Genomic DNA, 138,996 nt, shown 5'->3' with positions numbered 1-138,996 from the left:
GAACTAGCACCAGAAACGACCTCAGTAACTGAAGGCGCGTCGTCATCCGATTCTACAGGAATGCAAATACAAGACTCCGGAGATGCTTCGATGTCCAATGCCACGCCAGACGGGGCGGGCTCATCGTCGAGCACTACAGAACTCAACATCACACCAGCCCCGACTTCATCCAAGACTGATGAGTTTTCACCTTCATTCAACGAGGATGGCTCGGCATCGCATACTGCAGATCCTACAGAATTTGAGCTAACCACAGACACCACGAATCATTCAGCCTTCGAATCCACGCCAGCCCCATCGAGCAGCGCAACGTCGGACGCAACAGATTCGTCAGAATGGGAGCCAACTCCGGCACCGACATCAGAGGACGAGTCGGGGTCCGATCCAATGGACACCACGGGGAGTTCGACACCGGGTTCAGTAGCGTCAATTCCAGGGCCATCACCAGCTCCAACCTCAGGAACTACGGAGGGGTCAACAACTGGGAGTTCGGATGCACCTACGCCTGCAGTCACTCCAGCAGCAACGAAGTCCGAAGCAAATCAGGGCACAGTAGACACTCAATACTCAATGGCAAACGAAGTTACAGACGACAGTACAGCAACAAAGCAGTCGGCGGGATTCACCGATGTCCAGTTACTATCAGAGCCGTCGAACTTCATAGGAACGCTGAAGCCTGCAGCCATACCCGATACGCCAAAATTATACGACAAACCTTCAAGATAAAGCCAAAGTGACGAGAAGAAAACAAAGTACCGTGGCTTCTTTGCGGTTGCAACGCGTAATACAGTAGATCGATAGTGAGAAATTTTGACAGAGCCTAGGAGTTCATTTAATATAAACAGCTATTTTTCCCCTGTTTTTTTTTTCTTGATGGTGTTAGCACACGCCTTCATGTTTGATATCGAGATGGCTTGCCGGGTCGTTGCAAGCCTGGATCGCGAGCGCACACCGATTGGGGTATGTAGTGCCATCAGTTCCGCACACAGGGACGTACTCAAATGTGCAAAACATGACGTTGCAGTCAAACTTGGTCGTAAAGGCATGCGAGAAGAACGCGGTTGCCAGTAGAAAACGAACCTGAAAAACTGCATCAGGGCTCAGAGAAAATATCAAAATGGTTTTGTGCCATTGCAAAAAATAGAACGTTTCGCCATTTTATGCTCTGAGTCAGAGCCTCTGATCTGCTTTTCTAGCTTTTTCATTGCCGTTCAGAAAATATCAGCAAAAATAGAGCGCTTCGCCATTTTATGTTCTGATCTACTTTTTTAGCTTTTTCATTGCCTTATTCTAAATTTTGGCAGCCCATTCCCGGCCACCAGACGTCCACTACTGTGTGGGCCACCGTGTTTTTTTAACGAAACGGTGTAGCAGATCTTTTCGCCAGCACTGACTGCGACCTGCCAAGCTATGGAAGGACTCCCGTCTCGGCGACGCACTATGACGCGAACCACTCTAACGATTGTATTCTGCATCGCTCTGCTACTAGCTGGGGGAGGATTTGCAAGAGCCATAGAATTGAAGGGGACCCATTGCCCAGGCCAAGGCAACCAGTGCTCGCAAAATGGCGTATGTGCGATCAACCGACAGGGAGAGCACGTGTGCAATTGCCAGTGGGGGTACAGCTCGCCTGACTGCTCCATAAGTGCGTGAGCAGCTCACCCTTCGTTCTAATAATGGCGGTGTGCTTCACCACTAACACTGTGTTGCACTACTTGTGATGCAGGGTTGTGTCCGCATGGAGCCAACCCGACGTCGTCCCAACAGGAGAATAAGAAGATTCGCTTGCGGATCGCATCGACCGGCGGTGCCTTAATCGTGGGTGGGGCATTGGCGCTAACATTCCAGGCGCACACGGTTGAGTTCGAGTTGCCGCTCGACCAGGTGACGAGCGAAGTTTGCACAAGTATTTTCCGGCGTTTCCAAAACCTGGGAGAGTTGGTAGGTAATTTTTTGGCCGTCCCAGAGTACACCCCTCTTCACAATGAGAATCAACACTAACTTCAACTATCCTCAGACGTGCGAACAAGGAGCTTTTGATGGATCTTCGTCGGCCACATTTGACATCACGCTTCGCACATTTCCCACGTTTCCAATCATGAACAATCTATACTATCATTACGGCAACCCTCCAGTGTCAGAGTTCTGGTGTGACACAACCAATGTCCAGCTTTCATCCTCGTCGGGGTCAGTACAGTGTGTGTTTGAAAGCATCATCGATGCCAACGTGAATTCCTATGAAGAGTGCAGTGGGCACGGCGACTGTAACACTGAAACGGGAGTTTGTGCTTGCCATGAGGGGTATTACGGTGATCACTGTGGAGATAACAAGGATGACGAAGATGTTCTGGTTGCACCGGCGCTGGGTCCACTCTTCAAGGGAAATGTTCTGCGTTTATCAGCGACGCGAGCTTTGTCCTCCGAATTCCACCTTGTCCGCGCGGAAGCAGGAGGCGGACAAGCTGTTTTTACCATGAATGGACGTGGTGATACTACTTGGCATCACGGATCATTGCAACTTCGAGGAGGCGGGTTGTACATGAGCGGTGGTATATTTCAACTACAAAAAGACAGCACCTTCGAGATGAAAGACGGGCGTGCGCGCCTTCAAGATACATCGCTACATTTGCAGCTGCAAACGGCCACCGAAACCTTTGTCAGCGGTGCTGCTTTGCTCAATGTTGAACGACTTTCTGCAGCCTCGACGTCCAAATTGTCAACACTCCCAGACTACATGCGCATTTCGCAGCCCAAAGGTCCCATTCTGCGGGTTAGTGGCGCAGGACAGACCGTCATCCACAGTGGCGGGCTAGAAATTCTTAAAGGTGGTCTGAGACTCGAGCGCGGTGGTATCCAGGTGCTTTCGGACGGGATCAAAGTGATGAGCGGAGGACTTGACGTCCAAAGCGGCAACTTAGCTGTGCGCTCTGGAACTTTAAGTCTGAAAAATGGCCAGACAACGCTTACTGCACCTGCTGGTCCGGTACTATTGCTACAGCGTGACAGCAGTGATGGCATGTCTTCAAGTCCGCTAATCGAGGTTAGAGGTAGCAGAAGCAGCGAAAGTAAGGTTTTTGAAGTGCTTGATTCGGGTTCGACGGTAGTGCACGGTGGTGGAGTGCATGTTCTTGCTGGTGGTGTTACAATCGCATCCGGAGGCCAAACGATCACGTCAGGTGGCCTACGTGTGGAGTCTGGCGGAATCCAGATCGAGTCTGGAAGCCTCACAACGCGAGATGGTTTCTCAATCGAAGATGGTGGGCTATCCGTCAAAACTGAGCAAGTGAACGGTAAAGCACTTCATGTGACGTCGACCAACGCCAACTTTGCAGGTGCGTTGCTGAGCTTTGACCTCACTCGTCATCGTCGCGATACACCGCCGTTCCGTATTCTTGAGGCATTAAAACCTACCGATCCTAATAGCCACACGACCCAGCCAGAGAGCGTGTTCTCCGTGGACTCACTAGGCAACTTGGAGACGCACGGAGACGTCATTACAACAGACGGGGGGCGGATTATTACAAACGGAGCTCTGGTGGCTCAGGCACAGGCAGTCTTTTCGAGTATTCAACTTCGCGCCTCCAATGAACTCGTCATCCCAAGCACCAACAGCTATGTTCAGATCACCAACGATGGAGTCGCTTCTCCAAACAGAGCGAGTATCGATCGTGAACATGCCTACGCTGGTCAATTGCTTGTCATCCAGAACGACGACGAACAACCGTTAGGTGGCGAACTGAACGTAGCAGCCGGTGCTGCAGCCATTTTCGTGTTTGACGGCGGCGTGTGGCGTCCACTGACTGCGGCAGCTTTTGACACGTCGTCACTCACAGGCGTTAAGACTTTTGAAGCTGCAAACGATCTCAACTTGGGCGAAATCACGCTGTCGGTGCAGTCTGTTCAAGTGGCTGGACAACGTGCTGGCTTTGTGGCTGTGTACGGCAAAAGTGGCATTTTGGAGCAGCATGACGGTCTACGCTTTGAAGCCACCACGGGGACGTTGAGTGCTGAAAAAATTGAGACCCAGCGCATGCGTGGCTCCATCGATATGCGTGAAAGCGAGCTGCGAGGCGTAGAAATCGTCGGTGGTCACATCAGCAACGTCAACATGACGGCCATCGAGATGGTGGAAGTCCAGGGTGAGCTTTTTGTCGAGGACGAGGCCTTTTTTGGGGCAAGTGTGACTGTGGATGGCCAAGTAATGGGCTCAGGAGCCTATGTGGATGCATCGGACGAGCGTTTCAAGCGCGACATTCACCAGATCACCAACGCGTCCGACGTTGTAGCTCAGTTGCGTGGTGTCGAGTATGCGTACAACTCGGCAGAATTCCCTAGCAAATTTCCGCTCGACGGCCGACGTGAATTGGGATTCATAGCTCAAGAAGTGGAGAAAGCAGCACCTCAAGTTGTGTCCACTGACGCTGACGGGTTCAAGTACGTGGCATATGCACGATTGATGCCCGTGGTGGTGGAGGCTCTCAAACGAGAGCAACAACGCGCAGACAACAGCGAGAAGCAACTCCAGCAGCTTGAGGCCAAAATGACGGATCTCAAATGTTCACTACATGCACAGCAAGAAATGTTCCAGCGGCTCGAACAGAAATTGGAAGAACGGCGCGATTCCTACATTGAGAAGAGCAATCCAGATCCACTACAGACACAACAAGAAGTGCACTAACTCCCATCAAATGCAATAATCATACCGTTGTTGCCGTTTGGCTTTCACCCAGCTCGTCTTCGTCTTGCTTCTCTACTGACTAGACTTAGTGCGGTTGCTGCTGCGGAGGCGGCGCTTGTAAATACTGACGCTCGGAGCGAATGTAAAGAACGACCCCGAGAGCGATCGTCAACACAAAGATGAGAAAGTTGTCGGACTGCAACATCTCGCGCCAGTTTGAGATCAGGTCCAGCGGAAACGAAGCCGAGCTTAAATGCAAATCCCCAGGCCACCATTTCTTCAGCAACGAAGACAGAAAAACGCTCGCTTCGGATTCTGTGCCAGCTGCTTTGTCCTGAGTGCGTGACGCAGCAGTCGACGACACCGAGGATGAAGGCGCAACCTTTGTGGAAAGCGGCGCGTTGCCTACAAGCTCATCCCACCATCTCTTCCACGACCGCAGCGACTTGTGTACACGCAACTTCCACAATGCAAGAGTCACGGGTACACTAGCGTCACTGTGAGCTATGCGTGCCTTGTCAAAGAAGCGCTTCGCCAAATAAAAGTCTTGGTCTACACCGATTCCGTGCTCATACATGAGCGCGAGGTTGAACATGGCTTGCGCATTGGAGCGCTTACTGGCGAGAGAATAATGCGCACTTGCCTTCACGAAGTCCACGGGGTGGCCGCCCTTCCCGAAGTAGTAGTAGTCCCCGATCTTCAGGTTGGCATCTACGTTGCCCTGCTGCGCTGCCAGCCTATAGAGCATGACAGCAGTCGAGGCTACCACATCCTCCTTAAGCTCCATGTCCGAAGGAGTCAGCGATAGCATGGGCGAAAACACCGACGGGGTCAGGAAATCATAGTCGAGTAAGTACGCAGCGTTGTGCTGTGCGACTTCGTAGCCTTGCTGAGCCATAACGGCATACTTCATGAAAGACGCCTCGTAGTCCTGACGTTTAAAGTCTCGGTATGCCTGAGTGAGCACGCGATCCCATTCGCCACGTTCTGCCACCATTTTGAACGACTCAACAGCATTTTTACAAGAGCGAGTTGTGCCGATACCGTGCAGACTCATCTGACCAAGCTTGTGACTAGAAACTGTGTGGCCTTGGTGAGCAGCGACCTGGAAGTACCCATGCGCTACCTCGTATTCGGGGTGCTCTGTGGCGAGGATAGCGCCCGTTGACCCACCACCTCGCATATGTAGAACCCCCAGATTGTAAAATGCCTCCATGCTGCCCTGCTTGGCTGCAGCCTTAAAAAGAGACACTGCCTGTTCTTCATCTCGTTCAATGCCTTTCCCCAGCAAATACATGTTCGCCAGTTCATTCTGTGCTGCCGTGTTCCCTTCATTCACAGCCTCCTGCAAGTACTTGAACGCCGTGGCGTTATTCTGTGGGACGCCAATGCCAAGACTGTAGATGTGTCCCAAGTGGTAAGCTCCTCCACTAGCTCCCAGGTCATAGGCTTTCTGGAAGAGTGTTGCTGCGCGTTCCACGTCTTGTGCGAGGCCACGAGCGCCGTAAAAGTACAGCGTTGCCAGGTTGAGCGTGGCGTCCGGGTCGCCCTTGTCTGCCGAGAACTGGTAGTAGTCTACAATCGCGCTGTCGCCAGGCAAATTCTTTTTGTGCTGCGTCTCCGCTACAGTCTTGAGACGACGATGTGGCAGGTCGTAGATGGCCGGATGGCTGACATTCTGTTCTCTTTTCGCAACAGCCTCATTGGCCGCCACTTCATAGTAGCGGACGGCCGACTCGCATTTCTTCGGGGCTCCAAGGCCCAGCAGGTGGTTGTGTCCGAGCGCCATAGCAGCTCCAATATCTCCGCCCAGAGCAGCGAAGTAGTAGTGTGACATGGCGGCCGCTTCGTCAAGCGGGAATCCCCAGAGTCCGTAGCTCAGAGCCACGCCCACATGGAACTGCGCTCTGGGCGCACCCAGAGCCGCTGCCTCGGCGTACAGACCCAAGGCCAGAGTGCCGTTAACGCTCGTGTCCAGAGAACTGTTCCCGTAGAAGTACATGTCGCCCAGCTGCACCAGCGCATCACGGCGTTCAGCACGCGGAACCAGTGGCGATAGTGCGGCATAGCTCAGGTCACGCACGGCCGCATTATCAGTCTGAACACGTCGCAACGCCTCAGCGAGCGGCGATGGTGGCGCGATCGCGTCTGAAAGAAGCAGCAAGAGAGTAAGAAGAAAAAATGGAGCAGTAGGTAGCAGCGAAAACAGTACCAGACGCTCGAGCCTCGGAGACATCGGAGGGCGACGCGGAGATGCAGGAGAGCGCGACCGCTAGCGTAATGGCGGCCAGAGCGCGGTAGAAGGAGCGGCACATGCCGACGAGAAAGAAGAGAAGCGATACGCAGACGTAGCTCCTCGACTTGGCGAGTTTAAGTTTCTAAAGAGCAGGCAAGCTCTCCCATCTACGTAATCATATCGTGGATGCAGGTGTATAAAATGTTTAATCTCCAGCTACTTAGCAATAACACAATCATTATGAATCTATTTCAGCAATTACATCAGGGTATGCGTTCCTACGTCTTGAACTAAAAATGGCCACGTCACTCTTCAAGTAACGTTATGCGGGGCGTCATGCCTTCACTGTCAGCTGCACCAACCGCGAGCACCAAATGCAGTTTGCTTCCTAAATAGCCACCGGTATAGGGCAGTTTTCAGGGTACCAGTGCATTAACAGTCAGTCTTTGACTCGGTGTAACTGTGGATAATCTGATTCCATTCTGATCCTGTCGAGCTAAACACGATGCGGAAGCAGCGGACGTTCCTAACCAATGCGCAGAAGCTGCAGCTTAAGGAGTTCTGGAGCGAGCACCCAGACCTACAGCTGCCGGCGGTAGTGGACTGGGTGCGCGAGCGCTTTGGGGTGTCTGTGGGTCGTGCGACGCTCTACCGCATTTACCACGCGCCAGTCGAGACTTTTGCCGGGAACGCGCAGAAAAAGAAGGGTAGACGCGTCAAGTTTCCGGAGTTGGAGAAAGACATACTGTTCTTCTATGAGGAAAACCGACGAATCGGTGACAGCAGCGGTTTGGCTCTCTCAGACGAAGCGCTATTGAGAGCCGCCGCAGAGCTACGGGCGCGGCGTGGTATCTCAGAGACGGAACTCAAGTTAAGCAACGGATGGCTGCACCGCTTCAAGGAGAGGCATGCGCTACGTATCGTTCCGCACGCGGCAGGGGAGATGGTGACAACAGAGACTACAACTGGAGTAACGGGAGAAGTCACGCAATGCGCGTCTGAAAAGCCCAAGCGGAAACCGAGAGCCGCGCCAAGAAAAAAATCGACTGGCCAATTGTGTGCTCAGATTTCACAGGCAGCGTGCGGTGTTGATCGCCTCAATGCTTCAGAGGAGACAATCGCGATCAGCATCACCGATATGGCAAGCAGCACTCAGCAGTCTTTGGCCTTTGGTGGCGATGCTTCAACTGCATTAGACAACGCAGCCGCCGAAACACTTAGTCTCCCGAATGCTGTTGTACTGCCGCTGACATATCTCTCAGCAGTTGCTGCTGACTCAGTGGCGTCTGTAGGGTTTGTAAGGTGGAAGCTGCACAGCGGAATGGCATATGAGAGCATTTTCTCTGTGGTCAACGACTCTGTCTCCACTTTACGCGACGCTCGTTACCAGATCAACGTGGAGCTTCAACACACTTGGTCGCCGCCAGATACTTCTCCAGTAATTTTCAAGGTGTGGGCTGGAGTGGAAATGCTTGGCCAGTGCGAGCATTCTGTCCGAAGTGAGGGTGGTCGATCTCTAAGTGTGCTGCAGCTGAATCGCACTCTGTCAGCACAAACGGTTATCCGGGTTGAGTACCATGCACCTGGTGTAGTTTATAATGACAGTCGACTGGTGTTGCGGCTACTCCCCTAATAAAGCCGCCGCTTATATCCAAGTTGATCCGATCTGCATTAAAATGAAGTCTTCAATAAAAAATGATGGCAATTTTAAGTACCCAGACTATAGTAGTCGTCGACGCAACACGAGACTGCTGTCAGTGAACGCGTATCCAGGCGCGAGGAACTCCACTTTCAGCACTGCTTGGGCACTGACGAGCAAGTTGGTGTCTACCCAGATACTATTGGCGACGTCGTTCTGCACGGACGTGTTGGAGTCGCAATGCCCGACAAGCCGATCACCACAATAAACCTTGAAAATGAAAGCGACTGGAGCTCCAGTCGTAGACGCAGTGTGTTTTATTTGCACACTAAGTTGGTACAATCCCGACTGCTGCAGCAGAATCCCATCCGCGATGAGAACAACCTGGTCCTGCTGCACTTCACCAACAGGTTCCCAATTGAGAAACCCAGGGGCTTGCACCGTCGTTAGTGCTCGTGCCGACAGGATTACTGGCCCCCTATCCTCGTCACTCGAAGGTGCTCCTACTACTGGTAGCAGCTCCAATTCAAATGATCTATCCTCTTGATTCTTATTTTCATCTTGTTGTCCGAGCTGCGGCGGAGTGCCTGTGAGTTGGTGTCTAATCTTGAAACGGTAAAGCCATCCATTCGAGAGCTTGAGCTCATCCTCACTAATGCCACTGGCGGCCCGACACCCTGCTGCTTGGCGCAGCAGCAGATCGTCCGACACGTCCTCTCTCCGCGCGCGTCTTTCCTCGTAGAACTCAAGTAGGCGGCGCTCGAACTCCGGAAATTTGACGCGCCGCTGCTTCTTGCGACTGAGATTCCCGGTCGTGAAAGCGCTCTCAGGAGCGTGCTGGATGCGGTAGAGCGTTGTACGCCCCAGACGCACATGGAACTGCTCACGCACCCAATCAGCCACGGCGAATTGGGGTAGGCCGGGATTGGCCACCAGGAAGGCGCGTAGCTTGGCCTTTTGCTGCAACGTCAAGTGCGTCCGTGTGTCCTTCCGCTTCCCTTCGGCCATGTTGCGCCAGGAAATGAACAAACCCAAAAGAAGTAAAACTATGCACAAGAATACAAAAGTAAATCACAATAAAAATCCTCAAAAAAAGGTTTCAGCCAATCAGCTTAGCGCTCATTCCGGCACGGCTTCCACCCACGCAATTCCTACCGAAGGGATCGAGCAGCATGTCTTTCGGACAGCCAGCGCAGGCCGGCGGGTACCTGAACCCGAACAACGACTACACTATCGGTGAGACCATTAACGATGGTATCCAGGACCTGGCCTGGAGTCCAACGAGCAACGTGCTGGTGTCGGGCAGCTGGGACAACTACGTGCGTTGCTGGGAAGTGCAGCAACAAGGGACCCAGTTCAATGCCGTTGCCAAGGCGCAGATTGCACACGAGGGTCCCGTCCTCTGCACGGCTTTCAGTGGGGTGCGTGCACAACTACAATAATTTGATCATTGCTATCGGGATCTTTAGCTTATGACCTGTCGTGTTTGTTTGGTCTACTTCTAGGATGGCAGCACAGTGTTTTCAGGATCGTGTGATAAGACAGCGAAAATGTGGGTGCTCAACGGACCTGCGCAGGGCCAGCAAATTGCCGCGGTGAGTAGAATTGCGGTATTTGGCTGTTGGAGTTAAGGGTGGAAAGACTGACGCAGAAGTTGACGTTTCAGCACGACGCACCGATCCGCAGCATCGCTGCCATTCAGGAGGCCAACTGCGTAGCCACAGGTAGCTGGGATAAGACGCTTAAATACTGGGACACGCGGTCCCCCACGCCCATGGCCTCAGTGCAGCTCTCGGAGCGGTGCTATGCCATGGATGCTAAGCACCCGCTGCTTGTTGTGGCCACAGCCGACCGCCAAGTGCACATTTTTGACATTCGCAAACCGTCGCAGATTTACAAGTCGATTCAGTCGAACCTCAAGTTCCAGACGCGAACGATTTCGTGCTTCCCGGATGCTTCGGGTTTCGCGATTGGATCGATCGAAGGACGTTGCGCAATTCAGCACGTTGAGGATAAGGACAAGAGGTGCGTGCTGTGACGAAACAACTCGAGGCTGTTTTTGACGTGTATACACCTACGCCTACGATACTGTGACTACAGGAACGACTTTGCGTTTAAGTGCCACCGCGACGGATCGGATATTTACCCCGTGAGCAGCATCGCGTTTCATCCATTCGGTACGTTCTCTACGACAGGCGGAGACGGCACATTCTGCTTCTGGGACAAAGATGCTCGGCAGAAGCTCAAAACTTTCAACAAATGGTACGACGCAGCCGTAAACTGCTCTACGTTGTGTACTTTGCTAACTGAATTCTGCGTGTTTATACTTCAGCAACCAGTCGATCACAACCGGCAAATTCAACGCTCGTGGCGATATCTTTGCCTACACGCTGTCGTACGACTGGTCCATGGGTGCGGAGAAATACAATCCGAGTCAGCCGAGCGTCATTCGGCTGCACAGCGTGGCGGAGGCCGAAATCAAGCAGAAGAAAAAGCCAGGTACTGGGTCGCGGAATTCGTTCTAGAAGCGTAAGCCACAAGCCGCGGACAAACCGTTGGGGCGTGGCTTGATCTGTGCGTGTTTGCTGCAGCAACGCTTGCTGCCTGTCTCCAATTTCCTCGACTTAATATTTGTTCTCGTCTTCCTTTTTTTGCACGCGCTAGCCTCTAGATAAAGTATTGAACCACCCCATCTTCGACCGACGCGCCTCAACTCGACCTCTGCTCAGCACACTTACAGTCAACGCCAGTTGCCTTTAGTAGCTCCAGGCGGGACAGAGGTTGCAGGACAGGAGAGATGCCGACGGGTGCGACCCACACATCGTTCAAAAGAGAATGCAAAAGCAGAATCCAATCAGTGTCTATATGTGTTGATTTTCCAGACGCTTCACAACAGCGTTTTGTATGTATTGTGCTTACTGTGCCGGTTGGTGAGGTGCGCCAAGACGATCAAGTGCCTGTGTCGCCTCCTCCAGTCCGCCCTTCGCCGCCAACTGGTAGTACTGCACGGCCTTGTCGTAATCTGCTGGAATTTCATGGCCGGTTTCAAACAACTGCGCCAGGCACAGTTGCGCTTGAGGAACGCCACCTTCCGCTGCCAAGAAAAAAAGCTGCGCTGCCTTGGAGTGATCTTGCTCGATCCCACGACCAAGCATGTAGCAGGCGCCAAGATCGAACTGGGCCAAAGCGTTACCAGCTTCGGCCGCATGACGGAAGTGTGTCACTGCCTGTTCGGCACTTTTAACCACACCACGTCCGTGTAAACAGGCATTGCCGAGCGCTCGGTGCGCCTCGGGCATGTTCTGCTTGGCTGCTTGGCGATACAGCTGCACAGCCTTGTCGTCGTCCTGGGTCACGTGCAGTCCCTGTGCGTACATGTAACCCAGGTCGTAGTTGGCCGCCATGTGGCCACTCTTCGCCGCCTGGGTCCAATAGTGAAGTGCACGCTCCAAGTCACGCGGAACTTCATCGTTTCCCTGGAAAAAGAGCTTTCCAATCTCATGGCAGCTGCCGTCGTGGCCGGCGTCCGCTGCCTGCTGCAGAAACTGCGTAGCTAGGGCCACGTTGCGCGGAATGCCGGCGTGACCCTTGAGATACAAACTGCCTAGCGCCCCTTGTGCACGTACATGGCCCATCCCCGCTGCGTTCGTCCAGTGCAGCACGGCGCCGAGCACCGACGTGGTGCTTCCCACTTCGCCGGCGTCTTCAGATTTGCCAAGCAGATACTTGACACCCAGAGCAAACTCAGCATCACCATTAGAACTCGATGGAGCAGAGGTAAAAGAGCGAGTTGATGTCAATAGGATACGAGCGTGGCGGTTCCGGGCTCGACGCTGCAGCGAGCTCAACTGCTGACGCCATGGACCTGGCAACATCGTTGTAATTTGAGGTGACTGTGTACCCTTTGTACCCATTGTACCACAGATATGGGTACGTTTTGACCGACAGCAACCAACAGCAAATTGTCATTGACAATGAAGCAGCGCGATCTGCTCAAGGTGACGGCGCTGCGGCTTGAGTAAGCGGCTGCATTGAGCTGAACGTATGCAACGATTTCGATTTTTTTAGAGCCGCGTGAAGCGATTGCTGAAAGAGCAGAAGGACATGGGCCAAGTGAGCGAGGCCGCTGTTTTCGCGTGCTGTACGTCAGCACACATAATGTAGCCGTCTTCACACGAACGGAACTCACAACTAGTTATCAGCCTCGGCCGTGCAAATATTTGTGAAGGACCTTGCCACCAAAATGCAGCAGCAAGCAGTGGAAGGAGTCGGGCTGACACCAGCTGAATTGTGCGTGCGATGTTGAAGTGGCATCGCGCTTCAGTATTTGACGAGTGTATGACGTGCTGCCACTACAGAAAGAAGAGCGTGTTGGCTTGTGGAGAGCTCAATTTCCTGCGCGACAAGGTGGTGGCCATTGACGAGAGCGATGCCAAGTACCACAAACCAGCTCGTGGGGGCAAGAAGCGGACTCGCAAGACTTCTACCATGAAGTGAGTCGCTGTATCTTTTAGGAATGCGTAGATTTTATGACTCAGCTTGGGCTTTGATTAGATCACCCTCCAAGAAAGCGCGAACAGCAAAAGCGAAAAGTACAGAATCAGCTGCAACAGCAACAGCTTCGCTAGGAAAGAAAGCACAGCTAGCTGGCAAAGGAAAGATACATAGTGATGATGCTTTGGCCGTGTCTGTCACTGGCAAGCCTACAACACCGATGCCTAAAGCGCGGGCATTAGATGTTGAGGAGGATGATGACTATGATGAGAGTGACAGCGACGCGTGAGCTGGCTTCTACTACATGTAGTACGAAACATATTGTGGTTCCAGAATACTAATACGTAGTACTACGTAGTATGTTTTTATTGCCACACGAACGGTGCTCTCATAACAAACTTACCAGTCGAGGGCCTCTATCTACATGAAATACAACCGTCCAGATAATTTGTGCCACTGAATGTGGCTTCAACCTGTCGGCTTGCGTGTAAGTCTAGTTGGTTTGCGCCCCATCGAGCAAAGACTGCCACGTGGGGCCAAACAACAAGTCACGTGACGGTGATCGGCGAATAGTTGCCTGTTGGAAAACAACGTTGGCCGGTGTAGGAGTTACGGGCGGCACACTTGCCTCGCCGTTGGCAGCAGTAGCTGTCGGGTGGGGAGGTAGAGGTGGCAGAGCTCCCGATGATTTCGCGTCTGTGGCAGCAGCCTTCGCTGCAGTCGGCGACACCTGGTTATCTCCTGGGAAGAAGAAGCCGTGCATGCGAGCGACAACCTCGTCGGCCTCCTTCTGCTGGAGCACAAATGACAGGTTGAGATCTTCAGCAGATTCACTAAGCAGCAACACGTCGTAGTTCTCAAGCACGCTGAACACACAGCCAAGCTCCGCCAGCGCCTTACGCAAACCGCGACCCACAATCGAAACCACCGAGCAATCCTCGAACACGCGCACCTTCGAGTGCGCGTTGAGTGCTTCGAGCAACTGCTGGAACGGAGCACCCTGGACTCCACCAGGGATGTGGTCCAGCGTCACCGTCACGGAGAACTGTGACGTCGCGATAAGATCCACTGAGATGCCGCAAGCCTCGAACGGAGCAAACACCTTGGCCAAGAAACCTGAAGTACTGTACATGTTGAACGCCGTGATACTGAGCGTTGTCATGTTCTGTCGCTTCACCACAGCCAAAATCTTCGGGCTACCGTGGTGCGCCTTGTCCGCATCTGTAGCAGGGTGAATGACAGTCTTCGCACCGTTGGGGTCGTTGGTATTGCGGATTTCAAGAGGCACCTTGCCCCACTGCGCTGGAATGATGCAACGCGGGTGCAGCACCTTGGCACCCATAGCAGCCAGCTCTTGCGCCTCACGGTAGTCCAAGTCTTTGATGAGGCGGGCGTTCGGTACGTAGCGCGGATCGGTCGTGAACATGCCGTGCACGTCCGTCCAGATCTCGTATTTCTGGGCACCCAGCAGAGAGGCAAACAACGAACCCGATGTGTCACTGCCTCCGCGTCCCAGCACACAAGTTGCGCCTGTGATCGTACTAGCAATGAATCCCTGCGTAAGCACAATGCGCTTGCCGTTTGCCGCGTTTTCGGCCTGTTCGCGATCCTGACGCGGGTTCACCTCTGCCTGCAGATACCTGTCTTCCTCAGACTTAGCACTAGTGGGGTCACTTACCAGCAGATCTCTCGCATCCACTCGCTCCACGTCAGTGAGACCGTTGTGAACCATGATACACCTACCCAAATGGGTTGACAGCAGCTCTCCAAACGCTAGTACTCGCGCCTGGATGCCGGGCGAAGCTTCCTCTGTAAGTTTAATGCCTTCCAGTACGCGAATGAGGTTCTTGAGCTCCTCCAGCAGCGGGTGCAGTGTCTTAGGCAATAGCGGGTCGATGGGTGAAGTAGAAAACGACGATCCGTCTTCCCCGTGGCTCATCACACTGTCCATCCAGAGCTGCTGCCATCGATCGTGTAGCTCCACGCTTCCCTCGACACCTTCTAGCGCAGGCAACAGACCAACCTCGTAGGCCAGTGCGAAGTGTTGCAGCGCGATATTGGTGGCCAATTCAGAGTGGCTGCTATTTCGTTCACTGGCCAGCGCCAGCGCTCGTGTGAGTTTGTTGGTGATTTGGGACAACGCCGAAATGGTGACCCACACACGCGGAGACGATGGCGAGTCGAGGTGCGAGCGGATTTGGTCGCAAATACAGAACCAGCGCGCGGCGGTCGACACGCTCGTGCCGCCGAACTTGAGCACCACCCATGGAGACGACGAGGTCATAACTATAATACTTCTGCCACAAAGGAGGAATCGGGGAATGACGCACTTCCCCTCCAGTGAAAAAACGCAATGGGATTGGTGGGGAAACAAATCGGTTGGGACGAATTAATTCGGACATAACAGCCGTTTCGTGACTCACGAAACGGCTGTTATGTCCGAATTAATTGTAAGCAAGCTCACGAATCGTGAGCTTGCTTACAATTTACTGAAAAAGCTTAGACAAGTCTGATCACATTTGCAGAATTGCTGCACTATGTACTGGATACTGTACACTGAGGATCTTGAGGCTCAAGTTGAGCCCAGGACTCCAGGCAGATTCGTAGTGCAGCACAGGAACGGCGCCGAACAATCGGATCTCAAAACGTGGATCGCGAAAAACCGGTTATCATGGGTGGAGACAAGTGTACATGTATAGCATTGCGATAGAGCACTACCATACTATCATCGTAAGGCGATTGAAGATCATAGCTGTACAACCATCATTGGAGCCTTGAATTGTTGACTTCGAATGTGGAAGGAAGAAGTCTCCACGTATCGGTACAGTAGTACTGTACCTACATTAGTACTTATTAATATTAATAGTATTAAAGCAGGTAAATCGCTGAGAAGATACGCTCGTTTTAGTTATTAATAGCTACTTCGAAGTATTAAACTAAAAACTAACTTGGTTTGGCGATGCATGCGAATACTACATGTTCAAAAGATTTTTTTTAGTGGAGCTCTACCGCAAGCGCAGATTCGACGGAGTTCTTTCCGATAAGCTTTCGCGTCTATGTACTATTTTTCTCGATTGTTGGCAAGTGGTCGTTATGATCTGGACCGAAGAGTAAAATGATGAATGGAAGCCTTGCAGGTCGTCTGACATGCTCGCTGGTCCACTTTCTAGCGTTGCTACTGCACTTGTAGTATGTTTCTGGTTATGATTAGCGTTTCATTGCAGCAGAGAGATTCATCATTCGAAATGCGCAGCGGCCTCAAGATTCTTGTGTTCTGCCACCTGCACGCCAAAGATGTCAAGCATGAGGAAGTCACGAATGACCGGCAGGTTGCACATTCGACGATTTTGCTGTAGCAACAGCGTCTCCAAAGACCGCTGGAGCTCTGCTCGACGCTCCTCGAGGGCATGCGTCTGCGTCATTCGGAACCAGGTTTTCGCCGGTAGCTCCCATTGGAATTTCTCAGCGTCCTCTACCTTGCTCTCCTCATCTTCCAGTAACGCGCAGCAGCGAGCAGCAAAGCCGCTGGCAAGTTGCTTGTTAATCTCGACCGCGCACGCAACAAACTCGGAAAAGCGACGTTCGACCTGGAAAGTTTGGCGTTGGGCGTCACATGTTATAAGTTCCAGTGTGTAGGTAACGTAACCCTCACACGTCTCCTGGAATGTCGGGACATGCACAGTAAATGTCTTACAGTCTGCTGCACTTGCACACGAGCGGTTGGACTTCGGATCCTCGCCTCGCGGTTGGAAAACGGTGCAGAAGTCAGGCATCGTGGGGCGGCACACGAATACGAGGCTGGGGTCAATCCCCTCCTCGTTTTCGCTCTGCGACGCGGTCTTGTCGCTGCTGGTGGAGTCGTCGCGGGACCCATAGTGCTGCTCTTGCTGCTTCTGCTTAGCGTCATCGTCACTGTCGCACTCGGGTGTTGGAGATGCGTTGGATCGGTTGGCGGCGCGCAGCGCGGCGCGTTTCCTGCGGTTGCGGATGCGCTTGCCGGAGAGAATCGGACGCTTGTCGCTAGCCATGGAGGTGGAGGAATGCTGGAGGTCAACGACAAAGAGAAAATGACGAAGGGTCGGATGAATGCGAAGTTGAAGCGACATAGTGAAGCCAAGTGTAGAAACCGACTCCGGACAAAAGTCGATGTATCATCGTTCTCAGGATCGGGGTTAGGTGCCAGCCAAAAAACCGCCGAGAATCTCATCTCAGGGACATTCCTGGTGTTAGGGATAAAACCCAATCGACAGATCACTCCAGATCTGGTAACCACGCTACGGATACAGCCACAAGAGACTCTCTTGAAGGGAGTAGTGAAAACGGCCTAAGTCGTAGACGAGTTCAATTTTTGCCTTTTCAAGAGCAAACAGCGACATCTCAGTTTTGAAGAAATTCAAATGAGCGACCGGTCATTTGAGCGACTGAATCACTGCTGAATCTTAAATTTAACCAGTTCTGTAGCCCTCTACCACGTCGCAATTATTCAGATGGAAACGTCTATCTTCAACTGCGTCCGCTGAGCCCCCAGGGCGCCAGTGTCACGAGCTCCTCGCCTGCAGTCGGGTGGATCGCGATGCAATTGTCAAAATCGGCCTTGGTAGCACCCATCTTTACGGCCACGCCAAAGCCCTGCAGGATCTCGTCGGCAGCCATGCCGATCATGTGCAGACCCACAACTTTCTCCTCTTTGCCAGCGCACACGAGCTTCATGGCCGTCTTGGGCTTGTCCTTCGGCTCTCCAGTTGATTCGTCCACCTCGTTGATCAGCCCGTAATACATATTTACAAAGCGGCTCGTGTACACCTTGATGGCGTCGTCGCCATATTTGCGACGGGCTTGTTCTTCGGTCAGGCCAATTGTACCGATGGGAGGGTGGCTGAACACGACAGTCGGGATGTTTTCATACGAGACCTTGGCATCATTCATACCACCAAACAGACGGTCCGAGAGCCTCCTTCCAGCAGCAATTGCAACGGGAGTCAGTGCTGGAGTACCGCACACATCGCCAACTGCGAGCACTTTGCTGTTGGAGGTTTCTTGGAGTTCGTTCACTGGAATAAAACCGTGCTCGTCCGTAGTGATGCCCGCCTTATCGAGCTGAAGATTTGACGTCAGTGGTACCCGCCCAGCAGCGTAGATCACAACATCATAACCACTGTATTTCGAGCCGTCAGTGAGCACCAACGTCTTTGTGCCATCGGCACCGAGTTCCACCCGAGCTACATTGCTGTGAGGTCGCAGGTGCACGCCCTCCTTCGCCATGGCGTCCTCCAACGTTGTGCGCACAATATCCTGCCATCAAGAAGCACGGATAAGACATTTATTTGTCAAAACAAGCTGGCCAAGCAACGTACATCGAAAGCACGAAGTACACCTTCCTTGCGGCAAAAGAGAGACGTATCTGAGCCTAGCGCGTTGAGCACGCCCGCCAGCTCTACTGCAATGTAACCAGCACCCACGACAGCTACCTTCTTGGGCAGAGTTTCCAGCTCAAAGAACCCGTCCGAATCGATACACAGTTCTTTGCCTGTCGAATTTCAGGTTCAAAGTAAGATTAACAGCACGAGATCAAGGCTCACTTGACAGGCAAATACATACCCGGAAGGTCAGGAATCAGCGGCTTGCCTCCAACTGCAATCAGTACATTCTTGGCCAGTAGTTCCTTTCCGCCCACTTCCACATTTCCCTTCTCGTTAAACGTCGCTAGTCCTCGGATCAACTCCACCTTGGAATTCGCCAAGTTCCTGCTAGCATACAGAAGCAACATCAGGATGATATCCCCATTTACATTGCAGCGATTCGTCGCTTTCTCTACTGTTGTACTAATGCCCTCGTCGATCCTTTACCGTTCATAAATTCCATTAAGACGCAAAACGTAGGCGTCACGACCAGCTTTGAGCTTCGGCCAGTCAAAGTGCGTCCGCTTACCCAAATGGCCCCCCGTCGCCTCGTCCTCGAAGCCATAGTGCAAGAGGTCATGACGCAGCTTGTGACTCATGTCAGCGGCGATGAACATCAGCTTCTTGGGTACGCAGCCTACGTTGACGCAGGTGCCACCTAGTCGGGCCTGCTCCACAACCGCCACGCGCGTACCAGGGTAGCTGGCAGCGCGGCGTGCGCTAGCCATACCCCCACTACCAGCACCAATCACCAGATAGTCATACTCTGTCTGAAGGGCGCGAGAGGTGCTCAAAGCTCGTGCCAGGCGAGGCACCTGCGACGTCAGCTTCGGACGCACCATCTTGATCGATTTTGGTGGTGTGATATTACAACCAGTTTTTTTGCCAATTAGCAGTCAGTTATGGCTTCTATTAGCCAATAGGCGAGCGTTTAAGTAAGACAATTAATGAATAAATTATCACAACTCCCGTCACATGACTCAATACGGCACTTCAATACCTCTTGCAAGTTCACTTTCCGCAAGTATGAACATTGGGCGAGCTACCGCTTGGGGCTAGCAAGCTTAGCGGATCGTCGAGTACCGACCGGCGGCGATGTTGAAGGTGCTGCAGGTGGTAGTGACGACCCCGCCGTCTGGAATGCCGCCTGCTGCGCTTGAAAGGCACCGAATCCAGCCACCGAGAAGTTGAGCAGGTACGGAGGTAGTTGCGAGGCTCCATCAGGTAACCTGCCGCTCGAGGTCGAGCTGGCCCAACTGTACGCCTGCATATGCAGATGAAGTTCCCGCTCCATCTCTCCCAGCACGACAGTTCGAGCCTCAGACCGGAGGTCGTCCAGGCTACGCAGTCGCGTCTTCTTCTGCATGTGCTGCAGCAAGTCTTGACCGGCGGCAGCAGTCACGCGCTTCTCAACACGAGACTTAACCTCCGCACGGAACGGAGCGGATGTCTGCTCCAGATACAATGAAAGAGAGTACCCGAAATGGGGTGGTAAAGCGCCCATAAGTCCCATCGGGTTGGAGGCCGTCGGGAGCGGATTTGGCTGGATAGGAACGTGCTTCGTGGTTGCTGTACTTGTGGAGCGCCTCGATGGTGAACGGTATGCTGGTGAGCTGCCCAAACGAGGGCTCATCGGCATTGGTACAAGCGGTGGAGTCCCCATTAGCGGGGACGGTGATGTCGATACGAACGATGACGGAGCGGTGCTGGGTGTTTGGCCACTGGAGCGTCCACTACCGTTGCCGTTGCTCAGTGCCTGATGAGAATAATCGATCTCCAGCAGGTTCCAACACACAGAGCATGAACGTCCGTGCATACTACCCTTGCTGTTACACGAGCCGTAGTGGAGAAGCATAGCCTTGGCATCGTTACAGGGTTGCTTGCACTTGCCAACAACCAGTTCGCATCCAAGACAGTGATTTAGAACTCGACGCATGACACTGCATCCGCCAATTTCACACCCGCTTTCACACTGAGCAGCATGCAACAATAGCCACAAGGACCCCGCCGTCTCGGGTGCTTTCGCGGGGAAAAACAATGGCGACTGCATCAAATAATTGCGCTCGTAAGACGAGAGCGAAGATCCAGCATCCGAGTTCTGTACAGAATGTACCAGAATCTGATGGAGACGCGTACGCATTGGAACGCAGCCGGAGGGGGGCATGCCTGCTGGAAGAGTAGAAGAAGCCGAGTCCAAAGAAAAGGGTCTCGGAGCACTATTTGGGCTTTTCTGGTGACTTCCAGGGTGGACTGAAGGACTAGCCGGGGTCTTCTTACTTCCTGTTGAGGATATGCCACTGCGTTCCTTCGTTTCGGTCAATGACGATATTTGTGTAGGTTGCTGAGGAGGTTGTTCCGGCGAGGGCTGAGCATCGACCGACTCCATCGTGTTTGGTGACTCAAAATCGCGAATGGCATCAAAAAGATTCGCTCGTTCGTTCTCGGACAGCAACATATCCAGCTCCGAGACAGGTTCCCCTTCTGCCGACGAGGAAACCGAAATATCACCACCAACGTAATTTAATGACTGGATAGAGGCATGATGCTGCTGTTGATGCCGTTTCTGGTGAGCCTGCTGCATGTAATTTCCACCGATGGCATCCGGTGCGGATCCATAAGACACTGAGGACCAGTGTGGGTCATTCGAAGGCGGAAAGTCGTCAATAGAGAATCCAATCATGTCGCTATCCGGCGGCCTGTTAAAATGCGAGATGACCATGACACCAGTTAGTTCAGCAACTCAATCAGAAGCATGGCGCCAAGCGAAACGCACTCTTGTAGCAGTTGGTCGGGCGTGGGGTTAGATGAGCCGAACGCGTTACCAAAGGTCGCATTTGGGTCGAAGTTGAAAGGTTCCGAAATGGCCGTAGAAGAGTCGAAGGACTTGTGACGCTGTAGCTTCATCCATCGCTCGGTCCCTTTTTTCCGTTTGCTATTAGCTGCTTTCGACATCGCATACACATTTTGTCAGCAACTCTAGCACCGATTAACGTAGTCCATGATCGCAAGGACCGCACCATTCATGCGGTTGTACTCGGACTCCATGCTAGAGAGACTAGTGAATGACTGCGAGCCATGAAAGCCACGTCTTCCTCCAGGCAATTGCTGTTGTTGCATTAAGTCCGTGGCCTGGCCCATCACTTGCTGATGCGGAAACTGGCGCTGCGAGGGGTTCTGGTAGTCCTGCTGGAACTGCAGCAGCATGTCATAGTTCTTGTCGCCGGGGAAAGGGGTGTCCTCAGAGGGACTCAACGCGTTCATAACAGGCTCCTGCGAGTCAAATGGATAGGGCATGAGACCATTGCCGCCTGTAGTCCCCATAAAACCGTCGGTGTCGTCCATCCCTGAGAACGATGGGCACGATGCTGAGTAGGTGAGTCCAGCTGGTCCACCAGCGCCTTGGTCAGTGGCGCGCAGAAAATTGTTCGCGCCATGTTGTGCGCGTTCGTCACCAGCGTCGGACGGGTAGAAGTTGGTGGACTCCAGCAGCTCCGTGTCGGGCCACTCTCCTTCAACGTTGCGGGGCTGCGGCTCTTCCGGCCAGGCCATCATCGTGGATGGGGGAAAGTTAGGGGCAGGGAGTAGAAGCCAGGGATCGTAGCGAGGCAGAATTTAAATACAGTAGAACCTCTGCTGCCTGGCGAACGTACTGCGCACCGTGGAATTTCTGAAGTGAGGGAACGGAAGGTAGGGCGATTTGTTAGAAAATGAATCACCTGGACTCGACGAGCTCATTTGGGCAGCGACGGTCCATTTTCATACTTCGAGGTGCCTATTTTATCGGTGGTGACCAGATAAAAGTCGAAAGGATAAATTTCCAATGGCAACAAGGGCTCGGCGCGACGAGTAAACCGTCTTGAGTTGAAAAAAAATAGAAAATTGGGATTCATTAATACGTATGCAGGGCTCGTGTGTTTTTCTTTTCGTTAGAAATATTAAAATATTTTTCTAACAAAAGTAATCTTATAAAACAGCAAACTGAGCCGCAACAAGAAACGCAAGAAGATGCTAGATGGTGTTTACCCAAGCCATGCTTTTTATTGTACCCTTTTATGGGGAAAGCTATAATTGTTTGGATTTTAGTACCTTTTATTGTGCTTTGGGCAAACCGAAACGACATACCATGGTCGGTTTTGTACACGTATTATACCCGGTACTGTGCCAATGCTTCTTCAATACTTGAAACAAGTTGCATTTAAGACGTGTACACCGTTTACACTAAATTAGTCATATCCTGACTAATTGTGGTGTACAGATCGAAGCCCTATATACTGGTATTTCAGCTGTCCATTCTTTTTCCAAATTTTTAAACCTAGCATACTGGAACAAAGAGCCCGATTGAGACCTGCTCAATACCGGTTTTTTTTTAGATTTGATCATATTTGTCAAATATTCCGAATTTGTGATGTCACTAAAGTGCAAATCCACGACTAATTGCGAACTACAACTGTGTACTGTACATATTTGCTAACTAAAAATATTTAAAAAAAAATGTAAGGACCTTGCCTGCTACATGTTGAAGGAATGATTTGCGCAGAGTTGTTAGGGGCCCTAACTTAGGGCAGTACAGAACTGAATGAGGACAAAGGTAGAGAGGATTAGGCGGCCATAGTGAAGAGGAAGTCTTGAATGTAGAAGGAGAAGACGCTTGTGTGGTAGAGTTCGTTAAAGAGGAAGTGGTGATTTAGATAGTCTGGTGTCCTGGAGGGGAATTATTCTCCACCAACCAGTCCAGTTATATAAGAAATCTCTATATGATATAGCACAATTATATTCCCCTAGATAGTCAGCATCACATCGGAGATGGTTACTTTAACAGCCTCCCACATCGAGGAATGTGTATGATGCTCTATCTGTCAGGTGCACCACAGGTGGCTGTTAATAACAGTCCTGTGCGTACATGAACATTTACAAGAGGTAGATCTTGTTTTGATATTGACATTCTTTTTTCTTTGACTTCTATTGTCAGATTTGTCGTTTTGTTACCAGTTTTGGCAGGGGTTGTACAGATTTCTTGTTTATTGTTATTTTGGCTACTCAGGAAAACCGTAGAGGATTAAACCTGTTCACCATAGTAGGATGTCGTTGTTAGCGCTTTTGTTGCACGCGTTTTGAAGAAAGCTACTCAGGAAAACCTTTCATTTTGAGGTGTCAAAACCTGTTCGCTGTACTCAGGAAACCTTTGAGGATACACCTGTTCACCGTGTTGATATTTAGATATTTTGTGAAAGTTGTGTTAAACTTTTGCTCATTAAACTGCCAGTTTTGTGCTCTTTAGTTTGTGGATATTTCTTCACACTTTGAAATTTCGTATTTGCTTTTTGTTACTATTTGATTGCTTTTACTTTTGTGTGGAGAGTTTATAGTTTTCAAATATTTTAAAGAAAGGCTACAGCTTTCAAAGCATAAAAACATCTAGCAGTGTCATCGGTAGTGTACGCATCTTGTTTGCAGGCTCTCATCGTTGGGGCTATTTTTCTCCCTAGAGGCTCATGGAGTTGTTTCTCATTTCGAAGATTTTTATTTTGTTTATACTTCGCAAGTGCAAGCAATAGGTTTGTAATATCGATTCCATTGAAAATGAAACTAATGCAGTAAAACTATAGTTGCTTTCTGTAGACAGAGGCTTGTGTAGGCTTGTCTTAAAGTCATAAAGCATTGAAGATTTTTTCTTTATGCTGGAAATGTTTGAAACTTTTGCCGCAATAATTTTTTTAAGTTTGGCGAATTGAATAAATTGTTTCGGCGTTGTTGCCTCCCAGTTTCATACATTTCTGGGCGTTTTTTTAACTTGGTTAAATACCAGACACATGTTTGTATGGACAATTGCCCATTTTCATTTTATCTCTTTCTTGTTTTTTTAAGGTATATTTTTATTTTACAGGTCCAAAATGTAGTGGATTACCTGTTCTCAACAAGCCGTAGATCTGCATTTAGTAGACTGCTGCAGCTTTGCATTAAGCGAGGTTTTAGCTGTGCCATTCGGCCTTGTAGCTCGAGATGTACATATTTAAAATGGTATCTCATTAAGTACACATATACTAGTAGTAAATACACAGCTTGTAGCTGGAATATTTTAAGCACAGCTTTATAGCTCGCAAGTGGGGCATTTGGCCTCCAGTATGGCGTGACACTACAGCAATGCTGCTGGTGCGTGAGGGCGGTATTTAGTTCTTCGCCTTAAATATGTACTACATGTACTTGTACATCATCAAATGCATGTACGTGTATGTGTACGTGTACGTGTACGTGTACGTGTACATGTACGTAGAGCACAAGGCACTGTGGCCTTCTAATACGGCTTTTCAACCAGCAGCAGTAGTACAGCGCTATGGCTGGTCTGGCATCATGGCCTCACAACTCGGCAATGGCCGGTGTGGCACGGAATGTATGTGTCTCGTGCGGCGCTACAGCTCCATGGCTGGCGTGGGGGTTTCATGACCTCCCAGCATAGCGAATAACTACGCATGCTGTGCTACAGCACAGTGGCTGGAGCCAAGTTGGCAACGTGGCCTCACGCGAGTTGGTGTCCGTCGGGCGATTTTCTCTCCGATTTCCTTCATGAGCGTTGGGGCTTGGAGGCGCATCGTCTTGCCGCTTTCAGCTCGTCAGTACCCTGGCGAAGCGTTGGGCTCATAACCTGTTGAAGGAATGATTTGCGCAGAGTTGTTAGGGGCCCTAACTTAGGGCAGTACAGAACTGAATGAGGACAAAGGTAGAGAGGATTAGGCGGCCATAGTGAAGAGGAAGTCTTGAATGTAGAAGGAGAAGACGCTTGTGTGGTAGAGTTCGTTAAAGAGGAAGTGGTGATTTAGATAGTCTGGTGTCCTGGAGGGGAGTTACACTCCACCAACCAGTCCAGTTATATAAGAAATCTCTATATGATATAGCACAATTATATTCCCCTAGATAGTCAGCATCACATCGGAGATGGTTACTTCAACACTACATGATGTACTACTATAACATTGAACCGGTACAGTTCAGTATATCGTTCCTGTTTTGCAGCCGCGGTGATGAGAGTTCCGGTCAGTCTTTGGCCTGATGTAAAACAGGCATGCGCGCTGTATATTGCCCCCAACCAGTAGCCAGTGGACACTCGGTCAAATTGACCGTCAACGACGGTCATTATGACTGGGGTATCCGTCCCCGAAGACATATCTTCGTGCTGCAATCGCTGCAGCTTGCAAGACAATCCAGCTGCACGTTTGTTCTGTAGACCCAAGGCAGCACGGCCAGTCTTACCAACTTCCCCCATTCGCGCTGGTTATGATAGTTTTTCGATATTTTCGACCCAGCCCTGCACGGCAGTAATGGCGTTGGGCTGGTCTCTCGACCTCCGCGTTTCTGCCATACTTTCTGGTGGGCCGAATACCGGTAGTCCTTGACTGAAATACTACGTATTCATACCGGTACTGTAAAACCTATAATTGTGAATTACGTTATTGATACATGATGGTAACCAAATATCACAATATGATAAACTATTATATTATTAAAGTTTGAAAGTAATAGTATTATTTTAGATGTTAGATTATTAGTAATAACTCAGTTTTTAAAAGATAACCTAATTTTATAAAATTAACTCAGAGATTTTAAAAATATACTAAGTGAGCAGCTTGCACACTTTGGTCGATATCTTCGAAAGGAATAGTCCAATTCAAACGTTCCTTGCGCCATCGAAAAGAGCAGACACACAGCTATTTGTGACATTTTACTGATTAAATGCTGTAGTTTTGCTGCGTTTGTAAGGCTTGCAAGTTGGGCCCGGACTTGTCAGTTTAGTAGCCACATTTAACTTAATTTCATTAAGCTGCTCGATTCGTCTGATCGATCCAAGTAGGCTTAAGGTAGGAAAAGAAATTCCTGTCTCAAGTCATTATTCACCATTTCGGTATTATAAGCAGTTTATAAACTAAACCCATGCCTCTACCACAGGAAGCGGCGCAGCCAGCCTTCCTCCATTGACAAGCCGCACACCAACTGAGCCACCTGCTGCGCCTTCTCAAGAAGGTCGTGGCGGCTTACAGGGTGTCCGACCTGCTGCCTCCCTAGCACGCAGTCTCGGAGGCTTTCTTCTGCATCTTCTGGTAGCATGGGATGCGGACCGCGGCGGTTGGGCTTGCGTGGAATCCCTTTCCGAGCTAGAGCGATGTACTTCTAAAGCGTGCTATGGAAAATCTTAGTTTTGTCGCTCGTTGTCCTCGTAGAGGTCCCCCAAAGCACCTCTTGAACGGCAGCGTCAATCTCTGCGTCATAATAAGGTGCGCGAAGCCTTCCCAGTGAGCCAGGGTGTAACGGGGTACGTAGCCCTAAGTGTACCCTGGTTACATGAAGTGTGACACTTGACACTTCAGGTGTATGACACGTCATACTCCGGGATATTTGGTACAAGGTACCAAGGTCGTTCAAAGCCAACCATTGGTCAAACGACATTGCATTTCTATAGGTAACTTATAGTTTGTATTAAACCCAAACTTATACTACCTATAAATATACTCAGTTTACAATCTACCTTATTTAGGTCACTTCGCTTTCTTTAAATAAAGAGGGGTCCTGTGAACTGCCGTTCACTGAGAGTTTGTATACTCTCGGAAGATAACTTCCTCTAGCGCGAGGTGCTGTGTGACCCCGTCACACTTGATAGCACTTGTAGTCAATCCACGCCACCGCGGGTAGACTACCTGAACCTCTCCGAGGTTTGTTGCCATGGATAGGAACGACTTCTCCCATATGAACGACTCTCAGTTCGAGTCGGTTCGGAAGATGGCACGCATCTTCGGGATGGAGGCCCTGCAGAGCCTGGTGGTGTCAACACTGGCTGAACAGCTCGAGCGCGTCAATGTGTTCGACGCGTACGAGCAGGGCCTCATCGCGCATGTGCGGGAGAACCTGCAGGCTCCGGCGGCGGAAGCAAATCCGCCTCACCCGAAGTCAATACGGCTGAAGGTTAAGCCGTATGAAGGGAAGGAAGGCGAGAACCTTTACTTCTGGGTCCAAGAAGTAGAGCTCGCGATGGACGCGGCTCTGATCTCGACCGAGCAACTGCGTGTTGCTTTTGCACTCTCCAACCTTAGCGGCCGTGCTGTACACACGGGAAGCAACATCCCCTGGATGTTTCACATCCTGGGCTCAGCTGTGTGAACAGCTCCGAGCCGCGTTCCTCCCGGCGAACTACGAGTACCGCCAGCGTTCGCGCTTCCTCTCGTGTAAACAAGGGAGGCGCGAACTGCACGAGTATGTGCAAGAGATACGGGAGCTCCCGGCGTCCCTAGTGGGAAACCCACTCAACGAACACATCAAGATGACTGTGTTCATGGACGGCCTTCGAGTGGGCCCCGCACGCACTCAGCTGTTCCGGGTGCAGTCAAGCACCCTTGAAGAGGCGATTCAAGTGTCTCTTCAAGAAGAGTACAGCCATCGCCAGGTGCGTACGCCGGCCTTAGCATGGACTGAGAGCTCCTTGTTGGCTCCCGGTCGAACAAGCCCCAACGGACCAGTTCCCATGGAACTCGGGTCCGCCGAACAGCGTGACATTAGCTGCTTCGGCTGCGGGAAGATGGGCCACTTCAAGCGCGACTGTCCCGATGAAAGACTCCGCAGACGGTCCTTCCCCAAGCCCGTCCTCAAGGGTCGCTGGCAGAAGCCAGGATCCCGGTGACAGGGGAACGCTGGGAACCAGTAGAAGCGGGGCGCCCTACTGGGAAAGAACTAAGTCTTCGTGATGGGTGCGCGGGTGGCGCGTACCACGGGGACTTAGCCCCTGAGAGTCTTCGCACTCTCGAATCGGCGAAGAGCAGCGGCGGGTTGCTCGTAGTACACGGATGTGTACGGGGATACGATCATCCCTTTAGAATCTTGATCGATTCTGGGGCGTCGAAGAATTTCGCGCGCCGCCAGACGGTTGATCGCAACAGCAACAACTTGTCCGATGCTTTGAGAGAAAGCAAGGGCAACGGGACGGTGTCAGTACGACTGGCCGACGGAAAGGTCGTCACTGTCCCCAACGTCCAAGTGGATCTGGCCGTCAAGCTTGAAGACTTTAACAGCCTCGAACAGTTCACTGTTCTCGATATGGATCCATATGATATGATCCTGGGCATGCCCTGGCTTGAGAAGCACGAGCCCTGGATCGACTGGCGAGGCAAGGCAATCGGTGCCAGCCGCCCTGCGCAGTCCGACAGAGCATTGGTGAGTCATGTTCCCACCTCTGTCAGGACCCGGGGCGCCCGCAAGGGCTGCCAGGGTACCAAAGCATCCGACAGATGCTTGGGAGTCGTCGACGTATATGACGACTCCGAGGATGTTTTGATGGTGGCAGTGCCCAGAAGCGGCGCTGGCCAAGTGGGTAACTTAGGTCCACAGGCGGATAACTTAGTTCCGCAGACAGCTGCAGCTGTCACGAACACTGAGAACAGCGTGTTCAGAGTGGGTAACAGAGTTCCACTCACGGTCGCCAAGACCTTAACTGAAGAGGAAGACGTCGGATACGCTTCCTGTGGGTAACACAGTGCCACACGCGGTCGCCCAGACCTTAACTAAAGAGGAAGGCGTCAAACACGCTTCCTGTGTGGGTAACACAGTGCCACACGCGGTCGCCCAGACCTTAACTCAAGAGGAAGGCGTTAAACACGCTTCCTGTGTGGATACCACGGTACCACACGATGTCACGAGTGCCTCGGATGTCGTAGCGCCGACATCCCTAGACGTGGACAGCAAAGCTCGACGTCACGGTCGCCGTCGTCAACGACGCCGCCGCCGCCTCAGGTCGGATCCGAACTTCGTTCCGATCGACGTCGCTTTAAGCGACTCGGATTCCAGGGCCCGGGCTCCTCCGACAAGGCCGGTGGAAGAGTGTTGTCACATCTTCGATGGCGAGACCGGTTTACCCGTCAAGGCATCTGGTGTCCACTAGGAACAGTTGCCAGAGGTTGCAGAGATACTGAACCTCGAGGAAATGACGGCTGAGTCTTTCCTGACCAACCTCAAGGCTGGGGAGATTGCTGAGATGGTACTCATGAGACCTGAGACCACTCGAAAGGAGCTGAACTCCACCTCTGTCTTGGACGGGAACGTCCTGGAAGACTTGGACAAGCAGCGTCAGGCGCGCTTAAGTTCTAAGATTCTTAAGAACCCCAAGGATCCGGTGTATCATTTGGTGAAGGAGTATGCGGACGTGGTGAACAAAACCCACCGACCCAACTCCCACCGGATCGAGGCGTATGGCACAAAGTATTGTGTCACGAGGCAATGGCCTCTCCCGCGCGAACAGTGCGAGGTCATTGATGCCTTCTTCGCCGCGAAAGCGAAGGCAGGCATGGTGCGGGAGTCGAAATCCCCGCACTCGACGCCGACTTTCTGCGTTCGGAAGCCGAACGGAAAGTGGCGTCTGGTTCACGCTTATAACAAGCTGAACAACGCAACGGTGCCGGTCCAAACACCAATTCCACGAAAGGATGTGTTGTTGAGCAACATGGCCGGGAGCGTACTGTACAGTGCGCTGGATTTGGTCGACGGATACTACCAAATCCTGATGCGAGAGAGCGACATCCCGCTCACCGCGGTAAGCACTCCAAGCGGTATGCTTTGGGAGTGGCTCGTCATGCCGCAGGGATTGTCTAACGCCCCGGCGACGTTCAATCGCCTGGTGACGCAACTGTTCCGCCCTTTGCGTACCTTCGTACATACGTACTTCGACGACATATTCGTCCATAGCCGTACCGAAGGAGGCAAGACGGCCATGGAGGTGCATCTAGGACACCTCCGTCGAGTGTTGGACGTAATGCGAGCGCACAAGCTCTACGCCAACATCGACAAGTGCGTTTTCGCGTCACCAGAGATTAAAGTTCTCGGTTGCTTCGTAAGCAACGTGGGCGTTCGGTCTGACCCAGACAAGGTCAAGGCCATTGCAGCATGGCCGACGCCCCGATCCCAGAAGGATCTTCGAAAGTAATTGGGCTTGGCCAACTACCTTCACAAGTACAGCGCAGGGTACGCAGGCTTCGCTAAGCCCTTGTCGAGCATCCTTCAGAAGGACGTCGACTGGCGCTGGGAGCAGGAGCACCAGGATGCTTTTGACAGCATCAAGGCCAGTCTCCAAGAGGCCCCTGTCCTGGCCCTGCCGGACGAGACGAAGCCGTTTAGCCTCGTCTGCGATGCCTCCGATTACGCCATCGGATGTGCATTGCTGCAGGCCGACACGGCTGGACACGAACGAGTCATCTCGTTCCAGCCGTTTAGCGTCGTCTGCGATGCCTTCGATTACGCCATCGGATGTGCATTGCTGCAGGCCGACACGGCTGGACACGAACGAGTCATCTCGTTCCAGGCAGCCCAAAGCCGCCGAGCGGAACTACCCTGTCCACGACAAGGAGCTCCTGGCAATGAAATATGCCCTTGTGAAGTTTCGTGTTCACCTTCTGGGCTCTAGGCCCTTTGTGGTCTACACAGACCACGCGTCCTTGAGGACGGCGACTAACTCGCCTCACCTCTCCCAAAGGATGGTGAGGTGGCTGTCCTTCTTCGCGGAATACAACTTCCGCGTCGAATACAAGCCGGGCAAGCTCAACGTGCTTGCGGACGCCCTCTCTCGGCGTCCTGACTATGAGTTGGCCCACATAACGCGGGTGACAACGGATCTATATGATCGGATACGCATGGCGTATCGGGGCGATGAGGCTGTCGCGCCTATCGTCAAGTTCCTTATGGCAGGAACGAGCGCGAAGTCCGACTGGCTCTCGTCGCGACAGCGCTCACGGCTCCACCGATATGAGTTGAAGGATGGACTCCTCTATTACCGGGTGGAGCCCACTGATCCTCCACGGGTGGTCGTACCCAACGACGAGGATCTGAAGTTCGATAATGTCGCGGAGGCGCACGACTCGCCCTCCAGCGGCCACCTGGGCCGCGAGAAGACCTTTCTGTCGGTCTCTCAGTCCTTCTGGTGGACCCACATGTACAAGTGGGTCGCCCGGTACGTTAAGACATGCGAAACATGTCAGCGGGTCAAATTCGCAGGGCACTCTTCGGCTCCACTACAGAGCCTGCCCGTACCGGTTGACTGTTGGAAGTCGATGAGTCTTGACTTTATCTTTGGGCTTCCGCCGACGGACACGGCAACACCGGAATTTTGGTGTTCGTGTGTCGGCTGAGCAAGATGGTACATCTTTCTCCGGTTCCCGTCACTGTTACGGGCGAACAAACCGCAAGGTTGTTCGTCGATGGCGTGTTCCGCTATCACGGTCTCCCGGAGACGATTGTCTCGGACCGAGACCCGCGGTTCACGGCTTCGTTTTGGAAAACGCTGTTCCCTTTACTAGGAACTCGTCTGCAGATGTCCACTGCGGACCATCCGCAGACAGACGGTCAAACAGAGCGCGTCAATCGAGTGCTCGAGGACACTCTGCGCAGTGTGTGCGCGGCAGCACCACGTACGTGGTCGACGCAGCTTCCAGTTGTTGAGTTTGCGCTCAACAACGCGGTGCACGCGTCCACGGGGTTCACGCCGTTCTATTTGAACGGCTTCCGCCACCCCAGAGTGCCTCTCACGCTTCGAGGAGACACGGACTCCTCTATTTTAAGTGGGGGAGAGGCTCGGAAAGCTCTTTCCTCCCAGGTCTCGGATGTGAGACCAGTTTCGCTGCGGAAACAGGTGGAATCCTTTATGGATACCAAGCTGAGCATTGTCAGCAGGGTCCGCGATGCCATGGCAGCGACCCAAGATAAACAAAAGGAGTACTCAGACAAACATGGAAGAGGAAACTTAAGTATATTTGAGGTTAAGGACTTAGTGTTCCTAGACACGAGGAGCCTACCTCTTGACACTGTCAGCTCTGTCGGCAGCAACAAGCTGAAGCACCGCTTCCTCGGACCATTTGCAGTCCTGGCCAGACATGGTGCGTCGTACGCCATCGACCTTCCAAAGTCAATGACGACGCACCCGACGTTCTATGTTGGACGTCTTAAGCGGTACTTTGACCCGCAGGGGGTTGCTGACTCGCAGACCCCCCCCTTGACCCAGCTCCTCGGAGAGAGGGCCGGTCACAGTCGTCGACGAGGGCGTCGGAGCAGGCACCCAAGCCTCGGTCGGGACGGCAAGGCTGCGGTCAAGACCGTACGCCGGGTACGCACCATACGCGTACGTCTGAGAGTGTGCCGCAGGCGGCTCCGGACGTGGCAACAAAGCCTCGATCCGTCGGATCATGCGAAAGGCCTCGTCCAGATCGGACGAAGAGGCCCGGCGATCCACCCGCAGGTGCAGCCTCGCGACCTCTCGCTCCAACAGGTCCAGGCGGCCTGCAAGACGAGCGAGCTCGCCCTGATTCCCGGCCTGGGCGGCAGCATCACCGCCAGTCCCAAGGCCAAGTGCAATCTTAAGCACGAGGACACGTTGACGGAGGCGGTCAACCTCAGGGCCCTGTGTCGGACCCGCAGTCGGAGCACTCGACGGAGAGCGACTTTCGGGAGGCGCCGAGTACTCGTACTCGTACGAGGGCACCTCCGCCCCTGCTTGACCGGAATGGAGAGGTCCACTTCCACGTGGAGCGGATCCTCCAGGAGCAACGGCGTCGCGGTAAGCGACAGCTCCTCGTGAAGTGGAGGGGTTATGCCCACTCCGAGAACTCGTGGGAGCCGATTGAACGGCTCCTGATGGACTGCCCGAAAGCTGTCGCAAACTGGAAACAGACGCGGCGGCAGCTTCATAAGTAGTCCGGGGATTCTTGCCCGAACGGGGTACGGACGATGAATACATTCCGTACCCGCGCTCATTGTGAGCGCTAGAAGCCGCGCACTTCAGGATGTCCCTTGGCAGCATGCGCTTGCTGATCAAGTGGGCAAACCTCACACGAAGATCACGCTGGTTCAGGATGCGGGATAGCAGCTGATCTTCATGGAGTTCCCGTAACTCCGTGGGTGAGTACTTAAGAGTCCCCACCCATGCCCAGAACATGTCCTCACAAGAACTCCACGTGGGACAGTTCTCGGGCATAACCCAGGGGTATCCCCAAAGAGGATAGAGGCCACCCCGGGTCTCGAGCTTCTTACGACAAGTCGTGAAGTCCTTAAGGGGAATGCGGTGTCGCGCGAGAAGCACACACCGAGCAGCCTCCAAGTTGTCAACGAACAGCTGTTCTTTCTGAACAAGGACTCGTTCATAGATGCCCTAAGAAGTGTGGCCGCCCACAAGGCCACGAGGAGCGACAAGAATCTCTAAAAAGAGGTCAGCCCAAGAGCTCTCCTCGGGAGGCCAATACCCCCTTGAGTTGATGGCAGCTCCCTGGCTGACGGGTGCCACCACCGAACCCCCACGCACACGCTGGGCAGCTTAGAATTCCTCCTGCTGCTGGTCGAGATCATTAGAGACCTCCCGGGGATCAACGATAGCATTCTCCTCCTCCTCTTCTTCCTCCTTCTCCTCCTCTTCATCCGAGGAGTCGAAGATACTCTGATAGGAGTGTTGAGTCTCCTTCTCCTCGCGGAGTGGTGACTTCGAGGCTGTACGCTTCTTTGAGGGCTTGGCGCCTTCGGCTTTAGAGGCCTTAGCGCGCGCAAGACCCTCGGCAAGCGAGAGACGTTTGCGAGGATTCTCTTCCTCATCGCCACTGGCTTTGGGAGCGTCCTTAGCCTTGACGGCCGGACTCTCAGAGCGCACAGAGGTCCTGGGACTGTGATCACCGTGATCACTAGCGGGCGACTGCACGTTGTCATCTTTGTGCTCACTGGGCACTGTGCCCTCCCACAGAGCTCGCAGGAGCATCGTGCGTGCTCTCGGACTCGGCATCGTCCTCACTGCCAGAATTGGACTCACGTTCCACGAACCGAGGATTCGGACGATTGTCTGAGGCCGAGGGCGACGGACTGCGGCGCTTGCTTGCTCGCTTGCCCACAGCCGCGTCACCCGAGGAACCGATCGCCTCAGAGGCCACCTGAGTAGCCTCCTTGAGTGCCGAGCCTTTGCCGTGAGGCTTAGTGCTCTTGGCTTGCGCCTAACCGGCAGCAGCCTTGGAGCGTGTCTTAGCACCGCTCTTTGCAGTGCCACGAGGCATGGTAACGGTCGAATTGGAGACCTAGCCGAAGAGCGCACAGGTTGCTGCTCGAGGCTCTAACTGTGAAGTGAGCCTCCGCCGCGCTCGCGCGGCCAAGTCGATGGTTTTCGACTTTGAGAATGAGAGTTTGTGACGAACACCTCTTCATTCTGATTGGTCGGTAAACCGAACCTAAGTGGGGGAATATGTAACGGGGTACGTAGCCCTAAGTGTACCCTGGTTACATGAGGTGTGACACTTCACACTTCAGGTGTATGACACGTCATACTCCGGGATATTTGGTACAAGGTACCAACATCGTTCAAAGCCAACCATTGGTCAAACGACATTGCATTTCTATAGGTAACTTATAGTTTGTATTAAACCCAAACTTATACTACCTATAAATATACTCAGTTTACAATCTACCTTATTTAGGTCACTTCGCTCTCTTTAAATAAAGAGGGGTCCTGTGAACTGCCGTTCACTGAGAGTTTGTATACTCTCGGAAGATAACTTCCTCTAGCGCGCGTCGCACAGGACTTAGACGGAGCAATTATAGTTTTGGCAAATCAAATCAGCAACAGTATGGGTACATTGACGATATTGGCTGAAAATAGGTAGGCTATTAAACTGGCAAAAGCTACTAAATTGACCGTTTCCCTTGCCTCCATTCCGAAATAAACGACCGATTGAAAAATAAACAACAATTTTATATCCTCTTGAAACCGATTCCTTTTAAAACTGATTAGTACCGCAGACGTAGGGCTAGTTTGAACGTCGCGCTCATTTTCAAATTCAAGTGCTACCTCGGACCTCTCCCTTTCATCGGAATGAAACAAGCCACCGACGAAGAGAGGCGGATGCTGTGGGAAACTCTGCTTCTGCATAGCAAGTGTGGACAGCTTGATCACGGTAACATTACGTGGATCGCAGACCAGTTGCAGTATGGTCGCAAGGTCGTATTGCGGATACGGCACCAGGGAATTGGCTCAATGGGACCTCGCAAGGCGGCTGTGGTAAAATTCAGAGCTAGCGCACGGGGGACGAAGCAAGTGGATCGCCGTGCTCTGTGTTAGCTCGTCGCTGAGGTTCGGATAGCCGACCGCAAAACCCAGCAGACGCTCCAGCTCGCGACGAACACAAGTTGCTATCTTATCCAGCAGCTTATCAAAGAATGATACCTGCGTCGGGCCCAGAAAGGACAAAACTGTTACTTACCGCAAAACACAAGGAGGATCGTATGCGATTCTGCATTGAACATGTCAACCAAGCTGCGGATGGCAGCTATTGGTTTGACCCCCTTCTCGACGTCGTTCATATCGACGAGAAATGGTTTTACATCAAGATAATCGGGCAAAAGGTGTACATCCTGACGGGTAAAGATGATGTTCCGACTGAAGAAGTACCACTCCAGTATGCGCAGAGTAAAAGCTACTTGATTAAAGTGATATTTTTGAGCGCTGTCGCTTGCCCTAGAGAACTTTGAGATGGCAAGATTTCCATGTGGCCTATCGTGGAGGAGTACGTGACACAGCGCAGCAGTGTAAAGCGTCCTGCAGGTGTCATCGAGCTAAAGCCTGTCAAGATGACGCGTGAAATCTCACGTAAGATGCTGGTGGAAGACATAATTCCAGCAATCAAGACGAAATGGCCGCGCGATTAAATGCTACAAGCCATTAAGATTCAGCAGGACAATGTCCGCTCCCATGTCCATGCAAATGATCCAGTGGTGGTTGCTGCTGGAACGAGTGACGGCTGGAACATTTGCCTCACCAACCAACCGGCTCAGAGTCTAGAGATTAACGCGTTAAGGGTACGTCTTTTTGTACAGCATTCAATCGCTGCAGTCTCAAGCAAAACCGCGGAATGTCGAGCAATAGATTAAGGAAGTGAATCTGGCATTTGAAGACACCTCTGTGGGTACACTTGAGAGGACGTTTGTTACACTGCAGCTAATGATGAAGCACATCACGCATTGCCGTGGGGACAATGCCTTCCGCCTTACCCACTTTAATAAGGATCGCTTACTGAGATAGGGCAGACTTCCCCTCTCTGTTCCTTGCGCGTCTCAGCTGTACTACGACACGCTTGCAGCAATCGTGCCGTCTATTGTAGTTCATGCTCCTTCAGACTTAGATGACTCGTGAACTGATCGCTTATGTGTCCGCATACAGGTACCTCTACACACTTTATAAACGAAAAATATATGAGGCGGAGCTATGCGCATTTTTTCATTCGGTCTTTATTTCCGAATGGAGGTAGTCTAATACTAGATAATATTTCATGATATTTTTCCACCTAAGTACGTTCTTGCCATCTTACCCTCTGCTGAGTGAACCGAGAGCCCACCAAAGAGTTCTAAGGTAGCAGTAGCGATGACAAACTTTAAAACGGATGGATATTTGCTCTAGTATTTCACTGTGACACCGACGAAGCCGATCGGATGAAGAACTGCAAGCGGTTGCAGTTGTTTGAAGTCGATAGAGCAAAATCAAAATATTTGTTCTTGTTCTCTTTAGCTACCACGTTTCGTAAAGGTCTATGTGGACCAGGGTTAGCCCTTACCCTGTAGCCCCTGATCCCACCCTCAAGCAGGGGTACTATTTTAGGGGCTCTATTTAAGGGAGGGGCACAAACCATTGTCACGTCAAGTGAGTCGTGTTGAAGTTTAAGTTTTGCCGGGTCCTACTACTTTTTTAAACTTAAATGTAAAGATCGTCGATGATTATTAATAGCTCTCCTTCGTCGGAAAGGCAACCTCGTTATTCGTACCGCCTTGGTTCCGCAGAGGAAATAGTGAAAATTCCCAAGGGGCACTATAATAGGAGGGGTGTTATTTTAGGGAGGGGGCTTTCATAGTTCCCCACCCAACTTGCTCAAAAATTTTGTAGAGAGGTTACATGTATTTAAGGGGGGGCACAATTTTAGGTTTTACAGTATTGTGCTTTGCAGATGGAATGTTCAAAGCACGGGCGTGGGGGTTAGAAGCTGATAAACCGGTATATCCGCTTCGACCGTTTCAACTCCATCGAAGGAACAGGGTATACCGGAATTCTAAGGAATAGGCGAGGTGTAACCTTAAAAAAACTGCTCAACTTCATCTCCCTGGGGCCCCATTGGCCGATAGCAATACTGTTTGACTTTCGGTAAGGGCCGCATTCAAATAAGCCGTAACAACAGCCGCGACTAGGAAATACTACATGTACGAGCGAGGAAAGGCATTTCCTACGTGTATCCAACAACGGCGTTGTACTGGATTGTTTTCAGTACGCTGCAAGTGCGCTCGCCCATGCGCGTGGGAGAGAAGATTAAAGGACCTACGGGAGAGAAAGATATCCGTTTTCGAGGCCTCAAGATGGAAGCTCAGCTCCAGCGGCGTCAGCGTTGTAACTCTGAAATTTGCCGTCTCCAAAGCACCTAAAGACGCCAGCCTAACCCATCCAAGCATTTGTTTCAACAGCTGTAATGTCTTCGTGCTCTTAATTTATGGACTATTGCCTTGAGTCACACTTACATTCTATAAAAATTAATTTCGTTCTGCAAGGAATCTCCAAGTTTGCTGTGAGTCCTCGCGATTGACCGCTCTGTCTTACAAGTGATCGTATTGCTGGCAGTGGTCAAGGTGCAGTATGTGAGCAGAAACACCCGCACGAACTAGCTCGCTGGCTTTGTTGGAGTGCAGAAGTGGTTTGGTTGAGCCATGAGCTGGTTTAATCGGGCTGCTACCAATGAACAATCTACGAACTGGTCATGCAGCGACGATGCACAGAGCGACTCGCAAGAGCAATTGATGGATTCCATCGAGCCGGACCATGTGTGCATGACCCACGAAGCTGTTGTGAGCCACGAGGGTAGTGCACGTATTTCGCCAAGGAGAGCGCCGCCTCAGATTGGTAATCATGCTGCTGACCTGCCTTCACACGCTCAAAGTAGTCTCCAGCAAATAATTTCACAGCCCTAGCATCCGATGAGAGCCCAGCAGCATCTACCGCAGCCTACACCAACTGGTAACGAGAGGTCAGCACACCGGTCAAGTGAAGGAAGTGCCGTAGCCATATTAGCACCGACAGGATCTACAGATACTCAGCAAACCGCTGATGAACCTCAACATTCTGCGTGGCCCCCTGAACAATCTGAACTGTACGGCGTGGACGATATTGCTAAGATCCCAGCGTGCATCCGCTCTGCCGTTCTCGAGTTTCGCCCGACGCCTACCTCTACCACTTCCAACCACCGTTCGATCACGTTTAAGTATGGAGCTCGTGTGAATTACGTTTTTCGTGGGACACCTGTCGTCGAGTGGCTGTGTATGGCAAGTGATGCGTGTCGACGCAAGTGTAGCTGCACGGAGGTAAACATCAAACCCAACGAAGCATTTATCCACAACCCATCAAATCTACTCAGCAAAAAACGATACTTCAGACTGCACGTAAGCGCAGTCGTGAGGAGGAGGTGAATCGGATCTTGGCGTCGGCTTTGTGCAGAGAAGACACGAAGCGATTATCGGTGCTCCTTGAAACGATTCGACTAATGTTTAACAACCTTCCATTTCGCTTTGGAGAGTAAGAAGAGTCCATAATTATTCGTGAACTTGTCTCCAAAGAAGAATTCAAGACTGCAGTAAACGCTAGAAACGTCACGCATGCTTTAGTGGAGCTGTATGCAGCCGCATGACCGGTTTTCTAAAAGACAATCGGGCTAGCTTTATTAAATGTTTCACTATGGTTGTTGACGTTTGGACGTCTAAACTTCAACACAAGAAATATATTGGTGCTCGAGTTTATTTCATCGATGCCAAGTTTGGGCTACGTTTTCTTGCTTCTGGGAGCTCGACACGTCAGCCCTTTGTATGGAGAGCGAGATCAGGGGATTCACGGTCCGTTTGAGCGATGGTTGGTAAGCATTCTGCGAGATTTTGGGCTGACGCCATCGGATTTCTTCGGTGCAACGACTGACAGCGGCCCCGACGTAAAATAGATGATGCAGGACGGGTTGGAGCTTCGCTGGGGGTGGTGTGTGTCGCACATGGTAAACGCGTCGACGAAGATGGCGTGTGGCTTGACGCACAAGTCATACAATCCTGACATGTCCGAACTATTGAACAAGATGTCGAAAACTGTGTACGACACAGTCTCGAACTCTACAAGATTGTGTCGTACACGGTTTTCGACATCTTGTTCAATAGTTCGTACATGTTTGCTTCCCTCACTTTTGACTATGCTGGGGTAGGGCAATGGAGCAAAACTAATCGGGTATAAACCGCACCGGTTTATGGGAATGGCCGCAACAATGCAGAGAATCCTGGATAAGTGGCCTACTTTAGAGGCTTGGTATAAAGAACGGGATGCCAAGCTTTGAACTCAAAGCATGGCCGGAGCATAAAACCATGCGTAAAAATGAGATGGGAAGAGGCAGATCAATTTGTTTTATCTGTGATCGAATTACCATTTCGTCTAGGCAAAAAGGGTTGATTTACAGGATATCGATGTGGATTTGGTGATTGATCGACATGCTCATGTATTGGGAGTATTTTCCAAAAGCAGTACCGATTTGACCCAATAGTTTCGGAAGCAGTACCGATCTCATGGACAACATACTCGATGGAGGGTTTCACACGCTGGTACAGCGACGAATAATTGTAAGACGGGAGCTGAAATGTAGTGGTGTCTGTACGTGCGCCAACACTGTTCCCTACTTTCTGTAGTCATGTAGACGAACCCATCGTCCGTAGTCGTAAATGTGAGCACATCATCGTTATTAATAGTCATATAGGCGAGCACATCGACCGTTGGGATAAATCTTCCGTAGGCATGCACGCCAATACTGCGTCCATTATTTTCGTTCTCCATCGAGTTCTGGACAGCGTACATGCTCTTATCCGTCTATTTTGAGTGTCTTGTGGAGTTCTTGAGGATTACTACAAAGCACTTTCGTGCGATAATTGATTTTCATCAGCCTCAGACACCTCAACCTTATCGATGGCTTCGTCAAATCTGTTGTGCCGCAATATCATTCAGTTTGTATGCAGAGAAATGAAGTAAAATGATAAATCAATAATGGTGTAGCTCTCTGCTATTGGTTGCGATGGCAGCAACTCGTCCTAGCCATTCAAGAAGAAAGAGGCCGCGTGCCCCATCACTAAGATAGGTGAAGCCGAGGGATGTAATGGAGAGATGGCCGATGCCATCTCACTTCCAAAACTGACGGCCTAGATCAACAACTACCTACAGCTGTACGCAACATTTCAAGTACTCCGATGTCCACCGATGCTAAGTCTGGCGGTGGACTCGAGAAGTTTAAGGGCAAGTCGTACACAATGTGGAAAGACAAGCTTTTGACGCACGTCAATCAACTCGACCATCAGTACCAACGCAAGCAGCTGGAAAAGGGCCAGCCTGAAGCGAAGGTGCTCATGGCGGACTTCCTCCGGGGATGTCCGGACAAGCCACCATCACCGACCAATACTATGGATGAGCAAGAGGCGCTCTCTATCAGATGGGACATGATGCACTGGATGAGAGGAAGAGGAGACCTTCAGAACCTCCTCAACCAAGTCCTCCCAGACTTCTTACTAAACACGTTGCCGGACGTGGTGTCCTCAATGGACCCAAGCGAAGTGATTTGGCTCCTGGAAAAGGATTTCGGTCAGGGTGACGCGGCTGGCCTCATCGACTTGATGAGAGCCTGGGCTAAGTTGACACGCGGCCCATGGCGCGACTTAAGGTCGCTGTTCGCGCAACTGAAGAAGGCTAAGAACGAAATCAATAGAAAGACAAAGAAGCTGTTCGATGAGGAAATGGTGACAGAGTCCTGGGTGTGTGTCGAGGTCCTTTCACTGCTGCCTAGCGAGTTCTGGGCCTCTTCGATCTCGCTGAAGAAGGGCGATTTCAATATCGATCAGGTCGAGAGCGCACTGCGCAAGATATTTGGAGACAAGTCCAAGAAAGAAGTGGGTCTTATGGATAAGTCCCACCCGATCACCATCAGCAACGTGCGGGTGAATGGTGGGCAAAAGCGAAAAATGGGTGGCAATGAGGGTGGCAAGTGCTTCTACTGCCTACAGACGGGACACTTCAAGGCGAATTGCCCGACTATGGCTGCCGACAGGGACCCCAACCGTTCAGGTGGACCCCTCTTCCGCACCGACGTTAACACGGCACCAGGTGCAAAGAAGGCCAAAAAGGGCAGGACGACCGCTATCAACACGATCACAGCGGTTGTGAAGGACGGCAAGACGCACGTCAACAAGGACGGAAAGACGCTGTTGGAGGAGTGCATGGAGGATGAGGCTATGGACGACATTGAGAGTTTAAACCCAGCCCTCCATGAGGATTTTGAGGACATGGGTAACTCAACCCAGACCCCAAATGAGGCTCTCCAAGATATGGACCAACTCGAAGATGAGGTACGTAAACAAAATGCATCGTACTTAAAAACGTTAAAGCGGTTAACCGTAACCGATGATATGTGGGTGGTCGACACTGGTGCAGGCCGAGCTATAACATCAGACAGAAGCTGGTTTACTGGGAAGCTCCGACCTGGCCAGAATACCGTGTTCACTTACGGTAATGGAACTGTTTCACACAGCTCTCTTAAAGGATCAATAAAACTTAGCGTTTTGACTCCAAAAGGAAGATTAAGTGATATATCATTGACAGATATTTCGTTTGACCGACAGTGTGATAGCAACTTACTCAGTTCATATTACCTTGCTCGGCACGGTTATAGACACCTACAGTCTAAATCAGGTGATTTTCTGTTCTTTTTAGGAAAGAACTTTAAATTGCTGTTTGCAGCTGTGGCAATAGGCGAAGTCTACTACTTACCGAGCGCGAAACCAGCTAGAAAGAGTGCTTTTAATGCTCAACTAAGCAAAGTTGGAGACATACTAAAGGAATGGCATCTGAGATTAGGCCATGTGGGCAAAGAACGCCTAATTAGAAGCATGAGCAATCAGAAACTAAAGGGGTTACCTAACCTCTCTTACTCAGAACTCAAGAAAGTTTCATTCTTTTGTAGTACATGCGCCTCAATGAAGGATCGCAGAATGTTTTACAGGAATTTGATAGGAAACAAATCAACAGAGCCATTGCACACTCTGCACATGGACTCTACTGGAAGGTTGAGGGTTAATGGACTGTAGGGTTCCTTCGGTTATCGGTATGCCCTTGCAGTGGTAGATGATGCCACTGCCTATAAGTGGTATTTTGCAGTAAAATCCTTGAAAGAGGTTCGAGGCAAAATCCGGACCCTCTTAAAACAGTTGGAAGTACAGTTTCCCTTATTTAAGGTTCGCAGAATTAGGACAGACGGTGGGACTGAGTTCCTAAACAGTGAGGTTTCTAAACTGTGTTCTAAACTCGGTCTAGATTTCCAAAGCTCTAACGTCGAATCCCAAGAAGAAAATGGGAGTGCTGAAAGAGCACATCAAACCATGATGGCTGGTGTGCGCTGTGCACTTCGAGGGGCCAATATGCCAGCAAAGTGGTGGCCCGAAGCTCTACTCTATATTGTCGATATTACAAACCGACTACCTATGGCGAGGCTCGGGATGAAAACCCCGTATGAGCTGTTACATCGGAAGCAACCCAGTGGTTTAGCATTTAGGATCTGGGGCTCAAAGTGTTTCGCACATGTTCCTAAATCAAAAAGGAAGGACCCAAAGCTGGGTGATAGGGCAATTGAGTGCAAGCTTTTGGGACTTTCACCAAAATACAAAGGGTACCGTCTTCTTGATGTGAAGGCGAACAAGTATCTTATAGCGAGAGATGTGAAGTTTAGTTTGACTGGTACAGAGGCTATGATCAGACGCTCGTTTCCCAATGAGGACTCCAGCATTGATCACGAAGAGGTACATGCTATCGGTCAGCTAGGCAAACAACCAAGAGGCACAGTTGCAGGTGAAGTGCCGGCTGACGAAAGCTCAGAACCGGTCACTGACCTACCGACATCCCGACTAGTGGGAGATAAGCGACAGGCTACCAGTGACGTCCGTCGATCAAAACGGCAGCGAGCACGCAACGTAAGGCTTAGTGACTACGTGACCCAGCTATATCTTGTAGCGTCAGATAAGCCGGACAGAATCCCTGTTCCGAAATCGATTAAGGAAGCGCGACTAAGTCCTTACGCTAAACAGTGGGAGTCTGCAATCAAAGCAGAATATGATGCCCTTTTGAGTAATAATACATGGGAACTTGTACCATTACCTAATGGTTGCAGAGCCCTTGGGTGCCACTGGCTGTTTGATGTCAAGTACCATGCAGATGGGTCTGTTGACCGCTTTAAGGCTAGGCTGGTTGTTCAGGGTAACACACAGCTATATGGCATCGACTACAAGGAGGTATTCGCTCCCGTGGCCCGCTATGAGTCTTTGCGGGTGCTGTTGGCATTGGCCACAATTCTAGGACTGGAGCTACACCAAATGGATGTATCTACAGCCTTTCTAAATGGTATCCTACATGAAAGTATCTATATGAGGCAGCCATTGGGATTTCGTCATGGCACTGGGCACCTTGTATGTAGGTTGAAGAAAAGCCTGTATGGGTTAAAACAGGCACCCAGAATCTGGTATGCCGTTCTAAATGAGTTTCTTACCAGCTTAGGATTTTTAAGATGCAAGAAAGAACATTGCTTGTATCTAAAACGGTGGGATATCAAAGGGATTGAACACATTCTGATCATATGCGTCTATGTTGACGACCTGACAATTGCGGGCTCACATCTGAGCTCGATCAGCGATCTGAAGGCTAAACTGTCTGCAAAGTTTACAATGAAAGACTTGGGCGAGTTGCATTACCTGCTAAAAATGGAGATCAAAAGAGATTCACAAAAGAAAACACTCAGAATCTCACAGCAGAAGTACATCAACGATCTTCTGGTAAAGTATCAAATGCGAGACTGTAGTACAGAACCCACACCACAAGCGAAAAGTGTTATATTAGAAAAGGAAAAGGATATGAACCCAGAACAGATAGCGGCCCAACCATTCGATTACAGAGGTTTAGTGGGTTCACTGATGTATCTTGTCCGAGGTACTAGACCTGATATTGCTAATGCTGTAAGAGAGCTTAGTAAATATCTATCTTGCTATAATAAGACCCATTGGAGGGCGGCTCAGCGAGTACTAAAGTACTTGAAAGGAACGTCAAAGTATGGCATTGAGTACAATGGAAATAGTACCACTAAGTTAGAGCTATACACAGACGCGAGCTTCGCGAATGCATCTGAAGGAAGGAAGTCAATCACAGGATATGTATCAATACTTGCTGGTGCATGCATCTCTTGGAAAAGTATTAAGCAAGATTGTATTAGTATTCATACAGCAGAATCTGAAATAGTAGCCGCCAGTAAAGGTGTTCGAGAGGCGATGTGGTTGAGGCTACTATTGAAAGAATTAGGCTACGGCCAAGTACTACCCACCCAATGCTGGTGTGATAATACTGCCGCAATAAGTATCATTAAGGATCCTTGCAGTCACTCATCTACCAAGCACATTGATATCAGACATCTGTATGCCCGTGACAAACATGAGGACAAAAGTATCATTGTGAATTACTGTAGCACCAACGACATGGTGGCTGATGCCCTTACGAAGCCATTAAGCCAAACACAGGTTGAAAAACTCAGATCTATGATGGGGATAAAAGAGTTGGGTTAATCATCAGCCTCAAATTTAGTTTTACGCCTCAAATAAGGTTAGGTCCCTCAAATAAAAGATTGACGGTCATTTGGTGTAAACACAAGCTCTTGTCAATTTAAGGGAATTATTAAGAAGTTTAGGAAAAGATTTACAGTAAAGGAAGGCCTTAAGGAAAGGGTTCTGGTTACAGACTAGTTTTAAAGTTAAAACCTTTAGTTTAATGGTCACCTAGCCCTAAGTTTGGAAATTGAACAGGTCCAGGCTATTAGCCACTTGCTCTTGAGTACATTTTACTCAAACTTTCGGTTAATTTCACTCCTGACTCTCTCAATTCCCGCCGCTGAAAGGCACAACTGGTCTAAGACTAGACACCCACGAGTGGCCGAATGATCGGACTTTCTACTTGCAGAGCTCACATCATGGGCGCTTGGCTAACCGTTTGAGGTGCCAAAAGGCCGGGACCTGAATGGCCGCTGTGGCTTAGGCCAGTCTGCTGTCGCCGAAGAAGGATACAAGCAGCTTGTGGATGCCCCCCCCCCCGAAGGGCTTTCGTCGGGACCCGCACCTGTGCAGTTCGGAAGAAAAAGAGAGAGTGAAGAGCTCAGTCCAATATCGGCAACAAACAATACAAAGAGTAAGTCTCTTTAGAATATAAGATAAAGTATTGGATCAGATTTTGGGTTCTGCGACAAGGCAAATCTGGGACCAAGGTGGTAACAAACCATCCCTCGAGAAGGATCTTGAGTGACAATGAGAAGACGTTAAGTGACGAAGAAATGATGGAGAACGTGAGCATCTTTAGTGGGAGTGTTGTGCCGCAATATCATTCAGTTTGTATGCAGAGAAATGAAGTAAAATGATAGGTCAATAATGGTGTAGCTCTCTGCTATTGGTTGCGATGGCAGCAACTCGTCCTAGCCATTCAAGAAGAAAGAGGCCGCGTGCCCTATCACTAAGATAGGTGAAGCCGAGGGATGTAATGGAGAGATGGCCGATGCCATCTCACTTCCAAAACTGACGGCCTAGATCAACAACTACCTACAGCTGTACGCAACAAAATCAACCTCGTATGGATCTTGAATCCGAGTATGGCACTTCTCAGCTGATCATCGGACTTTCATTTAGTTCTGGCAAGACAGCAACGTACTTCATGCAGGACTATACATTCAACTCCAATACAAATTGTGTGGTCGAGAGCAGCGGTAAGATGAAGAAGTACAAGTGCGACGACAACCGAAATGGTGCCGAAGATGGGTGCAAATGGGAAGTCAGAGTCTCGTGTAAGAAAAAACGTGACAGCACTCCATTTTTTGGGGTCTCATCAATTAACGATGAGCACAGCGATTTCTGCGCATCTATCGCTAAACCAACAAGGCTCCAGCTTGCCCAGCTAGCAACGCTTCGTGCGGCCGCTCTTGGAGATCGAACAATTAAACGTAAGGCTTTAGTCTCCATGTTACAGTCCGGAGATGGAATAAGCATGCCGTTTAGCCGTTCGATGATGTATCGCGCGAAGAACAACATTTTACAGAGCGCCAATGGCGAATGGGAGGCTTCTTTTAAACGTTTCCCATCTATGCTTGCAGACCTCCGAGATAGCAGCAATGGCACACTGATATCTCTAAGCGTTGATCAACATCAACGTTTCTTGCGGTGTTTTGTCGCGTTCGGGGCAAACATTGCGTGTCAATAAGGTTCCTATGATGCACAATGTTGCAGGTGTGGAGATCAGCATCCCAGCGACATTGCACTGGGGTCACCGCTTCAAGGTGACTTGCCTTCGTTTCTTGAAGCGGAAGAAGTAAAGACCGGTGAGCACGGAATAAATGATCTCGACAACCTCAGTGAAGCTTTATGCGAATGCAGCAACTTTGAGAATGAAAAAAAACTCCCCATGTTTAAGTGGAGAACGTCAAATTTTGTGGAGAGCGCCAGCGATGTATTGATTGAAAATGACGTGCGCCAATCCGATCCCTGCAATGGTATATACAAAATAGCTGTTGAAGAAATGGCGAAATTTAGTCAACGGCGCAACACAATTAATTCGTGGCAAAAATCTAAGCTGATTTTAACCTCTTACGCGAAGAAACTCTGGATATTAGAAAAAGAACTTGTTGGCGAATACAAGGTAGGACGATCGAGCGACACCATATCTTACGTATCACATCCTGGGGTGACAACCCGGAGTCGTGAAGTGAACATCCCAAATTTATGGTGTACGTGCAGTCACTTCGATCAAATGAGGATGGCTTGCCGCCACAGTTTTGCAGTATTGCGTGAGCGTGGCATCCAAGATCAAGCTCTACCATCCTACGTATTTGGCGTCAAACTACAAATCTACTTTTTCCGACAAGAGTATGAATCTTCCCGTGAGAGACGCCCCACCGCGGAGTGCGACTGTGAAGCCGTCTCCATACTACAGACAAGCTGGCCGTCGCGTAACCCGATGGATTGCAAGCAGTGGAGAGAGCAACAACTGTTCGACTTACGTTTGTCGAGGATGCAGAGAAAACGGTCACAATAGGAGGACGTGTCGGCGTCATGCACACGATTAGGATGAAGCTAATCCCGATCTTATGGCCACGATATTTGATCTCCCGTCCGTCCAAACAGATGGGAGATCTAATGCAGGATCAAGTACCATTGATCTGGATCTAGCGCACCAAGCCCAGTTAAGCGAACAGAACGCATACCAGCTCGAAGATCGACCCGACATCCAATCATCAAACGAAGGATCTGCCCACGGTAGCCGAATGTCACTGAACTTCCTCTTAGGTAACTAAGCCATCTACAAATACATTTACAGCAAATGTTTTCTCCGAAGTTTTTAAAAACATTTTATTTAATATCTGTAACTCGACAATTTATTTGAGGCTTATGCTTCCTTCAATACATGTATGGCTGATGCTGAACGGTTGAATTCAGCTAAATTTACTTTATTCTTATCTTTCCCATCGGTCTACAGTCCATGATAATGGTACATGTTAGTACGTATGCGTCCGGGCTTTAAATATTATGCTTGGACACAGCTCTGTGCCAATTGTCGGTGTGTTAACAGTGTTGGCGCACGTACAGACACCACTACATTTCAGCTCCCCGTCTCACAATTATTCGACGCTTCACCAGCGTGTGAAACCCTCCATCGAGCATGTTGTCCATGCTTCCGAAATTTTTGGGTCCAATCGGTACTGCTTTTGGGAAATACTCCATGTATTGGATATTACATGTGTACTGTACCAGTACATCGAAGTACCGGTATGCATCATTCGAATGATGCAAACGGCAACTTCATTTCTGAACCAGAATCGAGTAATCACGTTGATGAACTTCGTCTCATTATAAAGACATTGCTGCTGGTCAACATTTAGACTCAAGATGTTCACTTTGGATTGAATACTACTTGTACAGGTATGGGAACTACCGGTGTTTGTACTGACGATCGCATGTCAAAGAGTTAAATATGTTTTGTACAGTCACGCCACCTGAGGAGTTGGTGCGTGCTCTCCGCTTCTGGGGGAGCTGGATGAGAGCAGGTAGATGCTATGTACGAGCTCGAGCTCGTTTTCTTCGTCGCCGCGCATGCGTCGCAGCATCTCCTGCTCGCCAGCGAGCTGGTGTTTGCGGTGCCGCCGGTAGATTACCGCCACTACGCCAACGAGCGACACGGCCCCCAGTACGCAAGTCACCACGATTAGAGCAACTTTGTAACGATGCCGGGAACTATCCAGCGCCGAGACCTGGTGATTTAGCTCGTCCAATGTCGAGCCAGACGACGCACCTGAATCGGAGCTGCCACTATCGGTCAAACCATCGATACCGCCACGGCTGCTGCTGTTGGTTGTCAAAAGTACCCCGTCATATGCATCTTCCACGCCAAGCACCAACAGACTCGATATATTGGAGATGGCGAGACTCGGCGTGGGTAGTGCAGAAATACACGATATGTCGAGCAAAGTCAGATTGCCTCTGCTGCGCACATACGATGCCAGCACCTTCCGAGCACACGCAGTGCCATTCGACAGCAGACCTGACTGAACTACACCGTGCGTGCTCTTTGAAGCCACGAGAAGTGCTTTGTTATCGGTCTGGAACTCGTGGAAAAGTGCTGTGGAATACTTGGGCGCCGAGAGCGCATCCAGCCCTCCGCTCAGCAACAGTAGACTGGTTCCAGATGGAAAGGCAGTCACAGTGGTGTTTGCCGTGTATGATAGCGTGGACTCGACAGGTGAAGAATTCGACCCTGATACTGTGGTGTTGCCGCAAGCTTCGGAGGTGTCGCCTGTGAACAAACAGTAGGCGTCTAGCTGAGTGTACACTCGACCAGAGCTGATTGAAGTATCGGTGAAGCGCTCCAACAGCTCGGTGTGGTCGGGGGATGGTACTTCCCACAGCTCGCTGAAGGCCTGGACTACAAACAGCAGTTCCGGGTTGTCGGTGTCAGTATCAGTTACGAATGTGGAGTTAACAAACTGCGAAAGCAGCGTGAGGTCTTCGGAACCGCATCGGTGAAAGCGGTAAGCAATAACTGGGATGAATGGCCACAAGGTGGAGTCCTTCATCATTACTCCAAGTAGTTGGCGAAGTGTGTACGACGGCGGCGTCGTTGTGGCTGTAGCGAACTTGCTGTTCTTGCTTGTATTAACATCCGTAAGGATCATGGAGCACGCGGATGCAGTGTCAGCATCAAGGCGAGTGTACACTTCTGCAAGTGTCTGGTTCAGAGTCGTGCTCGAGCTCGCTTCGGAGAACCTTTTGGAGCAATCCGCATCACCTTGGCACCATATCAAGAAATCGATGGCCACCTCTCCGAAGTCTTCGTCACTTTTGGAAACATGGTGTGAGACCGTCTCAATTCCGGGTATAAGATACTTTGCGTTTCCAAGTGCACCGTCAAACACGTAGCCGATAATCTGTGAAACGCCCTGTTGCATGAGTTGCTGGGCTACAAGTGTGCCATAGCCTAATGCATACACGATAGCCTGCGAATCTGACTGGAATTGGTTGATGACCCTTTCGATATCCTGGGCGGCACTGGCCAGGGAAAATGCCCTGAGGTTGGTGTATCCTAATTCATTCAGTCGATATACACATGCCTGGACGTCGCTTGGATCAAGAGCTTTACCGTGTCTAGCAAAAATGGCGGTTTGAAGCGGTGAGCCGTCCGATGCATTGCACGAGAGAGCTGAGCTATCACCACTGCCTCGAAAGTCAAGCGTGTAGATGTCCATGTCGCCGCGTAGCTCTTCGTACAAGAGCGTCATTTGCAGCTCTACTTCTTCAGGAGTCTGGAAATCAGGTCGATCGGGAAGATACCATACAGTTTGTAGACTTGCACCCATGTCATTAGTTCCGAACGCTGGTATCCGCTTAAATGACACGGCAATTGTAGTGTTCTCATCTTCGGCTTTGCAGACACCTTCGTAGCACAGTGGAAGCGTTACGGTTGCACACTGCGCCGACAGGTTATAAGCGTTGGCGACAGCGTTGTCCAGGGAACAGGGGCTCCATAGCAAAGCCGGTGGAGCTGGTCCATTGGGCAAATCTGATGAGTCAGCATTGCTGTGCGCATTCGCGAGGTCTTGCACGAGCAGCACCACCAGAGCGATGAGCAACGCCGTAGGAGGGACCAACGGTGAGTATCGGCGCAAGACGCTACGGGTGCGACCGGGCCATGGCATCGGCTCCGTCTGGGCTTGTTGCTCTCGTCGCCTCCAGTTCGCGAGTTCCTCGGACGAAACGGACAGTTCAATCACCTGGTCCGTTGTCCTTGGTGGGGCCGCACTCGATGGCTGGGGAAGTAGAACGTGGCTGTTTGCAGAGCTTGAGTCACTCTTGTGCTCGCTGGACGAGATCGATGAAGGTAACGAGGAGCTACCAGCACTGGAGCCACAAGGCATGGCATAGGCCTCGGGGATTCTCGTGCAGGGGGGCAGGTTGACAATTGAGTTGAGGGCCAGTGGCAACCGGACGGGGTCAATCAGATGTGCAGTGTCGGCATAGAGGAAAGCAGGTGGAGACACGTTTCTGCTACAAATGGCCGGGAGCTGCTCGATTTCGCCGACAGCAACGTTCAGCGAGGTCTTGTTGAGGAGCTACAGCCATGTCAACTTGGCAGTCAAGTACATGAAGGGCACAACTCGGCTCGTCCAGGAAACCATTGAATCTGAACTGTCGCCAGTGGTGATTTGTGTGTGTTCCTGCCCCGCTTCCTCGCCGTGAACGTGTCGCAGTCTATAATTTAACCAGACGTTCCAATTGAATTGGTGGTGTTTATCAACGCAGCAATCAGCTCCGTAGTGCCCGCAATTTGAAAGATCCGAGGGCGGAATAGCTCAGTATCCACATTGAATTGGATGGCTTAACTGAACACTATGGGCATTTTGCTGTAGACAACTAGCACAAAAGTTTAACGCTGGTGCTGGCCGCGTGCTGGCGGCCTGTGTCACCGTACCCACCGTATGGACACTTTTCTCAAACGTCTGGTGAAAGCCTTCGCACCGAAGCCCGCGACCACAAGTGCTGTACAAGTCGATGTTTACCCACCTGCACCGCTGAACCGAGACAATCCGCGTATTACAAGTAGCATATCTCCAGTGTTTATACAGGAAAGAGGTCGGACCGAGCATGCTTATATTCGTGGCTTGACGCTTCGTATTTCGTTGTTAGATCTGATGGCCGTTCCGTCCCCAATTAGCTATCAATTCTCGCTTCGGCTGCCGAAAAGTCATGGTCACTCCAAACGATTGGCTTCGGCGAAAGGGTATGGCCACGAACAGCGTTGTAGTTGTGGAATCGACACCCAAGCCATTGCGAAGTGTATTAATAGGCTGATGCAGTTTGGAATCCGCAACTGAAACCCAACAGCAATAATAACCTTACCGATAACGGAGACACATCCGTAGCGGCACATCTAGCTGCTATCATTATTTACGTGTTCACCGCATCTGCATGCAAGTTGTACTGTACCTGCATCTCTCGGTCAGATCGAGCGTTTCAGGAGATCAATTTGCATGGAGCGCGTGTCGCCGCAAATTTGCCAGTCGTCGTTGGTTTGAAGCCATATCGTGAGAGGAAAGGCTCGCTCTGCACAATCTATGAACGTGGCCCAAAACGGCATACGAACGACGCAGCGCGATCTGATGCAACGCCTGGCGCCGCTCTTTGCGGCATTGTCTGCCTCTCAAGCTTCTTATGATAGGCGAGCAGGATTTCCTTAGTACATCGCTGTACCGGTACTTGCAACGAGCTGAGATTTCAAGATGAAATCTTGAAATATGGCATAGCCAGTGCACAAAAGATTTTTGGAGCGACACGGGCCAATCAGCGTACGTGAGCTCACGCGAAGGGTCGCACTTCCAGCTCTAAAACCGCGACAAAAGATTTCTTCGATATTTTAGCCTGGTTTTCTCGTGCGCTACTGATGGACGTCTGCCATCGCTACGCGCAAGATAAGATCTTGACGTCAAGTCCACGCACTGCTTCGACAAATGGCAGCCGAAATGGAGCAGCACCGCGCACCTGAACTGGCCGTGGCTGAGCCAGAGAGCAGCCCGCGCATGGCGCTTTCGGTGGCGCCGTCCATGATGAAGGCCGCCGCGTGCGCTATGGACGAGACAAAGCCCGTCTTGCCCACGGATGTCTCCAAGTCCGGCCTGACGTGGCCCGACTCGAGTCTCCAGCCACTCCGAACAAAACCTACAACGCCCGGAGGCTCACGTCTCAAGGTGGAGACGTCACCGCCCGTCGTCCAGGCAAGCGGCACATCGCTCGACGAATCCGGACTGCCGAAGCCCAGTGACGGTCTCCCTGCGCCCAACATGAGCTGTGACTCTGTGTCACCTGTCTCCCCCACCGTCATGAAAGATCTACAGTTCGACTCGAGATTCATTTCCGACGCCTGGTCCTACGAAGCCCCACAAAATATGTACGCGCTGTTGACACAGCCTACGAGCCAGATGGATCCTTTGGCGAGCGGAACGGGTCTTGTGACGCCCTACATGCAGCTACAAGCTCAGCAGCACCATCTCCAAATGCAGCAACAGCAATTAGAGCAACAACTCGAGCATGGCCTCCCGCTTCAGATGTCCCCCATCCACGGTTCTGGCCTGTCGTCGCTGTACATGTCTGGGGGCCCAATGGCAATCAGTCCTCATCAGATGTCGATGCAATCTCCAAACGCCTCTGGGATGAATTCTGCGTATCCTCCGACACCCACCGCTGTGACCCTCAGTGACATCTTGATCTCGGGTGACCCGAGCCTGTTTCTGGCTCCAAGTGGTAGCCCAACTAACATGGCCAAGCAGCAAATGATGCCACCCATGCCACACGCTGGAGGTGTCATCAACGTGAAAGACTTAACACTTAACGAGTTACGCCCTCATTTCAACAAGCCGATGGCAGTAGTGGCCAAGGAGCTGGGCGTGTGTATCACACTGATGAAGAAGATCTGTCGTCGCAATGGACTTGTCCGGTGGCCACACAGACGTATTCGCAGTCTTGTCAATCGCATCACATCGCTACAAGTTCTGGCGACCAACGCTGCAGGTGCAGAGCGGAAGCGCTTCCAAGGGCAGATTGCCGGTCTACGCGAGGAGCTATCAGCTGTAATCCAGAACCCGAACGAGAAGAGCCGCAAGGCACAAACCGACGCCAAGATTCCCAGCAAGGTAGAGATGATTACTGTCACAGAGGCCAAGAACGAGTTCCCAATTGCCCAAATCACGGACGAGATGGTGGGACCAGCCGAGATACCGGTTGACGACGAGAGTAACGGCAACATCAATGTGCAAGCTGACACTGGCGCTGGTAAAAAGAGTAAAAAGAAGAAATCTTCCAAGCCAAAGACAGAAACGACGGGTGTTGTCGGAGTAAAGCGCGACGCGGTTGTTGCGCTGGCGGATGCGGGCGAGATCTCACGCACGAAGAAGCGCAGACCGTCCTTTGGTCTGCATGCGCATCAGCCGCCGCCCATCAAGATCCCCCGACACGACGAGCTGCCTTCCATGAGCCGCTTGCGTAGTCAAAGTGTGCCAGAGAGACGGCTTCGCGGAGATCGACGGCACGGACGCGGACGGGATAAAGGCACGGGCTCCAGCTCCGCATCCTTGCGGCCCTCCACCACGACCCACCGAAACGGTAGACGCGGCTCCATCTCGTCCATCTTAAACGACATTCCTGAGTGAGCAGGCGCCTGAGGCCCTAACCAACCAGCGCCTCTGTCTCTGTTGCTCCACTTACACGTCGAGCCTGCAAAGATCATAGGAGCTAGTACCTGTAAACAGACGAAGATACGCGCATACCCAAGAGTGCAGGCCAGCAGTTTATGAATAAATACCCACCATACATGCATCCCAAGCGAGTGAACGTGTATGATGAAGTGGCAAATGCAAGAAGAAGAAAAGTGGAGGCATGTCAAGTTTGCCCTATATACCAGAAGTCATGGCAGCCTGACCGACATGCCCAGCCTCAGTATTCACGCGAGATAATCTCGCCGCAAGCGCGAGAGGGAAGGACATACCTGCACTGAAGGTAACTTGGTTTAGTACGTCGCACAGAAATCACGTCAATTGGAAATGAGCCACACCAAGGCTGGTTACTTTAAAACGCCTTGAAAGTGAAAGTGAACCGTTTTTGATCAACGTTATGATTTTCTTGGTCGCATCCTTTGGCCTTTGCGAAACGTGTATTTCGTAGTCACTTGTAGTGACTCACTACGTCGCAACGGGTGTCACGTACCTGTACTCGGCAGGGGGCACCATCAACGATGACTTAGATTTCGTTGAGCCAAATGATTTCCAGAGTGTCTCCAAACACGTTTGGCGAACACTGCACCCTCTCGACGTATCGACGTGTTGCTGGATATTTGAGCATTGCTTGCCGTCGCCACAGCGGCTACTAGCCGCTGTGGCGTCCATTAGGTATATGCCCTCTTGTAAACTTCGAAGTATTAATAATAAAGGAATTATTATTCGGATGCCCGGGGGTGGAATGTGCCCCAATGGAGTAAAGTTGGGATCGAGTCTACGCCGTTGTTGTGATACATGTACAGTATCCATAGCACTACGTTTTGAACCCTACGATGCCACCAGAGACCGTTGCCTTATTTTTCATCTTGCCTGCGTCAAGTGGTTGACTGATCGGACAATTGTGTTCGCAAGAAAGTCAGATCTCACATCCAAGGGGGCAAGTTGCCGCGAAGTCCATAAATTGCACGACGCCAACTATTAATACGTTGCTACGAGGACCAGGTTGTCGACTTTACACATCTCTTGAAGCAAATAAAATCAATTATGGACTAATATAAACTTTCATATGGATTTAAGGTCTTCCTTTCATCAAATTCTAACGGCTTGGTGCTTGGATTATCCCTTATTTAATATTACAGGTGTGGTACTCCCCGGCTAGATTCTGAAAGGGCTGGTTCGTGCAGGCTTCACTTTCAATTCGGTCGAGCCTTTGATTTCGCTCATTGCCAAGGCAGAGGTATGCATCTTCCGCTCGTGCTAGGCCTCGCGGCGCTGAGCATGCAGCTTGCCGTTGCGCTGGACGTGAGCGTATGCGGTGATGCCACCTATGCGCTATCAGAGGCCCGGGGAGCTCTATGCTCGGGCGCGGGTGCAGCTCCTGCAGGCACTGCTTGCCCACTGCGAGGCGACGTGGCTGTGGCAGACTGTCACAATTCTCTCGCGTCCTATCTGGACGGGTCCTGCGTCGCGCCCGAAAACGCCGAGTGCCGTATCATCACAGGATCGACTTGGGGCTGCGTATTGCCGTCCGTAGGCTGCGGGGATAAAAGCAATGAACCAGAAGCCACACCAGCAGCGACAGTGCCAACGGAGGAGGATGGAAGCTGTCCGACATGGAATTTCGATGGAGTGGATGACGTGGTGGAAAGCATCGACACAAGTTCAGCCTTCGATGGCAACGAGGACTACGACGAGAGCTGGTTTTCGCAGACCACGACGGTGACGGAGCTCTACGACTGCGGTGAAGTACCGACGACGTCTCCGTCGACAGAGACACCAGTTACTGAGCTTCCGACAACGGAGAACCCTGTGCCCGAGCCTCCAGTAACTACTCCAACTCCAGTCACGACGTCGCGCACAACTCAAGAGCCGGAGACTCCAGCGGCGACGTCGCCTATTACCCTGCAGCCTAGTACGGAAGCACCAGCCACGACGTCGCCCGCTACTCTACAGCCAAGATCAGAACCGCCATCGATAATGCCCCCCACTACTCCAGAGCCAACGACGGAAACCCCGGTGACAGCTGAGCCGACAACGCCAGAGCCTGCTACAGAAACTCCGGTAACAGCTCCACCTGCTACTTCGGAGCCTAGTACGGAATCCCCGTCGACGACGTCGCCAACTACCAGGGTGCCACGCACCGAGACTCCAGCGTCGACTTCTCCAATTACGACAGACACAGCGACGGCAGAGCCTACAACAGAGACCCCAGCCACGACTTCGCCAACTACTCCAGAGCCAAACACGGCAACCCCAGTGACAACAGAGCCTGGACCGCTAACAGAAATTCCAGTCACCCCAGCACCTATAACGCCTGAGCCCACCGCGGCCACAAAGACGGATAAGCCTTCCACGCCAGGCCCGACCACGGATGAACCAACGCCGACACCGACGACGGAGGAGCCTTACACGCCAGGCCCGACCACGGATGAACCAACGCCGACACCGACGACGGAGGAGCCTTACACGCCAGGCCCGACCACGGATGAACCAACGCCGGAGGAGCCTTACACGCCAGGCCCGAGCACGGATGAACCAACGCCGGCACCGACGACGGAGGAGCCTTACACGCCAGGCCCGACCACGGATGAACCAACGCCGGCACCGACGACGGAGGAGCCTTACACGCCAGGCCCGACCTCGGATGAACCAACGCCGACACCGACGACGGAGGAGCCTTACACGCCAGGCCCGACCACGGATGAACCAACGCCGGCAGCAGCCACGGAGGAGCCTTATACGCCAGGCCCGACCACGGATGAACCAACGCCGGCACCGACGACGGAGGAGCCTTTCACGCCAGGCCCGACCACGGATGAACCAACGCCGGCACCGACGACGGAGAAGCCTTACACGCCAGGCCCGACCACGGATGAACCAACGCCGGCACCGACGACGGAGGAGCCTTACACGCCAGCTCCTACAACTGCTGGGCTCACCCCGGCACCGACGACTACGGTAGAGCCGACTCCAACTCCAACAAGTTCGACTCCTTGCCCTTCTACGCAGATGCCAACAAAGCCTCCGTACAATCAGGGTAACCAAGGACAATACCAGCAGCCTCAGCAGCCTCAGCAGCCCCCATACAACCAGGGTAACCACGGACAATACCAGCAATCTGAGCAGACTGCGGAGTCCACCACTGCCACTGAGGATGCTGAGACGGTGTCGCTAGCAACAGCAGACAACGCCGACTTTACCAGCAGTGGCAACTCGGGAGAGTTGTGGGTTGTAGTCGTTGGGTGCCTAGCTGCAGCTGCAGCTGTTGCTGGTGTGGCTCTTTACGCAAGAAAGAGACATCAACGCAAGAACAGGGACCTGAGTTCAGCCAACGAGTACGGCATGCACTCGATCGTGACACCTCAGTGGTCGAGGACGGATTAACCAGTTTGTAGCTACTGCCACTAAAAAATATTAGCCGCGCCGAATGCAAGGCAGCACCCAAACTAGACAGTTACTACAGTGTTAGAATGTATCCATCGCAAGTTGAAGTAGGGTACCGGTTCTCACTGTTCGAAACCGGTTCGACCCTGAGTAACTTTGTATCCAAAAGTCGAATCTCAACTTCGCCAGCGTCTCCTGCAGTCTGCAGAGCCTTCCAGCTGCTATGAAGCCCCACATCCTGTCGCCCTGGATCCATTTGTTGCTACTGCTATCGGTCGTGCTCCAGTTTGGTGGCGCTGTCTCTGCAGCGGATACCAGAGAATCAAGAAAAGTGGATAATGCACTTCCGACGCAGTGGGCGCGAGGTCCCCGCGCAGCCCCAGAGCTGCATCTGACGCTACGTGTGGCTCTCAATCCTCATAAGAATGATGGTCAATTGGGAGATCTTGTTGCAGCGGTGACAGACCCCGCGTCGCCTCTCTATGGACAGCACTTGACGAGCTCCGAGCAGCTCCAACAGCACTTTAAACCGTCGGAAGCCGCTCTCAAGAGCTTCGTACAGGTGTTCCAAGACGCCCCAACGGTTCAAGCTGAGCCTATCGACACTATCCAGGATTTCTGGCACGTCAAGCTCTCTGCAGCCACGGCCGAGCAGCTTTTCAGCACCAAAATGTTCCACTACACACACCGCCAACACTCCGAGCTGTCGGTGGTGCGTCCTGAAGAGAGCTACAGTATCCCGCAAGAGCTAGAGGGCGTTGTGGCCTATATCGACGGACTGGAGAGTTTCCCCACTGAGATGCAGGCCATGTTCATGCACGGAGGAGTCACCGACGACAAGGACCCGTTTGCAGCCAAGCAGCAGCCGTTCACAGACAATTTCCGCGTCAACTCGAGAGGGGCGACGCCCGCAGTGATCCGAGAGCAGTACGACATCCCAGAGAAGATCGAAGCTAACGATTCCAGTGGCGTAGCTGAAGAAAGCTCGCGAGCCGATCGAGTCGACCGCAAGAAGCTCGTGGTGGGCACATTCCTCCATGAATTCTACAGTGAAGAGGATCTGCGCCAGTTCCTGCACACAATTGACGGGCAACAGCATGCGATCAAGTTGCCAAAATTTAGTGGACAATGCGTCTCCTCGTACGGCCCGACGGGCGAAGCGTCTCTAGACGTCCAAGTGACTGCGTCTCTGACCGGCCATGGGACTGGAGACGCCTCGAATATCGAGATGATGTGCTACACTCAACTCCGAGACGCGACCCGCGACTACGCGGCTGACAACCAGGAGCCTTTTCTTACGTTTTTACAGGACGTGAACGCCATGCAGCCTCCCCCTGCCGTCGTGTCCATCAGCTACACAGACGACGAGTGTAGCGTGCCGGTAGCGTACGCAGAAGCTGTCAACCGGGAGCTCATGAAGGCTGCTCTTCGTGGCATCTCCATCCTGGTTTCCGCTGGCGACGCTGGTGTACGAGGCAGCCATCTCGCAGAAGGTTTCTGCCGTGTACCAGCTTGTTCCAAGTTCATGTCCATGTTCCCGGCCTCGTCTCCTTACGTCACAGCCGTCGGAGCTACAACCATCGCCACCGGGTCTGCTAGAGACGAGAACGGCAAGTGGAAAGAGGCGGTGACGTCCACAGCTGAAGCGCGTGCACTCATCACGTCGGGCGGCGGCTTCAGCGATCTCTACGATATGCCAGAGTACCAACGCAAAGCTGTGTCGCCCTATTTGACCTTCGCTAGCTCTTCAGGCCTCTCTCCGTTCTTTCGAACTACTGGAAGGGCGTTGCCTGATGTGGCAGCTGTGGGTCACGCCTTCCCTGTCGTCGTCAACGGCGAAGTAGGCGCGACGGACGGCACTTCCGTGTCTGCGCCCGTACTGGCGTCTATGGTAACGCTACTTAACCGCGCCCTCCCCGAACTACCGCCTCTTGGATTCTTGAATCCTCTACTCTACCGCTTGTACGACGTGTGTCCGCAAGTGTTCGCTGACATCACACAAGGCGACATCGCGTGTGGCGCCAAAGGGATGAAATGCTGCAAGAAAGGCCACGTGGCTACCACTGGATGGGACGCAGCTTCGGGTCTTGGGACGCTGCGCTTCGCCACGTTGTTGAGCGACCTCCCTGGGTGTTTGGCTCGCATGAATTCTTCAAACGACTTTGCGATGACCGAGCTGCTTTCTGCCCTGATGTTGAACGTCGAAGCACCCGAAGAAGACGCGGAGATTCACGTGAAGAGCTGGACTCGTGGAGAGCAACGAGCCACTCAATTGCTAGGTGCTGTCAGCTTAGTCGCTGCTGTCGGTCTCATCTGCGTGCTAGTAGCTCTGCGTGAGCGAGTCTTTGAGGACTTGGGCGACCACAGAGCAGGCTCCAGGCGCTACGGATCCTGCGCCGCGCACGACTCAGCCCGCGAGCTCTTGCTTTCCCACTAATCAGAACTAAAGCTATTACAGTAGTGTTATTATCAGTCAGACAAACTGAGCACCGGTAGTAGCCGTGAGCTCAATTGCCGTGCTCGCTCCCTTCGATGGCTTCTTCGATTTCCTCTTCTTCGTCGTGCTGCTTCGCCTTGAGCTGTTTAGCGTCGTGTTGCTCCTCGTGACGCGAATCTTTTGCTTCGGATGCATCCTCGTTCACGAAACGAAGTTGCTCCAGCCACGTAGCACAGCGTCGAACCGAACGTTCAGTACTCGTCGCGTTATGGAGCTGAAGCCATGACGAGTCGAGAAGTTCTTCGACCGACGCACGCTCGGAAGGCTGGCAAATAGAAAATGGGTTAATAAGGAATGAAGGAAATAGGTGCGAGATCTACATGTTCGCACCTCTTTCTTCAGACATCGACCGATGAAGTCGTGAAACTCACGAGTGAATAACTCGCCGTTAGCGTCAACCTCCGGCAAACTAGGTTCAGGACTTTCAACAATACTCTGGACCACGTCGATGTAGCTCCGGGCGTTAGCGTATGGGAATGTTTGTGTCGCGCACTCGATGAGTACGAGACCGAGACTCCAAATGTCCGACTTGTAGCTGAAAACCCAAGAGATGACGTTAGTCTACTGTACCATTACTCAGTACAGCAAAGAACCTTTACCACTTACTCGTAGGGTTCGTTTTGCACACGTTCCGGCGCCATGTACTTAAAAGTTCCCACAAAAGTTTGAGCCATACTGGTGGACGAACTCAGCTCACGGGCGAGTCCAAAATCCGTGAGTTTCACAGCTCCGTCCTGTTGCACGAGGATATTCTGAGGCTTGATATCGCGATGAACATGGCGAACCCTTTTGAGATGGGCGAGTCCCGTCAGTATCTGCATTGCGATGGCTGCAATTACTCGCTCAGGTACAACGTCGTCATCTCGAGGCAACCGCGCCAGTAGTTGATCTAGTGACCCCAAGGCACAGAACTCCAGCACGATACTAAGCGCGTGGTCCTGGAAGTATGCGCCGTAAAACCCCACAAGATGGTCACTCTCGATGCCATACAGCGTACGGATCTCGGTCAGCAATTGGTCGCGTCTCGGCTTGTCGAACACGTTAGTCACCACTTTGACAGCATAGAGAACGTTCGATTCGCTGTGTCGCGCTTTGAAAACTTGTCCAGAACTGCCCCTTCCAATCATACCGACGGTCTCCAGTTTGTCCAGCGCCACGAGCTTCCGTGTCTCCACAACGCACTCGTCAACTTCATCGTCATCCTCTTTGTGTCCTGGTTTGCCGTCCGCAAATGTGACACCTGAACTGTTGATCCTAAGACCGGCTTTGTACAGAGTCGTCTCCCCGATGTCACACGAAGCTTCGAACTTGTCGTCGTAGTCGTCTCCTCTGTCCGGTGCCACGACACTCAGTGTTGGCCTAGCCTTCATGGTGTTAAGAACGATAGAGAGGGGGGGGGGCAAAGTCTGAAATTATTCGTGCAATGACCTGTCGTCTATGAAACGTGCGCAAGGATAAAACTCGAAGGCTAAGAGTATTTCGTCCTGGTTCTCAAAAATAAAGCGCAACTCGCAACTGACTACGTTCTCTACAGTCTTATCGCCGGTTCATGCAGCTCTCGTACGTAGGAATCATGTACTTGATGTTGACGAAGGCGTCTGCACCTCCGTGTTTCTCGAGAATACTGAGAGTCTCGAGGATGAGGTCACCCAAGTTCTCCTGTCGTCGCTGAGCGTAGTCGATCGAGTCGCCGCAGTTGACTCGCTTGGTGATGAAGAGGTTGAAGATCGACAGAAGCTGTCGATAGTACGGTACTAGCGCTTCCCCGGTGTACGGACAGCTAAGCACAAGTCGTTGCAGCACCTTCATCTGAAGGCACAGCACGGTCTGGTTGCGTGTCATGAGGTTCGCCTTCATCGGTGGGATCAGCTGCGGTAAGCATGGCAACACTCGACTCCCACCTTTCTCCAGCATGTCCAAAGTGCCGTTGAGTGCCAAGAAGTGGTACGGCTCCTCTAGTTCTCGAAGTCCCTCCATAAACACCGGTAAATAGTGCGAGAAGTCGAGAAGGGACAGATCGACCTGCCATTGCAGCTTCCGCACAGCTCCGGCAAAGTTTACTCGGACCGGGAGGTCGCCACGGTTGTCTGTAGACAAGTCAAAAGTTAGCCTTGATGTTGGAAACCAAAGTCGCTATCTAACGGCACGTACAGAAGTAGCGAAAGCGAGTAGGCTCCACTTTTCGAGCCTTGAAAGCACCTGCTGTATGAGGTCGTACAATGGGCGCTAGTGGGCCTGGTCGAGAGCAGATCGCAAGCGCTGTGTGGCTCGATGACGCTGTGAGCTCCCCGGACTTGGCAATTTTCGCCATTTGCCGCACGTGATGCACAGAAGGCTGCTGGGTATTCCGGTTAAGCTTGGCTGACTGGATATTCCTTGCGTTCACCCTCGAAATGGGCATAAAAGTGCTTCCGCCGCTGGGCTGCAGCATCCTGAGCTCCGACGCAAGCGCAGACACCGAGCTACTAGCACTCATCGCCATGGTTGCAGTCGTTTATATTCTGGGTCTTCAACTAAATGAAGAAATGCCCCCAGAAGCTGATCTTGCTAAATTAGCCATGCATGCCTCGGTTCTTATCAGTTGTCTCAATCATTCGAGCTAAAAATGTGATGAACGCTGATTTTATGCGCAGAGGTTCCGAAAATGTTATTTTTATTGAGACTGGCACAACAGCAATAAAAATAATTTTAAGTGCTTGGAGCACCACGGGTGCAAAAATTATTGGTGTTATTGCATGCAATATACAGTAAGCTGATACTCGTCTACATGTAGTTGGTGGGAGCCTCACCACGCACACCTTGCGGACTGTGGCAGCGTTCCAGTAGGCTCAGTTCAGCGACCAACCATCAAAATGAGAGGACAAGAGCGCGGCAGATCGATCGTAGATTGCGGTTTAGCTGGACCGCTGGTCCGTAGGGCTCCATCAGCCCGGTTAAAGGTTTTTGCCTCGAGAGACCGCAGAATAAATTATTTGATTTTGAAATGGGAGCTCGAAAATAAATTATTTTACTGCAAAATAAAAAATATATTTAATAAAAATAACATTTTCGGAACCCCTGTTTATGCGGCGGTATTTTGGTGACGAGAAAGGATTAGGCAAAGCTTACTGTCAACGTCGCTGGTTGAATTGCCAGGGCCTTGTCGCTCTAAGCGGGTCATGACAAAATACTGCCAAGCAGCATGCGAAGAATGCAAGCGACGCATGTGGATTCTCTACAGCAGTACTATTACTGTAGTTAATAATCGCAAACCTTAGGGAACCCCAAAAAAATATGCATAAAAATTAATCCTAATTTTTAATTTAATTATTATCTTTTACTCATCAAATCATTTTTAGATCTAGTACAATTCATTCATGAATTGCCAAGGTGCGGGCCAACAAAGTCCACAGGGTCGCTTGCTTTCCGCCATTTACAATACAGGCTGCCGGCCACGTCCAAATCAACAAGACATCCATTCAGAACTCAACCTACAGTCTTCTGGACACCCCTCTACCGCTACAGTGCCTTCTCTGTCCATCATGGTCCTAGCGAGCATTAATTTTTTTTTGCTCTATGCTCTTCACTGAGGTCGGTGACGGCTTCTACAACTGCACGACCTGCGGCAAGCAGTACAAGAAGGGCAGCGGCTACACGAATCTACTGAACCACCTACGACGCAGCCACGAGGACTATGAGCAAGAAGCATAAGAAGCTGCGCGCCGCCAGAATTCCCTAAACCTTCGACTAGTCAGCCAGCGTACGCGGGATCTGTACCGCTGACTCGAATAATTGATTTGTGAGCTGTGCCCGTTTGCACTTGTGAAGCGAAGGCTAGCCCTACTAAATGTGGCACTTTATACCGTGTCAGATAACACGCTGCTGCTCTATATAGTATTGGTGTTCGAGGTAGTTGAGGGCCGTGTAGTCAGTGAGCTACCCGAATCATTTGGTCTCGTATTGGACAGCTGAACAAGCAGCAACCGTCGCTTTGTACTGTTAGCTTTCTTGTCCGTAGAGACGGAGGAAGATCTTAGCGCTCAGAGCCAGTACGACCTAATCGCTGACACGCTGTCGCGGTACAACAAGCCCTGGAGCGCAGTTAAGTTCATGGTCGGCGATAACTGCTCCGTTAACCAGTACATTGGCCGGAAGGAGGGTGCTATACCGCTAATCGGATGCGCTAGCCACCGCTTGAATCTAGCGATCAAGGACTTTCTCAAGAACGAAGACGAGTTAATAACCAAGGTCTATACCTTGATGTCCAAGTTGCATACGATCAAAGATGGAGCCATTCTTCGCCGCGTCTCCCATCTGTCATCTCTGCTGAGGAATGACACCAGATGGTCGAGCACGCACGAGATGGTAGAGCGCTACGCCAGACTCCAGCCGGCAATTGTTCAGCTGGGCCTCGATGTCCTCGTGGAGCATGATGTGCAACCTTTCCTACTACGGCGTGCGGAGCACGAGCCCGTCAAGGCGCTTCCTAAAGATTTAGCAGCTTTCGAGGCCGTTACCAAGAAGCTACAGAAGTCTACGCTAAATTTGTCCGCTTCGCGCCGTCTTTTGATCAGATTGTAAAGGAGTACCTAGCCTTAAAGCCTCGGCTGTCAATAAAGGCATCTATAGTGAACAAACCCAATTTAGGGCAAGGTCTAGTTAAGCTACAGTGGGGAGACACTAAACGTCGCGGAAAAATTAGCCTGCGCTGAATTTAGGTCGCCTGATCTCGAACGGTCGTCTTCAAGAGCCGCCTAGAAGTGTTATATTGTGAGAACAGCGTTTAAGAAACGCAAGGTCGTGAAGCGCGCGCACTACGTTGACGTCGCGTACATCCCGCCAATGTCTAGCGAGTGCGAGCGCTTCTTCTCACTTGCTAAGCTGGTGCTGTCTGATCTACGCAAGCGAATGTCTCCAGCCGGGCTTGAGATGATAATGTTTCTGAACTACAATCGCGACTTGTGGGACCTGAGTGCGGTGGACAAGGTACGCTCGAGTATACCGGAATTATGCAAATATTTAAATTATTAATTTGCCCAGCTCACATCGATGTATTAATTTAATTATTGCCTTTTCGGGTTCCCTGCAATGGCTACATGTACCTTTTAATAGGCTAGCATTGTGTATCTAGATAGCCAGTGGGGAAACTATTGGGTGGGCGGTTGTCTGCCCCCATGGTGACGGAGATGGAGAAGTCGCTGCGATGGTCGGCCTGCAGCACCATTGCGACACTGTGGGCGAGCTTCGCTGCATGTTCGTCAAAGAAGCACTTTGACGTGTCGGATGATTCGGAAATACTTAAGTACGTACTTCACGCAAAGATCTCGATTTCGTTTTTTTCTGATTCGGTCAGTTTTGATACCGTAATCATGTGAAGCTTACTTCATTATTAATTATTACATGTAGTTAGGTATAAACTATTACTTAAAACTTACTTAAGTAAATAAAATTTTAGGACTTCGAAGAACAGTTCATGTACAGTAGAATGCGTAATGATGGACACGATGTCCATTATTCAGTTTACCTGAAACAGGTATGGCGACCGGCCAGCAAACCGAAGTCTGCGTCCGCCAGTATTTGCCAACGGACCAAGAGGGCTTGAACGCCGTCTTCGTCGATGGCTGCGAGTCCTACCGCGACAGCTTTCGGTCCCTCGTTCAAGATCGCTGGACAAATTTCATCCAGGAAGGTCTCGACGGAGACCTATCGCGCATTCCCAGCACCTACATTGCTCCGGGCGGTAATTTCTGGGTCGTAACGACGATGGAGAACAGCGAATAGAAGATTGTAGGACTGGAGAAAAAGGGAGGCGGTACGGCGCATGGCTGTCTCGAGCGCTTTCCGTCGCCACGGCCTCGGCAAGCGGCTAGTAAACGAGCTTGAGACCTGGGCCAAGAATCACGGCTTCACCAAGATCATCCTCATGAACGGTGGGCCCAAGGAAGACGCGCGTGCCTTCTACCGCGCCATCGGCTACCTAGACAATGGTATGAAGGTGGTGTCCGTTGAGCCGCACGTGGAAGTGTTCCAGCTTGCCAAGCAACTGTGAGCGCTCCTCTTAGCATTTAGTACATGTACAAGTAAATCAACATCTGATGGTACATGTACCGGTACATGTAGAGTCAACATTGTAGACTACATGATGTACACGATGAACCGGTGTTGCAATATCCCGACAGCACCTAACTTGGGTCCCGAGGCAGTTTACCGTATAAAAGACAAAGGTCGTTACAAGTATTACGTGTACCCTGACTGCACTCGAATCTTTGATGCAGCACCAGCGCTATTCTCCCGCAAACAAAACAATTTGCAGACTTGGCACGACCATTCATTTCTCATTTGATCTTCGTCTGCAGACCCCGAAACTGAAACACCAGAACGGTCATGGTCCCCATCACCTCCTCGAAATCGACCCCCGACTCGGCAGAGATCGTAGTCCGCGAGTTCCGCAACGAAGACCTGCTCCAGGTGATTGAACTGTTCAAGGACGGCATGCTCCAGTACTCCAAGAGACAACAGGACCCGCATCTGGACGACTACATCGCCAATAGCCTCAAGACGGACCTCAGCGACATCAAAGGCACGTATTCTACGCCAGGCGGCAACTTCTGGATTGCTACGCCCCGTGATGATCCGACGCTGATCATCGGCATCGTCGGGCTCGAGGCGAAGCCGAATAACGAGGGTGAGCTGCGACGCATGTCAGTTAAGCATACTCATCGTCGATTCGGCATCGGGCGTCTGCTCATTTCAACGCTCGAGCACTGGGCTGTCGAACACGGGTTCCACAAGATCTGGCTCACCACGGGTGGTGTGATGGAAAAGGCACGGGGTTTCTACACCTCGATGGGCTACACGGAGACTGGGACCATTGTGGTTCACGAGCAGCCTCGCTTTGAGGTCATCATGATTGAAAAAATGCTTGTACCGACGATCTCTGCGTGAGCTATAATTGTACATGTACCGGTATGCTCGCACTCATCTAATCAAACACTTCTAATCCTCATCTGATCGTTCAGATTGATGCAGGGGTTTTTGCTGTTGTTCGTGCAAACAAAGCGAACAAAGTCTAGGCAATGCTTGGTTAACCTGCCACACCGGCACGCTCTAAATCAATGACACTTCTATATTCGCCTTCGACTGCACACGTCCCTTGTCTAATTTATATTATCCACAGACCGTCATGGCTCCTACGGTCGCTGCAACGATGGCAATCCCACCAGCACCAGTTCCAGCCAACGATGCGACTAAGATTGTGATTCGTCCGTTCCGTCAGGACGACTTGCAAGTGATTCAATTGTTCAAGGAAGGCATGCTCTGCTATCCCGCCCAACAGGAGAACCCGCGTCTGCTTCAGTTCATCGACGACAGTCTCAAGACGGACCTTAGCGACATTGAAGGCACGTACATCGCTCCTATGGCAATTACTGGGTTGCCACGCCACACAACGAGCCGGCCCTGGTGGTGGGCATGGTAGAAATCGAAGCGAAGCCCAACAATGAAGGCGAACTACGTCGCATGTCGGTCAAGACGAGTCATCGGCGGTATGGTGTCGGCCGTATGCTGCTGTCAACATTAGAAAATTGGGCACTGACGCACAAAAAAGATCTGGCTCACTACGGGAAGTGTGATGCAGAGGGCTAGAGATTTTTTATGTGTCGGCGGGCTTCGTTGAGATCGATGCATACCTCATCCGAGAAGAGCCTCCAGTTTACGAGGTGGTCAAGCTCGAGAAGATGCTGAAAACAACAGACTAAAACAAGCACCATAATTCCACCTCGAGAAACATATTTGCTCTGGTTTATTGGCACGGTATCACACTGTCACTGGAAATGTTCAAACGAAACAAAATTTAAATGATTACATGGATATGACGTACAGTACTCTTTCTTCTCATCCAATTAAGGAGATAGCACCAAGGATTTGTATTACGCCCATCGGCGGAATGACGGCAGTCAAGTTGACGATCTGCGCGGTGATTCTGCTTTGTCATTTCAGTCATTTCTTTTCAATCCCTGTTTATTAATAGCGTGACTATGGTTTCCCGTACGATTACGGAGTGAAAACGTGGAGGAACTTCCTTCAATAGAGCTGAAAACCTTTCCCACCACCGACAAGCCAGCCAGCCACTTTCGAATTGTAGCTCGATCGTTGCCACAAGTAGAAAAAAACTTTGGGCATCCTCGCCAGTGGTCTCGAGATCCGTCAATACCGTGTCGAAGACCTGCCTCAGGTTGTGGGGGTGTTCAAGGCGGGGATGTGGTCGTACGAGGCGTTCCACGCCATGCCCGAGCAATCGGAGGCGTACCTTCAAGAGAGTCTGAACAGCGACTTGAGCGACATCGAAGGCACCTATATCGCTCGAGGTGGCAATTTTTGGGTTGCAACACCGAAGACAGATCCAGCAAAAGTGGTAGGCTTCGTGGGTCTCAGACAACAAGGAAGGAGAGTTGCGACGATTGTCCGTGAAAGACACTCATCGACGTTTTGGTGTTGGGCGGAGCCTCATCGATGCACTCGAGAAATGGGCTCAAGAGAACGGGTTTCGAAAGGTCTGGTTGACGACAGCAGGCGTCATGGACAAGGCTATAGCGTTCTACCCCTCCGTTGGGTTCAAACACACTGCCGTCATCGTGGTCAGTGAAGACCCGTACTTCGAAGTGTACAGGTTTGAGAATCTCCTGAGGAGCTCGGATAAATAAGCGTCGGAAGTCAACTCAGAAAAGTTTCTTCCACTTGACAGTGCTGTAAGAATTATTGTCCATTCTGTCTCCAGTACTTGTATTCATTCTCCAGCAGTGCTTATGGCATAGCAGGCACGCGAAGGGGTGTAGCGACGTTGACGACTCGAGCAGCATCGAGGCTTCGTATGCCTGAAGGTTCTGCTTATTAATAGGTTGTATTAATAACACTTCTGTCGGAGCCGGCGGCGGGCATGTTGGCTTTCGGTGCTCAGGACGCCAGCTACACCGCTGTATCTGAAGGGAGGCTATCGTTGGTCAGCTGCTATTATAATTGGTGCGGTGGATGAAGACTGGGCTCGTGCATACTTGCATATACATGTACTCACAGACAAAGAGCTCCGTCATCAACAATCCGAAATGTCATTTTTTTCCATTTGAGAATATAACGCGAATGAAAAGTGATCCCAGCAGTAGACTTTATTTTTCCCCAGGTAGGAGTAAGCACAGATTTACGACGCGTCACTACATTCATGAAGCGTGGCCAGCTCACATTGTTGATATCCTGGCTCCCAAATATATAACTTACGACTTTGTATCCTATCATTCCTAATCGCTCACCCTATCAGCCATGGCCTTGAGGTTCACAACCATAGCGTAGACGAAGAAGACGATGAAGATGATCCAGATTGCGATGCATGCGAACTTGCTGTAGCCGCCGTATACGCGCAATTGCTGCGCGTCGAGCTTCTGACGTGGAAGGAGAAGCACTGAAAGAAGAGACATTGCGTGCACAGCGTACGCGATGAGCAGCAGCGACAGAAGGCGACCTGTTCCGTCGTCGACGCTCACGGGGGCCACGTCAGCCATCCAGTCGCTACTCAGGGTACGCATGGCGATTGCGATCGTACTACGGAACGACAGTAACATACCCTGAGTAGCACCCTCCGATCCATTCTCAGCGATCTCGGTAGCTGGGATCAATGAGAAAATAGTAATGATACCATCTGTGAAGCCCGTGATGCAGCCGAGCGTGTCGTAGAATGCCTGCGTGCGGACTGAAGGCACGTAGATCATCATGACAGCGCGGAAGGTCTCGGGGATAACCATAACAGCAATACCCAGACACACGCATCTTCGCCAAGACGAGTTGGACCAGAAAACCTTCCACATGATCATAGACGCCATGGTGGTCACGTACTTGAGTGCGTTGGTTATGAGCGTCGTGTTCGGATTGAGTCCCGCCATTCTGATGAAGACGGCGTTGGCTGAGCCAAAGTAGAAGCGCGTGGTCGCCAACAGGATGCACAGGAACAGCACGAGCTGCCACACGGCGCGTTGCTGACACATCCGGAAGAAGGATCCGATACGAGCACTGGCTGTGGACGGAGCCGTGGTGATCATGGCGACGCTGCCTTCTTCCGCGACAATCTCGTTCATGAAGCCTGCTTCGGCTTGAACAGTTCGCTCGGAGCAGTTACGCAGCACAAATGGCACAGGGATGAGGCTGAGTAGAGCCAACATCGCGTATACCCAGAACAGGTCGATTCGCAGCGCGTAGTTGTGCTTGCCGTCGTTGTCGAAGCGAACGAGAATGGCGGTCAACCACAGTCCAATCCACTCGATGCCGGTGCGGAAGAGCAGGTAGTTGATCTGCAGAGTACCTCGTGTAGTGAGTGGCTCGCGTTGGGACAGCTCGATGACACGGGCGTCCGTGGCGATCTTGCTGAGCATGGTACCGAACGTGGTGCCCATGATGAGGACCATGTAGTAGATGATGTAGTTACTGAGCTGGTCTTCCGTCGAGTTATCCACGTCCGCAGTGGCGGAGAGGATCATTAGGCCCATACACGTTAGGAAGCTCAACAGTGTTCCCGTGATCATGTAAGACTTCCGGCGGTAGCCTCCAATCGGCACAACATCTGACAATAGACCGAGGAAGAAGCTGAGTGTCGTGGGGATACTCAGCAAGCACTCGATGACGACAGAGCTCTCGGATCGTTGCAACAGAAGCGAGTGCATCAATGTCGGACGCATACAATATCGTAACACGGCATAAATAATGCTGCTCTGCGCCGTAGCGAACAGCAAACCAAAGTACGAGGCGGAGAAGAGACTGACGCCGCCGCCCTCGCGCAGCGCACCAAACTGTTGATAGTTAAAGAACTTGTTACCCGCCACGAATCGATTGTTGCCCAGCATTGCCGAGGGCTCGAGACTGTCGAAGCTGCTGCGACCGTCAGGACCGTAGGTCATGGTCATGGTCGAGTGGCCATGCTCCATGCCTCCGTAGTTTGACTCCGGCACCGAATTGGTGTAAGCGGAAGTGACGCTGTAGAAGCCGCCGCCATCCTTGCGGTTGGACGGCACGCCCATTTCTAACTGGACCCGTATATCAGCAGGCGAAAAGTAGTCGTTTGCCCGGTGAATTCCAGAGTGAGACCTAACTGAACGAGGTGGTGGCGCTGCGTAAGAGCAGGGTCATGACGAGCCCCTCGGGTGATAGAATTGATCCAGAAACTGCTGAAAATATCTGACTCTATCGTGCTTACCGTACAGTGGGACCAAAGAGTTGAGCAACGTCCCGGCTATGGCGACTCTGAGTCATCTGGAGCCAAGAATTACGGATACGGAGCTGAGCTAATTTGAACAAAGCAAGCGCTCAGTTCTACTTGATCAATGTACTGTAGACACACCAATGAAACATAAGATTATATAAAAATGAGCGTAATGTTCACTTGAACACTGTATGCGGAAGGAGATCACGGTCTCGATTTGCATAGAACAGTGATTCTCTCAAGGAAGTGTCAGCACAGTGGGATTGTAGGGCAAAGCTCCCACTTGCAGCGCACGCGGGGCTCCGAAAACGCAGCCGGTTTCGACGGACACAGTACATTGTACATGTATTGTAGTGTTGCAATTTGTTCTCTCGAAGGATCAAATTTAAAGTGATTTTCCGGATAATGAGCCGTGTCGAACAGCTAATTCTAAATCTTCCAAACAGGTACATTTTTAAAGGGTTCTTTACAAAGATCGCGTTTTAGTCAGACTCCGTTCAGAAACCAGCTCATGAAGTTGTGTTTCGATACATTGACTCTGGCCACCTGAGTGCAATACACGTCGTCAAACCAGAATGGGTGATCTAGCTCCGGCCCCAATGCGATTCAAGAAAACTCCAGCAATCCAAACACGTTAGTTCGCCACCAACTCAGCGTGGAAGAAGCTCTTTTAAAGAGCGCCGATCAGTGCGGTCAACATGACGTTTGCTTGAAGTTAACACTTCAGCTAGATACCGAGGTGTACTGTACATGTATGACACGCAAGGACAAGTATCCTACATGTACATGTACAGTGGGTACAGAAAGTCTACGTCCAAACAGCTGGCGAGATCAAATCCTGAATTTTTGAGTAGTGTATTGATCCAGCCAATCAATGCAGAATATCATCGAATAGCGCAGACTGTAACGAATCAGAAGCTATTTTCACTTTGACGAGACGATATTTGCATCGCAAGTTATGGGGCGTCAAGTCCCTCAGGAGGGAAAAAAAGGGGACAAAAAAGTCAACGTCCAAGCCACTCATTCTGCGTTTTGCCATGACTGGCACAAGGTAAGAGCCCCAAAACGCAGACAGCCTCATTGCTGCAGTACTAACAGCTCCCAATGGATCTAGAGTGGAGCATTCGCGGCAGATCCGCGACCTCTGCGTCGCAAAACGCCACGACGGCCAAACCTATCAGGCTATCGCGGATGAGCTCAAGCTCCGAGTCTCTAGCGTCAAAACCATTGTTTCCAACGCAAAGAAGAACGGCCACACGCACTCCTTACTACGTTCTGGCCGCCCTCGGAAGACGACAGTCCACCAGGACCGCCAGATCGTGAGGGAAGCGAAGAAAAATCGACGCCTTAGCGCTGGAAAGCTGGTCAGTGTGGTCGAAAAGGGCCACGGCATCGCTCTGTCAAAGCAAACAGTGTGAAACCGCATTAAGGATGAAGGATTTAATGGTCGTGCAGCTCGAAAAAAACCTTTTTTGAGCAAGAAAAACATCAAAGCGCGATATGCGTATGCACGTCAGATGTTGAAGTTGAAGGACGACGACTGGAAAAAGGTAGTGTTCAGTGATGAGTCGTCCGTCTGGCTCACTGGGGCTGCGGGGAGGGTTTTTGTTTGGCGTAAGCCTGGGGAGGAGTTCAAGAACGAATGTCTAGCACCTACGTTTAAGTCTGGAAGAGAGACCTTGATGGTTTGGGAATGTATCACCTACGAGGGTGTGGGTGCACTTCACATGTGTGACTCAAATATTACTGGTGCGTACTACAAGAGCATTTTGGAGCAAAATCTGCAAGCGACGGTCTCTGTGCTTGGTGTTGGCAACGACTACAAGTTCGTACCGGATGGTGCTCCTGGCCATCGTGCTCGTCTAGTGAAAGACTACCTGAGAGAAAAAAAGGTGGAGCTTTTACCCCATCCAGCCCAGAGCCCAGATCTCAATCCAATCGAGAATCTCTGGGCTCTAGTCAAGCAAGAACTGTTTAAACGACCTGCGTCAAGTGTGGACGACTTGAAAGAACAAATCCAGGAGATTTGGTACGATATCGAGCCGAAAACCGTTCAAGATCTCTACCACTCCATGCCGAAGCGCCTACTTCAAGTTAAAGACAACCGAGGGGGTCACACGAAGTACTAAAGGTGCGTGAAAGCTTCAGATAGTGTTCGTATGGCTACTACTACAACATGGGATGCAAAAGTGTTTACAGCAGCTCTTAAAAGTTGAGAATAACAAAATAGACTTTCACTTTTTTTGCCATAATTTTACTTCTTTTTTGTTTGAGTGGGCTCAACTTCTACCAGCTTCTGTCAATCTGGTCAAATGATAGTTTGTTGGAAAGCCTTCACGTCAGGCATTCATATCATGCATAGTAACCAATCTAAATACCGTCAGGGACCAAACGCCGTGGGCCAACGTGCTCAAGGAGACGTTGGACGTAGACTTTCTATACCCAAAAAAATAGTTGTACTCGACTATTTTTTATATAAACAGTCGAAGTGCCTGATGTGCTGCGCTTCACCTTTCCACATCAGGGTGTTAGCGCTCCGATTTGACAGATGACCGTCAACACCACTGCAACGCCGGTGCTGTAACCTACCAGGTCGCTTGCAAGCACAGGGACAGCTCACACGGACTTGGACAGCGATGATCTCACGATGATCAAACTGCCGCGTGGCCCGAAGGAAACCACAAATTGAAAGAGACTTGCATCTTTAAACCAATGATTTAAAACCACGACCTGCCAAGGTTAAATTTATACATTTTTTTGAGCTGCAGCCGTGCAGGGACATCATCAGCATAGAAGTGCTACACGTGGATACGTGTTGCGATACTGGCAGGTTGCACTTGGTGGTCTTCAGGTTGCACTCAGTGGTCTTAGCGAGGAGACAACGAGCGTTTGAGCAACAATATTACCTTCTCTACGACAGCAGCTCTATTCCATTGCACCTCACATACACATGGGCAAGAACAGGGATGGATGCAGGGGTTCCGAAAATGTTATTTTTATTAAATATATTTTTTATTTTGCAGTAAAATAATTTATTTTCGAGCTCCCATTTCAAAATCAAATAATTTATTCTGCGCTCTCTCCCGGCAATAACCTTTAACCGGGCTCGATGGAGCCCTACGGACCAGCGGTCCAGCTAAACCGCAATCTACAATCGATCTGCCGCGCTCTTGCCCTCTCAATTCGATGGTTGGTCGCTGAACCGAGCCTAGTGGAACGCTGCCACACTCCGGAAGGTTGGGCGTGGTGAGGCTCCCACCAACTAGACGAGTATCAGCCCACTGTGTATTGCATGCAATAACACCAATAATTTTTGCACCCGTGGTGCTCCAAGCACTTAAAATTATTTTTATTGCTGTTTTGCCAGTCTCAATAAAAATAACATTTTCGGAACCTCTGGATGGATGCTCGACGAATTTTCGTCAGCTATCATAGAGGCGACACTGTCGACGACAGGTGTCCTGTTATTTACCCGGCAGCAATACCATCCGGTGATATGCATTTGGTACTCTCAAATCGAGACCATGAGGAAAATGTAACCGCGTGATCCGCCCACCAGCGGAAAAGAACTGCGTATGATACGCCGTATCGTCGTTGCTGCATCGCAAGCTGGCGCGTTTCATTTTTATGCGTCGTAACTTAGCGAACACTCTCGCCGTACAATTCAACGTTGTCATGTGAGCGCTTGGTAATGAAGCACCCCCACAGATGCAGCCCTTTGCGTCGCTGCCTGCGCGAGCTTTAAGGCTGCTCTTGATGGCAGTCGCTTCTCCTCTTCAACTTGCACTCCGTTAGTGCATGACGTCCATAACCACTTGGTTTTTGTAAGCCAATTCAAAACCTACACTCTGGGATTCTCCAGCACGTGAAGAACACCCTCAGCTGCCGACTCCATTGCTCCACGCCCCCCGCTTCCATCCACACAACATCCACACACTCCTCCCCTATCTTGTCCACGCTGTTGTGTAGCAATGACGTCGATCTTCAGTGCGGGCCAGTCTATCTCAAGCATCGGCAAGTCCATGACTGCCATCGCCCGTGTGGAGGAACACCTCGCCACCTTCATGAAGAAGGTAAGCACGCTGCATTCGTACAAACTCAATCCGTAAAAGAGCATAGCAAGCTGACGTTAGAAATTGCATATTCTGTCAACTGGTAGGTGATTTACTTTGAAAAGTTCTTCCAGCGCATGGGGCAGAATCTGCCAACCTGTACGTTGCCGTCGATCGACAAGTCTCCTGTGTATTTACTGACAGATCGCTGTTTGTATTGTGCAAGTTTAGGCGTCATGGACACAGCGATGCTGTTGTTTCAGCGCTGCTACGAGTACCGAGACGAGATTCGCGACGAGTTAGAGTGAGTAGCTCAACTTCAGCTTTGACAGGATAGCACAGTGTTTAATCATGTGTATTGCTGTCGGTAGATCTACCGTGGCGTACGTGGCAGATGCAGGCCGCTGGGTTGTAGGAATGGGCGATTGGAACAGCAAGATGGAGAAGCGGTTGAACCAGATCAGCGAGCTCGTACTACTGGCCAACACGCTGCTGACGGAGTATGCTGTGACGGGCCAAGTGGGCGCTGAAGGTTGTCGAGAAGATCTGGACGCCTATCTGCAGATTTTATCAGCCACTGTCACGTTGAAGAATGCGCCTGTGGATGGAAAAATTACCGGTACTGCAGGATCGGATGGTCGGCCTCCAGTAGCTCGAGCTCAGTCAACGACCGCCGCCGAATTCAGCTCGGAGATGTCGGCTCTTGGGACGGAGATTACAGGGGCGTTCTCTGAGATGTTTGGGAGCCAGGAATTCGGCAGATCCGCGTCATCAGGAACCATCGGGCAGACATCCAGAGCCCAATCTTCTGAGCCAGATAATGACGCCATGAACCCATTTACAGATTCATATCGACGTCCAGTTGACCCGTACGCCAAAGGGGTAAGCAGTGCTGGTGCTTCAGTGAGTAGCAGTGTACAGAGTCTGCCGAATGGACCATTTGGAGGTGCAGTGCCTGAGTACCCACTCTCGGATGGAGACACCCCGGAAGGTCCATTGAGTCCTGTGAGTATGGGCGAGTACGAGTGCTTGGAGATCGACTCGATTCCGAAGTACGCCGCCTTTAAATCATCTGCTCAGCTCGCTCGACGCCAGTATACACCGGGGAGCAATAGCCTTGCTGCCAGCATGACAAGTGATGGCGGGAGAAGTGTGTTCAGCGAGTCCAGTACAGAGTACAACGACTTGTTTCCGTTACCGGTCTCGAAAAGTCTCAGCTGTCTGGATACGACCACTTCTTCGAAGAAGAAACTTCCGATGAAGCCGATCATGGACATGAATTACTCGTACGACTTCCAGTGTGAGGCAGCACACAACCCGTTCCTCTCACCAAATACGCCGGGCCCAGTGGCGTCGCCCCCTGACGTCCCCACTGTAGCTGACTTGCCAACTCTATCGTCGTCGGAACATAAATCAATGCAGTCGAGCAACGGACTTACGTCATCTCCACCATCGCCAGCACCGATAACTACACCGACTATGGCGATATTTGATACAAACATCGTGTCAGATCAGACAAGTGCACCCGGCTTGACCACCTCTCTTGCTACTTCTGCTGTTGGAAGAAGTGCAGTAAGGGGGCCTGTTCTCGGGACAGTGGCCTCGCCACCAGAACTTCACGAAGCTATCGACTATAGCAAAGCACACCCTGAAGCGCATCCAGCGCCAATCAGTGGACAAGTCGCGAGCGCGCAGCCTTGGAGTACTAACAACCACGGTATGCCAGAGGAAGGCGCTGACGCTGAGCAAGAGCACCGTGTTATTGATAACGAGTATGATCTGTTTGGGGTGAGCAAGTCGTAACATGAGCTCAGTAACATAATTTGCATGATATTTCTCGTCCTTCTGTCTCAGTTGCATCAGGGCGTGCCGTTTTTGTGGCGTTTGTAGTGCTCAGACGAGTCAGGAAGTGGAGGAGCGACCTCGACGTTCAGTCGTTGGCGCAGCTTCTCGATTGGCGTCTCGAACTCCTCTTCATACATGACGCAGTGCAGCGAGTGCGCGTTCCTGGACGCGCGGTTGGCCCAGGGCACATACACCTTCACAAGCAGACAGCGCTCCTCGCTGGAGAGACGCAGCGGGCCTACAAATGCGCTTAGAGCACTCACAGGCAGTTTGGAATGCGCCATCTCGACGTACTTGAGCGCAATCTCGCCCAGCTCCGTTGGGGGCACGTCGAATAGCGTGTGCCAGAAATCATGCAGCTCGCGGTGACGCTGCATGACATACGCGAGCTCCGGGTCGTCCACAAATCGTACAGGTGAGCGGCCGTCAGCGTCAAAACCGTGCGAATCCATGAACGTGGCATAGCGGCGGCCGAATGAGTCCTCCGGCAGCGCGCGCAGGTAGTCCATGTCGATCTTATCGTTGCGGATTACAGGCTTCTCGGCCAAGATACGCGCTCCCACGGGGTCGGCGCACATACGCGCGTGGATACGACGAAGCGCGTCGCGGCCTGTGACTTCTCCTAACGCTGCCAACATGTCGCCACGCTCCGGGTTCGCGAACACAGTCAGCGCCGATGTGACTGACAGCACGAGCTTTTGCAGCGGCGAAGTCGGCATGTGCGAGTCATACTGTATGCGGCGCTGCGGTAAACCAGCCACAGGCTCCATAGACTGATTTGAAAAGGGAGCGACAGACGGAGACGCGGCCGACTTGCGCGTGAGCGCGCGCGAGGCGCTAGCTGCTGGGGATGCCAAGCGAAAGCGCACCATGAAGGAAGATATTAATATGAGCATGAGGCCAAAATTGCGAGGCACTCGAATTTTACCCAATCAGAGAGCTAAATTTCAGCTATGTGGATTGGCTGAAAAGACGCAAGGAGGATGGGTACGATCTTAGAGCCCGCCGTCGTCCGCCGCCGCAAAAGAAGGCCGCCGTCAAGACAGCCAGGAGACGGCACCGCACACTCTGCGGCGCAAGCGGACGAGCAAGGATGGCGGACAGCAGACGCGTGTTCGTGCAGCTGGCGGGCGTGCGGGACTCGCAGGTGGAGGTTGGAGCGCCCGTCATGGCCTTTGTCATGCCCACAGACTCGTGGCTTTCTGTCGTCAACGAATTCCTCATGGTGCGATAACAATACCTGTGGGCTTATAACGCTGCTAGAAGTAGCATGTGGCTCACACAAATTGGCGCTGATGGGGAGATCGCATTGATTAACTTGTGTCGTGTGTGTCATATCGTAGAGCTGCAATGACGATGACATGGAGGTGGAGCAGCGGCCGCCGGGACTACTCGAAGGCTGCGTCGTGCTGCACGCGGCGTCGCTGCAGCAGACCTCGGACCCGGCAGGCTGTGAAGATGGCAAACAGTACATTTTATGTATGAACGCAGATGACGCTGTACGACTACAGAAGCAAAGGTTCGGAGACAGCACCGCCAGCAGCGTCACTGGAACCAGCGACACCGACGCGCTGGCCCGTGGCAGCATCGCTCTGACCGACCAGCTCGAGTCTCTGGAAGAACTAGACTATTACTTTGACGACGCTGGCACACTACGCCACTGTCGCACGAACCAGGCCGTGTACGAGCTCATGAGCGATGAGAGACGTGCAGGCGAGCTGGACGACATCGTCAAGGCTGCAATCTTTCACATCCAGATGGAAATGCTGGCTGAGCTGGCCTTCAAACAGGCGCGTGTCCCGCTCGACCCAAGACCTGACGAGCCAAAGGAAGCTCGTTCCAGTATTTTCCTAACTTCGGACTGGCGTACCAACGCAAACCTTCTCGTGGTGGTCAATGGTGGACGTGGAGCGCAACCAGGTATTTGGAGTCGAGATCTGCTAATACAGGAAGGTTTGGAACTGGGATCGATGCTGCCAGTGATGCGTCGTGCCACCGCCTGCAACTTTGGCGTGGCCGTGGTTAACCCCTCCACTAGCAACGTTACCATCGGGAATGATACTTTCCCTATTCGAGGGAGCTCGTCCCCCGATGAACACATGCTCTATGTGTGGGACAACATCATTTCCCGTGCTCAAGCACGCAACGTCTACGTTTTAGCGTACTCGTTCGGCGCTAAGTCGGTGGTGACGCTTATCCAGAAGCGAGAGGAACAGGTCGTCAAGCGGGTAAATGCGCTCGTGTTTGCAGAGGGCGCGTACCGCATCGACCCGTCGACTACATCTCCAGCTGTGGCCCAGTTCTTGAAGCAGCGTGCTATCAACTTTAAGGGCGACGCTCAGATCTCTGTGGGTGCACATATTCCCGCAGAAGAGGAGAAGCTCTCATGTAGCTGTCTGTCAGTTGGAGATCTCACGGCGTCAGGACCATCAGCGGACGGAAAATCGCCTCCAACTGCAGCGCCTACCTCAGCGCTGTCCAAGCGCAGCAGCAGCAACAAAGCGCGTACTATTAGCCTCTCGCTGGAAACGACATTCACTTATTTCGTATCTGCCCGTGATCGCGGCTGTGGTGCTGCGCAGTTTATCTCAGAGTCGGAAGCCAAGACGCGGACGTGGCTTGGAAACGTGATTCGCCATCGTCTGGACTCGCTGAAGCCTAAGAAGCAAAGTCGACGTCTCAGTGCAGCAATGGGTACCAATGCGAGCGAGTCGCCGCATCATCGGAAAACAGCTCGGCGATCGTCGCTGGACACAGACGCAAGCTCGTCGGCAATGCGCGCATCGATCGCCAGCAGTCGCGGTAGCAACTCGTCCAGCCATCACTCGCACGGCGTGTCAGTAAGCGACTTTGACTTGATCAAGGTGATCGGCAAGGGATCGATCGGCAAAGTTTTCCTCGTACGCAAGAAAGACACACACGTTGTTTACGCCATGAAGGTGTTGCGCAAGAAGAACGTGGTTCGCCACGGCTTGGAAGAGCATATCAAGACGGAGCGTCTAATTCTTGAAGAGATCGACCACCCGTTTATTGCGAGGTTGCGCTTCTCGTTCCAGACAAAGGACAAGCTGTACCTCGTGACCGATTACTGCTCTGGTGGAGAGCTGTTCCATCATATGTCGGACGATGGCTTCTCGTACGAATTGTCTCGATTCTACGCGGCTGAACTTGTGCTGGGACTGGAACATCTTCATCGCCTCAAGGTAGCCTATCGCGATCTCAAACCGGAGAATATCCTTGTTGAGGCCTCTGGCCACTTGCGCATTACAGATTTTGGGTTGTCCAAGCTGAACGTGGTTTCGGACAAAGGTGCGCAGACACTGGTGGGCAGTCCCGAGTATCTCGCACCTGAAGTGTACAACATGCAGAAATATGGCTACGCTGTCGACTGGTGGTCGCTCGGAGTGTTTCTCTACGAGATGCTCACTGGAGTGCATCCTTTTTTTGACGATAATCGGGAGGTCATGGTGAAGAAGATCATGACTCCTGGCTCCGTGAGCACGATGATGCCACCGGAGATGCCTCCCGAGGCAGCGTCGTTGATCTGCGGTCTGCTCACATTTAACCCCACCGAGCGGCTGGGATCGCGTGGGTCTCACGAGCTGCGTGATCACCCATTTTTTGCTGGAGTTTCCTGGGACGGACTAATGCGACGCGAGGTGATACCACCGTGGCATCCGGTGGTGCAAGACGAGCTGGACGTGGGCAACTTTGACGCCGAGTTCACGTCCGAACCAGTCGTGGACAGCGTGTGCACGCACCAGTCGATGGTGCTGAGCTCCACTTTTACTGATTTTACATTCAACCCCAGCATCTCGGATTCCATGCGCAAGAGATAAAATCTTAGAGTTAAGACCGTCAATGCGTTTCGCTTGCATTCTTGACCACCTACAGTAGTAATGGTCCTGTCTAGGCTAGCGCATGCAAGAAAAAAGGTGTACGTGCGTGCAGTGATAATAAACAAAACTTAGTCGTGCGTTTTCCGTCTGTCCATCGGATGGCACGATGAAGATACTTCTTACCTGTGCAAGTTTAGTTGCATACGTGTTCTAGCAGTTGTAAAAGGAAGGAGATTGGGTCATTTTTGCGACAGGCGACGCAATTATACCGGAGATGTTTTAATAAATCTACTCAGACAGCACTCACCCCAGACGTCACTATTGCACGCTCTCACCCCGGACGCCATTATTGCGTGCGCTGGCATCTTTCAGCTCCGTTGGTCATCTCCGACGCTAACCATTCAATAAAACGCAGATGTTCTGGGTCGGAGCACGCCTGTAACGGGCGTGGCGACGTTGAAGTGATCTGGCCAATCAAAGACCGCCGTTGGACAACTTCAAGCAAAAGATAACGGCCGAAAAAGCGCACCCAGTCAATGGGCTTGACCAAAAGTGCCAGCAATAATCGGACAGAACTGTGACGCTCTCTTTTCGGTGGAGATGTTCATTTACTTGCGGCTTCCTTTCCAACAGCGTCACCGCCTGCCGTGGCGCTGCTGAAGGTAGACCACCCCTGCTGGGCGCTCAACGTTTGCATTGCGAAGCCCAGCGTGGCATGCAAAACCTCATTGCAGGTCAATATTTCCAACGCAGTCGTCAGCGCAGCGCTGACTCTTCGCACCCTTTCACCTCGATAATGGAAAAATAGCGCTCGAATAAGCCGCCATGACACATTTTGCGCGATAAAGCAGCATTATACCATTTCACCGGCAGAAAAAACCATTAATCTCACAAGAATCTCTGAGATAAAAGCTGTAATTACGCACAAAATGTCAGAGGTTTCCAACTTTTTAACGCTAGTGGTTTCGAAACGGCCATCGACGCTCTTGCCCAGCTTTTTCTCCCAAGAAAGCCACCGCTAGCCAACGGGCTTGACGGCCACAGCGCCTAATATATACCTTTTCGCGCTGTCAAAACAAGAGCGCATTGATCGGTGTGCGAGGAAACCAGGAAGCAGAGCAGCACAAGAATTTCGCCATTGCTGGGTAGCATCTCCCTTCCACCAGTCAAGCTCAGTCAGTGACTCACAGCACAAGGTACCGCGCCCTTTCACTGCAGTGGTATCACTAAGATCACGCTGGTCTCGTTCCAGAAATCTTATTCAGATTTTCATGCGCAGGCCTCAGTCTAGTAGCATTTTACAATCCGAGTGAACGAGACAAGGCAAAAGACCGATAGACCTTCAGCGCTTACCATGCTCAACATTCAGCTACCTGAACATGCGGAGACCGTCAAGTCCGACAGCGGATCTCCGTCGTCTCCGTCCCATACACCAGAAGCCGATGGCGACCAGGACTTGGCGGCGTTCCTGGAGATCGGATCGCCCTACGGCTTCAAGCACGACGTGCACATCCACTACAACTTCCAGGAAGCGAGATTCGAGGGCATTCCAGACAACTTTGCCGACTACTTGGTGTTTGGAGCCCCGGAACGAGGTCGCGCAGACACAATCTGCTCAGTGGACACGTCGGTTTCCCAGGGCGTACGACGTATCAAGCGGACACGAACAAGTTCTGCGCCCCCCGCAAGCATGAGCTTGTCCAGTATGATCGCGAGCATGGACCCGATCAACAGCAACGACCCCGTGCGGATACTGAACCAGCACTTCAAGTTGCCATTCCGACAAGTTCCACGCCTTGCCGTCCCCGGCTACGAGGAAAGAATCCCTGCCGTCTTGATCATGCTGCAGCAACACTTTGTTGCCAAACGGGGATACCTGAACCCCCACATCTTCCGCGAGTCGCCCAGCAAGGCCGAACGAGACCAAGCGATGCTGGACATCAACTGTGGAGCTTTCCGAGGAGCGCAGCACGACGTTCGGGTGCTGGCCGACCTCATCAAGCTCTGGTTCCGTGAACTGCCGGTACCCATTCTGCACGAAATCCCTTCAGGCGAGATGGAGCGCTTGGCGTTGGCCGAGAATGTCGACGAAGTGCTGAGTCTGCTAGGAAATCTGGAGCACAGCATCATTCTGTGGTTAGCAGATCTGCTGGCCTTCGTGGCCGAGTACCAACCGCACAACCACATGGGCGTGGATCAACTCGCCATCGTCATCGCACCAAACCTCGTGCGTCTCGAGACAGAGAACCCCATGGTCGCTGTTGCTCTCTCCAAAGCCGTCGTCGACCTCTTCCGAGTAGTCCTTCGAGCTCGATTCCAGCGTCGCCAGGAGCTGAAGGCCGCTCGAGTCATCGAGAGCGAGGACTAAGGCGAGCAGTCGACTCCCATGTCTATGATCCTCTAGCGAATCCTGATAGCTTTCATCTATGTATAAGCTCGCTTTCAGGTTGTGCTGTGCAACTCTAAAACGAGCAAGTAGCGGACTGACATGTAGCCCCGATGATCATAATCTAGTGTTAAATTTGTTTCGAACACTGCCTTCTATGGTGTCGTTTGCACTGAGCCAGCTCATTTACGTCAGAAGCACAAACCCAACGACACAACAAGGTGCGTGTCAAAGGTGGACGACTATGCTACTACTTACAAGCTGGGCTGCCAGGCAGGGGTGTGTGTGTACTATATCTCTATCTATCTGAGCTGAATCGGGGTCGCTAGTACAGATAGGGCTGTAATTTCTCGATTCGGATCTCGTCCTGGCACAGGCTCTCTTCCAGTGCTGTCATGGCGTTGAGGAAGTACGCGCGGTCCTCTAGGAACTTGGCTCGCGAACGCCGACCCATCCGTTTCCGCTCCTCTATGGAGAGCAGCAGAATCTTCTCTACACCCCGCTCGATGTCAACTACGTCCACTTGTGCTAGTGGCATAAATAAGTCTCCCTTCGTCTGCCACCACCACGGGTGCGACTGTCCTACCAGCACGCCGCTCTTCTCGTCCACCAACTCGTTCATCGGCGGCACGTTCGTTGTCAGGATTAATGCACCAACGCTACGAGCCTCGTTGATATAATGACCGAACCCTTCGGTCTCGCTAGGACACAAGTGAAGGCCAATCTGGTTCTGCAATCGATCTTTCTCTTCGGCAGGCACTGAGCCACAGGCGTAGTCCACATTCTGCAGCCTCCACGAGTCCTTGTCGCCGAACTGCTCCTCGATCCACGCGCACAGATCAGCTTTAATCACTCGGATGATCAGTTGTGGCCATTCGGGATGCAACGCCCATGCCTGTAAGATCACACGCGTGTTCTTGAACGGACTCCAGCCCGCTAAGTGCAAAAATGACGTCCAATCACGCTGTACCGCCGGCTGATACAAGTCGCGACTCGTGTGTTTAGTGTAGAAGACGGAGTACGAGAGTTGATGTCGATGCCTGTACTCGAGCACTTTCTTGAGTCCGATGCGGTTCTTCACCATCATGACGCCCACCGTGGGGCTGTCCAGCTCGTGTCTGTCGAAGAACTCGACGTTCTGCATCATCCAGATACTTTTCTCTTTCGGTGCGTGGAAGTCTGGGTAGTATTTCTTGTCCACGGGATGTCGCTCCAGATAAATGTCAATAACTGACGGGGGCATATCCAGACGCTTGGCCTTCCCGTCACCGCTGTTGCTGTCGCTCTCCTGTTCGCCATTGCCTCTGTATGAATAGACGGGTCTTGCGGAGGGTAAGGCGTTCAGATACAGCTCAAAGTCCAGTAAAACGCCGGGGGAGTCACTGGGCGTCACGACGTTGATGCAGTACGCGGACTTGGAGTTGATGGCCTCGTGACCTTGACCTCTCGTCTGCAGGAAGAAGCCTGTAGGTAAATTCATCTGACGTTCTCGTTCCATTTCTTCTTCTTTTTCGGCCAATTGTTGTGCTTGAAGCGCCTGGATTTCAGCCAATGTCTCGGCCTGGAAGGTCTCACCTTCGCCACCTAATGGATTGCGGAATCCCTCCAGCTGAGCGGCCTCTGGTTTGCCTCTGATGGTCTGTTTGGGATCTCGCGCTAGTTCATTGCGCCGCCTCTCCTCTTCCTTCTGCTGCAGTGCTAATTCCCGTGGAGACACGAATAGAGACTGGAATAGCAGCTTCATGGGTGGCGCCAGCTCGGCGCTTGTGGGTGTGGGTGCTAGCAGCGAGCGCGAGGCTAGTGTGGCGTTGCAGAACTCTGTGTGTAGCTGAATCTGAGGCAATAGAGCGAAGAAGACCAGCTGCAGCAGACTGCCGATAAGCACCAGCAGGAACACGCAGGAGCGCAGCAGGAAGCGCGGTCCCGACGACTCGCCCATGCTCCGACGCAGGAAGACTGAGAGGAGCCGTTATGCTCAATAGTTTTATGGGAATGTTCGCGTACACCACGTCAACATGACGTGGTCCACATCATCCCTGATTGTTTATCTTCTGATTCAACTCTTTTTGGTCCGACGAATGGGGCGACGTGGCTTCTGGGTGCTGCTGCTCCTGACCCTGCTGGGATGCGTGCAGACCGCGCAGAACGGACCCATGCCGCCACCTGCACGCGCCCACTGCCGCGTGTTCGTCGTGGCGGCTGGGACGCACACGCGTGTGCTGATCCTGCAGAACGCGTACGAACAGGACGGGATCAACGTTTACGACCAGCTCCCAGCGTTATCTTCCGTCCTGCAGGATACAGATACGCAGGATGAGAAAAAGCGCGCAGAGGAGGCGTATACGACTCTGCGGCCAGCGTTCGACCAGGCCGTTGCATGGCTCAAGGACCGGGTGGACCCTGCGCTATGTTTTGCTCACTTCGTCGTGGCGGAATCAGAGATGTCGTCTAATTCTGAGACACAGGACGACGCGGCACTCGTGACCAGACGCCTTGACCATCTTCGAGCCCGAGCCAGACGCGATGGACACTTTCCCTTTGCGCTGAACGCGGAGCAGCAAGATAACAAGGAGAGCGTCGCTTCTAGCGGAGATTTGCGTGTCGTGCCGGCCACTTGGCGTCGCTACTTCCACATAGTCGGTACTAATTATTTCTCAGGAAAAGTAGCTCCGTCGCTCAGTCCTGGACAAGTCGAAGTCTTCGGACTGTTGCACGTGGACGCCGGAGGACACGCTGGCAGATTGAGCTCTGAGTCGGACTCAGATGCTGCTGAAATGGTGTTCGATGTTCGAGAGCGATGGAGACGCAGTAAACGACAGCGACAGGTCAGTGTGGCACTTAACGTTAGCGATTTCTATGGACGAGAGTATCCAGGCTTTGGACGGCGTGCAGTTCAGCAGGCAGTGGTCCAACTGAAGCAGGAAAAAGACAAGAAGGCCGCGTCGAGTGCTCTGCAACACCCATGCTTTTTAAGAGGCCACTCGTCAGTTGTTGAGGGTGTGAATGTGACGCTGGACGGCACTGGAGATGCAGATAAATGCATGACACTGCTGCGATCGCACATCGCCTCAAGTAACGCCAACTGTCCACCGGAGAACTTCTGCTTCTTGGGCAGTACACCTCAGCCACAAAGCGCTGGATCTTTCTACGCGTCAGGAGTGCTGAGAGAAGCGGTGATCAGTGCAAGTCGAGTGCTGGGGCTCACAAGCAGCAAGCTCGAGGAGAAAGAGGTGGATCAACTCCAACTCCCGACGCCGACTCTCACGGCCTTGCGGAACGCTGCCAAGAGTTTGTGTGCACTGCCACACAAGGATGTAGCAGCTGGAGCAGCAGCGTCACGCCATGTGGGAAACGATACCAAAGCACTCGATGCTCTATGCTTCGACCTGTGCTATACAATCGTGTTGCTCGAGCAACTTGGCATCCAGGACGCCGACGAACGCGTTCAATTCGTGGACCACTTCGAGAAACAACCAGAACTGTCAGGACATGGATCTCTGGCGAGTGGCGATCATGACGGACGGTCTGAGCTGGTGGCTTGGCTCACAGGCGCATTCCTGTATCTGGAGGCACTTCAACGCAAGGTCACGTTCTCTATTGAGTCCGAGTTATTGGCAGAGCAGCTCAGTGCGGGACTCCCTCTCGGCTGGAATATGAGCTTGATGGTCTTCGTGGCCGCCTGCGTCTACCTGTACCTCACGACTGGCCGAGCAGGGGCCAAGGGGAGAGCTGGTCGACGTTCTGGTAGCTACCACCGCGTTGTCAATGGTGGGGCCAAGGCGAAATACAAGGACGCGACGCAGTCCATATCGTTCATCGACGACGCTCGTGAATAGTAGTCTCTTGCCCAGATTTGGGACGGGCAGAATTGATCTTTCGGTATATACAAATAGTAATATATTCACGTTGATCTTTAACGGGGCGAGCAATGCCTCGCCCTTGCGTGAATAACGGAGCGATTGTCGGAGTGAAATAACAAGCGAAAGAGCAGGAAAACTTTCGCTATTTTGTGTCAATTCAAGAGAGTTCAAGTGGAGCGTTTTAGCAAAAATGTTGCCCTGGACTCGTCAATTGTCACCATGGCCGTGTTCCGTACCGAGTGCAATTTCGCAGCCCATCAGACTCGCTCTCGAGACTCTCGTGTTAGTGCTGCGCAACTCGTTGCTCTGTATCGCCGTGGGTTGGCTGTTCGGCTACTGTTTTACTGTGGGGAACTTGCTCTCTGGATCACCGCCAGCCCAGCAGTCGTACGCAGACTTTAGTGCTGCGAACATTGCGTGGTTCTATGGCATCTTTTCTCTGTGCATGGTGGTCTTGATGGCTACGAAGTTGCTGCCCGAACAGTTTAAGGGGGCAGCAGCCCACGTAGGCTGAATATCTTCCAGTGTACTATGAAGTTACTGCGGCACATAATGCCGCATCTCGTGCTGTCGTCGACTATAGTCGTCGGGAGAGATTTTGTCATGTATTCGAAGGTATCCGAGTCGTGGCATCAGCTCAAACTGTGCGTGTATATTGCGGCCTTCTGGGGCTTTTACATCATGGCGATCGCTGACGTGTTCGTGCGGTATATTTACCGAACGGAGACTGTGCGCGGCTCAGCTCTTTTGCAAGCACAAGTACTGAAAGTATGTAATCCCCATGAGCCTTCGAGCGACATAAACCTCACCAGACTTCAGCCCAGACACCGACACTTCTGGATGCCGTCGCTTCGTCGATTCTCGAAAGTGTACGCCCGCAACCTACCAGTCATGTTTTTCGCAATGATCTCTATCGTATATGTCCACGTCATGAGTCAGTTCGTTGCGCTACAAGGCCAGTGGGAGCTGCTAGGCTTTGCTAGCACCAGTATCGCACTTAAATTGGCACTACAAGAGCTTGCCAAAGCTTTGATGATTGCAGCACGCAAGCCAGTGTCCAGGAGAGTGATGGTAACACTGGTGGCGACGCCAACGATCCTTGTGGACACCCAAGTGCGCATGCTGCTGCTTCGACAGTCTAGTACCAATGTTTCCGTTGTTGGGTCTGTACTGCTCGCTGGATTCGAAATCGTTGTTCGTGCAGTCAAGTCATTTATTGTCCAGCGGCGGACTCGAGGACTTCCAATCCCTCAGGACATCTCTCGACGGTGGTCCAGCTTTGTTAACGCGCCGACTATTAGACTGGCGACCACGACTCAAATAAAGCCACTGCAAGTACTGCCGGTTTCTAGAACAAATTCCTGTAAGCTAGTGCGAAATGGGACAACAGCTCACTTGTCAAGAAACGAGATGGTACGGCAGTGTAAAGCTCGTAGAGAAGCTGAAGAGCGCCGGCTGAAGCGTCGAGTACTGCATGCGGCCGAAATCTACTCGGACATGTACGCAGAGTACATTGCTATCGGTTGCTCTTACGCGATTCTCTTTTTCTACCGAGATCACCCGCAGTTTCAATTCAGTTTACTCTCAGAAGGATCATCCCTATTGACGAAGACGAGAGAAGCTACGAGTACTCAACAGAATCGCCAACTTGCACAGTTGGGCGCACTTCAGATGGGGACAGAAGTAATTGTGGATCTCCTCGCATGCGTGCTTGAAGCTGCTGAGGGCGTCGAATTCAAGAGTTTTGACCAAAACGATTCATTCCTGGTGTATTTCATGGCGGTGCTGGCCTTCTCGAATGTTGCCATTTCTGCAGGGCTTTACATGCGGTAGGAATAATTTCCGTATCATGGCTTAGCTACTACGCTACCTTAAAAAAAACGGTTTAATTACCGGTAAGGTCAGCGCTCTGGATTTTATCCAGGGGACGTGATTATCCAGCGATTTCGTATACCCTGCCATAACAGGTTTGAATATCCAGTCTAATAAGAAAGCTTCCTTTGCACAAATAATATTATTCACGTAAGTTGACTAGATAAAATTTGTTTAGCAAAGTAATTAAATTACCTTGATAAACTTGTATGCGATGATGATTCTGTATAATAACCTGCCAGAAACTGTTTATCCAAACCGCTCACGCAACATTAGAGCTAGACTCTTTCTCAATGACCAGATCTTTGCGGCAAAAGCGAGCACAGTTTAGTTAAGTGTCCATTATTAGTCGGACACGGGGCACACATTTAGTAGTGCGCTGTAGATGCAGCTAAGACATCTCGGCACCGGCATATGCGACAGTCTGGCGAGACGGCGGAGAAACAGATACTCAACCAATATCACGTGGACTCGTACGCGCAGTCCAATCTTGTTTTTTATAGTGCAGCGTCACGCCTACGTGGACTCGTACGTGCAGCCCAATCTGACCTTTGCACTACACACCACGGACGCTGAAGCTTTCATTAAATTGCTCTCAAGAGCTGTAAACAGAGGGTAATAGCCTCTCTGGATTGAAACGCCGCTTCAGTAGACGCGAATGTAGTTAAAACTATCACACCAGGTGCGAAGATGTCATTAATGTGAAAGACACTAATGGTAAAATGAGTGGGCAGCAAGATACATGGAATGTGCAGTCTTCGTTGCTAATGCGACAGAGTAAGCTACTACGACTTTCGTCTGCTTCGGGCGCATGCAGATTAATCTGAAAGTGCTGAGGACAAACTTTGAAGAGGCTGTGGTGGGAGCAGAAATATTTTAATAATAATTCGATATGATCAAAGTAATCTAATCTACAGGCCAACACCGATGCAGCACGCCATGTTGTACACCGTCGAAGAATATTATGACACTTTTCTTATGACATGTGAACTGTGCCTTAAATGTTCTGGTAGCTCCTATCTTACTATGCCGTTTCGTATGCACCCACGTTATGAGATCTTATAACGGCGTCCGGGTATTTCTAAACAGGTATTATTGTCAATTCCAGTGAAAATTGGATACCGAGGGATAGTCTGAAAAATCAACACTTAGAAATGATTGGTCAAAACTCACCAGCTGCAACTTAGGTTGAACCACAAGCTGATATTGATGCGAAGTAGCGTCCGCTTGGGATGCTGGTATCTGTTGCTCAGGTTGACCAACAGGAGATGTAGCTCGGGGTGATGTTCGACGTCGTGTGGAACGTGGAGTCCGCGGCTGTCTAGCTGTACCAGGGGATGGAGAAGGTCGAGCTTGAGCTGATTCACCAGGTGATCTTGCTGCTCCAAGAAGTGACGCTCGTTGGGCTGCGGATGACACTGGACCCGGGGTTGAGTATGCCCTAGTCGTGGTCGCTGGCAGTGCTTCTCGGTCTGGAGGTGTACGCCGTCGTATTGGACCTGGGTGGGGCGGTGAAGTCTCCGTTGGCGTCCGAGTACGCTCAGGATATGGAGATACACGGGCCGAATGTGGCGATACACGTGTTCGACCACCACAGCGTGCACCATCAGCTGATGCAGCACCCGCTGGTGGGGGTCCTCTTGCGCTACCAGGCGAGACGTTAGATCGGAGATCCATTACCGCTTGCTGACACGGGAAACGTTGCCGATGCGCTCTGCTCTGAGCTTGCAGTGTGTGGAAACCTGTCGCATGTAATGTTTCCGTATGATGTATGGTAGGATGAACGATTTCATAGGCCATTCTGCGCGGGTGATTAATAAATCAGGCAGTCAAGTTTTGAGTAGAAAGCACAATATCCCGATTTCACAACAGGTTTTGCCCAGGTATGGGATTTATTTTTTATTTCCGAAAAACACATTTTTTCTCACAACCACCGATTGGAAGAACAAGCCATGCGGCAGCTCCCTGACCCCGCGAGTGCTGTCATCCTTCACCCCTCACCATGGCACGGACCCACAAGACAACCGTGATCCAGGCACAGATGGCGGAGAAGGTTCGCCTCGAAGAAGAGGAAGCACGCCGGCGAAACGGGACTCAGGTTGCAGACCTTGAAAGCGCGCGAACGAGCTCTGAAAAAGCTGGCGCGTTCGGCCGCGCGAGCGAGCGCCAGAGTGACGACCCCGTTATTTCTCTTACTACATGAGCTAAGGATGCAGAAGAGGCCGACACAGAAGTAAAAAAGAGGGAATAGAAGAGCAAGAACCCGAAGAAGGAGCCGCAGAAGAAGAAAGGGAAAAAGAAGATGATGAAGAAGAAGAAAGTGAAGAATAATAATCAGCTGCTGCTGAAGAAAAAGACGAAGAGGACATTGAGGAAAATGCATCTGGAGTAAAGGGGGGGGCAAGGGAAAGAAACGATCACTTTCGGATGTGGAAGATGAGTATTTGGCTGGGGTCCCTGCCTTTAAGAAAGAGCACGACGCCTGGGCAAGTCTTGAGGTGAGCCTGCGCGAATACATGGCGAATACACACCAAAAGATTGTGATAAAGGAAGTTATAAACCGGAAGATGTTAAACAAGCTGGCGGGTGGCATCAAAGTGAAGGCACTGAAAGGTAATACGTACGAACGGGTGAGTGTTACGGAACCAAAGCAGAAAGATGGCAACAATTGCGGGGTGTTTGCGTCACTGTTCTTCTGGCGCTGTGTAAGTGATGAAGCCTCAAGTGATCCGTCACCTTCTGGCATAACGAACCTGCGCTGGGTCCTGCTACAAGCCATTTTGAAGATGAAGCAGCGCAAGCTGAGAGGCTTTGATCTCTACATTTTCAATACATGTTTGATACCTGGATAAAACTTGGAAATTACCCGTGTTTGTGTGATGAAGTCTTGAGCTTATGGTGCTGCTGAGCTTGCAGCCGACACAATGAAGTGGTGTTCATTCCATCTGTTTTCCAAGTCGGACACATGCTAATTGAACAGGTGTTATACATGTACCTGGACAATACGCGGACCACCTTTGACCATATTGGTTGACTGCGAGACATTCAGCTCTGCTCACCCATATTATTTGTTTAGCACCGCACATACGTATTGCCCAGATACTTTCACCTGAAAAAAACCTGGTAGTGAAATATACATATTCAAAATAAATTACGCCTTCTGATTTGGAGAAACCTGTATGAGATCTGGAACACAACCTGGATGGTAAATGGCGAATCAGAACTCTGAGTTTTTTTTTATCTGGAAACCCCGGACACGAAGGTCGTCCTTTTAAATAACCAAAAAGTAGTACGTATCAGATACAACTATCAGATTCTGATACTTAGTGATATGAGTATTAAATATTCCTTACTGTTCGACACAATCGTGACTTTCTCAAGAATATCGCGATATCAGTTTAAAAAAAACTTGGATGTCTACAGTATTACACGATAGCTACTAGCCTACGCATTACTATCACCCTCCCTTGTAATCAAGTGATAGATGGAAGGTCACCCCTTCTGGCTGTACGCACGCTCGCAGTTGGCAACCAGCACTCGAAGACCTTGGGTACCACCACCAACTCCGCCATGAACACCAAACAATTTTTCCTGCGGTCGAATGAAGAAGTCTTTCTAGCAGCTGGAAAATTAGTTGCACGCTTTGCATCAATAAGATTAATATACTGCCCCCGCGCAAACGTTTGATTGGTATACAGCCTGTATACCACATGATCATCGACACATCCACCCACGTGGTTGGACGATCGACGTATAGAGCTGTGATTTTTCAAGAGTCCGCCCAAAGCGGAAGACAGGCTTTCTTCACCAAGCATTATGCTCACAGAACCATGGCTCTGCTTTGCGGGGACAAAACGCGGTCATTAAGAGTTTGAGGAGAGGCCGAGACGACAATCGGTACTTGATCTTGGATATATCACTTTTTCCAGCGCTGAAGGGAGTTACGTGTAGCCCGTTTGGAGCCGTACCAAAGGGCGACATCAATTTAATCATTGATGCCAGAATTTTACACGACCTATCCTGTCCGAAAGGTGATTCGGTGAATGACCAATCCCAGCATGAGCCTTCAGTGAAGGTGACCTACGACGGTGCATCCGCTTTAGCTCGTCGTATCCTTCACGTGGAAACTACATTGCCAGGATTAACGAAAATGTCCACGACGATGTTGCGGGCGCTCTCCCCAACATTCCCCTGGCAGCCGATCTGGCAAGCCGATTCGCAGGCACTTTTACCGAGCTGGGAATACTAGAGATCGACCTATCGTGTCCTTTTGGGTGGACGGATTCGCCGCGACAGTACTGGACGGCAGGTGGCGCTATCGTGCCTTTGCATGCTAACACATCGCCGATGTGGCTAGCCTAGAGTATCGACAGGTCAGGCTGTATTGTGGAAATGCATGGTGTGACAACCACATCTGCATCGAGCCCGACATCGGCTTGAGGCTTTTAGAAGCTAGTATGTCGTTACGAGCGGCAATGGTCACGATTATCGGTCCACATGCGTGCAACCACGAGAGGTTTCTCCGAGGAAAGGCCCTAGGACTAATTCGGAACCTCAAAGCGCTGACACTGTCAATGCCCGACGAAAAAGTTGCGAAAGCAATTGGACGTATACGATCAGCGCTGCATGTCGACATACAGGCTGCGACCCTACAAATCCAGAAGTAGCCAAAGTGGCACTGAACATTGCATTAAAAACATAATTCCTATATTTCGATCGTGTAGAGATTTAATAGATGCGTATTCGGCTACAACAACAGACAAATGAAACAAACAGGACCTAAAATGTCTTGTTAGTGATGGGCTCCAGGGACTTGAACTTACGTAGCCTTGTCCACCGACATTTTCGCAAACGGCGATGGTTCTACACGCTTTTAATAAGTATGCACCGTAGAGAAGCGACGGGAGCAGTGTGGTAGGCAGCGATGTCCCAGGCTGCAGCGAGCGCGCAGCACGCACCATCGGTGAACCCCTTACTGAAAAGCTGGTAATTGCTCGTTGACGTATTGAAATTATTAAAATTAACCTTTTTAATAGTTAATTAATTTCAAATTTTACAAACTTAAAAAAACAAATTTAAATATATTTACTGCAATTAAATCATACTTTTGAACGGCATTTTTTCCAGAGAATTAGGTATTGTAATGGTTTTGCAGTAAACTTAATTTTTGTTTTTCCGGTGCTCAGATTGCCACACTTTTGCCGCAATAAAAAAACCATAAGGCAAGGCTGGTTGGCTTCAATGTTTGCCCGTTGCTGCTCGTGCTGTACAGCGGTCGGTGTAGCAAGGCTAAACCTTATTGAAATTAAAATGCTTACTTGTATTTGCAGCATAGTATATCGACATGTACGCTGTAGTTTTACCTCGTTCAATAGTATACGCCGTCATTAGATAAAATAGATGCGCTATGGGAACAAATTATATGTGGCAACGTCATTTCCAATTGCATTGTTGCTGTATGTATCGAATCTACGTCGAACGTTGTCGACATTCAAAATCACAACCCACCCATCTCCTCCTCGAGTATCAAGCCGACTTTGAGGCAAGTTACGCACCACAACCCAGCTTAGCCATCTGTACAAATGGTCCACCGCTTCTGAGACGAAGCCAAAGGGCTCCATCGTCCTATTCTCCGCACGGCGGGATGTAGCCATTTCAGACCAGTAGTCGGGGTGTTTGGTGCTCAAGTGAGAGAGCAGGTTGGAATAGCCGGTATAGGGGGCCTGCTTGCGAGCTCCATTGCAGATCTTGCACGTGTAGCGATAGTCGGCTCCCGCTTCGAAGAAGAAAGCACAAATGTCAGCGCTTGTGGGCATAGTCGTGCAAGCGGGCTGCAAAAGGAAAAGTTGCTGGTCTTGAGTTGTGGAAATGCTAGTAAATAGCGAAGTGAGATTGAGAAGGGTTTGAAAACAAAGTCGCAGTCGAGAAGAGCGAGAATACACAATGGTTGGCCCACGTAGACACCAGTTCATTGACTTTGTTTCGTTATACTCTTCTTACTTAGTCTTTTAAGGTATTGCATTGGATATTATTGCCCAATTTTTGTATTGATTTTTTGCTGTTGGCTCCAATAATACATATTGTCCCACTATTTACGTATTATTGCCCGAAAAGTTATTTTTTCCCGATCCCTGCTTTCATCAACGGTATTACACTGGGATACGTTTACGCCCTTTATTTATATTTGAAGTTCGGCACACTGTAGACATGTATTTTTAGCCAATCAATATCAATTTTTTAACCTGATGTATTCGTACCGTACACAATTTAAAGGACCTTTTTAGAGGTCCTTAAAATTTCCCACACTGCGAAAGTTGTGGGCCTATCCGCGAAAAACATGTGCTGAAGCCCACCAGTAGGCTGGCGAAATCCAAGCGTCCCAGGAGCAAATGCTGAACACGCTTCTTGAGTTTTATTTTGGAGGAGAATAACCTCAAGAGTAATGCTCTTGAGGTTTTTCAAATCCACCTCACTATAAACTTTAGCAGGAGAGCACAAAAAATATTGCTCGTCATGCTCATTATCAGCCGATCCTATTGGCTAAAAAGATGTTACTGAAATATTTCATGACGCAGAAGAAAATACCCTCCTGATCAACAAGATGGTGCTAACCCGAGCGCAGGCCAGAGCACAAGCGACGGCGCAGCAACAAGAGATTCCTGAAGCGGCCCTTGTCGTTGTAGACGATAGCGATGAGACCGCAGTGGCTGAGGTGGTGGCAGAACGATCTACCGTCGAACTTGTCCCGCATGCTCAAGACTATTTGGCTAAGCTTGAAGAGTATTTTCTTACTCAAACACAGGCCCTCGCTGAAGGGCACACATTTATGCAGATCCAGCTCGAAGGCCAAGGCGAAGCCCAACGTTCCGCTCTGCTTGCTGTTTGAGAATCCACAGATGCCGGCATTAAACAGCTAACCAATCAACAGTGACAATCGCAGGCCGATTTCACGAAGAGCTGATGGCGACACACGCTGGTATTCGCGAGCAATTCTTGCGGCTAAAAACAATGCAAGCTAACGTCGGAGAGGAGATAGAAAAATCTGTGGCGGACAAGCTTTTTCGTGCACTTCGGGAGGCCCATAGCGAGTCGCAGTCGATGATTGCCACTCAGGTAGACGGTGTCGCTCGAGTGGAGCAGCAGGTTGACGCGAAAATTGGCAGTGGCTTCCAGGTCCTTACCTCACACATCCACCAACTTGTCGAGGAGAAGATAGCAACGCACCAAGCGAGTACTATGGTAATGACAACCGAACTGGCGTAGCAGATTGTAAGAAAATCTACAACACAGATGAAGGACCACCTTGAGAGATCGTTCGAGCTGGGCTATAAGTTAGCGCGTGATGATTTGAAACAGGAGCTTACTTCAAACACGATCACTTCAGATGGGACTTCGCATGACGCTGTCAAGAGCTTCGTGCTGGAAGAAATTGAGAAATCAAAGCGCCACTTCGAAGCTCAAGTGCAGCAAGCTTTAATATCTACTCAGTATGATCTTAACCTTCAAGCTCAACGTCAAGCCGATGCGACCTAAATTCTACGAGAAACATTACAGCAGCATTGTGATCGTGTACCTGAAATACGTGATATGTTAGATGAAGCTGAGGCCTGCAACACAATAAAGGAGCTTGTGAAAAAAGAAGTGGAGAAGCGTATGGAGCTTGTGCAGCGCCAACTTCTGACTGCCCATCCAAAAATAGGAAGGTGCACGGAAATTAGCGATATCAAGGTGGAGGATGACGTGGTAGGGGAGGTCGGCCAACGTCTTACCGAGGTACGGATAGACGATATTTCCGAGCAAACGAATCAAACGGTGGAGAATAGCGTGAAGCTGATACACGATCTCGTTCGCGAGGCCATCCGCCGTTACCCTTGTGTGCGATACTAAAGATGGATCGGGTGACGTTGGAGATGAAGAAGACGAAGATTTATCCAAGAAGATCGCAGTATCCAGCAGCGAATGCGAGATGCTCTTGTCAAGGCGCATGCACCCGCCTTACTGTCGCAGTTGAAGGTCGAGGCTAAAAATGAAAAAACCTCAGCATTCCGAAGTTAAGAGTTCCCAAAATGATGAGGACAGCGCATCGCCATCTCGGGTGCACCATCAGGCATTGCATCTTGCCTATCGTGGTGAACTAAACTTAAACGGAAACGCGGACCGTCGGGCAGTGATAGCTGATGTTCAAAAAGAGGCTGCACAGAGAGCGGAGGCTGCAGCGAAACGTTACAGATCAATGCGCAAGCGGCGTTAGGATGCTGAAATGCTGCGACTATCTTATAGCGTGCTAGCAATCAGGTTGGGTACGCGATGTACGCAACAGGAGGACCACGTTCCGAGTTAGCCTAGGATGACGTATCACAGCTTAATTCAATATATTTTTGTGCAAGTAGCTTTAGTTAAGTGACAGACGCGTGCATGGGCAAACTTAGAGAAGTTTGCTTTGGCTACGTTTCACAATCAGGGCTCGTAAGATGAACTTTGGACGGGTCGCAATGTAAACTACTGTAGTACATTGCTGCTTCTCCCGGACACCGACTGTTACCGTCATAGTCGCACCGGCATCCTGCTCCACGTTCGCAAAACCAACCAGTCCCGTCGCATTGTCATTGCGGCGTCTGCCAGTGGCTCAATGTACACCTTCGGCACCCTTACACCCTACGCGCTACCAGTGCCCGTCACTATGAACGACACACTGAAGAAGGTGTCAGCGTCGTTCGGCCTGCACGAAACGTCCTAGTTAAAGCCGCTGTTGCTCTGCTGTGAAAAACTGGACACCTAAATGTTCGGGTTGCCTCCTGGATCAAGCGCACAGACTCGTCAAGCAGACCTACCATATACTCCTTCACAAATTCACGTTCATTGTAGCAACACTGTACCTATGTCGAGTCTTTCTCTTCGACACACAAACTAGAGTTCGAGATGAAATTGGCCAGCATCTCGTCCGCGAAATCGTCGATATTCATGTCCATATTCAAATCCAGCGGATACGTAAAACACGAGGGTGTATACTGTCGGTGCGTTCCTATAGTAATCGGCTCACAATGCAGAAGGTCAACAAACTCGCGATTGCGGTTTAGAAACGAGCACATATCAATGTTGTGCTGCGACAAACTAGTGCGTTGCACGGTGACCATGCTCCCACTCACGCTAAAGTCGCGCTCTATTTGGAATGACGAAGCTGGGATAGCGAACAGCAATCGTGCGACTCTTGATAGAATTTTGTAGTCACCTTGACGTTCAATTCTCCGCCAGAATGGCAACACAGATTCGGGTGCTCCATTCGGTGAGCGCACTACCGCGATTGAGTCGTCGATCCAACGGTCTAATTCCTCTGCATTGCGTCGGTGCATCCGGTCTGAGGTGATGACTTGTGGTCTGCGTGGCGGAGGAGCACATAAATTCTCCAATTCACTAAAATATGCTACAGGAGTGGGAGAAGGAGGTTCAGCAGCATCGATTAGCTCTGCGACGGCTTTCATAAGAGTGAGTAGCTTATCGCAAATTTTCTCATTCACTCTGTCTCGCTTAGCACACGCGTCACGAGTGCCGATGCCGTGCTGACGACACACCAGCAGCACAACAGCATTTAGACTCAATCTTGGACTTTTGTAAAACGGGTGAAACCTTTGTTGCATTTCAAACACAAAAAGGCTCTCAGTCATCTTGGCGTTATCATAGTAACGACAAAAGTACCGCTCGTCAAGTGCATCCCGTAGTAGCAGATGTAGACCTTGCTAGTAGCAGCAACTCACTGGGATCTATCCACCGAGGGTTCTTCTCTGTCGCCAGATAGTATCGAACTGGTTTTTCTGGGCTAAGATCGTTCAAACGAATTTTGAATAGCTTCATCAGAGCTTCGACTTGAGTCGCAGACTCAGCTTGACAGGCGCGTTTTAGCTCTGTCACAGGCTGCAAAATTGATAGGAGCTGGAATAGATTGGTTTCTTGAGCTGCCAGTGGAAATACAACTGGTGTTTTTTTTTATCTCGAATTGCTTTTTTCGCTCGCTCTGCATACCACGACTCCTAAGCAGGCCACTTTTCTAAGACACGCTTAATGGAGCTTGTCAAACTCAAAACCCAAGAGGCCGAATAGCTCAACATCTTCGTTGAGGAAGTTCCGGTCTGGGCTTTGCACAGTGCTTCGAACCAATCACCAGTAACCTCAACAGACCGAACTTGGTAGGTTGTCCGTGTCAGCTTTGCAATTAAATCACGCATGCCGGGATTTTTGCGTGTAGCATTGTCATTCATTCCACAGGAAGCCTTCGTTGCCGCGTGAGCCATATGATCCATGCACCATTCCCATTGCAAATCGAGCTCCTCGGTCAGCAAGCCCACAACATCGGACCCCTTATCGCTGGTGGCACCGTAGCGATCCTAACCGGTCAGCTGGAAATACTCCAAAGTGCGCTTCACCCACAGCAGAAAAGATCGTCTGATCCCGCCATCTCGATCACCATAGGCGGGGTTAAACTTGCGTGTTCCCAAAAGTACAGACAGAAACTGCCAAGTAGTATCAATAAGATATACTCGCAAGCCGAGGTATTTCTCGCCCGTCGTTTTGCATGTCCAGAAGTCCGCCATCATCGTGAAGTTAGGAAACAATTCGCGATTTGAATGGAGAGATTCGATTACTTCCTTAGTTGTCGACACATAGATCTCGATAATTGATTCTTCGATAAGCTCAGCAGTGATGACGACCTGCATCTCGTCTTTGACCACGAGAGCTTCTTTGAGCCTTGATACTTCGTACTCCCCTATCCGGAGCGGTAGATTGTGGTTAACAATGCGCAACGTCTCGAGGAGAAGATTTAAACGGGAAGGATTGCGAGAGTACAAAATAGACGAGCGAAGGTGTTCAATCTCTTCTTCCCGCTTTCGTTTTGTTGTCACCGCCTTCTTTGTTTTTGGAGACTCCAAGTAATGAACTAGTCGCAGGTGTTTCACGGCGGCCGACGTCTTTCCATGCGACAGAAGCAACAAGCTGTCGGCGGTATCAGTGCGCCGGCAATACTCATCTGCCAGGCAAATATAACCAAACTTCGTTTTGGTTCCTTCGGTGTATTCAACACGAACGCCCCAATCGAATATGAAGGAGCTCTCTCCGGCTGTATGGGCTTTCTCTTGAAAGGACCGATATCGGCCCAACTCTCGACGGCACGCTTCACCGCTGCTGGCGGGTCCAACGTTGTAGTCATTACGTCAGAGCAAGTGTCGAATACCTTGTACGGAAGTGCTTGGGCCACTGTGTAGATGTGTTATCCGCGTCTGGTAGCCCAGACCGCCGCCGCGTGCTTCACGATGGTTGGAAAAGATACGCAGGAAGATCGCCGTGTTTACGAAAGAACATCGTGAATTTCCACCAGTAAGGAGCGCCACTGAAGGAGCACAGCTTTGACGCTGCATTGGAGTTTTGCTCGTAGCCATCGTACTTATGTCGAAGGAAGAATAAAACCTCAAAAACCGTGCTCCCCAATTTTGCGAGAATCGTTTTACCTCGTTTCTGGTGGCTGTATCCATATTGGGGTACTGAGGCTTGGCGAGATCCACAATTGCTGAGGACTTTTACGGTTGGTGAGGAACAAATTACAGTTAGCAGATGTCGTAATCATGACTTTTCCTTAGTGCTGATAGAGCATTGCAACTTCGTGGGCATCTACTTGCACACTCTTAAAGAGCCCTGCGAGGTTCCAGACACCTAACTACTCTTGCTCTACACTCTGTCGGCCTCTCGCTGCGTTGGAATGACCAATATGGCCTTCCCGCCGTTGTATTTCACAGGTACCTTAATTAAGGGAGTGCAATCAGTAAAATCATTCAGCAAATTAGATCCATCCTGCAAACCGACAAGGTCTAACATCTGGAAGGCACCCCTAACTAATCCTAGGTAAACAGTGTAGATTCCTCTTTAACCCCTATAGCCACGCCGCCTGTATTCTACAGGATATAAATTTTCGTATCCTGTATTCTACAGGATAACAAAAAGGCCATTTTTCTCATTACAAAAAAGGAAGTGTTTCCATACAAACTTCAAGTGTCCACTGAATTATAAAGTTTAGAATCACGTTGCTAACCTCGGGGCAATAATTCGTGGCTACGACTTTTTCGAGATTTAGGGAGAGCGAGCGGCGCGCAAATTTCGCGCCATTTGCGAATCGGACGGACATCAGCAAGAACGGCCTCATGCCAAAGCGGAAGCACATCCGGCCAATAACTTGGGGCAAGCTCTGAACGAAGCTAAAAAGGTTAGTATGGCACTTCGAGCGACCTAAAGGGCTATCCAGCCAAAACCGATACTTCACGCCAGAAGGCTGGTCAAGAAGACCAAACGCTACGCATCTTGTCGACTACTTCGATGGGCCAGATGAAGTATGGAAGCATTTACCCGTGGAAGGTATATCGATTGGATGGTACTGACCTACAATCTAGTGGCTAATATTCAAAAGTTTTGTATGATGAGGTTCCTCCTGCCAAGCGATCCGCATCTGCATCGGCGCCTGTTGAGAAGCAGCTGAACATGGAACCTGCTGCATCAACTACAAAACCTCCGACCAAGGCTCAGTCAACCTCCCGGGCCAAACCAGCGGAGGCTCAGACCAAGTCTCCGGCTAAGGCACTAGCCAAACCTCCACGCAAAGCCCCAGCTAAGACGTCGTGCAAATCGCGTACGGCGGCCTCAGTCCAGGCGCCGCCCAAGTCACCTGGCAAGACCCCATCCACGCCTCCGCCCAAGGCTCCAACCAGGACTCCATCAGTGACGCCGCCCAAGTCACCGGCCACGACCCCATCCACGACACCGGCTAAGGCTCAGGCCAAGCAATTGTCAGCATCTACAAAAAAACGAGCCAGGAAGTCCACCGCTCCAACTATTGAACCAACGTCATCGACGCCACCGAGACCGACTCATGTAGCCGCAGCGACAAATCTAGTGGATTTATCGACGGGTGACGACAGAATTGAGTCTGGAGACGAAGACGACTTTGTATTGGAGGATGGCTACTATTCTGACGCGGAGGCGGCCAGCGAGAGTTCTGCAAGTGATGCTAGTGATCCCGAGGAAACAAGTGATGAAGAAGATGCGGTGGATTTGTCGGTGGGTACGCCCTTTAACAGAATGAGCAAGGAGGATCTGAGCGAGCATGCGAAGACGGGCTGGACAACATACTTTGAAGCCGAAAGTAAGTATAATCCTGTACGGTACAGGTTTGCATTGATCAAACGCTTTGTACTATCCTGTAGTATCCGCTAACTTTGAAAACTGTGTGCTGAATGCAGGCAGCGCTCTCGATTTGCCTTCGGCAAGTCTGACCAACTGCACAGCAGCTCAAACTGAGATCGCGCAAGCACTCGGGTGTAATATGAAAGGACTCTTCTTCCTCTTTCTCCCCAAGGAGATGTGGATATCCATAGCAAAGGAGTTCAATCGCTATCAGCGCCAGTTCCGGTCCCAAGCTATTGAATCGATCATGATTCGCCAGCGCCGCATGAAGGAGAGACGCCCCGACTACAAAATGAAGACTCTGCAACAAGTGAAGAAGGAGCTAGACGCATTCAAACCTATCCAGCCGCATGAACTGGTGCATTTCATTGGTCTACTATGTGCAAGAACATTATGCCCGCATCGCGAGAAGCTAGCAAAACACTGGGCAGTCGATGCACAGGGCGCGGTACCAAAAGGCACCTTCGGACGTTTATGTCAAGAAAACGCTTCGAAGAAATTGTGCGGGTCATGCACTTTAGCAACAATAACGACGCCGCTGCAAAACAATACAACACTTGGAAGATCAAGCCCATTGCCGATACAATCAATAAGACGTTCAAGTTAGGCATGAATGTTGGACAGCGCATTGCATTTGATGAAGATATGATACTTATGAAGAGCAAGTACAACCCCATGCGGCAATACCTTCGTGCCAAGCCCCATCCATGGGGTACCAAGTGCTACTTGACATGCGACGCTGCAACGGGTTACTGCTACAGGTATGTTAAAGAGAATCTATGTATTCTACAGGTTAGCGTCTAACAAGTTGTGATTGTTATCCTGTGCAGGGCTGAAATCTATCAAGGGCGGCTGACGAGTGATAGTGCTGATCTGAGCCAGGGACCAAACGCGGTAATTCGCAACCTTGATGCTGTGCTCGACGGACTGCCGAAAAAACGACTCGTCATTACGGATCGGTTCTACTCGAGCGTGCTGCTGTCTTCGATTCTCCTACAACGGGGTCTTTATCACGTGGGCACCATTCAGACGAACCGGCGCGGATATTGCAACACGATTCCATACAGGCAAGCCAAGAGGCCAAAGAAGATAAAGAGAGGGCTGTATCGAATTGCACAGTCGAAGGTAGAGCCAAGCATGGTGGCCGTTTCGTGGATGGACAACCGACCCGTTCACTTCATTGCCACGGGCTGTGGTACTGGTGTAGTAAGTTTGGTTAGACGTGCAGGTGCTGACACTGTTGACATCCCAGCACCCCAGCTCGTCAAGGACTACCAAGAAGGCATGGGAGGCGCAGATATACAAGATCAGTTGCGGCTCCAGCGATATTCAATACAGGTACTACCATTTGTATCCTACATTACTTTGGTTTCATATTGACAATTGTTATCGTGTACACTACAGGGAGCGATGAAAATGAAGAAGTACTATCATACTATCTTTCTCGGACTCATTGACATGGCGTTAGTCAATGCCTACATCATCCATCGCCACGTCAAAGCAAGATTGAACCCCAGGTCGTGCTCCACCCACGCACGCAAACTTCATGAGATCTATGCAAGTCGCATTGCTGAACGTGGGAGTTGCCGACTTCGAATCAGACCTATCTGTCGAAGCTTTGGCTGATACAAGCGTTGTGCTGTCGACACACCCTCGCTACACACTCCCGGCCCATCACACACCTCGCCAAGTGGATATTTTTCGCACGACAAGAGAAAAAACCGGAAAAGAATCGAGCAAAAGACGTCAGTACGGATGCAAAGTGTGTTCATTACTTCGCCCGGAAAAGACACCGTGGGAGACTACGTTTTACTGCGTTGAGTGCTCAGAGGAAAGGATTAATCGCCAGTCGGGGGCACGAGGAAAGATTTACCTATGCCAAAAGGTTCGCCAGCACGACCCGTCGGGATCAATAAACTCAGCAACTTGCAGCCAGATTTGGCACAACCTTTGGGGCGCTGGTGCTCGTATACCCCCTGGATTGAAGACAATTTGCATGCGCTCACCAAGCGGCTCAAGCTCGCGCCGCACTGGAGAAAATATTGATGACAGCGATGAAGAAGAAAGCTCGGCCAACGAATCTTCAAGGGAGGCAGAAATAGAGGTTAGTGCAGGAGACGTAGGCAGTACTGAAACTGCGTGCATCTAATACAAAGCTGTATGAAGTGTCAACCGCGTTACACTAGGAATGATTGTAGTCCGTTTGAGTGAATGCATGTAGAATTTTGAAATTTTCTCTACATCTTCATTGTGTTAATCCTGGTTAATACAGAGTACACGATCCCGTACATTGACTGATAACCTGTACGGAACAGGGTAGATAAGGAGTAAGGATTGTGAGCTTCGCAAAACTCCGCAAATAGTAAAATCAAGATAAAACACTATCCTGTATAGTACAGGGTAACTTTTGCCTTAAATCGCGGGGCTAGAGGGGTTAATAAATTCCTCTATTAAATGATCTGTCGAGCGTTCACGATTGAAGTTGGCCTAGTTCTTACCTATTAACCTTATCCATAGACCACATTGTTTACCGTCAGCTTGAAGATGAATTATGTATCTTTATTTATTCTGTCCTTGGACCGTAGGATTTGTCGTTTTGCTGTGGACAGCTCCACGGGCTATTTATAAGACGAAACATACATGTAACTTGTTGGGTGTATGGATCCCTTTTAATAACCTTAGTGAAACCAAGACGATCTGCTGTGACTGGCCGCTCTATGGCCATTGAAGCCGAAAGGAAGATCCTGCGCATTGTTGTGAATATGAAGTTGCTGCGGCTTAGTCGGCTAACTACACCCTATTAATAGGTCGCGGACCCGTACCCTCAAGAGTCTTGAGGGTACGGGTCCTTGAGTCAAGAGCACCGGTTTATGGTACCGATAGTAGCCCACTGCGTATCGTTGGTGAGCAAAATGAATGTTTAGCCCAAACTTTGTGATAAGGCAACCCCCCAACCTGATTTGCCCCGTCCGTTCTTAAAGTATCACCATCAGCTTTTGAAAAGCCAAATATTTAAGAAAAAACACTTTGGGTTTTTTCCTAATAACGTATTTTTGATTAGAGTATCGGCATTATAGTGCTGTTTTACCCATGTAGTCGCAGAGTATTACATCTGGAAAACGCTTGAATTGAGTTTTGGAGAACAGGCAATTCTAGACTATCAGAACTACATGTACACCCTCAATTACTCTTTTTATTGAATGTGTATTCTAGGCATCCAACATTCGAAGCTGAGCAGGAGTATGTGTGGAACCTCCAACATTAATAGTATCAAAGTATTAATTTAATACTTTCAAATGCACATATTATCTGAATTTGTCAGCTTCTTTTTTTCGGGTCGCAAACATTCGGGTATGGCTCAACCGGTATGCTTAACCGAAAGTTTGCCATGGGCTGTTCGACCGACCATACATAGCATCGACTTTTACAATCTGTTGTAAAAGCAGTCGATGTTACGTGCGCTCAGTCGGTCGCAGCAGCACGTGCCTTATTAATTAAACCGCCATCCTGTTGAACTTACCAGCCAGGCTTTGTAAGATTTAGTAGCTTTATACAGTACATGTACCTAGATTCTAGGAGCTTCTAGGTCCTAGAAGCACTCGATCGCTAGGTCGTATTCGTAGAGACGGAAGTGGAATCTACTTTTCATCACAGTTGGAGATCAGAGCCTTATCTCCAGAATTGCACCGTCGCCTTCACTTCGTCGTAATACGAAATGCAGCTCCACCGTTTGGCCATCGTGGCTGTGTGCATGCTCTTCGGACAAACCACTGCAACGAAAACTCAAGCTAACGATTGGGAGCCGTGCTCAGACTACACGTTTTCCGACGCAGGGAGCTCGAGCGGTCAGGACGCTGAGTGCGTTATCTACCACGCGCCCTTGTGCCACCCTGGTATATGTAAGGCTTCAGATTCGTTGAGCTCGACTGTCGAGATTTTTGTAAAGCGATTCCCAGCCACGACTGGTGATCCTGCCGCGGCATCGAATGTTTGGCTCCTACAGGGTGGTCCTGGGTATTCTTCTAGCACATGTTCGAGTGAACGTGTACACGATGGATCACCGCGGCACTGGGCGCAGTACTCGCTTAGATTGTGCTGCCATGCAGGCTTCTGCTTCCGGGGTTTCTCCCGGTGACCAGATGAGTCCGACAAAAGTTGCTGCGTGCGCAAAGGAGCTACATTCCATGTACGGAGATTTGTCATCGTTTTCAATGACCAGTGCTGCCACCGATGTTGCCACTTTCATCTCCAAACATACGAACGGTGAAAACACTACGGTGTACGGAGTGAGTTATGAAACAGCTTTGGTGGAGCGACTAATGCATTTGGACACTCCGACGGTGACCGGATATGTTCTTGATAGCATTGCTACGACATCGGGAGCGTCGGCGGGTCGGTTTCCTTACATATCGTTGTGGGACACAGATTACGGGGAGGTGTTGCCATCGATTTCGCCAGTCGTTGAGGAGACGCATATGCCCAATATATTCATTGTATTGCAAAGTTATTATTATTGTTTCCTGTTGTATTGCAGTCGCTATTACGCAGGTGATCGTTCTTCCGTAAAATAAAGCATTTTATTTCCCGATCCCTGTGCTGTACTACCTCATCGTTTTCTCGGAAATGTGGGAAACACCCGCGATTGCAAGGCCAATGATGGAAAAACGATTTAGAGCCGTGGAAGTCTCCGATGGTGGGTTCTACGAAGGGGATTACGGCGGAATCTACAAATTGAGTCCGCTGTACTGTGCTTTTTCCAAAAAGCCCTCTCCCGTTTGCAACGAAATCAAATCGGAAAGGTACCCTTCAAAAGGTATCATATATGAGCGCGACGAATACTGGAACAAAAGTGCGGTAATTCCAAAACAAGCGAGTGTGTTGCTTCTAAGTGGCAAGTTGGACCCACAGACACCGCACAAGCATGCCGAGTACCTATTCGAAGTGCTGGAAGGTGACAACAAGGAGCTTATTACTTTTGACTACGCTACGCATGGGATCATTGTATCCACTCAACTTGTGGAGGAGGATCCGTCAAGCGAGACTTGTGGAATGAGGTTACTTGCATCATATGTGAAAAATGGCGGAGATCTAGCCCGTCTTGACAAGACTTGTGTGGGTGAGATGCCGAGATTCAACTGGAAGATTTCGACTGATTATATGTACGGTATCTTGGGCACTGACGAGCCGTACGACGGTGCGTATAACGAGATCTTGTCTACCGGTACCGACAATTCGAGTGGGTGACTACCGGATTCTGGCGAGTCTGCTGACAGTACACCGTTCACCCTAGTTAGTCGTGTGACCTAAATAGTCGTGCACCGTTAAAATCATCCCACAGGTTTTTATAAAAACTTTCGTTTCTACCTCCAATCGCAAAAAGACATCGGAATCTGATAGATCTCGACGAGCTCGTTTGCTGTGCCTTTTAATTTTGGTAGTTATTAAAAGTGGGTTTAGAGTCCAAAAAGCGTGAGGCGAAACAGAAAACCGTAAGTGAATGGTGTGCGTGCTCTATCTTTTTACCAATAAGTCATCAACAGAATACAGAGTTTTCCAGCATTAAATGAAGCCTCCATGAACTGCTTCCCTGTCAAATGGCGATAGATAGACGGTGTCGTCCCAAAGCAGTTTCAAACTACTTTTTGCTGGTAAATGATTGTGACCCTTTCAGGATAGTAGGAAATTTGTAAGTGAGTGACTCATTGAATAGGACCAAAACGGCAGTTCGGTCGGATTCACTCGTAATACCTGTATCTCATTCACTTGGCTACATTCCTCTTTTTAAATTCGTTTTTGCTCTGTGCTACTTCAGCTTGAGCCACTGCGTGATGAAGTTGACGGGCCTCGTTGACCGTGAGTCCGTAGAAGTGCTTGTAGTCCATGTAGACCAACAAGTGGTCGACGAACCAGGCATACGAATGCTCCTCGAAGAGAGCCGTGTATTGACCGTCATGGATCTCCCTGTATTCCTTGAAAAACTCCTCAATTGTCGCTCCTTCGGATTCCACGAACTCTGCACACAGCGATACGCATATAAGCACAAGCTGAAATTATTACGACAATTGCCAATGAAAACAGCCCTCTCACCCGACAGTTTATCTTTAAACAGCTTGAGATACTGGTCGTGTAGCTCCTTATATCTGTCAAAACGACCACCAGTGCACAATCATCAGCCTATAAAACAACATCCCTTTATCCCTCGAGCAACGACATACTCGTGCTTATGCTGTATCCACCTCAAAATGTTTTCTTCGATTATCCGGATTTTTGTTCAGGTATTTCTTTCTTATCTACGCAAAAAGGCAGTCAATTAGAACTGGGGCCTCTGCTGCGTAGAAGCAACACAGCACTCCGCAAACAAGATCTCTGCCCACCTCGACATTGCTCACTTGTCTGTCGACAGTGGTCACCAACTTCTGCTTCACTTATCAATTGCTTCAAGTTTATCATGTGCATAAGAACGCTAACGCGAGCTTCTTCTAGTGTTTTTCATTCAGTATTCGTCTTTTTGCCAGTTTGAGCAATTTTAACTCGTCTAAATCTTTAAAAAAATTGCAGAATTTATCCCGTTTACTTTGGTCTCTGCGTGCAGAAAGCCATCGTCAATTCAGGAGAAGCCGCTTCAATCTCTGGTGGAGTCGAAATCTCAATATCTTCCGGAAGTTCATCCGTCGCTCTCGTCCTCGTATTCTCACGCTTTAGTTTGAGCCACCGAAACGCGAAATATACAGCGAGTGCCAGTGTCACCAAGAAAAGCACAAGGAATGCAATGAAGGCGGCTTTGTACTTGGTATTTCCCTTGGACAGAGGGGTGGCGGCCCCTGCAAAGCTCGAGCTGGAACCGGTTACGAGTTTAGCCAATCGTTCGTCGTAATCTCCGTCGTAGGAATCACTTGTGCTCAAGAAGAAATACTGATAGACAAGCGGAGGTGTGAGACCGAGCGCTGGCACTTCATCGACACAGGATTGGTCCAGACCGTTTAGGTCACCGTTATTGCTTACATACGAGACCAATATCTTCATGCCGCACGTCTCGCTTTCGTCGTCTTCATCGTCCAAAGGCGTCGTCCATAGCGCTCCATGCGTAGCGTATTTAAACGTGATTAACGCTTTCTTACTACCATCCAGAGCGTCCAGCAAATACTCAGCATATTTATGAGGTGTATGTGGGTCCAGTTTGCTGCTCAATAGCAGCACACTTGCTTGAGCCGGAATTGTGGCGCTTTTGTTCCAGTATTCATCACGTTCATAGATTATTCCACTGGAGTCGTAAGTCCCGACGTCGAGTTGGTCACACACTGGAGACTTTTCCTTGGAGAAAGCGCAATAAAGTGGAACATCTGCGTACGTTCCTCCATTCGACACACGTGTGTCTGTAAAGCGCGAAACCATCTCACCAATAGACGGCTCGGGCGTCTCCCACATCTCTGAGAAGACGATGAGGTAGTACAGTAAACTCGAATCAAATGCGTCGTCTTCGCTGGACCAGGACAAATAATTGATCAAAGTTGTGAAGAAATGCCTCAATACGGCAATATCGTTGGACGCACAGCGGGTCAGTCTGTACACGACTGATGGAAGAAGCGTGCGCAGGTTCGAGCTCTGTAGCAGAGACCCCAGAGCCCGTCGTAAGGTATACGATACTGGCTCAAAACTCATGTCACTGTAGACGTCACTCACAAGCGCAGCACATGTGGACGTTGGGTCATTATCGAACTGCGTGATCAAATTCTGAAGCGTGACAGGCAACGAGTTGGATACAAATCGATCGCTACACTCGCTTTGAGTCTCACAGAGCGCCAAGAACGCGTCGCCAACGTCGCCAAAATCAGAATCCCACGTTGAAAAGTACTCAAACGCTTTAGAAGATCCGGAACTCGTGGCCACTCCATCCAGCACGTACCCCGTCACTTCAGGTGGGTCCAGATGAATTAGACGCTCTACCAACGCAGTACCGTAGCTCACTGCATACACAATAGTGTCAGCTCCATTCGAGTAGTCGGAAATGAACGTGGCCATGTCCATCGCTGCACTTGTCATGGAGAACGACGACAGATTTCCGTATTTCTTTGCCAGAGCTTGAGCGCATGCAGGGACTTCACTTGTGTCAATGCCACTGCCCCACGGAGACCCCGTCGTAGTTGCCTGTGCTGCAGCACAGTCCAACAGGGTACTACGACCTGTACCTCGGTGGTCCATGGTGTACACATTCACTGTCCCATCCATTCGAGCGTGTAGCTCCACCATAGCCGACTCCACTGAATCGTCCCAAAACAAATAACACCATAAAGGTCAGTATCAGAAGGTTTTCCAGGTAAATAACTAACGTACTAGATGTGGATGAAGCTCCCGGACCGCCTTGCATAAGCCACACATTCGTCGCTGTTTCGGTCCCGACAACAGCAGCAACCCTCTTGACGAAAATGTCTACCGTGGAGTCGGTCGTACAAACTCCAGGATAACATAACGGTGCAGAGTAGACTGCGCACTCTGCGTCTTGATTACCAGAGCCTCCAGCCTCCGCAAAGGTGGACTCGGAACAGGGATACCAGCCATTGAGCCCGCTACGTGAAGCTGAAGTCGATGCAGCTGACGCCTGTGCGATCGCTGCTGCTACTGAGATGGCGAGGTAAAGCTGCATGTCAAACAGCAAATGGCTAGTCGAGCCTCTTGCGTTCCGCAAATTCTCGACTGCGTCAAGCGTCGGTTTTGCTCCATAATTGGGTTGATAGTATCAACGGGATACGCGATGACGCACTCGACTTCGATGTACCCACAAGAGGTAGAAGCCTATCGGTGCTTCGTGCTGTTCGAATGGCTACAATCTAGATGTGCACCCACTGATATCATGTACACTTAGCGGCTCGACGAAATTCTGTCGATATTGTGAACAATCGTTCCATAACACCTAGCTCACTCGTCTCGTTTTGGGTACTACCCGGATAGTAAAGGGTACGGAACAAGGTGTATTCCAGTCAGGATACAATCCCGTTTTCGCGGGGGTGGACCATATAGGATTTGCAAATAAATCAGATTTTAGCTAACAAATCATAATGCATTTAGATTCAAGATCATCATATCCGGAAGTTTATCAAAGGTCCAACGGCGCGAAAACGGGGTGCAGTACTTTACCTGGAACATGGTAAGGGGAGGAATGGACTGCAAATCTCCAAAAGTGGAGGACTTGGCGTGAGTTATATCATCCTTCTAAACCCAAACCAGACCTTCCTGAACATTAACCCTATTGGGCAGAGCGAGGTTTAGCCATGCTTGGTCCTGGGCTCAAGCCCGCGTGCTTCGCACACGGATCATCAGCCGCAGCATGGTTCATGTTGCCGTACTTAAGTATGTCCGTTCCAGGATCCAATCTGTATACGCAGACTTAAAGACAATGGTGGGAGGGCACTAGGGACTGCATGTTGGAGACAGATTTATATACTAAGACTTTTAACTCAATCAATCTCAGTTTCAAATTTCCATTCATCGAATCACATCGACTACAAGTCCGCTCGCATCGCACTCCACTCTCATTCAGCTGTGAGCCCGGCGGTATCGACAACCTCGTGGAAGACAACTAATTCCATGGGGCTTCAACATGCGGACGAAGCTCGCCCGGAAGGGTCCTCTTCAGCAGATCGTCAAGGCCCAGTTTGACCAAGTGAGTGACCGCTCCGCGGCCGCATAGAAGACCAACGATTGGGAAGCCTTTGGTGCAATCGCTGAAGATGTGAGTCTCACGTACCAAGTCATCATCCGTGGAGCTCTGGCCGCCGCTGCTGCGTGGACCCAGCTCGAGGTACACCTCAACCGGTAGACGCTCAAGATCTGGCTCATCGCTTCGAAGAAGCTGCACAGCTTCAAGATGGAGCCTGGTACGAGGTTCGCTGTCCATGTGAGCTAGCCCGAGGAGCTGATGCTCTGTGGTGTAGTAGAACACACAAATACCGTCAGATGTGGATTCCTTACACAAACCACAACAAATCGCCGAGTTAGGTCGGCGGTTGTATGGCCTGCGCAGAGGGTGGTCCCCTCGCGGTCCGGCCCTTCCGGGACAGACGAGTGGCGCGCTTCCACTCGGTTCCGACTAACCAAGTCAGATCACTTTCGAGGCTCCGCCGAGTTTGGTTCGGCGGAGCTCGTTCACAACCCTGTGCCCTCTATTAAAGGATGGACGACGGCGCGCGAGCGCTTTTACAGGTCACCGAGCGCAGAGGCTGCTCAGCTAGAAGTGTTACGGCACCCGGGCTATCCGACGTACCGGCCCGCTGAGTATGCGGGACTTTCTTTCGCACGTAGCGAGACTTTGTCCTACCCGGACCGACCTAATCTTTTGGCGCTACCAATCAATACCCTACAAGCTATGCCTCTCGAGTATTGACGGCAGGCATAATCCAGCCCTATGCAGGGACTTACCGGAAAAGTGTACACGTGTCTTGGACTAGGAAAATTCTGCTCTGTTATCTTCTGGGAGCCCTTTCGGCTCCCCCTATTGTATCCTATGCTTTTCATACAAATATCTAGTGAAATGTAGTCGTTTCGAATCTCTATCGACCCTTCAGCTGAGTTCCGGCGACCGTTGAGCTCAGCGGCTATCCGGATAGCATATCCGGACAGATCGCCGAGTACTTACCGTGATCCTTTGCTCCTAAGCTCTGGGTTGTCAGACCGAGCCGATTCTTGACCTAAAGTAGGTCGACGTATGGTCGAATCTGGAAATCCCTACACCACAACTGCCCCTGTTATGATACGAGCCGAGCTGGTGAGTGTCTTAATCCTTCATTTGGTTCTGCCACCGTTGGTCCGTACTCGGCTGATGACGTCTCGCGGCTCTCCACCACCTTCTTCGGTACGTTTGTTGCTTCCGCTGTTACTCCCTTGGCAGCTCCTTACTCCTCGCATGTTACTCCAGCACAACTCGCGGCGCCATCCTTCTTCTCCAACTTCTCGTCGAGGTGAAGGCGCATTAGCTGAGTCGATTCCTCAACCCGTCGGTACTCGTGGGATCAGCGACCGGCATGAAGCTGGGTTGGTCGACCTGACAGCTTCTCATGAGTCTGACGCAGAGTCGGCGGGGTCTTCTCGCGTACGCCTTCCTGGTCCACCGAGCTTGCCGGGCGACACCACTTCGGGCGCCACCAGTCAGCCAAGCTCGGCTGCTCCAGTGAGTTTTGACTCCCTCATGGCCAGAGTTAACGAGCAAGGGTATGAGCGCCGAGAAGAATTGACCTTCTTGGCGAGGCTCATGGCTTACGGATTCACTCGTTCCGTGGAGCCCTCCGATCCCGTGCAGCGGCGAGCGATCTTGCATGCTGCTTCCGCGGGGGAACTGTTGGATATCTTGAAAGGCAACTACGCCGCTCTTGATTATCCACATATCATTGGTGATCTCCGAGCTGACAATCAAGCTGCTCAGGAGGAGAACCGCGCACTGACTCGGCGACTGGACTCGCTTGCTCTCAGCAACGTCGACTTGTCAACTCAGCTCTCGTCGGCTCAACAGCAAGTGTCTCGATTGGAGGCTGCTGCCACGCAGTCGGCTAATCTCCTCGCGTCACTGCGATAGGCTGTAGATCTGAGTGAGGCAAAACTTGCTCGGGCCATCGCAGCTGAGCAGAGCAAGGTTGACGCTGCGTTGGGTCAGGCCCAGCTCCATCATCAGCAAGTCTTGGATCGAGACGCCGAGATCGACGTCCTTCTCCGATCCATTTCTGAGAGGGATGCGGCGTTCGTCACCCTTCAGGGCATTGCTTCCAAGCACTTCGAACAGCTGCAGGAGTCGGTGCGGTTGTACAGCTCCACCGGCACTCAACCTTTGCGGCACGCTCAGTCGGTGATCGCTGAGCAGCGGGCGGTGATCTTGCGACAGAAGCGGCTCATCCGTCGGAATGGCATTATTCCGATGCACGACCCTCACATGGCTGCTGCTGCTGGCGGTGGACTGCAGGTTCCTGGACTTGATCCGTCCGACATTCTCCTTAACGCTCGGCTGTGTCGTGTCTTGGAGTCTCGCTTCCCTGAGGTTCTCAACATCCCAGCTGGTGAAACTCGGCGGTTGGAGTTGATTGTCCATCCTCGCCGAGATGCTCCAGTAGCGAGCTCCGTCATCGGTCCTAGTGTGGCTCCCTTAGCTAGTCAAGCGTCTTCGGTGACTTCATTGGCAGACTCGGTGGAGGCTCCAGTCAGCTCAGCAGCGGCTACGAGCCAGGCTGAGCCGACTCTTGCCCAGCTTCACCGTACGCCTTTGGCGAACTTGACTTCAACTCATCGGCTTCGACGTTATGCCAACCCCAAGTCTCCCACAGCTGCAGGTCCTCGTCATCGTCCACCGGCGTCGCATCCGCCTCAACCGTACGCTTGTCCACTTCCCGGGGAGGATGGACACGAGGCTATCAGTGCCCTTTTACACTCAAGTTCTCCGTAAGCTACTGTATCCGATGGAGGAAGGCCTCGCTCTGGAAAGTCCCGTCGTCGGACTCGGCGGAAGAAGGTTCGTCACCTTCAGCTGAGTTCTGCTACTCAGACCGCTGTCTCTGCTCGCTCTGAAGACGACGATGACGCTTCGAGCGAAGCTGAATTCGAGAAAGAGTTGCCTGAGCCGCCCGCCGACACCGTTCCTGCGGTTGCTTCGACGACTTCGGCGGGTTCTTCGTCTTCTGGTCCTCCGGTGACTTTGTCAGTCGCGGCTACTCGCCCACCGCCGATATCTTCATCCGATGTCGTGGCTTCGCTGCCTGTCCCGGCTACGAGCGTTTGTGCCCCAGGCTCGACCTCGCCCATCTCCGCTGGGTTGCCCCAGTCGAGTGCACCACTCAGCGTCGTGCCAACGGTGGTTGGGCGCTCCCAGTCGTCTTCTGGCCGATCCTCTCTCGTCTCATCTTTTTGGGGTCTGAGCGTATCCACCGCGCCGACTGACCTAGTGACTCCGGCCGTGAGTGTCCTCAGACCGTCTCTCCCTGTTACCACGGCCGTGTTGACGTCCCCGTCTGGGCGTCCTATCCGGAGATCTGCTGCGACCGCCCGCACTGTGACTGCTCAGCTGCTTGAGGACCTCGACGCGTCTGACGACGAGGTGTTAGGGCCTGGTGATGGTTCCGCACCGTCCACCGGCTCGACGAATCCTGCCGCTGGGTCGCTCTTGGATCCCATTTCCTTATCGGAGAACTCGGCTGAGAGTCCTTCAGGTTCCGACTCAGCGACCGCAGATGCTCGTCGTTCTGCCAAAGCGAGAAGCCTTCATGCGGCAATCGTCGGCTCTGACGACGAGATGAGTGATGAGTGCTTGCCGCCGAGTGATCGCCACTCCTCGCGGCCTTCATCGAAGGATTCTGGTGACGGGACGAGTTCTGCCTCTGCGCCGGCTTCGGGGAAGCAGCAGCATCGCAAACATCGTGCCTCGTCGAGTCCTACCGGTAGAAACACAAGAAACATCACAAGACGCACCGACACCACAAGCATCGGCAGCTTCCGTCGACTCCTGATCCAGCTCCGGCTCAATCCATTCCGGCTGCTCCTTCGCCGAGTAGGCTCCCGGTTGTGTCGATTCTCTCTCAGCCGAGTTCGACTGCCTCACGTCCGGCCTTGGTCGCACTACCCAGCGCTCTTACACTCCCGCTGGCGACGTTACGGACTCGAGCCTCGCAAGCGGTGTCCAAGGATTGTCGCTTGACTCTCCACATGGCTCAACTCCGCGAGGTACCATTTATGCATTTCGGCTTAGCCCGTTGTTGGAATGCATTATTGGATACACTGAGCGGAGGGGTGCAGATGGAGCTCGTAGGAGGCAAGAGTCGTGTGCCACCTACGCCGTGTTCTCTTGACGGCATTCGAGCTTTCATGGCCGTTTTCGATCCGAGCCATCCTTGTCAGCGTCTTCGGCGGATGCTCCCTGAGCTTCCTTTCTTCTTTTCTCCGTCGATACTGGAGGAAGCTCGGCGGTGTTTGGCTTCTCAGACCCGACCTCGAACTTTGATGCAAGTTCTTGGAGATATGTGGGTGAAGCTTCGTGGCGACAGTCTCTTGGACTCGGCGGGGAGGCCCATCCAGACAGATGGCCAAATGACCCGTTACTTCGTAGCTCTCTATGAGCGTCGTCATTGGATCGTCGAGTCGAGTGTGTTGATGGGTCTCCATCCTGACGTCAACCCGTCTGCCACGCCCGCTCAGCTTGCTGAGGTATATGAGCTGTGGCTGGTGTACAAGCGTGAGCGCAAACGTCGTAGTGACACTCTGCGATCTTTGGTTGTCGCTGTCTACGATCAGCTTTACTCGGCGGTCACTCAGAAACTCGGCGATGAACCTGCTCCTCTGGTGGACGCAGAGGTTTATTTCGACCCGTCCGTCCCCCATTATTCTCCCGTTAACCTTTCGTGGGTTCCCTTTGGGAGAGACTGGGTCCAATGTGCTCATGATGTGGATCTAGCCCAGCCCTGGCGAGCTTGGTGGCTAACTGACCCGGCGGTCCACCCGTATAACACCTGCTTCCGCGCTCGGAACGTGGACTTCTTGGTTTTCGCTCCGCGCGGTATGGATCTTCAGGTTGTTGACGGCGCGATTGAAGAAGACTTCGATCTTGCCGAACAAGCGCCTCCTGCCTATGCTCCGGGTGCTCCAACTCGGCTGAATCGTCATGGAATCCATATCTTCACTGGGTCTTCAATCGGTGAGCTCGGCTCAGATGACGAGAGTGCGTCTGATAACGACTCGGCGGACGATGGGTTGGGCTCTCCCAATCTCCGAGGTGCGTCTCCGAGTATGTCTCTGCTCGGCACCCCACCCCCCAGTGGAACGGATCCGCCTCAACCCACTTCAGCCGAGTCGAGTCCTGAGGCATCTGGCTCGGCTTCAGCTTCGTTGGCTAGCTCGGCGATGATACTTCTTGCCACGGCTGCGAATGTTGCATCTCCTTCCGCAGTTTCCCAAGGGATGACGTCTGCCACGACGCCACGCCTCCAATCGTCGAGTCCGCTGAGCTCTTCCCAGTTGTCTCCGTCGGGTTCAACTCACTTGGAGTCCGGATCGCCAACTTTTTAGTTTTCTTCTTTTAACTGGGCGTCCCGTAGGTACTTCATTTCGTAATTATTCAGTATATGTAGTTTCGACACAGTAGCATTCCATCTCAACTCGGCCTGTGTCGTCCGCTGAGTAGGTGTAGCTTTTGGGTGCAATAGCTGTTAATCCTCAGCTGCAACTTGCACCATTTGCAGACGGTTTTCGCGCTTCTTCTGTCGTAGATAGTCAAACAGGAGACCTCCACATGACAAATTCGACAGTGGTTCCCAAGTAGGCTCATCGTAGCCGACCCACTTAACTTTAAACTTCCGTTGTGATCGTGACGTACTCGTGGATAATGGTAGCTCATCGTCGAGAATTGCTTCGACTTCATACTGGTTCGTACTTGTGTCTGGCTCCCAGCTGTCTTCAGGCAGTAATTCTTCGTCAAAGTCAAATCGCTGAGTCTCTTCGAGGTCGGCGATTAGCCTCGTCTTTGGTCTTCCGCCGAGTTCGGTGACTGCCTTCAGACGTGATACATGGACCACTGGGTAGAACCTATATCCACGCTTGTCGGGTAACTCCAATTCATAGGCGAATTCTTCCACCTTCTTCTTCACCCTGAATGGTCCATGCCATCGGTAGGCTAACTTCTTGGTCAGGCCCGACTTGACTCGCTCCATAAACAACCAGACTTGATCTCCTTCTTTGAACAAGGATTTGGTGGATTCATCACCTGGTTCTGCAACTCCATCTTCGTCATCCGCTGTGTTGGGAATGGATCTGTTCTCCTTCTTGCTCAACGTTTCGTTGTGCTCTCGAGCTCGCCGTGCTTTTTCTCGCACCTGGAACTCAGCTGCTAATCGAAGTGCCACTTCTCGTTGTCTGTTCGCTTCTCGGCGCCACTCGACTGCGTCCGCCGAGCTGACTGGGCGTCGCTGTCCACGTCGTATTGAACTCGTCATAGCCTTGAGTGTAGACTTGGCGTCCCAACCATGTACCAGATAGAAAGGGGTTTCCTGCCGAGTCGAGTCTCTTGAGTTGTTGATAGCGTGTACCATCTTCTCGGCGATGTCATCCCAGTCGGCTTTAAGTGGGTCTTCCACGTAGACCCGTATAGTCTGAACCATTGTCTTGACCGACCTCTCTTGTTGACCGTTGGCTTGTGGTCGGTAACTCAGCGTAGCTCTTGATCTCGACTGCATCATCTCGGAGAACTTTTGGAATACTTCACTCATAAACCTTGGATCTCGGTCGTGCCGTATCAGAGACGGGGCCCCGAACTGCCTGAAGACGCATTCCTCAAATACCTTGGCCACTTCGAGTGCCCCGGTGTCATTCATAGCCTTAGCGATAACGAATCCCGTGAAGTGGTTTTGGAACAGCAGCAGTGCAGTATTGCCCCGCTGAGTCCGAGGAAGGGGAATCACGAAATCCATTGACACGACTTGGAATGGATGGTCTGACACCACATTTCCCGGCGAGTAACCTCTCAACTGTGGCTTGCTCTTACTGGTATTGCAGTCCTCGCAGTGCCTAACATGTTTCACCACGTCGGCGTACAGACCAATCCAGTAGTAGTCGGCCTTGACTCGGTGATAAGTTCTGACGATGCCTTGATGCCCTCCTTTGATCGAGTTGTGGCAGTTATGAAGTATTTCGTCGACCATGGTTGACGGAATTACCAATCTCAATGAGAGGTTCGGTTCGCCGGGTTCGCCCAGTCGGCGGGCTTCATCTCGGCGGTATAACAGGCCGTCTTCGCTGAGTACAAAGACTTCTGCGACTTTGCCGGCATTCTGAGCTCGACGGTGTGTAAGGTCCTCAAATTCACCTCTCAGGTATGCCTTCAGATCGGCCCACCTGAATTCTTCATCTTGTGCCTTCGCGATTCGTCGCCTCCGCTCAGTCTGTACTGTCACTGGATCAATGTCGTTGGCATTCTGAGCTGTCTGGGCTTACTCCATCTGCGACCCTGTTTCGACATTCGGGATCGTGTGGTTAGTCCGCCGAGTCGATGCCCTGCTGACTTGTTCGAATTCATCTCCACTGCTTTCAAACGCAGATTCTCTTGGATTTGTTGACACGGCTTCGTGATCCTGATTTCCTCCTCTTGCTCTAGCCGAGTCTTCATCCAGCTCGTCCTCAAAGTGAACTCGGCGTACTCGACTACGAGTGACTGCCGTGACAATCGGGGTTTCCGCTGGGTTGTCTGTGGCGTACAGTTCTTCGGCTACTCGGTTAATCATTCTCAGTTCTGCTTTCCTATCCGTCCCGAGAATTACTCGTCCAGCTTTAGCTTCAAGTGCTTCTGTAGCGAGAGAATCAGCCGCTGCGTTATAGTGTCGCGCTATGTGTCGATACCGGACCGAGTTGAGTTGCTTCGTGAGATCCTTGTGTCGAGCTAGCTCCACTTACAATGTTTCGTTCTTGCATGCTATCATTCCCATGGATTGCTGGATTGCAAGCCGGGAGTCACCCACGATAATCAGATCGGTTATCCCTCGGTCAATCGCCGCCAAGACTCCATTGCTCATGCCGGTGTACTCGGCGATGTTGACTGTGGTGGACGACAGGTACGCACTCGCAGCGATCTCAATGTCCCAATTCGGAAGGCGCCACAGTATCCACGAACAACTGCCATACCCGCCATATTTAGCCGTCTTCGCTGAGCCATCAAATGACAGCACACATCCTGCAAAGTCAGCTGGTATTCGGGCGTATAGCAGCGCTGGGTCCATTTGAACTGTCGCCGAGTTCTTGGAGGGAGGCTCAAGGTGCTTCAAGGAATCGTCGAGTCCGATAAACGGGGTTATCGACGTCTGGAGCAACTGGGCGAAGTCTACATCTCGTTCACGTACTCGCTTCACCTTCAAATCGTAGGGCGACAGCATAACTGCGAAACTGACTGCGCGGCCGTACAGCGACTTTGATTTAAACATCCAGTCCAGCGTGGAGAAACGGGTGTAGACGTGTAGCGTCTTTCCCGCCAAGAGAGTGTAGCACACTTTCAGCAATTGTAACAGAGCGACTGCTTCTTTCTCAGCGGGATGACAGCCGAGTTCATTCTCCTCCAGTACGCGTCCGCAGAAGCGAACTGGGTGCAGCTTGTCGTCGTGCGGTTGCATTAATGTACTGCTCAGTGCCCACTCATTGGCGTACAACATTATATGCACTTCTTTTGCCGAGTCGAAATGACGCAGAATTGGAGCTTCTGCTACCCGTCTTTTGAGCTCGGCGAATGACGCTTTTGCTGACGCCAAGTCACCCCCAGGGCCAAAGTCCGTATCCTTGAGCTGATAGAGTACTGCTCCGTAACCAGCCAAGTTCTGGATGAATCGGCCGTAATAGTTCAGGGCACCCAGGAAAGCTTGCATCCCTTTCTTTGATTTCGGGAAGGCGAGCTCGGCGATCGCGTCTATCTTCTTCGCATCAGCGCGTATGCCACTCGGCGTAATCTCGTGCGATAGGAAATCAACCTTGGGTTGGACAAAGATACTCTTGGTAAAGCTGATGCTAATTCGACATTCTGTGAACCGGGCTAGTAATCGGTCGAGTGTCTCCAATCAGGCGTCGAACGTCTCCCCTCCAAAACAGATATCATCGACAAACGACCTCCGCTTGAACACCGAAATCAAGGAAGACTGGTCTGGTTCTCCATTAGCAAACATGCCGCCGTCCGGTCCGTTGACCAGGTCTTGGACCGAATCGCAGTCAGCTTGTGATTGGTGGTCAGCTTCAAACTTCGTCAGCTGACTCTTCGTTGAATCACTGACTCCGCCGAGCTCGACTCGCCGAGTTCCCGACTCGGCTTCAGCAACAGCCATTCTTTCAGCAAACAACTGCCATCCTCCCTTTGGTTGAACGTATCCCCATAGAGCGTTGTCGATCAGTCGCAGGTAAATCATAGGCGCATTCTTTAGTCCAAACGGCATGCGTAACCATTCAAAATGTCCAAGTGCACAGACGAACGTTGAGATCTGCCGAGCTCGGCGTGTCATCAAGACTGCCCAGAATTCACTCGCAGCATCGAGCGAGCAAAACCACAAGTAACTCTTCAATTCGGTAAGCAGGTCATCAACCAGTGGCATAGCGTATTCCATCGGCGTCGTAACCGCATTAACCAGTTTATAGTCAATGCATAGCCGAATATCCACACCATTTTTCTTCAGCACGATCACCACTGGCGAGGCCCAAGGGCTGCCCGAGAATGATATCAGCCCAGCTCGAAGCAGCCCCTTCAACAACTCGTAAAATTTGCTCAAGTGGCGGAGAGGTATCCGCCGAGCTCTCTGCTTAATGGGTGCGTGTCCTTGAACATCGATGTCGCACAATGCTCCGTACGCTGGAGGCGGCAGGGCATTACCACTTGAAATCATTATCCCTTCGTGCTTTTGTAGCTCTGCCACCAATTTAGCCGACTGTGCTGGCGTATGACTACTCGACTTGACGTTTGCAGCGCCATAGTCGAGTTCGGTAGGTTCAACTTCAGTGAGGTCGGGAAGGAAGGCCAGCTCGTGAGCGTAGTCCGTCAATTCCAGATCTGTTCCACTACGCTCAAAGGCGGTGGTCGTACCATTGTCAACATCATCCTCTTGCTCGTCTTCGGTCGCGGCGATAGCCAAGTAGTGTTGTCTTAGAGTCTCAGTCGGGTCTCTCGTCGAGTTGCATTCATCATCTTCAGCTTGTCCTAAACCGTAGTCAATTCCGCCGGGGTCGAACACCGTCGCCGCTGAGTTCGTTACTTCGACCTCAGCTATAGTACCTTTTTAACAGTGATACCTCTGGTAAATCATAGTTGTCGTTCGCGTCAGGGCCCGTATTCGCTGAGCTCACTGCGATGGCCGATCTGACTCTTGCGTGTTCAAACTTGTCTCCGAGGTAGCTGGTACCATCGTCATACTGTCTAACCACTTCCGAACCGGTTTCAGCCTCCATAGTCTCCAACGCTGAGTCTGCCGTAGCTAGGTCGTCGTTCGGCTTTATTCCTCCAGGTAGTAATACCTCCCGACTATCATAGTCTTTGGTCGCATCGGAGTGATCAACCGCTGAGTTGGTTGTGACGGCAGAACTAACTTCCGTGCATGCAAACTCGTCTTTGGTATAGCTGACATCCTGACAACATGCTGTGGCCACGCCCGAGGCACTCTCAGTGTTTAGATCTGCTGACGCCGAGTCCACTGCCCCCGACTGGATAATGCAGGCTTCCGGTGTACCCATCGCTGAGTTCACCACGGCTGCGGAACTTGGTCTAATGAATCCAAACTTGGCTCGGTTGTCAGCAACCGGTTGGGCGTCACTTAGGGCGCGTTCCGAGCGTCCTTCAAGGTCTCCTTCCGTTATAGCTGAGTCTTCAGTCGCCGACACGTCTTCTTTGGCCCTTACTTCACTTGTTCCTTCAACCGCTGAGTTCGTGTTGACGTCAGAAATGGCGCCATCGTCTTCCAACTTGGACACCTGAAAGGAGACATCTTGGCCATCGCGTAGCACCGGCGTACGATCCGCTCGGGCGTCTTCCAGCTTGAACGCTGAGTTTATAGCCGGGTCATCCCTTGTCACCCCTGAAGTCGATATGATGTCTGCGTTACCGCGACGCCTCTCGTCGTCGCCGGCTTCAGTATCGGCTTCGATCCTTCTCCAGCGTTCGGCGCATGTAAATTCTGGTCCACTTTCCACTGGAGGAGGTCGTGTATCCACCTCCGTCCGAATTGGGTATATTCGTCTTTCCACAGCTGGCGGCTGGTGTGACAACCAGTCTTCGTACAGTCGTTGTTCTTTCTGCAGCAAATCTTTATCCATCGCCGACTCAAATGCCAATATCTGCCAATCTCGGTATTTCGCCGAGTTCACGCGGACATATCCCTCATTGGCCAGTACTCCGTGTGGTTGCCATTTTATCACATAAAAGTGAGGTGGGCACCAGACTGACGTCGGTCGTACGTTCGTAATCAGGACATGGGTTGGTCTTCCTCGGCGATTAAAAACAACCGTTGGAATCCAACCCTTCGTCCGTCGCACCCACAAGTCATGCGGCGACTCACTGGGTTGCCGCCTGGGCAATTTAACTCAGCGGTCATTCGACTTTCGATTGTTAACCCGTCTCGTGGCCCACATGGGACATTTGGTCTTGGTCGGCGCATTACTTGATCGGATGAGTGGGATCACCATCTCATCGGGTAGCTTGACAGCCGAGTTGTATAGATCCAGACGGATCCCAGCTGGGATCATGAAGTCGGTGCCGAGAATCAAATCGACTCCGGCATGATGAGGCATTATCCATACTTCAAACTCGTATGTTACTTCCCAGCCGAGTGTCACCTTCACGACTGCTCTTGACGCTGTCACCATTCTGTCTTTACTTATTCCTTGTATGTCGATTCGCTTATCTCGGCTGGCCACTCTCTTGAGACGCAGTTTCCTTGCGAAGTATTCACTAATCACCGAGACATTTGCTCCGGTATCCAATAATATCTTGGTCCTTCGGTCGTTCACTGCACCCAATACGAGAGCTCTCATTCTAACTCGGCGATCAAACGTCTGTGCTGACCACCATCCCAGCCGTTCTCCCGGAAGCAGCTTCATAATTCTGGTACGATGCACAGCCTGGTCTGACTGCCGAGTTACACTTGCAATCGCCCGGTGGTTATCATCTAACTCACCGAGCTCACGTTCAATTCCGTCGATTTCACACATCCAATTGCCATCCCCGCTTCTTCCCTCGGGCCGTCCTGCTTCGCCTACGAAGGCAAACAAGAAGTTCTCCTCAACTGCAGGTTCAGCTGACTGTGGCAGCCCGGCATATTCCAACCCAGTCAGTGTTGGCGGGCCGCCGAGTTTAAATCACTCGGCGCGTAAAGGTTTTGCAGATCTTCTGGCACTAGCGACATGTCGACGGAGGTTTCACGAACGCAGCCAGCTTTTCATATTGACGAAACAACTCGCACTGGCCGCCTTCATGGACTTGTTTGCAGAATTTGCAGCGTCGTCGACAGTAGTGAGCCGAGTGTCCCGTTCTTCCACAAGCTGCACAAGGACCGCGCTGAGAGTTGTCGCGTGATCAATCTCCACGGTTCGACTGTTCTCGTTGGTTGTACGGTCGCGGAGGCCGGTTCGCTGAGTTTCCCCAACTTCGATTTGAGCCATTCTGGTCTCCCGCCGAGTTCTCTCGGCGGTCCGGTGTATTGTCTTTATCATTGGAAACACCGGCGTCAATGTAGTCGTCGTCTTCTGCTGAGTCGTGTCCTCCGGACTGGTCCTCATCATCCCATTCGTCTTCGGAGTTGTACGGACTCGGCGGGTTCTGATCGATGAGTTCCTCCCCGTCCGAGTCAGCGTCTACGACAGTGACTCGGCGGTCGCGGTTCTCTTCCTTGCGACTGCACTTCTCGTCTCGACGTCCATCTCGGCGCTCATCTCGGCGGCCCTGATCCTTCCGCTTATCGTCTCGGCCTCGTGCGATCACGAGTCGGTCGCGTTGCTTCTTGTGCTTTTCACTGAGGATCCGACGATTGATTATCTGTTCCACCTTACTGATGTCTTCCAACTGCAAGGGGTACATCAATTCCATCACATCGTCATCACCACAATGCAGCAAAAAGTGTTCGACATGGTCAGCCGCGTCGGCGCCACCCTTCTCGTACTGGATCTTGGTTGGCCGAGCATACCCGTTGAGTCGGATCAAGAAGTCGCAGATCGGTTCGTTGACTTTACGTCTCGCCGAGTAGTAGCGAGTGCGGGCGGATTGGTCGAACTGTGAGCAATAATAATCCAGGAACGCCTCGCTGAGTAGTTTCCAACGTCGCTGAGTCTTCTTCGGCAGCTGCCTGTACCAACTCTTCGCCGCGCGTCCCAAGCATAGCGAGAAAGGTTCGCACCAGGCACTTTGGGGCATCCTGGTGCTCTTCATCTCGTAGATGAAACGCTTGAGCCACTGGAGCGACGCATCAGAGCGGAAGCGCTTTCCTTCGGGCTCGGCGATTTCGTCGAGCGAGGCGTGGGTTCGGACTTCTAGGTACTGCGTCGAGTCTTCTTCAGCCGCGTCAAAGCTCAGGTTTCGCTTGTAATCCTTCACGGTTTCTGCACGGCTACCTCTCACGTCGAAGGCGTCGTCGTCTTCTTCATCCTCCTCGTAAGCTTCAGCCTCATCCGCAGCGTCATACAATTCACGATAACGACCAACATTCCGCTGTCCACGCCTCGGCGCTCGCTGAGTCGGGTTTAGCTTCATTGGAGTCAGCATGTGGGAGTCTTCGAAGTACGGAGTCCCTTGCGTAGCGCGGAACACTTCACGTCTCTTTGTCTCCGGGGTCTTCGGCAAAGGAATCTTGCTTGGGTTTTCGCCGAGTGGTTTGAACTCGGCTACTCGGCTGTACACCTTCTTCGTTCCACCAGGGGCCTTCTCCAATCCAAACGCCACTCTCAACTTCTTCTTGCATTGCCAGAGCTCAGCTCCGCCACGGGTCAGACTCCAGTCGGACAGGATGAGGCTGTTTGGTCGGCTGTTGCACCGATAGCCCATCGCCTTCAACAGCAACACAGTTTCTTCCACCAACTGATTGATGTTGGCTGCACGCAACGGCTGAGTTAACTCGGGACCCAACATCGGCCACTTCGCCTGCGCCATCGCCACAGGCGCGAACATCATCATCCATTCCGATCTCGTTCTCATCTCCTCGCCGAGTCGAGCCAACACTTTATTGGCGCTCGGCGAATCGGCGTTCCTCGTCGCTTTCGGAATAAGGGACGGACGGTTCCCTTGAGCAACGCCATGTTCTTCTTCATCTTCATCGTCCGCACCTTCGTCGAGCTCGGCGGATAAGTTGAGCTCGACAGGACGTGGGGCTCCCATGCGTCCCACCTGCAGCGTCAACTCTTCCACCTCGCCAAGTAGCTCGGCGGTAGTCTTCGTTTCTCCGAGCTCAGCGGTCTCGGCCTTCTCTTCATACTCTCCTTCACTTGCATCTCCGTTCTCGCTCTCCTGGTCTTGGCCATCCTCGTCGAACTGGACGGTTCGTCCCACCTCCATCGTCATGGCGATGAGTCGTTGATCCGCCGGGTCCGACCCCGCGAGAGGCGATCCTCTAGCCGTCGCTGGGCTTCCGTCGCTCGGAGTTGCTGATCCCTTGACCATCTTCACTCTTCTCTTTCTCTTCTCTTCCTCTTAACTTGGTTATTTGGCACCTATAAAAACAAGCACACACTCCTGTTCCCGGGTCGCGGCACCAGTTGTGGTGTAGTAGAACACACAAATACCGTCAGATGTGGATTCCTAACACAAACCACAACAAATCGCCGAGTTAGGTCGGCGGCTGTATGGCCTGCGCAGAGGGTGGTCCCCTCGCGGTCCGGCCCTTCCGGGACAGACGAGTGGCGCGCTTCCACTCGGTTCCGACTAACCAAGTCAGATCACTTTCGAGGCTCCGCCGAGTTTGGTTCGGCTGAGCTCGTTCACAACCCTGTGCCCTCTATCAAAGGATGGACGACGGCGCGCGAGCGCTTTTACAGGTCACCGAGCGCAGAGGCTGCTCAGCTAGAAGTGTTACGGCACCCGGGCTATCCGACGTACCGGCCCGCTGAGTATGCGGGACTTTCTTTCGCGCGTAGCGAGACTTTGTCCTACCCGGACCGACCTAATCTTTTGGCGCTACCAATCAATACCCTACAAGCTATGCCTCTCGAGTATTGACGGCAGGCATAATCCTGCCCTATGCAGGGACTTACCGGAAAAGTGTACACGTGTCTTGGACTAGGAAAATTCTGCTCTGTTATCTTCTGGGAGCCCTTTCGGCTCCCCCTATTGTATCCTATGCTTTTCATACAAATATCTAGTGAAATGTAGTCGTTTCGGATCTCTATCGACCCTTCAGCTGAGTTCCGGCGACCGTTCAGCTCAGCGGCTATCCGGATAGCATATCCGGACAGATCGCCGAGTACTTACCGTGATCCTTTGCTCCTAAGCTCTGGGTTGTCAGACCGAGCCGATTCTTGACCTAAAGTAGGTCGGCGTATGGTCGAATCTGGAAATCCCTACACCACACTCCATATATCAATCGGTGAATCTCTGGACGAGATTCGGCAGCTCGTGCTGCTAATCGGAAGTCTAACTGACAAGTATCGTATGCTTGCGACTGTGCTGGAGACACGCGGAACGTTACGCTCACTTACGCGATTTAAGAATTCTCTGGTGTTGGTGCCTCGGATAAATTGTCATTGCTTACGAGAGAGCGTTTGCAACGAAGAGGAATGACTTCTGGAATAAAAGGGGCTTCAAGGGCAAGTGCTTCTACGGCAAGAAGCCAGGGCACAAGGAGTGCCGGACGAGGATGGCCGATGAGGAACGAGAAGCAGTGACGCAAGTTCAAGCGTCCAATTTCGCGTTCACGGCTGCGAGGGTGATGACCAAGGCCGAATGGTTCGTCGACGCAGGTGCAAGCGCGCACATGTCCATCGTCCGGGACAAGTTTGTGTCCATGAAGGGTCTGAAGACGCCAGTCCGCGTCGCGATAGCGGATGGCACGACAATTGACGCAGTTGCAGCGGGCACCGTCGGATTGAAGCTGATGGACGGGACGTCTGTCACATATCGAGGGTTCCTTACAATTTCGAAGCTGAAGGAAGCCTCATCTCGGTGCCCAAGTTGGCCGAGAAGAACGTCGTCACGCAGTTCAGCAGGGACAAGTGTGACTTTCGCTATGGTGACGCGACGGGATATGGGGACCAGGTGCTATGGAAACGTCTATAAGCTGACGGCGGTAGGGGGTGAGGAGTGCTACGCTGCGACAACTCGTTAGGAGTCGCGGGCGGCGGCGAACGCACGCCTGGACCAAATCTCATTCAAGTGCCTCGAGCAGCAGTCGACCATGACAGAAATAGTGCCTCTCGCCGCAGATGAGATGACGACGTCTGCGCAGGCATCTGCATGAAGAGGACGAAGGACGACGCCATGTGTCGATTCCCGGCAAATCTTGTCAAGAGTGACGATGTTGTTGATACGGAGCCCGAGGGCGAGGTGGGTCCAATGCAGGCCATGATGCATTCTCAAGATAAAGACATCGAAGCTATCGCTCTGGTAACAACGCAAAAAGACTCGCAATATGGGGAATCGACACAAATTGGTTCTGTTGAAGCTGAAAATGGTCAAGTGATTTCACTTCAATGTGACATGAGCGTAAAAAAATATGATCATGTCGTATGGCTCAGCACATTCAATTATTACGCGGGCACTACAACGTAACGTTGACAAAACTGAAGAGACAGATGCATCGAAGCCGCAGGAGGAGGCTTATCTTTACGCGACCGGTGGCAAGCCTGAGAAGTGGATTGCTGGCGGTTTTGAGAGCGATCAGTGTAAGCTCGACACGGCATTCCTGCGTGGGAAACTTAACCAGAGGATCTAAATGAAGTTACGTAAGGGAGTGAAAGAACTTCTTGCTTTGGCTAAGGCTGAAGGTGAGGACGACGTTGTGTGTCTACTAGCTCAGTGTATCTACGGACTCAAGAAGCATCTCGTGTTTGGAACTAGACACTCGACAGTCACCTCAAGAACATGAGGCTCAAGGCGGGAGTCGCCGACCCACGTGCATAAACGAGAGGTGAAGAGGACGACGAGTGTATTGTGTGTCTCTACGTGGACGAAATCCGGGTTGCGGAGAAGAATAAGACTATCATCGCTTCGGCGAAGGCTGGAATCGCAGAGAAGGTCAAGACAAAGGGCCACGGACGTGCACGGTTCATTCTATGGATTAAGATCGACTACGACATGGGGTTCAAGACTCTACGCATCAGTTAAAAAACGCGTATACAGAGTCGATCATCAAGAAGGTTCGGCAAGAGGCCGCTAAGCCATACCTCGCTCCACTTAAACCTGGCGTTCATCTAATCAAGGCTGCTCAACCCCAAAGCGAAGACGACACGGCCAAGGTGCTTTAAGCTGTACCGTTCGCTCGTGTGGAGCCTGATGTACCTTTCATGTGGTACGCCACCCGACATGTCGATTGCCGTTGCTCAGCTGAGACGCTTCTCAGGAAATCCGGGCCAGCAGTACTGGGATCCTGTCATCATGGTGGTGCGTTACCTGCTATAGACCAAGGGCGTTGGTAGCACGTAACCGCCAAGTAATGCAGCTTGTCGCATACTCCGATGCAGATTAGGCTGGCAACCGCGACGACAGACGCTCCGTAAGCGGCATGATGCTCTTGTCCCAGTACATGGCGATCCAGTTTTCAGAAGACCGTCGCACTGAGCTCGACTGAGGCTGAGCACATGGCGCTTAGTGACTGCACGAAGGAGGTCGTGTGGATGCTACTTTTGCTCATGGATATTGGTTCGGAACAAGCCGGGGTAATAGTGGTCTACGAGAACACCCAAGGTGCGATGGCGCTGGCGAAGAACGCTGGATATCAAGCTCGCACCAAGCACATCGACATTCGCTACCACTTTATTCGCGAGAATGTTGCGAGTGGTGAAATTGAGTTGGAGTATGTGGATACCAAGATTCAGCTCGCTGAATATCTCACGAAGTGCTTACCGGCCAAAACGCGGTGCTACTTGTTGGGACGCAGTTTCGTCGGAATCGAGCTTGAGATATCGAATTGGGTGGGGGTGTTGCTCTTGTACTTCGCTGTCAACTCGTCTGGATACATATCGCTTGACACGCGGCATGCACGTACCATAATGCGTGCTACAGTTGAAGTGACAGGAATCGTGGGACCGGATTGGCAGATGATTGTATATCCCGAATTGTGATTGGTCGTTAACTTCAATTGGGACGATCAAATTATCTGTTACGGGTGGACAATTTACCCTGTGGTGTGTACATTGTAGCGATTGTCCGTCCCACCTAGGTGTGTCCGTATTAGCTTACGGTTTATATTATATGCAGATTTGTAAACCGATGTGTCCGCCTTACCCAAGCGTGTTCGTACCACTTAAGGCTATCCGTCCCAGTATACAATCTGTGTACGCGGACTTCAAGACAATCGTAGGGACACTAGGGACTGCATGTTGGAGGCAGGAATATTTACTAAGACTTTAAAATCAACCAATCTCAGTTTCAAATGTCCATTCATCGACTCATATTGACTACAAGTCTCGTTTGCATCGTCCTCCACCCTCAATTGAAAGTCGACTTCCTCAAACGCAAGGTGTGGTGACGTCCCGTTCCATGCATTTTTCCTTGTCTAAGTTTTGGTGTTTCTAATTAGCATCTTGAGCTAGGATGTTTTTTCTTGTGGGAATATCTTAGGCTCTTTTTTTAGTTTTGATCGAATGTTCGAGTCGCTCCGATAAGAAGCTTACGTGGCTTTAACACATCGTTCTGCTTTCGGGTCGACGCAGATGGAGGTAAGCTACTAATAGCAGCTTGAATTGCAACGATTTGTCACCATCACTACCAGGTCTGATCACGTGCTCGATAATCATGATTCTTCGTTTCTCACCGCCACATGACTGTGAAATGATGCGTGAGTTAATCCGCCTGAAACCATTTGTTCCTGAGCGCCAATTGAGAAGGTCGAGCTGCCGACTTACACGCAGAGCGAAGGTCACGGCTACTGAGTTTAAGAGACGACAGGATTGATAGCAGAGTTTGGGAAATATATATCAAAGCACTGTTAAATCTCGAAATAGATACACCTTCAGTCTTTCTTGCCGACAATTTCGATAAGGGAAGGATGGGAAAGCTAACATCACCGTGTGCCCATTGTAATAGCCAAAACCAAATATTAAAAAACAATTTGAGGAAAAAATAAAATCAAAGTAGTCATACTACTGTTGAGCACAATATGTATTAAAGGAAACTCGTTTATGTTGCAGCCAGTTTGGCCTTATGGTATTTTTCAAAAATGGATACGTGCAAGCTGATATTTTGGGCTGTCCTCCACCAGCCAAAAGCGTTTGCTGCCGTAGCTGTTCGATTTTACCCGAGGGGTTCTACACCATTTGTCTCCGAAAACACTCGTGATGAAACGTTCCTAAATCTGAACGCGAGCTACCGGGATTTGGCAACAGTGGAGGCTTGTCTGTCAGATGCACTAAATATAATTAATTTTTAAATAACGTATTTGTAGTTGCACCTTGTTTCAGTTTTAGTTAGATAAAGTATATTTAACAAGAGGCACCGCTAAGAAGTGCAAGCCAATCACGAATTTGGTCGGTCCTTTGGGAATCCTTGAAATATGGAGAAGGCGCGGTCATTCACATCCCATTTCACGACGGCATACCGTTGAAAAGCTCTCGATCTGGCCAATAGTCGCGGTTCAAATGTGACTGCTTAGAAAAAAAATAGAATAGAAACGTACCAGGACGAACGTCACAGAGGCTAGAGTGGGTTTGAAAGCTTCAATCGCATAACCAATTTTAACCTGATTAAACTTTGAAAGCCTGCACGATCTAAAAGCTTGTGTATTGTATGGGACGTGTGTGATAATCGACCGACCGGAGCTTTGGCAGTTCATTTTATCGATAATTTTCATCGGTTCAAGTTCTCGCTGCACCAACGGCTCAGTTGTATTCAGTAGGGGCATCACCGCTTTGTTCGCATTTTTGGGCGAAAGTTACGAATCTTCTTTTTTTGCTTTCGAGCCAACGCTTTGCGGCATGGCTACACTTATACTTCGTTTATGTATGGGAGAGGTGAACGTTTGCCGTTCTTAGCGGGATCTCCTGTAAATCCTTGTTTAGCATTTCTTTTGTTTTTTGCTTCTCAAGTATTTGCAGTCCGTAATGTATATTAAAAAACGATTATCTGTACGTTTATATAGTATTTAAAGAATCCCTGTGAGGGAACTATATCTAAAATATACGCAAGACTTGCTCCAGTCAAAATAAACGACAATATTTCTTCCTACTAATCATTTTTCGTTTCACATTTGGGATCTTGAGATAGCAGTAGCTCATGTAATGAGCTTCCTCATAGAATAGACCATGTTTTGAACCTCTACTGTTTAACGGTATCAGTTACTTCTCATATTTCGAAATTCACGTTCCTTTGATGCTGTGGTGTCGTATCTGCACGCCGTCAACCCAGGATCCAGGAGCAGGTCCATGCACTTTTGAGCTTATGATTATGTATTGTTATCCTGCTTGCTGTAGCTAACAAGATGGCGGTGGAATGGAAGAAAACTGACATTGTATTTTCTCGTGGTGTCAAAACGACAGGGGGGGTCATATAATTATCTAAAAAAATAAGACTTTAGCAAAACTGAAAAAAAAGATTCGGATTGTCCATATGTCCCCAACCACCACAGACATACAGTTTGCGATCGGAAGCATCGAGATCAATCGGAAATCGCATCAGATTTTGCTCTAAGGAATGTAAAAATTAACTATTTCTATGGCGTAGCTAAATCTCCATTTGTGTGTACTTATCCTACCATTATCTCACACGCATCATATTCAATCTAGCGCGACCAATTAGACTTGCTTATCAATAAAGAGCGTTTTTTTTTTGGACAGCCAAGTTTCCTGGGCTACCTTCTCACTTTGGTGGGGAATCCGTCGTCGCTATTGTAGAATTTGTTTTGGTTCGTATACGGTTCTGATCAGGTTGAAGATCAGAACCGTAGATCTGAAGTATGAACTGATCACTTTACTATTGGAAGGAAGTTTTTGTATGGGAAGAATCTGAATGCATTGGATGACTGTGCTAGTAGCTACCTGGTGTGGCCAACGTAGATACCGAACAACATGGGGAAGAAGTTAAGTGCTTTGGAGGGCAGTGCTACTAGATACCAGGCACGACCTAAGTGGAGGCTGGAGTGGGGTCGGAGGCGCGCAGAGCAAGCGCCGTAGCTTCGTCCACGTCGCTGTCGATGTTGGTAAGAATATTGACGGGCTCTGGGAGCTAGATCCGCTCGCGAGTAGCTCTGCGAGCACGGGCACGGGGCACGTCGCCAATTCAGCGAATGTACTCGGCTGCTATCGTCTTGATGACGGTCACAAATGTGGCCATCGAAGGGTGCGGAGTAGAAAACCTAATTTTTAGCTCTCTATTTCAACGCTCGAGCGGGTTGTTGATCCTCGCAACGATCTCGTTGTCGAGACCAAACACGTTCCACACGTCAATCGTGTACTTCTCGAACCACGTCCTCTCGAAATAGCCCCAAAATTCCTCCCATTTCGCAGTAGAGCACTCAGATTTAGCTAAAATGCAGCGCTGCTTGATCTCTCGCCTCACCCACTTGATGCCGCTTTCTACTTGTTCATGGTCAATTACTGTCAGCGTGTCGAACACGTCGCGTGTCATCGCAATTATACACTCCTCATCAGTGATTGCATAGCGTTTCATTGCACGACGGAGTGCCTGTTTCATGTGAAACAAGTACCTTAAGCCAATAGCGTTTGGGAACTGAATCTGGAGGGCATTCAATAGCGCGGCTTCAAAGTCGCACACATTCTTCGCCGGCTCGAGCGGCTGATCTGTCGCTTGCACAACAAAGTGAACCATGTCCTAATACGCGTCTTCAGTTTTTGCAGTGCTCAACACGTAAAATACTGGCGCATAAACACCCGAAGCGCGATCATGCACCATGAATATGACGCATTGTGCGTACCCCTGGGGTACACAGCGAAATGTACCATCGGCAAATAGCGTCGTTCCGTGGTAGCGTAGCAGGGATACCAGTGCTGGGTGAGCCCAGCCCAAAAGGCGCGTAGGTTTAGTCACGTCCTCACGGTTTGCCGTCACACAGTGGAACGGAAAAAATGACACTTCCTCGTCGAGTGCAAGTGAGAGTGGTGGGGTCTCAATAAATCCGTGTACGTTACCGGAGTAGTGTTGGTTCCTCACATGGTGAACACGGCGGATAACTTTCTGACAACCCACGGACAACGTCAGGGTTGTCGCCACCGTAAAACCGACTGCGAAGCGTCTCCCACACTTGGCGGGCTGGCTAGGCTACATTCTCAATCGCAAGAAGATCACACTGTGCTTTCATTTCGTTCTCTACGTTTCTGATGGAGCTCGTAACGACATGGTCGTTGCACGTATGCGTTTTTACGACAGTGTAGCCCATAGCAGCAATCGTGTACTCCATCTTCCCCTTACAGCCTTTTCGATACTTAGAGCAATGGTAGACAATCTTCCGCTGCGACGACCATGCACGCACGTACTTGTAGCCCTTGAAGTAGCGAGTCATTTTCTCTGCACGTCTCGGCCCCACACCGCCGCTGTTGCTGGGCCCACTCACGACTTGAGCACTGGGCTGCAGGTACGTCTCGGCGCCACCAATTTCCTGCGCGCCCTCATCTCTGCCGACCTCCTCCACTCCGTCATACAGTCGCTGCCCCGCCGCATCACCACTTGTCTCCTCTTGGACACCCACGTCTGCACCTTGATGCATCTTCCCGAATGAGCGCTCCTCATCACTTCGCCACGGTTCTTCAGATCCTTGCTCTGATCATTAATGAGACAAACACCAGACCAGAAATCAGGCCAGTTCCGTATACGAACCAATTAAGAGCTAACGTTCGCTATAAACACGATCTCCTGTTTGGAAGCTGGAAACGCGCATAGGATACTGGGGTGCTCGTTAAAAAGGCGGAGCTATTAGCTGGATTGGTTGGGATACCGCCTTCCCGTCCTTGAATGTGTGTCCTTAAATTCCAATGCTCTGTATGTTTCAGTCTGTACGTCGCGCTTCCGGTTTGCCTGCTCGGAGCTGTGCATGCCAGTGGAGCTGGTAAAGATCACAGACATCACAACATATGTGATAACTAAAGCTACTGGTGTCGAGGCGTCGTGCATTCTACTTTACAAGCTAGCAGCTTCTATCCGGTGGCACTACACTGAAGATTGTTTGGACGCTTTGCCGTGGGTTGTCAAATCTATTTTCGCCCATACTCGACGTGCTAGATTGCTGATTTTGCAAGGTGTAATTTTTCAATCATGAAATAGCCGCATCAAGGATTGAGAAGAATTTACGAATATATGACGCTGGAAGCCTATACACGAACATTTAATGCTTCATTAATGGTACCGTTCGTGGCGTGTGTTGACACGTGCCGCGGCGTAATCACCACAAGAAGAAAAATATTTTGGGCAGTAGTATATCTACAATGGTGTAGTGGGCTGGGGGCAAGTAGCCTCATCCAGCCATTACAGTGGGTGGTAGTGTTGATCTTCGGATTGGCAGTGACAGGATTGCTGCTACCAACCATCGAGTGATGAGTGAAGTCCAGTATTGCCGGCCCGAGCTGGCAATATATACAGGTTATGTATTGCCAAGTATACAGAGTATGTATACATAGAGTACAGACAAAGAGTCAGTTAGTCAGTCTTGATTTTGCTTAGTGGAGAGCAATACACTAGGCAGAAGCTTTAGGGAGTGCCAGCTCCCCCAGCTGTGTGTTACTTCCACGACCTACTACAAATGGGCACAAGAAGGGGCACGCTTTGAAGTTTCAGACTTTAGCCACCCTAAATGGGTTGATATTCCATCTTTTCGGTCCGTATCTTGGCAGGAAGCTCGACATTAAAATTTATCGTGACTCAAAGAAAGCAGAAATCATTCGGTCGGGCCGTGATTCCGCGGTTTTCGAGATTGTGCATACGGCTACGATGACGTAATTGTGAGTCCATTTGAAGGAGCCATTCCAAACTTGTGAGCAAGTGCATACCAACAACTGAATGCTTAAAATACGCGTGTCGGTTGAGTGGTCTTACGCTCAAAAAATCAGCTATTTGAAGTCACTGGACGTAAATTCTAGGCTACGGGTCGAGAGGCAGCTAGGTGGTCAAACGTAATGCATCGGGGTATTGATAACAACCTGTCTTACATGTATCCGAGGAGGCAGCACAGCGAGCGCCTACTTATGCTTGCCACCTCCAGATATCCGTGAATACCTAAGGTCTTAGTATATATTAAAAAAAACTACTTTGCATATATTTTTGCTCCTACAATTTACTCTTTCTGCTTGTTCATAGCTGCGCTAAAAATCATTGCACTCTTAAGAATCATTTCGCGCCTGCCTGTTTGAACTTGATTTTCAATATTTGCCTTCTTACTTTCACACGCAACGCGATCTTTAACGTGCTTCTAATTTTGTTCCAGTTCGCCCACCTTCATTTCCATTTTCTCTTTGTATCGCTTCTCCTGACGCTTTTACCTCAGCCAGAAATGCATTGAATCGCTTACAAGGGCGGTGGGCAGACGTCGGAGGGAAGGGGGGATGTGGATCCAACATTTTCAGTCGTGAACACAACTTTCTTCACCACTCATGTGTTGTGTGAATCATAGTTCTGGCGTTGAGCGCGACGTCCATTGCTCTCAGATACGATGTCTACTACACATTGCGCTGGATCGGTCCGTTTTTCTGCTTATACAGCTTCTTATCCGCCTTATCGTCCTGATGTAGTCGCTGTAGCTCGATGTAGTCGCACACGAGTCCACCCGCATCAGAATAACAACTCTACGACATGGATATATTCCTTAACTCCGATTGCTCCTATAGCCTTTTGCTCAATAGTCTTTGAAACGAGGTTTGAGAAGGTTCAACCGTCCTCGTACCTGTGTTACCTTTAAAGGCGCCTTCAACGCTGATGATAATGAATTTGCTACATTGTCCCAGGCGTCTAGCGTCGTTCCTCAGCAACTCCGATTCCGAACGAGGAATACGCGCTCGTAAGCTGGCGACGATGTCCCTTCTTTTTGAACAGATTGTGAAAATCTCTAGATGAGAATTTTCCACCGCCATCGGTTCGTACAGTCTTCAATTCGACTGTCCCAGTCTCGTACTGTCGGTCTAGCATGGCGAGGGAAATGTCTTGTTGATCGCCTTGCTGAGCGAACAATACCAATCGTAAAACGTTCAGCTGACGATCATAAAGTAACGATAGTCGTGCCGAGAACGCATGGAGGGGTCATATCGGTACATGTGGCACACTTGATCAGCTGGTGTTCCGCTTATGAGTGTTGTAGCACGGTGGTGCGAGTCATTTTGTCCAATTTGTACGCCACGAACTTCTTTACGGAGGCATCAGTCAGCACCAGGTCGTCCACAGTTTTGTTGACCACTATTTCTATAGTGATTTGGTCATTCCACTCGGCTGACTTGTTATAGATGATTGACTTGGCAATCTGGCGTTTTATATTCGCTCATAATCGTGCCCCTCCCGAGTCTATTTCGCCTTCAACATCATCTCCGGTGAACGTTTCGATACTGATGTGCTTCTTGTTGACGACTAGCGTCTTGCCCTCCGGTTACAACAGCTCTCGCAGATAATATCCAGGCTGGGTGGAGGCACCGGTCTTCGCATGGTTCTCCCTTCGTCTTCATCATCACCCCAGCTTGATGGACCGCTGGAGCCGTCGCCGCCTGCTCTGCGGTGTCCAGTGGCGAATGGGCCGTGTGCAGGTTGGGATCCGGACGGGTTTGCGTCAGCGCCTCGGTCAACGATGGAGCCTGTATGTGGGGCTGGGTGCATGGTAACTAAGCGAGTTGAGCCGGACGAAATGCCTGTAACGCCCTGGGTCGATCCCGCTTGACTTGATGGCGTCGCGATGCTCACGTTCTTGCCTTTATCCTCTTTTTTCGGTTCGGCTACTTCTATGAATCTTTGCAAAGCGAAGAGACCGGTTGCGGGACAGCTGCAGCCGTGTCTGTCATACCAAGCCTCTTAATCTACTGAGCCGTAGGGGCCTCAGCGTAGGTAGGAAGTAGACAAGAACGTATGAGCTTGGAATGCAAATGTAGATTTTCTTAAGTCAAGCCCGATTGATTCGTGTCCACTTCAGTGTCTTACTGATTTGGTCAAGTTGTTTGGAGCGTCGGCTCGCGGGATTGTCTAACCGGATTTGGACGTCAGCCCAACACCAGCTATGAAGCCCCAAATTTGATCCAGCTCAGCACCTTGGTCGTAGATAGATTAACTTATTTTCCAGATCTAGAGCTAGCAGAATCTAAACTTCCCTCAACACTATCTAGGCTTTCATACTGACAATATTAAAAATGAAGTAGAAAATACTACTCAGGGCGCGTCGCCAGTGTCCGTAGATCCCCGAAAAGGGAAGTCATCTATTATAATACGACATGCGATGAAGGGTGATGCAAAGTTCTTTCAGACCTCTGTAACACGCTCGAGCGTGCGACCCAGTGCGTATGATGTCAGGTAATCAGAATGTATCTTGTAGGACTCGGAGCTGACGGTGTGTAAATCGATAGAATACTAGGCATGTTTCGTCTGTGACGTAGCTGTGGTGTTGTGATTTCTCCAGCGTTGCGGATAATCGCCCGTCAACAAAGATGCGGCACCGTCAAAGATGTTCAAACGACGAATCCTCGGTCACATGACGTACAGTGACTGTAAGGTGCAAGTGACTCGATGGTGCCACTACCCAACGCTCAGCGAATATTGGAAACGGTCCAGATGTCACTCTATTCAGGCTGTCCTTATTATTAATAATGGACTTGCCGGATTCGCATTCAGCGGCTAAGAACGGACCATCTACGGTACGAACCCTCGGTGGCGGTTGGGATGA

General features: G+C 51.0%; 26 protein-coding genes across 26 annotated transcripts; 11 read left to right on the top strand and 15 right to left on the bottom strand.

Annotated features, from left to right (window-relative positions):
* Positions 1 to 1,387: 1,387 nt before the first annotated feature.
* On the top strand, positions 1,388 to 4,533 carry PITG_13435 (uncharacterized protein; the record flags this gene model as incomplete). Its single annotated transcript, XM_002900022.1, has 5 exons — positions 1,388 to 1,645; positions 1,727 to 1,941; positions 2,018 to 3,386; positions 3,441 to 4,468; positions 4,510 to 4,533. 5 exons carry the CDS (start codon positions 1,441 to 1,443, stop codon positions 4,531 to 4,533), a joined length of 2,841 nt encoding a protein of 946 aa, XP_002900068.1.
* Positions 4,534 to 5,172: 639 nt separating this feature from the next.
* PITG_13434 (sel-1 family protein) lies at positions 5,173 to 6,993 on the bottom strand (the record flags this gene model as incomplete). The annotated part of the gene is made up of 4 exons (XM_002900021.1): positions 5,173 to 5,182; positions 5,254 to 5,735; positions 5,805 to 6,826; positions 6,891 to 6,993. The coding sequence occupies 4 exons, from the start codon at positions 6,991 to 6,993 to the stop codon at positions 5,173 to 5,175; spliced, it is 1,617 nt and encodes a 538-aa protein (XP_002900067.1).
* A 371-nt stretch (positions 6,994 to 7,364) lies between these two features.
* Positions 7,365 to 8,547, top strand: PITG_13433 (uncharacterized protein; the record flags this gene model as incomplete). Its single annotated transcript, XM_002900020.1, has 1 exon — positions 7,365 to 8,547. The coding sequence occupies one exon, from the start codon at positions 7,420 to 7,422 to the stop codon at positions 8,545 to 8,547; it is 1,128 nt and encodes a 375-aa protein (XP_002900066.1).
* Positions 8,548 to 8,634: 87 nt separating this feature from the next.
* PITG_13432 (uncharacterized protein) lies at positions 8,635 to 9,660 on the bottom strand (the record flags this gene model as incomplete). The annotated part of the gene is made up of 3 exons (XM_002900019.1): positions 8,635 to 8,823; positions 8,938 to 9,023; positions 9,168 to 9,660. The coding sequence occupies 3 exons, from the start codon at positions 9,559 to 9,561 to the stop codon at positions 8,635 to 8,637; spliced, it is 669 nt and encodes a 222-aa protein (XP_002900065.1).
* Positions 9,661 to 9,690: 30 nt separating this feature from the next.
* Positions 9,691 to 11,078, top strand: PITG_13431 (WD domain-containing protein, putative; the record flags this gene model as incomplete). Its single annotated transcript, XM_002900018.1, has 5 exons — positions 9,691 to 9,974; positions 10,059 to 10,148; positions 10,220 to 10,578; positions 10,654 to 10,815; positions 10,886 to 11,078. 5 exons carry the CDS (start codon positions 9,726 to 9,728, stop codon positions 11,076 to 11,078), a joined length of 1,053 nt encoding a protein of 350 aa, XP_002900064.1.
* Positions 11,079 to 11,468: 390 nt separating this feature from the next.
* Positions 11,469 to 12,428, bottom strand: PITG_13430 (uncharacterized protein; the record flags this gene model as incomplete). Its single annotated transcript, XM_002900017.1, has 1 exon — positions 11,469 to 12,428. One exon carries the CDS (start codon positions 12,426 to 12,428, stop codon positions 11,469 to 11,471), a length of 960 nt encoding a protein of 319 aa, XP_002900063.1.
* Positions 12,429 to 13,540: 1,112 nt separating this feature from the next.
* PITG_13429 (aspartokinase, putative) lies at positions 13,541 to 15,383 on the bottom strand (the record flags this gene model as incomplete). The annotated part of the gene is made up of 1 exon (XM_002900016.1): positions 13,541 to 15,383. One exon carries the CDS (start codon positions 15,329 to 15,331, stop codon positions 13,541 to 13,543), a length of 1,791 nt encoding a protein of 596 aa, XP_002900062.1.
* A 900-nt stretch (positions 15,384 to 16,283) lies between these two features.
* Positions 16,284 to 17,075, bottom strand: PITG_13428 (uncharacterized protein; the record flags this gene model as incomplete). Its single annotated transcript, XM_002900015.1, has 1 exon — positions 16,284 to 17,075. One exon carries the CDS (start codon positions 17,073 to 17,075, stop codon positions 16,284 to 16,286), a length of 792 nt encoding a protein of 263 aa, XP_002900061.1.
* A 475-nt stretch (positions 17,076 to 17,550) lies between these two features.
* On the bottom strand, positions 17,551 to 19,174 carry PITG_13427 (glutathione reductase; the record flags this gene model as incomplete). Its single annotated transcript, XM_002900014.1, has 4 exons — positions 17,551 to 18,339; positions 18,402 to 18,574; positions 18,646 to 18,794; positions 18,894 to 19,174. The coding sequence occupies 4 exons, from the start codon at positions 19,172 to 19,174 to the stop codon at positions 17,551 to 17,553; spliced, it is 1,392 nt and encodes a 463-aa protein (XP_002900060.1).
* Positions 19,175 to 19,457: 283 nt separating this feature from the next.
* On the bottom strand, positions 19,458 to 22,103 carry PITG_13426 (uncharacterized protein; the record flags this gene model as incomplete). The annotated part of the gene is made up of 4 exons (XM_002900013.1): positions 19,458 to 19,460; positions 19,534 to 21,142; positions 21,220 to 21,385; positions 21,464 to 22,103. The coding sequence occupies 4 exons, from the start codon at positions 21,996 to 21,998 to the stop codon at positions 19,458 to 19,460; spliced, it is 2,313 nt and encodes a 770-aa protein (XP_002900059.1).
* A 17,242-nt stretch (positions 22,104 to 39,345) lies between these two features.
* On the bottom strand, positions 39,346 to 40,344 carry PITG_13425 (uncharacterized protein; the record flags this gene model as incomplete). Its single annotated transcript, XM_002900012.1, has 2 exons — positions 39,346 to 39,614; positions 40,170 to 40,344. 2 exons carry the CDS (start codon positions 40,342 to 40,344, stop codon positions 39,346 to 39,348), a joined length of 444 nt encoding a protein of 147 aa, XP_002900058.1.
* Positions 40,345 to 48,586: 8,242 nt separating this feature from the next.
* On the bottom strand, positions 48,587 to 51,010 carry PITG_13424 (uncharacterized protein; the record flags this gene model as incomplete). Its single annotated transcript, XM_002900011.1, has 1 exon — positions 48,587 to 51,010. The coding sequence occupies one exon, from the start codon at positions 51,008 to 51,010 to the stop codon at positions 48,587 to 48,589; it is 2,424 nt and encodes an 807-aa protein (XP_002900057.1).
* Positions 51,011 to 52,574: 1,564 nt separating this feature from the next.
* PITG_13423 (uncharacterized protein) lies at positions 52,575 to 54,295 on the top strand (the record flags this gene model as incomplete). The annotated part of the gene is made up of 1 exon (XM_002900010.1): positions 52,575 to 54,295. One exon carries the CDS (start codon positions 52,601 to 52,603, stop codon positions 54,293 to 54,295), a length of 1,695 nt encoding a protein of 564 aa, XP_002900056.1.
* A 1,302-nt stretch (positions 54,296 to 55,597) lies between these two features.
* Positions 55,598 to 57,742, top strand: PITG_13422 (uncharacterized protein; the record flags this gene model as incomplete). The annotated part of the gene is made up of 1 exon (XM_002900009.1): positions 55,598 to 57,742. One exon carries the CDS (start codon positions 55,598 to 55,600, stop codon positions 57,740 to 57,742), a length of 2,145 nt encoding a protein of 714 aa, XP_002900055.1.
* Positions 57,743 to 57,965: 223 nt separating this feature from the next.
* Positions 57,966 to 60,179, top strand: PITG_13421 (tripeptidyl-peptidase, putative; the record flags this gene model as incomplete). Its single annotated transcript, XM_002900008.1, has 2 exons — positions 57,966 to 58,027; positions 58,070 to 60,179. The coding sequence occupies 2 exons, from the start codon at positions 57,966 to 57,968 to the stop codon at positions 60,177 to 60,179; spliced, it is 2,172 nt and encodes a 723-aa protein (XP_002900054.1).
* Positions 60,180 to 60,249: 70 nt separating this feature from the next.
* On the bottom strand, positions 60,250 to 61,609 carry PITG_13420 (mitogen-activated protein kinase kinase, putative; the record flags this gene model as incomplete). Its single annotated transcript, XM_002900007.1, has 3 exons — positions 60,250 to 60,504; positions 60,570 to 60,774; positions 60,846 to 61,609. 3 exons carry the CDS (start codon positions 61,607 to 61,609, stop codon positions 60,250 to 60,252), a joined length of 1,224 nt encoding a protein of 407 aa, XP_002900053.1.
* A 92-nt stretch (positions 61,610 to 61,701) lies between these two features.
* On the bottom strand, positions 61,702 to 62,744 carry PITG_13419 (uncharacterized protein; the record flags this gene model as incomplete). Its single annotated transcript, XM_002900006.1, has 2 exons — positions 61,702 to 62,326; positions 62,391 to 62,744. 2 exons carry the CDS (start codon positions 62,638 to 62,640, stop codon positions 61,776 to 61,778), a joined length of 801 nt encoding a protein of 266 aa, XP_002900052.1.
* A 6,764-nt stretch (positions 62,745 to 69,508) lies between these two features.
* PITG_13418 (uncharacterized protein) lies at positions 69,509 to 71,275 on the bottom strand (the record flags this gene model as incomplete). The annotated part of the gene is made up of 1 exon (XM_002900005.1): positions 69,509 to 71,275. The coding sequence occupies one exon, from the start codon at positions 71,273 to 71,275 to the stop codon at positions 69,509 to 69,511; it is 1,767 nt and encodes a 588-aa protein (XP_002900051.1).
* A 4,074-nt stretch (positions 71,276 to 75,349) lies between these two features.
* Positions 75,350 to 76,813, top strand: PITG_13417 (uncharacterized protein; the record flags this gene model as incomplete). The annotated part of the gene is made up of 6 exons (XM_002900004.1): positions 75,350 to 75,530; positions 75,617 to 75,668; positions 75,741 to 75,813; positions 75,881 to 76,603; positions 76,670 to 76,719; positions 76,773 to 76,813. 6 exons carry the CDS (start codon positions 75,429 to 75,431, stop codon positions 76,811 to 76,813), a joined length of 1,041 nt encoding a protein of 346 aa, XP_002900050.1.
* Positions 76,814 to 77,368: 555 nt separating this feature from the next.
* Positions 77,369 to 78,217, bottom strand: PITG_13416 (ubiquinone biosynthesis protein COQ4; the record flags this gene model as incomplete). The annotated part of the gene is made up of 1 exon (XM_002900003.1): positions 77,369 to 78,217. The coding sequence occupies one exon, from the start codon at positions 78,122 to 78,124 to the stop codon at positions 77,369 to 77,371; it is 756 nt and encodes a 251-aa protein (XP_002900049.1).
* A 230-nt stretch (positions 78,218 to 78,447) lies between these two features.
* PITG_13415 (protein kinase, putative) lies at positions 78,448 to 81,193 on the top strand (the record flags this gene model as incomplete). The annotated part of the gene is made up of 2 exons (XM_002900002.1): positions 78,448 to 78,579; positions 78,698 to 81,193. The coding sequence occupies 2 exons, from the start codon at positions 78,448 to 78,450 to the stop codon at positions 81,191 to 81,193; spliced, it is 2,628 nt and encodes an 875-aa protein (XP_002900048.1).
* Positions 81,194 to 82,547: 1,354 nt separating this feature from the next.
* On the top strand, positions 82,548 to 83,561 carry PITG_13414 (uncharacterized protein; the record flags this gene model as incomplete). The annotated part of the gene is made up of 1 exon (XM_002900001.1): positions 82,548 to 83,561. One exon carries the CDS (start codon positions 82,548 to 82,550, stop codon positions 83,559 to 83,561), a length of 1,014 nt encoding a protein of 337 aa, XP_002900047.1.
* Positions 83,562 to 83,904: 343 nt separating this feature from the next.
* Positions 83,905 to 85,323, bottom strand: PITG_13413 (uncharacterized protein; the record flags this gene model as incomplete). Its single annotated transcript, XM_002900000.1, has 1 exon — positions 83,905 to 85,323. The coding sequence occupies one exon, from the start codon at positions 85,321 to 85,323 to the stop codon at positions 83,905 to 83,907; it is 1,419 nt and encodes a 472-aa protein (XP_002900046.1).
* A 334-nt stretch (positions 85,324 to 85,657) lies between these two features.
* PITG_13412 (uncharacterized protein) lies at positions 85,658 to 87,415 on the top strand (the record flags this gene model as incomplete). The annotated part of the gene is made up of 2 exons (XM_002899999.1): positions 85,658 to 86,219; positions 86,247 to 87,415. 2 exons carry the CDS (start codon positions 85,658 to 85,660, stop codon positions 87,413 to 87,415), a joined length of 1,731 nt encoding a protein of 576 aa, XP_002900045.1.
* A 214-nt stretch (positions 87,416 to 87,629) lies between these two features.
* PITG_13411 (uncharacterized protein) lies at positions 87,630 to 89,272 on the top strand (the record flags this gene model as incomplete). The annotated part of the gene is made up of 5 exons (XM_002899998.1): positions 87,630 to 87,907; positions 87,949 to 88,168; positions 88,259 to 88,720; positions 88,862 to 89,015; positions 89,061 to 89,272. 5 exons carry the CDS (start codon positions 87,630 to 87,632, stop codon positions 89,270 to 89,272), a joined length of 1,326 nt encoding a protein of 441 aa, XP_002900044.1.
* Positions 89,273 to 109,102: 19,830 nt separating this feature from the next.
* On the bottom strand, positions 109,103 to 111,088 carry PITG_13409 (serine protease family S33, putative; the record flags this gene model as incomplete). The annotated part of the gene is made up of 2 exons (XM_002899997.1): positions 109,103 to 110,790; positions 111,022 to 111,088. The coding sequence occupies 2 exons, from the start codon at positions 111,086 to 111,088 to the stop codon at positions 109,103 to 109,105; spliced, it is 1,755 nt and encodes a 584-aa protein (XP_002900043.1).
* Positions 111,089 to 138,996: the final 27,908 nt, after the last annotated feature.

Source organism: Phytophthora infestans, genomic scaffold (assembly GCF_000142945.1).
Source record: "Phytophthora infestans T30-4 supercont1.28 genomic scaffold, whole genome shotgun sequence".
NCBI classification, from domain to species: Eukaryota; Oomycota; class Peronosporomycetes; order Peronosporales; family Peronosporaceae; genus Phytophthora; species Phytophthora infestans.
This window is presented reverse-complemented; position numbering and strand designations above follow the sequence as displayed.